This window comes from Silurus meridionalis, chromosome 27 (assembly GCF_014805685.1).
Source record: "Silurus meridionalis isolate SWU-2019-XX chromosome 27, ASM1480568v1, whole genome shotgun sequence".
In the NCBI taxonomy this organism is placed as follows: Eukaryota; Metazoa; Chordata; class Actinopteri; order Siluriformes; family Siluridae; genus Silurus; species Silurus meridionalis.
In genome coordinates this window covers 17,858,452-18,000,245 of record NC_060910.1, presented here as the reverse complement: position 1 = coordinate 18,000,245, position 141,794 = coordinate 17,858,452, and the positions used below count along the sequence as shown (strand labels likewise).

The window sequence follows — 141,794 nt, the reverse complement described above, 5'->3', positions numbered from 1 at the left end:
TTTTTTTTTTTTTTTTGGGTGGATCCAATTCAATGCGATTAAAGATATAGTGCAGGGGTTTTCAACCTGTGGTCCGCCTGGTGGTCCGTGGCGGTATTGCACGTGGTCCGTGACAGCCTACATAATTTCACTATTAAAATCAATTTTTTCCATAATTTATTTTTCCAAACATTTCCAGAATATTTGCACATTAGTGGGAAAACTGAATTTAATGAAAATATCTAAAATATTCAAACTGACACAGGATAGGCTAGCTTTGCACCTATCAGGCCTGCTCTTTGCTAACGTTGTGTTTTGGTCATATACGTACACATTCATGGGAGAGATTCAAACGTCCTGCAGCTCTACGAAAAACTAGAGGCATTTGTTAAAAAAATGTCAAGATGGATAGAACGAGTGGAGAGTGGTAACATGGCTATGTTCCCTTCAGTTGAGGTATTCTGACAGCACTGACATTAAAGACCTTGTGTGTGAGCATTTGAGGAAGCTTGTGGTTCAATTCCAAAAGTACTTCAATGATTCTGATGAGTGGCCCTGTGACAGCAAATGAATCCTGCTCCCATTCAGTGATGATACAGCAGCAGGGTCAAGCTTAACTACTGTAGAAGAGGATCAGCTCATAGAGATGTCCACAGACTCTGTCAGGAGGCATATGTATGATGCACAACCCCTTCTGAAGTTCTGGATAAGTTGCCAGACAGAATTTTCAGAGCTTACAGTAAAATCATTGCGGTGTTTTCCAACTACATACCTTTGTGAGAGCGTTTTTTCACACTGGCATATCTAAAGAACAAGTACAGGGCAGGGCTAGAACCAGAGAATGATATGAGGCTGTCACTATGTACCACTATATCACCATGAATAGACAGACTGTGTGGAAGTCACCACGCCCAGAAATCCCACTAAAGGTAAGGAGAATCCCCCACACACACAAATAAAGAGTTTATTTATTTATTTATTTATTATATCACCAAACATTTTATCACCACTCATAACTAATCATCAAAATTGATCATATGTCACATGTTTTAATAAAGCTGCTAACAGTTAGCCAACACACTTCATTTATAAAAAAAAAAAGTAAAAAAATGTAAAAAATTATCAGTGTGAGGTTTAAAATTACAGGTTTTTATGAAATTCTGATGTTTACTGACTGATTGAACTATTTTTAATTATTTAACTATTACATTATAAATGTTTTTTTTTTTTAATGCAAATTAAATCAAGAAACATGGAGCAAACAAACAACCAATACATAAAAAAGGCAAAAAAAAGCTTGTGTGTCTTCTGTAACTGTACAATATGATTCCTGTAACAGGGACGTGTGACACTGAGGTTCTACTGAGCGACAGAAGAAAATCCCACATATGAATAATGCAGTTCCTCCTGCATCCTTCTGGTTTTCTTCTTCCAGTTCTGTAAAGCAGAAGTCATTTTAATTGTGTTATACTGGTGGAAATATAACACAATGTTGTCAAATGGATATTGATACAGACGTCTTCAGTGTATTAGTTTGTTTGAGTCACTTAAGCAATTTAAATGTGTGTTAAAACTATTGGCACCCTGGAGAAATATTAGTAAAATAATTAAATAATTTCTCTGAAGAAAAAACAGTTTAAGAAATAAATATTAACCTCTGACTTTTGTCATTTTGTTCATTGGTTTTAAGTTTTTTAGTGTCAGATTTACCTCAGTGTCTTTTTCTTTAGCACCTGCAACAACAAAATGTTATTATTATTATTATTATTATTATTTATTTTTATTGTTGTTGTAGTTGTTGTTGGCACAATACTTTACCTGTGTGAATTTTTCTATGATTCTGAATAAAGAAGATCAGACCACAGAGCAGGAAAACAATCACAGACATCACAGACAGCATGAAGAACACACCATAGGAGCCTGAAATAAATAAATAAATAATTATTATTATTAGAGCCGCATCTTATTCTGATTATAAAATTAAGGTTTGTGTCTGTGGTGCGTCGTGTCTGAGAGAATAAAAACACAAACCTTTCTCTATGTGTGGGATCTTAGGAAATGTTTTATTTCCACCTGAAGAAATGTTACATTATTAATAACCTTAATGATCTCAATCTTCAACATTACTCACTTTATATAAGCGTACCTTCCACACGTAGAGAGGTCGAGTTCCCAAAGATGATTTGATCTAATCTAATAGAGCTGCAGTAATAAAGTCCTGTATCAGAGACGTTCACTGCAGTGATGGTGAGAGACGTGTTCTCGCCCTGAACAGACATCACCATGCGATTACTTTCAGTAAAAAAGTAACAGTTTTGTGAAGGAGCTGACGTTCTAATCTGTTTACACCCGAGGAGAAGTGGAACCGAATCATTTGTGTGTTTAAACCAGAATATTTGATCTGTATGTTTCAGCTCATGTTTGCACCAAATAGTGACATCATCTCCAACTTCTGCCTCTAAAATTGAAGAACACAGAGTCTCTGAGAGTAAACCTGCAACACACACACACACACACACACACACACACACACACACACACACACACACACACACATTTTTTGTCATAATCTGAAATGGATTTAGTTGCTGCTGCCTGCATTTGCATTTTATTACACATGCAATTAAAAAGAAAAAACTGAAAAAGAAACTAAGTTTTTAAATCCATTTCTCCATTTCTAAGTGAAGATCATTCTGTGTTTTATTTTTCCTACAAGGTCGTGTAATAAGAAATAACAGAAAGAATAACAGAAAAACATTTAAACAATTCTGAAGAATCATTACACATCAATCATATTTCATAATTACAAAAAAACATCTGTATGTGTTACGAAGGACAGAATTCTAAATTTTATAAGATATAAAATGTAGATATTAAATATAGAGTTTTTAAAAGAAATGAGATTATTAACACTTACTGATAACAGAGAGGAACACAAGCAGAGCACCACGTGGAACCATCGCGTTTAAGACAAGAGACAAAGAAAGTTGATATGTCACCACAAACACTGAGAGAGATAGAGTGTGTGTGTGTGTGGGGTGGGCCAGGGGGGCTGGGGGGGAATTTAACTACTTGTAACTTAGTTGTTCATTAATCCAACTAACTGTACTCTATACATTTATATGTGGGGTTCAGACCAAAACAAAGGATTTGATGAAGGCGTTTCCCAAATACCGAACACAACACAGTCATTTTTATTGCATTAAAACTATTAAACAAACCCAGTTCAGTGATTCAGGAGTCAAAAATATTCTTTATAATAATACATATATTATTTTCTTTAAAAAGTCTAGGGTTTTCATCTGTTTATATGCTTCTAAACAGACAGAATTACTTCATATATGATGCACTCTGATCAACGATTTTAGTTAAACTATGAGGACTGAAAGCATCCGGTGGTCAGAGCCCAGGGTGTGAGTTTCATACGTTTCTGCAGTTTTGCAGAGTAAAAGAGATTCAGAGAACTGTGTCAGTGCTGTGGTTGGAAAAATATTCAGACAATGAAATGCATGTATTTGACTTGCGGTTAGTGAAATAGCTGGTCTTCACACGACTCTACCTGTGACAAGGGTGAAAAAAGTGCAGCCTTGCAGGAGAGGAAGTAAAAATCACCTGCAGCATTTCATTTACTGGTTAAAGCACTTAATGTGATGAGACGTGATCCATCTGCTTTATCTTCGACTACACAGAGAATAAAACAGTGGATATTTCCTTTTCTTTTATATGCCATATTGGGACATAACAAAGGTTTGCCAAGATCTGCCAGTGGTCCCTGGTTTCCAGTGGAGGAATAGTGTTTAAGACATTGAATTTCTGATCAGAAGGTTTTGAGCTCAAATCCCAGCACAACTGCTCAGTTGTTATTGAAATGATTGTGAGAAGGTGCAGACACACGCTGTATTTTATGCGTTAGTATACCTGACACCTGACATGGACCAGGCAAGTGCAGACCTCTATCGGATTATTGATGGTGTTTTCTTGCATTTCTGTAGTCAACATTTAAGTACTTTGTGAAGATCAGCCACTTCAGAAACCACAGGATTCTGCACATGTAGCAGCTGTCCATGGTAAATGGTTTGTCTGTTTTCCAACCACAGAACCGACAAACGTCAAGCATCTAGTTTTAGCACTGAGCTGCAAACATATACGTACCCACAACCATGCTTCATCTGCTTCTGACCACCGGCCTCTTTAATGCTATTTTCACTTTTTTTTACTTTCTAACATATTGGGTTGGTTATTAAAACAACAAGAAAAAACTCCTACCTGTATTATTAAATATAAAACTTACATATGAAATGACAGCAGATATATAGTGTGTGTGGTACACAGTTTATTCTCTTAAAGGTTACTTCGAAATTATGAACGAATTATGAAGTACAATCAATGAACTTCATCATTATGAATGAAAAAACTGCATACTTAAAAAATATAGAAATTAAAGTATATTAAAATTAAATTATTTGAATAATATAAACAGGGAAATTCATTTTAAAAGCTTTGTAAATGTTGAATTCGAAGAAATTTGGTTTTCGATTTTTCAGGTTATAAAGTGCTGGTGAAACACACCTCCTCCACACAGACAATCCAGCAGGTCATTTCCTCGCAGTCTCTCATCTGATACACGATGGTTGGGTTTGTAGCTTTGCCTGTGTTTCTCTGTGTCATGGGTGAGTGTTAATAAGATCATTTATTACTTTATTAAACAGGTCTTTAAGTAAAAATGGAAAAAATCTAAAAAATACTTCTTGGGGTTTGAGATCTGAGATTGTGTCTGAGAATCCAACATTTATTTCTTTAAGTTATAAATGAGAGACACATTGATATTTAGGAACTTTAAAAAAGCTCATACATTATCTGTAATTATTGTAATGTGTGTGTGTGTGTGTGTGTGTGTGTGTGTGTGTGTGTGTGTGTGTGTGTGTGTGTGTGTGTGTGTGTGTTGCAGGTTTGTTCTCGGAGTCTCTGTGCTTTGTAACTTTGGAGGTAGAAGTTGGAGATAATGTCACTATTTGGTGTCGACATGAACTGATTCTTTCAGGTTACATACACTGGTTTAAACACACATGTGGTTCAGCTCCTCTTATTATTGGGTGTAAACAGTTTTTGGATCAGTTCCATCACAAAACTGTCACTTCTTTAATGAAAGTGAGCGCATGGTGGTATCTGTTCAGGGTGAGAACACGTCTCTCACCATCACTGCAGTGAACGTCTCTGATACAGGACTTTATTACTGCAGCTCCACTGATCTGATGCGAATTACATTTCATGAAACGAACTACTTGAGAGTGAAAGGTACATTTCTACAAAGTGTATATTTTAGTAGAAGCTGATAAATGTGACTGAGGATACAAATAAAAAAATAATGTTTTATTTCTCAGGGGGAAATGACAGAGAAACAGTAGCAGCAGGTTTGTTCTTTTTGTCTTCACTAAGTTTCTTTAAATGTTTGACGCAGCTATAAAATTGTGACATTGTATGAAATTGTAGATGATAGAAAATATGATGTGGTTTTTAAAGCTCAGATGTTTTCCTCCAGGTTCGGTCTCTTTGACTCTGATCTTTGTGCTGACCGCGGTGTTTGGCTCAGTGATTGTGATTCTTCTCTGTGTCCTGATCTTCATCTTACTGAAGCACAGAAACACACATGGAGGTCAAATATTACTCCTATAATAAAATTAATAATCATAATAATTATAATTATAATAATAATATTTCTGTTGTTTTGCTTCAGGTTATAAAGCAGAAGATACTGAGGTAAATATGAGCTAGCAAAGTACATACACTAGTCTTTATGCTGCTTAGCGGGGATAAAATTATTATATCCCCTGCTGAAATTTTTCTAGAATATTAAGCCAGGTTTATTTTAGCAGAGTTTACATAAAAAATAAATAAAGATTATAAATTAATTTGTATTTGATGGAGTGAAATACGTATTTAATCCTGTATCAAATTAGCATGAATTCTGACTCCCACAGACCCAAATTAGTTCTCAAGTCAAGTCAAGTCAAGAAGCTTTTATTGTCATTTCAACCATATACAGTATCTGACACAGTACACAGTGAAATAAAACAACGTTCCTCCTGAACCCTGGTGCTACACACAACAACAATCCTGTACCTTTTAGAAAGAACTCCTAATATCAACTATATCAAAACAATATTATTGACTTGAGATTTCCAAATTTGACATTCTTTAGATCACCATGTGAGCAGAGCATGTTTAACTCCAGCTTGAGAACATTAGTGATTTTTATCTCACTCCAGCTCAATAAAACCATCTTGGAGATTTCTGTTTTCAGGTTTTCCTGTTATTATAATCATCTGCAATGTTCTTTGTGCTCCTGCAGGATCCTGAGTCAGACTCAGTGAATTACGCTGCGTTAAACTTCTCAAAGATGAAAACCAAGAAGGCTGCAAGACTCAAAAGGCAAAATACAATGGAGGATCCACATGTTGTTTATACTTCAGCCAGACATAACACACAGTAACGTGTGTACATCATTTTACTGTTTACTACTGTTTTTGATGGTCCGCTTGATCATTATGACAGATGAAAGACGTTTCTGTGCCAAGATTGACTTGGGGCTGGTCATGATTCCCTCCACATTCACTAAAACCCCAGTTTTGTATCGCTTTATTGAGCAATACCTTCATACAATGAGATTCTGTTGATGCTCTTAAAGCTCATTAAAGAGAGAAAGCTTTAAAATTTCGACCACACTAAAGATCCTGAAAGGTTCTCTAAGGCTTTAAATGCAGGACCCTATACATGTGTGAACTTCAGAACATGGAGTCAAATATGGAACAAGAATGTCTCTGATGCCCTCTAGTGGCTGGTTGTTGTAACTCAATCCGTTCTCAGTCGACATTTGCAGTTTTTCTCAGTTGCTTTGGAGCATTTCTCAATTAATCTTAAATATTTGCAAAGCAGTAAGTGCATTTCTGAAAACAATGTGTACAAACAGCACAAACACATCAAAATACTTAAGTTCTCAAAATAATTTCATCTCTCAAAAGTAAGTATTTGTGTTAGTGAACATCTCATTTCCATCAGAATGAAAAGCTCCTTTGTCATTTTGTAATGTTGTCAGTATTTCTTGATATAAACTATGGTTTGGGTTACAGTGACTAAAAATGCACAAGTTGAATTTCCTCTCTACGGCATCGTGGAATTTCAGCAGCACAAATGTATTTATTTGAATGCATATTTGATTTATATCGATTGCAAGAGACCAGACAGAATTTACACTTTTACTGTACTGAACAAGTGTTTATTCTTTTATTGGTTGTTCATCTATTCATCCAGAAATTATAATCCTTACGTTTGGCAGCACTCTGTGGTGCAGTGGGCTAGGCCGTTCTTGCGCTCCTGCTTCTGTAGATCTGGTGTCGAGGCTGCTAAAGTCGTAGTTTTTGGTTTGCGTGTCACCAAACATGACCTCACTTATAAATAAGTGCCTGCCAAAATATGCTGCCTTTGGAAAGTACCTGTGGTGCATCGGGTTACAGCGTCCTTGAGCTCATATTGTTGTAGATCTGGTTATTAGAGGCGTGTTGTTTTTTGCCTTTTTGCCTCTTTTGTAAGGTTCCTGTGGCATGTTAGGGCGTTCCTGCGTTCCTGCATAAACAAAAAGACAGCTTTGAAAGGTTCCTGTGGCACAGTGGGTTACGGCGTACCTACGTTCATACTGCTGTGGGCCCGAGATCGAAGCAGGTTAAGTTGTGTTTTTTGTTTTGCACCTCGCCAAAAATTGTGCCTGATTTATAAATGATAAATGCCCCCCAAAAACTGCTGCAGTGAAAATGTTCCCATGGTGCAGTTGGTTGGGGCACGCCTCTTAGTACTGAGGTCCCGGGTTTGAGGCGCATCGCCAAACATTGTGCCTGATTCATAAATGTTAAATGTGCACTGAATTTATTTAATACACGGTTTCACAATGATGGAGATGAATATGTATATATACATATATACAGAGGAGGAAGTAACAGAGTACAAATATACTGCATTACTGTACTTAAGTAGATTTTTCTGGTATGGTTTCCTGTCATTGCGCATCTTTTTCAATCCGCTGGTGTATAAAGTCCTGACTCTCACTCACCACAGATGTAGACTAGTTTATGAATCAGCAGGCAGAAGGCAGTAAGAAGTTTGGGGTTAACGTGGATGAGACAGAGGGAGTCAGTGATGTAAACATGACTGAGAACAGACACATTCCTGATCATCATCATCTTTTCTCTGCTTGTGTTCTATATGTGGATCTTTCGGCGAAATTAAAACCTTCCTCAAAAAATACACTTATCCACGACGTCCTTTCTTTACTTAGATATAAAATAAATAAATTAACTCCAGATAAAAATATTTTTAATCAGTAAACTTTTGTTTTATTTCTGCGCCAAGTCTCAAAGTAAACACCAAAAGCCGCCATTTCACACAATTAACTCTCTAGGTGGCGTTTTGTGGGTTTTTCCCTCATAATGAAGACACAAACTTAAATTACTGTCTTTATTGATCGTACAGATAAAAACATTACATCATTCAAATCTGTAAAATGTCTATAATTTTCTATATATAAGCTTCCTGACTTGACTTGAAGAGGTGTAGTTTCCCCGGTATCACCTCATTAACTGTCCGTGTGGAAACATAGCAAAGGCTCTTAATGATGTCCACACGTCTCTGCACTGATATAGCCTTTATATTTAATCACTGTACATATGCTTACATACATATCACATGCTGTACATATGATACATGTTTAACACCTCCAAGCTGCCAGTTTTGGGCACCTGAGCAAGCTCTTAACTCACTACTGCTCATTTAGTAAATGAGATCATTAAGAGTCGCTTGGGAGAAACACTTCAACAGGAAGTGGCTATATCTCGCTATCTTTGTCTCTCTATTTTTTTCTATCTAATTGTCTCTGTGTCTCTTTTAGTAAATGTCTCTGTCTCACTGTATATGTCTCTCTCTTGCTGTCTCTCTATTTGTTTCTCACTCTTTCTAAAGCTGTGTCTCTTTGTCCTTGTCTCTGTCTTTCCTGCTAATTTACATGTCTAACAAAGTTTTGAGTTTTGAACTATAGAAAAACCAAGAGTCCAAAAGTTTTGCATCTCTAGGGAAAAATTTTGCCAAAAACCTGCCAAAAAAACAAAAGTTTAAGTGTTTCAGGAGGTAGGTCTACAACTGTCGCTTGAAGAAAGCCAAAGACTCTGCTGTTCATACATCTAGGGGACGTTCATTCCAGCACCCTGGTGCCAGAAGAGAGAAAAACCTTGAAGTATACTTACCTCTCATCCTGAGAGAAGGTGGTACCAGTCAAGCAGTGCTGGAGGATCTCCGACAGCGTGGTGCAGTGCGAGGTCCCTGAGGTAAAATGGTGCTGGAATGACCAGCAGATGTGGACCCCCTCAATGTTACCTGGTATGAGCGATCTTCCAGGTAGGAAGCAAACCATTTCCATGCTGCTCCACGGATACCAAGGCTCCTGAGCGTAGACAAGAGAGTCTTTGGTTGACCGTGTTTTATCATGGTACAAGAATTACCTCAGTGGTGCAGGTGTTGAACTTGTGGTTCTTGTACAGTTGAGTCATTTCTCATAGGGTGGTGGTAGTAGCTTGGTAGTTAAGGCTTTGGTCTCTGGGTCAAAAGGTCACAAGTTTCAATCCCAACAGTAGCAATCTGCCACTGTGCGCTCATGCCAGGCCCATAGACATCTAATTGCGGTCTAAATGCTACCGTCGTGAACAGAGAAAAAAGAAAAAGCACCACTCGTACCTTTTTTAGACTCTTGAAGACAAAAGTCCAATAAGCAAACCCATTGCACCCTGTCTGGTGGTGGTGTAGCGGTTAATGTCTTGGTCTCTGATGTAAGATTTTCCTGGTTCGATTCTTACCTGTAGTTTACTCCTAGCATTATAAGTAGTTTTTAAAAACAGAACAATGAAAGGTCATGGTTGCTGGTCAATCATATCATATCAGTGGTGCAGGTGTTGATGTGATTCTTGTACCTGAGTCACCTCTCATAGACTTCCGGTTACTGAGAGAATGTTCAGTAAGGAGAAGTTTTGACCCTCTACCATCATGATCTAAGAGAAAATAGTAGTTTCCAAACTATAGAAAAGCCAAAAGTCCAATAAGCAAAGGCTTGTTTGCCTCTCCTGTGTTGGTGTAATGGTCAGTGAAGTGGTCACTGCTGTCTGATTCACCCGGTTCGATTCCTACCCCTCAGCCTTGCTTTAAATTGTTTAAAAAGTTTTATAAAAGAACCAAAAAAGGTCCTAAAATTTAGACTTTTGCAGGAGATCCTGTGGCTCAATTGGAAGAGCTTTGCCTCTGGACTGAGAGGTTGCCGGTTCAAATCCCGGCCAGGGCTCAAAGTTAAGAGTGTGTAAGGTGACGGTTGTGCGGAAGGTGTCAAAAATGGCTCCGTGGATGGTTGGATGTTGATGGTATCGGAGGGCATATCCTGAAACGCGGGGGGGACAATATATGGGCATCTGCCCCCCCGGCATCTGAGAAGCTGAAAACAGGGGTTTATGAAGAAAAAACATCCAAAAAAGTTTTGACATAGGCTCCTGGAAAAAGAATATTTTGTGTGCCCCTTTTCTCCTCCCCAACAAAAAGATTCTCACTTTTTCAAGTCTTCACAGCCAACCACCCCATGGCTCACCACACACTAATTTTCACACAACTTACCCAGTGTGGGGACAAGCCAGATTTGAACCAGCAATCTCTGAGCTCAGTGGCAAGGCTTTTACCACAAAGCCATCAAGTCCCACAACTCACCTTCTTTTTTTTGGGGGTTTATCCTTCGTTTCATGCTTCAAAGCAAGAAATTCAGACAAGACAGAAAGCAGGATTCGAACCCTGAACCCCACCAACAGAAAGATACCAGTCTTAACCCACTGAACCATCAGGAAAGACAGGCTGCAATGATTGTTTAGTGCAGTTCCCAAGACAGACGTAGGAAGCAAACCCATATCAAGAATAGCAGGGACAAAGCAGGATTCAAACCCTGATTCACGCCATTAACAAGGCACCAGCATTAACCCACTGAACCATCATGAAGGACAAGCTGGGAGGCTTGTTTAGAGCAGGTCTATCTTTCTTTTTAACTCATCAAAACAAGAATATGAAGATGTAGAAACCAGGAATGTAACCTACCTCATGACTAGCAGACAGAAAGCCAGGTTTGAAGCCTGACCACCAACATTTGCAAAGTACCAGCCTTAACCCACTAAGCCATCAGAAAGAAACAGGATGGGAAGCTTGATTAGAGCAGGTCTATCTTTCTTTTCAAACCATCAACACAAGAATTTAACGCTAAAGAAGGTGAATACAGATGTAAGTAGCACAAGTTGAACCCACATTACAAATAACAGGAAGAAAGCAGGATTCAAACCTTGATCCCCACCACCATCGAGATACCAACGTTAACCCATTGAACCATTGGTGAGGATAGGCTAGGAAGCTTGTTTAGAGCAGGTCTATCTTTATTTTCAACCCATTAAAAACAAAAACATATTGCTAAAGAAAGATGTAGGAAGTGAATCCTGATCGTGACTTGCAGGATAAAAGCAGGATTCGAACCCTGAACCCCACCAAAAGCAAGACAACTGATTTAATCCACTGAACCATCAGGGAAGACAGGTGTGGAAGTTTGTTTAGAGCAGGTCTATCTATCTTTAAACCACCAACACAAGAATATAAAGCTAAAGAAAGATTTAGGAAGCAGGAACTACATTGCAACTAGCAGGATTCAAACCCTGATCCTCACCATCAGTGAGGCACCAACCTTAATCCACTGAACCATGAAAGAGATCAGACTGGGAAGCATGTTTAGATGAGGCACAAGCCTTAAACCACTGAGCGATTGTCTGTCTGTCTGTCTGTCTGTCTGTCTGTCTGTCTATCTATCTATCTATCTATCTATCTATCTATCTATCTATCTATCTATCTATCTATCTATCTATCTAACTATCTATCTATCTAACTAACTAACTATGAGGTGAGGTCCAGTTAACAGCTAAAACAGGTAGAAGTAATAACTACTTTTTACTTAAGTACATGTTGGAGCCAAAATTTCTTTACTTTCACTTGAGTAAAAAAGTATAATCAGTACTTCAACTTTTACCCGAGTATTTTAAACCATGAGGATCTGTACTTCTACTTAAGTAAAGGATGTGTGTACTTTTGCCACCTCTGCATATATATTGCAGCAAACAATTAAATTTTGCATATTTTTGGCTTTTTATTGTCTCACACACACACACATAAATTAAATAGAAATGTATAGTATAAAATTACAATATGTATTATGTACATTGTATTTACATTCACATTTACATTTGTGGCATTTAGCAGACGCCCTTATCCAGAGCGACGTATAAAAGTGCTGTATGTATGTACAACTTTACAGATGTTATATACAGTGTTTACACTACACCGTTAGATCACTGTATAAAGTTTAATAGGGTGATAGTGGATAGAAAAATGCTGTCCCGGAAACTTATGGTTCTGGTGCATATGTTCTTGTATCTCCTTCTTTAAGAAAGGGGGTTAAACAGTTGCTATGGTGAAGGTGCTCAATGGCAAGTAGTTCGGTGAGAGTGATGCGTTAGGGGATTTTTATTCACCCTTTGTGGGGCTTTACATTCACAACAGTAGAGCCTCCGTACTATACAGTGATTGAGTTGGTCAGACTGCTCAAGAAAGTACAGGTATTGCTGTGACTTCCTAACCAGAGCTAAAGTGTTCTGGTGCCAGGAGAGATCCTCAGAGATGTGAACTCCCAAGAACTTAAAGGTGGACACCCTCGCTACCCCAGTTCCATTTATGTAGACTGGGAAGTGTCTCCTGCTGTTAGATATCTGAAAGTCTACGATGAGCTCTTTAGTCTTCATGGCATTGAGGGTCAGGTTGTTGGTGGCACACCACACTGTCAGGCTTCGGATCTTTTCCCTGTCTGCCAATTCGTTGTTGTTGCTGGTCTGGCCAACCACGGTGGTGTCATCGACGTTGTTATGAAGAGGAGCACAGTTGTGGGTAATTGGGCTGAGAAATCCATCTGCAAGGTACCCTGAGCTTAGTGATCAGTACAGAGTGGGGAACTGTATTGAACAAAGAACTAAAGTCAATGTACAGCATTCTGATGTAGGTGTTGTTTTTATCCAGGTAGGTGAGGGCTGAAGAGCCGTGGAAACTGCATCTTCTGTCGACCTGTTCGGGTGATAGGCAGACTGGTGTGGGTCCAGTGAAGGTGGTCTCCCTGCAGTGAGGTGATTCAGATTCTCAAGCACTTCATAACAATATGGGTGCAACTGGGTGAAAATCATTGGTCTTCCACATGTGTTTGGGGTGAAAGATGTTCTCTTCTATATGGAGTTTGTATGTATACTCTCCTAATACCCCTTTTCAGGTTGGCCCTGGCTCTGTTCTAGTCCTCTGCATTATAATGCTTTCAACAGGAAATGGACTTCAGAGTTCATCCACGGCTTCTGATTAGGAAAGCATTTCACGTGTGAGCTCCTAAATCACAGGGTTTGGGTGAACAGGTTTAAATCCTGAAACACAGATGATGGACACAGAGTTATTATCAAATCTGTGCACCATGTTTAGTCAGAATAAGATTATTGCTGTGTTTAAAAATATGTAAAATATTACATAAATATTTAGTAATATTTATATAAAAATGTAACTATATAATTTAATAATTTAAATAAATGTTTAAATTATTAAAATATTTAAATAATATTTTATTTATAATCTGTTCTCTGAAAACTTCTTTCTTTCCTCCACTCACCAGAGTTCTTCTTCTTCCAGATCACAATTCCAGCAACAACAGCAACAAGAACAACGAGAGCCACGATGACACCAACAATGATCCCAATCAGTCCTCCACCTGATCCTCCATCTGATCCTCCATCTGTTAAATCATCACAGAGTGTTTATTATCTGCTGCATCAGTAAATCAGTGTTCACTCTGTAAATGTGTAGATTTATAGGAAAGTGTTTCTCCGACCTCTCAGGATTCGTCTCTCGCTCACAGGCAGCACTAAATCCTTCTCCAAGCTGCTGTGCTCAATCACACAGGTGTAGGTGTGTTTCTGCAGCTCCTCAGCTGAGACTTTCAGAATGCTCCTCTTCTGGAAGCTTCCATCCTGGTTGGGTAACGTCTCTCTGAGATCCACGTCCTTATGCACGTCCTCTCCGTCCTTCTGCCAGGAGATATTCAGTGCTTTGGGGAAGAAACCTGTAGCATGACACACCACCTCTGGAGAAGAAGCTTCTTCCTGGAACAGTGACGTTTCAGGAGGATCTGCAGAGACACAAAGACATAAATATTAAACTACACTGTAAGATTAAGTCATTTTTAAATAAGAAGGAAAACAGTTTTTTATTGATGCAAAAGATCTGGTGTTTTTTCAAAATAATTAAATAGAAATGTATTTGATCAACAAATAAAAGAAGATAAATGACAGTTTAACTTGCTAGAAATATGAATAAATGTGTGAAAGGTGTGTGTGATGTAGAAGGTTATAAAGATGGAGGTTTACACATTAAAGAGTGCAGCATTTATTGTGTAGAAATGATTTACACACTGGTTGTGATGAAAACTGTAGTTTATGATGAATATAATTAATATTTAATAAAGGATCAGGTTCACGTGTTAAACAGTTTCATGGTCAGTATCTGTGTGTGTAGTAAAAGTGTGTTATTAGTGTGTTACAGTATCAGAGCAGAACACACAGTTTACCTTTCTCTCCACCGTCTTTCTGCCATAATTCACAAATGTATTTAACAAAAAAATACAGTCATGCTCCAGGAAGCTCTTCCAGTATTTAGTGTAACCATTAGACTCCCAGTTGCGTTTGAGAATCATAGCTTGAGGTTTAACTGCAATCCAGGTTCCAGTTTCCAGATCCAGACTGATGAAATCTTCTCCATCAAAACCGTACTGATTGTATCCTCTAGTGATGCCGCCATTAATAATATCACAGCCGTACATCCTCTGTAGTGTGTCACCTTTTAAAGAGATAAACACAAAAAGACCCTCTAAATACTCTAAATCACATATTAGACTTTAGTCAGTGGTGGTGAAGAGGATGATTGTGCAACTACTGCAGAAGTAATAAGGGAGATAAGGTACTTGGTGTGACTTCTGGAAATAGAAAGGAACACAAAGAGACATTGTGGTGGAATGAGGAAGTATAAGGAGAAAGAGTTTGGGATCGACAGAGTGATGAGCAAAGTAAGCAGGAGTAGGAAGGTAGGAAAGAGATGCGGCAGCAGGTGAAGTGGAATTTGGCAAAAGCCAAGGAAAAGGCGTATGAGGATCTGTATGAGAGGTTGGACACTAAAGAAGGAGAAAAGGATTTGTAGCGATGGCAAGGCAGAGGCAAGGCAGAGGAACCGAGCTGGGAAGGATGTGCTGCAAGTTAGAGCAGTAAAGGATGGAGATGGAAATGTGTTGACTAGTGAGGAGAGTGTGTTGAGAAGGTGGAGGGAGTATTTTGAGCAGCTGATAAATGAGGAAAATGAGAGAGAGAAGGTTGGGTGGTATGGAGATGGTGAAGCAGGAAGTGGGTAGGATTAGTAAGGAGGAGGTAAGAGCAGCTATTAAGAGGATGAAGTGGAAAGTTGGTAGAACCAGAGGACAGATGTTTAGGAGAGATGCAGTGGAGTTTTTAACCAGATTGTTTAACAGGATTTTGGAAGGTGCCTGAGGAAAGGGGAAGAAGTGTGCTGGTACTGATCTTTGAGAATAAGGGAGATGTGCAGACCTGCAGTAACTACAGGGGAATAAAGTTAATCAGTCACACCATGAAGTTATGGGAAAGAGTAGTGGAAGCCAGGCTGAGAGCAGAGGTGACCATATGTGAGCAACAGCTTGTGATATCAGTTTGTGATAAAAGAGCATCTGTGAGAGTGAAAGTTTAGAGGACTGTGGTGAGACCTGAGATGTTGAATGGTTTGAAGACAGTGGCATTGAGTAAAAGACAGGAGGTGGAGCTGGAGGTAGCAGAGCTGAAGATGTTGAGCTTTTCGTTGGGAGTGACGACGATGAACAGGATAAACAATTTGTTTATTAGAGGACAGCGCCTGTAGGAGGTTATGAAGACAAGGTGAGGGAGTCGAGATTGAGATGGTTTGGACATGTGCAGAGGAGGGACATGGGGTATATCAGTAGGAGAATGCTGAGGATGGAGCCACCAAGAAAGAGGAAAAGAGGAAGATCAAGGAGGAGGTTTATGGATGTGGTGATGGAAGACATGTAGGTAGTTGGGTTGAAAGAGGCAGATGTAGAGGACAGGGGGGTATGGAGACGGATGATCCACTGTGGCGCCCCCTAATGGGAGAAGCCAAAGAAGAAGAAGAAGCATGACATGAAATCATATCATATTATACTAAAATTCTAAAAATAGAAATGTGTTTATTCTTACCTCTGCTGTGATTAAACTGCTCCCTTACTGTTTTGAATGTACTGTTAAATCTATACTGATTGCTCTGCATGTTCTGTGCCTCATCCTTCCAGTAATTTTCGCTCATAATATTTTTGATCCAGTTATCTGGGATCAGTCTCCTGTGACTGCTACTGTAGGACATGTACTGCTTCTCATCCAGCAGACCCACAGCAGTGAACTCTGAACCAGCATGTCTGGGCGTGAGCGCGGTGTAGTGGTACTGTAGAGAATGTGCCTCTGTAAATACAATAACCAACATTTAAATTCGTTTTGTTTAAATTACAAATCATAGCGCAAGACCCCAATAAAACACAACCCTAAGATTCGAATGTCACACTTTTTATTAAAGGCATGAGGTTTAGATTTTAGTAGTGCGGAGACATTACATGAACAAAAACAAATGTGGTACTAAAAACAAAGACATAAATGCAAACATCCATAGCATTGATGAAACTTGACATAGACTTAGATTCAATCAGTTCCATATTCACAACTCTGACAGATCGGCAGACAAAAAAATCGACTATCCACTTGACTTGGCGGCTTGTGGGCAATTTCTCCACTATTGAATTAACCCCACATGGAGTATCGAGATGAGTAAGACCTGGAAGGAACCCACCAGCCTTTGCACACTCGAATTCAAGAAGGATAGCTCCTTACTCTCTTAAATTCTAATTGTCCTTGCTTGACAAATTCGGAAACGTTCTCAATTTTCTTCAGAAGTGCATATATGATCACTTCTGGTGCTCCATAAGCGTTGCCAAAGCCATTCTGACTGCTGCTGCTGCTTTAAGAACATGCACAGATCTCATTCTTTTCACCTGTCCAGATGTTTTGATGTGACTTTGATGTGTTCCTGGTACATATTGTGAGGAATGACAAAATGGCGTTAATGTAATTCTTTACATTAACATTCTTTCTGTTTGTGAAACAGTGATTTTCTTCATCTACATTAGGTGGTGCCAGCAGGGTTTAATCAACTTTAGCTGTAACTGAAGGTAATGTTGGATTAACATTGTTATCCAATGGCTAATCAACTCTGCGAAAAATTCTCTTGAATGCTGTCACTCACAGACATCGATTGGTGACATGTCAGAAACTTCTTTAACCTGATGTTCTCCACCATCAAGCTCTTCATCCGCTTTCTCATACACTGCTGCTTCGGCTGAAGCAACTGCTGCCGCACTTTGTAATATGTGCAAACTAGCATCCAAATAAATTTTTTTTTGCATATCCAATTTGAGAGCGTGTGCTGCAACTGCTTTCGCTTTGGCTCGCACTGCTGCTGAGCTCCTGCTTGACCTTCTTGAAGATGATGACCTAGATGATCGAAATTGTCGATCTCTTCTGTTGGAGATGCTCTGTGGATCCTGTCATGTGCTCCCTTTCATCAGGTGGTTTTTGTGGAAAGTTTGCTTCATGTTGTTGCTCCATTGTAAGTTCTTCTGGAGGAACTCTAGTAGAAAACCACAGTATCATTGGCTGTTCATGCAGTGTCCATGTTAAGCCGATCCCACTGTGACGATGACTATTTACTACTCTGCCCTCAAAGAACATGACACTCAATTAGACACTCAAATAAAGTTCAGAGAGGTGCTTTTCTTGGCAATTGTTCTTTATTTTGTAATACCGAATATACAATATGTATACAAGATATAAATATGAAAACATATAAAAAAACAAAACACATTCAATCTTTAAATTCCTGATTAAGAAAACTGTAGGAGTCTTTAATGTTACAGTAACATGGTTGAAGTCTAATCATTAACAAGTACCATGAAAAAAATCAGACTGATGCATTTCAGCCACTTATGGATTTGATGCTTAGTACCAACAAAGTCAGTAAAAGAAATTGAGGGACATTATAAATAATTTGCATGTTGAGCAAAAAAATAAATAAAATTGTTAATGCCATTTAAATGTCATTTAATTGATAAATAACGTTGAAAATGATTCACTACGTTTAAAATGATTTGCCATTTAAATTGCATTTAATTTATTAATAATTGAATCATTTCCATTTTCGTTTCCACCCACCGACTCCGCTAATCCGATCTGTGTTTCTGGAGATCGGAGGCGACAGTTCCCTGCTAGATGCAGGTAGATGCATTACAATCCACATTACAGGCAGTGAATTCGTCCTCTAGGGTACTATCTGGTAGTTTTTATATTTCTGTAGGTAATGATTTTCTCTCGGTCTTCTAAAAGTGCGAACTACTTGTACAAAATATCCACGTTCTTAGAATTAGAATGTCTAATCAACTTATTGTACCCGATTAGATCTAACTGTTGATACAGTTTTAGACAAAAAATACAAAACAAGCAATACTTTCATATAATAGAAGGCAGACACACACACACACACACACACAGAATGAGAGAGAGAGAGAGAGAGAGAGAGAGAGAGAGAGAGAGAGAGAGAGAGAGAAAATGCTTCTAAACTCAGTTCAACATTGCAAACATGGATTTAAATCTCCAGCAAGCCAGCAGGTAAATCATCTTCTAGAATATATTATCAGTTTCTCTATCTTACTATAACAACTCATGTTTATATTATTTTATTATAAGCATATTAATAGTAGGCCTATAAATAGCTGAAAAGGTAATGTAAATGTTCTAACTGAGTGCTTTTTAAGAATATAATATACAGTACCACATAGAAAAAGATAAATATTACATATTAAATAAACATTAAATAAACATTCGTTTCAGCAATTTGTAATCAGCACTGCTGAATTAAACGATAAGCAGTGTGTTATTGTGATGTTCTATCTACAATAAAGTCTGAAATGTGTGTGTGTTTTCTCTTTTACTGTATATTTGTATCAAAAATCCCATCAAAATATCAATGCCCTGCAGAAACAACCTCGTCTACCTAGAAATCCTCAAGCTTACCTGCAAACACCACAAGATGACTCAATGTAAATAAAAGTAAGATCTCCATTATGTCTGTTTAGATCCTGCTGCAGAGGATGTCAGAAGGGAGGAACATGGAGATGCAGGTTTTCTCTACAACAGCTGCAGAGAAACAGGTATCTGGGAGAAGCGTTTGTTTATATATTTGTCCTGTGTCATGTGCTTTCTGATTCTTTAGGCACCGCCCACAGATGGCACACTGCAATGTGTTTGGTAAGCAGTGGACTGTGACAGTGCTGTTTATTGCTTATGTGTTGTCTGATAAACGAAACAGACATTCCTTTTTTTCTCATGAAACAAACGTTTGTTTCGTTTCTTGTTTGTAGCTTGATAAACAACACAGATTAGTATCGGACTTGTCCAGCTTGCTTGTAAAAACTCGATAAATCATGATCGGTGCATCACTAGTGATTGGGGTCCCCCATTTAAGTCAAAGGCCCGAGACAATTGCCACTCAACTGTTTGTTAGGATCGATATTTAATTAAAAATTGCTTAGGATCGAAGCTCACTTATCTATTGGAGACCAGAACTGTGTCATTTATGAATATAAAAAATATTATTTACACCTTGTATTTTATCTTTTTTTCTTTGTTTTTATTAATTCCTTTTATTTTTTTATTGTTATTTTATTTTTTACAGTAAACCACTAAAAGGTTTGTAGACACGATAGACCAAAAAACTTATAGGAAAATGTGAGTTTAATGTTGAAATAATGAAATTCTTCGAAGAAAAATATAATTGCTGTATTCTTGCAAATGTTTTCTGTGTGTTTACAGTGTGTGGGAGGATGATTTACCGCTTAAACCGTAACATTTTTTTTCAAGGCGGTGTCCGTTTATTGTGAAATTTTGTTTATCGCAGACAGTTTCTATATGTAAGCATTACAATAAAAAGGGGATTATTGTATTACTTTATGTTCCTGCCTGCATAATCACAGCTACTTGAATTGACTTGTTGGGATGATTATTAAAATGTTTTTCTTCATGTGGAATGTCGTTACGTGAGCCACACCTGAGCCTTATAACCTGCTTGTACATGCTCTGCTGCAGGTCTTAAGAGCAAACAGTGTTTACATTTTGCTCCTTTTTCTGATTAGTGATTTGTTGTTAAGATCATTTAAAGCCTGACAGTGGCAACTTGGTTTTGCTGGGATTTGAAATTTGACTTTGACAACAGGTTGCATTTGATCACCATTTGGTGGCACCCAGATAAGAATGGGTTCCCACTTAAGTCTGGTTCCTCTCAAGGGATTTTCCTGTTCACAGTCAACACTGACTTGCTCATTAGGGACAAACTCATGTCTCTCCCCAAGCATTTGTTGTAGTTACCGCTTATTGTCCATTGCTGTCCCCACACAATAGATAATCTGCAGTAATACCTTCATCAAAACTAGCATCAGAGCAACCATGGATCACACAAAACACCAACAAGCAACAACACATTGCATTGTACAGGGATTTAGAGATGTCCAAATATCTACGGTTCTGTATTGAAATAAGGGTCAGTACACACCATGGCAAATGGCCTGTCGGACAAACACGTGGAGTCTCACCATCACCAGGGACCATCCTTAAAATAACTACATAACATGTTCAAAAAGTGAAAATGTGCAATCAACTAACTAAATATGCTAAATAAATAAAAGCCTGTCGAAAAGGAAGTAACGACAGATATTTTTAACCTTCATCACTGTCACGAGAAAAACGAAAGTAATTAAACTGTTTAAATAGGTGTTACCGAAAATAAGGCAACTATTTGTCATTAAATACATAACAGCAATAAGGTCACATGCCACTGGAGTTAAAAGTGTTTCCAACATGTTTCATCAGAAATGAACTCGTCTACAGATACTGTACATCAAATAAATACACAATCCAGAGCAACTTACATTTATCTTATTCATACACTTGAGAAGTTTTAATGGGCTCAGGGGTAAACCACCACCTTCAGCTGCAAAGTCAAATGCCTTAACCATAAAGCTACCAACACCCATATATAGCAAAGGCACAGGACAGTAGATGTGTGTGTGTGTGTGTGTGTGTGTGTGTGTGTGTGTGTGTGTGTGTGTGTGTGTGTGTGTGTGTGTGTGTTTGTGTGTGGTGAAGAGAGCTCTGGGTAAAGATGTCCTGTGCAAGATTAAGAAGATGCTGGTATAAACATTATGGAGATCTACATTTATCTATTCATACGTTGATAGAATAGAAAATGTATTTTACACATGCAAAAAGATGACGTGCATTGGTGTGTTTGTGTGTGTGTGTGTGTGTGTGTGTGTGTGTGTGTGTGTGTGACTTCATTTGCCAGACATTTACATTTCATTTTCATTTCAAATCAATTCGCTTGGAGACATCTCAGTCCAGCACGATCTGAACTCATAACCTGATAAAAACCCACTGAGCTTTTGTATTTATATGCTGTTGAGGGTCTGTAAGTCAAGTGGCGTAATAGTTGCAGTGTTTCTGCTACAGATCTTAAATCACTGCAGTAAAACGATCAGTATGGTCTTTATTTGTGTATAATAAAGAGGAATGTTAGCAGTAGACCTTGTGGTGAAACTGGTAAAAAATGGAAATCTGGAGGGAAATTTTGACCTGCTGGGAATAGAACTTATATGAGGAACAAACAAAAAAAGGTCATTGTATAAGAGAGCGTGCAGAAGGAAATAGCCTACAGAATCTGTTTTGTAAATAGAGCAGGTTTTCCACTGTTTGGGTTTCGGATTCATTTACTGACAACCACCTTCTATTCTTGACAAATTCGTTTTAGGTTTCCATCTGATTGTATGCTAATGTTTTGACAAACACATACTGTAGAATACAAACGCCATAGAATGCAAGTTAATCATGTATAGTGACGGTAGTGTAAATGTAGGGGAATGACTTTTCACTTTAAATTCAATAAAAAAAATGTAATTGAACATTGAAATCTCCCTCTGCAAAAACAACGCCTCCTTGTTTATGGCATATTCAATCAAAATCTGACTTTACTTCCAATTTCTAATTTATCAGAATATTTGAAACACGCATGTGATTTCTCTGAAACTCCAGAACCTGTTTACAGGTAATCTGATGCTCATTATAGATTTAAATACAAATTCTTCAGACTGTTCGTTCCTCATTCTGTAGATGAATAATTCAGATCCAACCTGTTCTGTTATATTGTATTGTATGGTACATTATGTTTGTTGGTTTGTCTTTGCACGCTTGCCAGTCCAGATTCCAGCCTCCTGCATTACTGCATGATGATTTGTGTTGGGTGTGTAGGGTTTTTTCCATGTTTTTGGTCACTTAGATTTTGTATATAGGGTTTTTTTCTTGTTTGTTAATTGATCCTTTGTCCACGCTGAAGTTTTCCCCAGTGTTTAAATGTAGATTTTTCAATACATAACTCCTGTTTTACAATCTCTGTGTGTGAGCTCCTTTCTATATCTATCAAGACACCATATATACACACATCTTACATCTACCACCCTGTGCTTTTAATCCCTCTGTGATTTCAGAACATCATGGAGCCTCCTCCCTGTTTTACATCATCATCTTTTCTTATGAACAGACAGCTGATGTGCCATGGCAAAAAATATAGATCTATTTTTTGTCTCATCCTCGTAAAGGACATTCTTTCAAAAGCATTGCTTTATGTCAAAATAAATAAATAAATAAAACAATTCGTTTATACTATAATCCAATTAGTTATATTTCTGACTTGTTCTATTAGTTAGTTCGATTTTTTTATTTCGCATGTAGTTTTAAAGCGTTGTTTCTTTGAACTTGTACTCACTCTTCCTTCTTACTGCAGGTGCGCAGGTAGTTTTGCGCTCATGGCTTTTATTTTCGTGGTAGTTATTAGTTTGACTGGATACAAATCCTTTGAAACTGTTGCTGTGATGTGGATGGAATCAGGAACATGTGTGACTAATCAGTGCAAAGGTGATTATGGGAAGTGGCGTTTTAGTGGTAGAGTAGCGGTTAAGCCATTACACTTTAGATCAAAGGTCATGAGTTCAAAGCCGGCCAAACTAAGATGCCGCTCCTGGGCCCTTGAGCAAGGCCCTTAACTCCATAGTTGCTCAGGTGTAACCCTAGATTGAATATGTCGTTGTAGACCTAACAAAAGTATTAATACATAATTGAAGTAATATAAAATATTTGAAGGTCATACATATGGGCTACACACATTTTGTTTTTTAAGCTTATGCTGTCAGGGAACAAAAACATCCAATGATTGTATAATTTGCATAATTTAGTACATTTATGTCGTCAACTGGTTTCATTTTATTAACTATTAATCTGAGCAACTAAATCAACGACGGTATGGCAAGAATATATCGATTGATGGATGCAAGATGCCATAGAACTAGTCAACACGCTGTGTCTAATTCTCACCAATAGACTAGAAGGTTTCCCTCAAAATTCTGGTTATTACATAAATATATATAGATGCTAATATCTGGCTTTAGACAGCACTGGATCAGGCCTGTTACTGTGCTCCAAACTTTCCCCAGCTGATCACTGACATGTTGAACATTTGTTCATTTCCAAGTCTTTTTCATAAATAATATGTGAAAAATATAAAATCTGGTGCCTGCAGTGAGAAATAAAAGACTTGTAGGATTTAAATACAGTTCTTACTTAGTTAATAAAAAGCTAACGCTGATTTCAAGATATAACATTAGGACCGTAAACAAAGCAAAAATCTAATCTCAAAAACAGATTTGAATGTAAATCTGGTGAAAGTGAAGAATTCTGCTCACAGTCATGTTACATGAACCTCTGTAGACGCTTGTGTTTTTGCTTTTCTGTTGATATTTCACCAAGGTGTGGTTGTGGAGGTGTGGCTGGTTTGCAGGTTCCTCTCAGCAGCTCGACAGGAACTTAAAAAGTCTCAGAGCGCCCCCTGCCGTACAGACTGCATGTGTGTATAAAATTAGTCAGAAACCAGTTTTCATTAATTTGATGTTATTTGTATATTAAAAGCAGCTCTAATAATGAATATGTGCATCTAAAATACACCACAAATAACATCAAATCAATGAAAACTGGAGCTTCTAATTTAAATCCACGATATAAATATATACATATATTTATCTTGTAATTGTAAATCTAATAATGAATACATTCATATGTGCATACAAAATACAATTTGTTCTCTAAAGGACTGAAAACTGAATACTTTTTGGGTGAATTTATTTGTATGTGTACATAAAGACAGCAGGCTCAGTTGTTCATTCTTTTTTATTCTCCATATTTTGATATTTGATACTTTAAAACACTTGAATGTTCCTGCAGTAAGTCCATGCAGTATGCAAAGTAAATACAAAGTCTTTAAAATATATATAAAAATTGTATTTCTGTTAAAAACATTTTTTAATTTAAATTGTAAAAATATGAATATATTGAATATGAAATATGAAATTCCATGTTTCAATAAACATAAAACATTTCTGTGCACGTAAACGTCAGCATTAATAAATCAAATCCCTCACATTTTTACAAAATACAGTCAAGGGTTGATTCCTTAAGTAACCCGAATATAAAAAGTTCACACGGTCGGCACTGCGTTTCCCCACGGACCATTATTACTCACGCACCACCCGTTAAACACTGTAGAGTTCTGGACAGGTAACACAGAATAAAAACATGGACGAATGGGGAGAAAAGAAACAGCAAGAAGATTTATATGGAAGCCCGTTTTCTCTAAATAAAAAGTTGACCTAATTCAGATTTTTATTGTCAGAATTCCAACTGTATTTCTCCCGATTTCAGGCAACGCCACCCCGTCTGTAGTGCCAGAAACTTTACACATTGAAAATGAAATCGGCTACAATTAATAGTATCACCTGATATCAAATCACCTCTGGAGGAGAACAAAACAGATGAAACACAAGAGGCAATGGATAAAGTAATACACACTCTCATTTTGAAGGCACCAGTAACATAGAACATGAAGGACTTCAATTTATATTCACATTGGAATCACAGTAAACAACATCAGTTGAGACGTCTTCAGCAGTTTATACTGTTTCCTCTGCAGGAATGTAAACAAAGTCTTGAAGTAAATATATATTAAGGTCTCACATTATTGATGCCACTCAAATAATGGAGAGATATGATTGTCTCTCTGGAAGATCATTCCAGTCATGTTCCCTTTAGTCAGGAATGATGACTGATGTTTCATTGCTGCTTCAATGCCATAGTAGATTTTATGGCACTTCAGGTGGTAATAATCCACTTAATGTGAGCCCAGAAACAACTGTACCTGAGATGATGAGCTTATTCAAGTACATATACTGATTAAATACACTCTATAAAATGTTCTATAATCAGTAAAAGTGCTTATAGTGCAGTTTAGCTCAGTATTTCTACTGCAATTTTTAAAAATCTAAATTGTCTTAACAACTTAACAAACAAATATAGCACAAAACAAATTGAAATGTATAAATTAGTGCCTACAAATGTATCCCAAATGAACAATTCAGGCAAAACTCTCTGAGATGTTATAAGGAGAAAACCTTGAGAAGAACCAGCCTCAAAAAGGAACCTCGTCCTTAACACTGAATGTCCATTCATTACAGTTCCATCACTCTGAGGTCATTAACTGGCATTTGGTAGATGCCCTCATACAGAGTAAACAAAACAACAATAATCTCATTTATTCACGGAGCAGCTGAAGGTCATGTTCATGAGGTCTTGTTCAAGTACCCAAAACTGGCAGCTTGGAGTGGCAGCAATTTTATTCTTCGGATTAAAGGTCGACCAGGTTCACTCCAGGCCCAGCGGATGGGTTTCAGAGTGTGTAGAAGATCAATGCAGCTCAGCTCTTCAGATCCCCATCTTTTGTTTGGTCCAAGAGAACTTTTCTGCAGTCTGGTGCAGTTTGTTCTGATGTGTTGATGTTGTTCTAGTTGCTATGCCCATTTACCATATTTTTCATCTCCATCTTCTCTCCCCTACAAAAACAGACAGACAGAAAGAGGATGAGCTCTGAGATTTGATGTAAGCACAGACTCTTTTGCTAGATTTTCATTCCAGACACAGATTTTTTTCCAGATTACACTATAAACATCATGTCTTACACTCTCCCACTGCATCATGATCACTTTCTTCTGGTCTACCAGAGGAAGTATCTCCTTCAGGGGCTGTAAAACATTCAAATCATCACAAAGTAAAATCAAAACACTGCAGCACATAAACACTGTAGTGGATTTAAACATCGTTTATGGATCATAAAGTTTCACTTACAGTCACTGGATGGAACAGGAACATGATTATGTCCTGAAACACAGATGATGAACACACAGTTATTATTAAATCTGTAGACTGTGTTTAGTGAGAATCAGATTATTGTTGTGTTTAAAAATATGTAAAATATGCATTAAATGCTTTGTTAGAAATTAAAGTATATATCTGTTCACATCTGTCTCCTTCCTCCACTCACCAGAGTTCTTCTTCTTCCAGATCACAATTCCAGCAACAACAGCAACAAGAACAACGAGAGCCACGACTACACCAATGATGATCCCAATCAGTCCTCCATCTGATCCTCCATCTGATCCTCCATCTGTTAAATGATCACAGAGTGTTTATTATCTGCTGCATCAGTAAATCAGTGTTCACTCTGTAAATGTGTAGATTTATAGGAAAGTGTTTCTCCGACCTCTCAGGATTCGTCTCTCGCTCACAGGCAGCACTAAATCCTTCTCCAAGCTGCTGTGCTCAATCACACAGGTGTAGGTGTGTTTCTGCAGCTCCTCAGCTGAGACATTTAGAATGCATCTCTTCTGGAAGCTTCCATCCTGGTTGGGTAACGTCTCTCTGAGCTCCACGTTCACATGCACGTCCTCTCCGTCCTTCTGCCAGGAGATATTCAGTGCTTTGGGGCAGAAACCTGTAGCATCACACACCACCTCTGGAGAAGCTTCTTTCTGGAACAATGACGTTTCAGGACGAACTGCAGAGACACAAATTTTAAACCACACCATAAGATTTATATATCATTTATAAATAGAAAGGAAAACTTTTTTTATTGCTGGAGGTGATCTGGTCTTTCCTCTAAACCATTGGTCCCCAACCATTTTTGCACCACCGTGTAACGTCGGACAATTTTTAGGTTTGGTGGATAAATACAACAAAATAAAATGATATGACAATAAAAACTGATATTCTTAAAATATAATAATAATAAAAGTGAATCCTCTGTGTTGGTTTTTGTTCATTTTGCTCACTTGTGGGTTTGAATTTATGTATTACGTGTTAGCGGCAGGAGCCCCTTTAAGAAGGTAGCGGATGGAGATAAGACATGTGACCAAGGCATCATGACATACATCAAGAGTGAGTTATAAACAGATGTGGAGGAGAGAATCTGGTAATTTTTCAAAGTTAAACATTGTTCAGAATCAGATAATAAATAAAACGGAAATAATATGTTATGTATTCTTTCTGTGCGGCCCGGTAGCAATTGACCCACGGACCGGTGCCGGTCCGTGGCCCGGGGGGTTGGGGACCACTGGTATAAACAATTAAATAGAAACGTATGTGTTCTGTATATCTTTTACATTAAATGACATTTTACCCTTAATAAAAATATGAATAAATATGTGAAATATTTCAGTGGGGGCAAAATCTCAAACTATGATTGCAGATAAAATGTGTATGATGGAGGTTTACACATTAAAGAATAGAAATATGAATAAATGTGTGAAAGGTGTGTGTGATGTAGAAGGTTATAAAGATGGAGGTTTACACATTAAAGACTGCAGCATTTATTGTGTAGAAATGATTTACACACTGGTTGTGATGAAAACTGTAGTTTATGATGAACATAATTATTATGAAATAAAGGATCAGGTTCACGTGTTAAACAGTTTCATGGTCAGTATCTGTGTGTGTGTGTGTGTGTGTGTGTGTGTGTGTGTGTGTGTGTGTGTGTACTTTGTTTAAAAAAATCTAAATCTACAGTATCAGAGCAGAACACACACTTTACCTTTTCTCTTCAGAGTCTCTCTGCCATAATTCACAAATGTATTTAACAAATCAATACAGTCATGCTCCAGGAAGTTCTTCCAGTATGTAGTGTAACCATTAGAATCCCAGTCGTGTTTGAGGATCTCATCTTGAGGTTTAACTGCAATCCAGGTTCCATTTTCCAGATCCAGACTGATGAAATCTTCTCCATCAAAACCGTACTGATCATATCGTCTAGTGATGCCGCCATTATTAATATCACAGCCGTACATCCTCTGTAGTGTGTGACCTTTTAAAGAGACACACACACACACACACACACACACACACACACACACACACACACACACAATACATAAATATTACTTATTCTAATTTGACATTCTACACTGATAATCTGATCTCCACAATTATTTTCCACTAATGCTCGATCTGATTTGTTTTTTTGTACAAGAAGTAAATGTTGTACATAGACTTTAATTCAGAATTTAATTTAGAATTTAGTCATTTCTCAACCCCTGATTGAAAAGCTGATGGTCCTGGAGGAATGTTGTGTTGTTTCATTATGTTCTGTATAAATCACAATAAAGTCCCCTGACTGCATAAACATTCTACTGTAGATAAACACTAAACGGGTATTTTAATTCTTTGAATCTCTGTAATAAATAACCCAAAAGACCAACAGTGTGTGTGTGTGTGTGTGTGTGTGTGTGTGTGTGTGTGTGTGTGTGTGTTTATAAGAGTCTGTCACTGTAAGTTCACTTATAATAGTCTTCTAGTAACAGGCATGATATCATTAATACCAATAGCAATACTATTAAATATAGAAATGTTTATTCTCACCTCTACTGTCATTAAACTGATTGTTTATTTTTGTGAAGATGTTGTTAAAGTTATCATGATGTCCCTCCATGTTCTGTGATTCACTCTTCCAGTAATCTTCACTCTTACTGTTCTTTATCCAGTTCTCTGGGATCAGCGTCATGTTACTGCTACTGTAGGACATAAACTGCTTTCCATCCAGCAGACCCACAGCAGTGAACTCTGGGAAACCAGTATATTGGGGCGTGAGCGTGGTGTAGTGGTACTCCAGAGAATGTGCATCTGTAAATACAATAAACACAGTTTTAATTAGTTTTGTTAAATTATTAATCATAGAGCAAAACTTCAGAAAAACACAATCCTGAGATTCGAATCTCACACTTTCATTAAAGACTTCAAGATTGTAACATGAAGAAATGTAACATGAAGATTATTTTAGACCAGTGAACATGCCATTTAAGGTGATCAGATATAGAGATAGTACATGTATTGTAAATTTTGTATATGTTAATATTAACATGGCCTTTTTTATTTTAACACTAACACACATTCCTATGAAAACACTAACTCTCCCTCTGCCCACAGAGAAGCCAACAAACCCTTTAGTGTCTAATCTACAGGTCCTGACATGAAGCCTGAAGCCTACCAAGGTCGGGGAGCTGAAGTATCTGTGTCCAGCGACTGTTCTGGTGATGACTAGTGATCAGTCACAGTGGATTCACGCAAACAGAATCAAACCAGTGGCTTCTTAGACTGGGCACTAAATGGTCTGATTGTTTACAATTGCACTATTATAACTTTTGCATATACTGTATATAATTCTTTTTTTTGCAACCACCATATTATTTGGCACATATGTATATAAAAAAAATTATAGAACATAGATGTCCTGTATTGCACTATTAATGATACATTGTACTCATTGTATATAAACTGCTTTCCATGTATCCATGTATATATCATAGCCTTGTAATCTGTACATATAGAACAATTAAATGAAATCAAGTTTTTCCTCGCCACTAGTTCACTCATCACAAATTACACCTTTAAAGAACATCTTATTCATTCTTTATCACGACATTATTGGTGTAAAGCTGACTGATGTTAATGGTCTTTCACACCATCCTCACTTTGTACACAGGAACACTGCTATAATAAAAACAGGGTTTGGACCCACATACAGGTGTGATGGTCAGGTGTCCACAAACTTTTGGCAGTACAGTGTATGTAACTCTATACAGATCCTGCTCTTATTGAAACGGTGTTTACACGCAACCAGAAACCATTCATTTACAATGAGGGTCGACTTCTTCAGGGTGTAGTTCACCGTGGCTTTACAAATGGCAGCCATGATGCCTTCCGACTGCTGGCTGCCACTTGATGGCAGTTCATTATCAGCGCACCCTAATCATAACCCACACATCATAACCCACACTCACACACACACACAAACACACACACACACACCAGAACACACACATCATGAACCATCCAACCAACCACTGAAACAAACAAACAAACAACCGATCTTACCTACAAATACTTGAAGACAACCAAATGTAAGAAAGAATAATAAGAAGTTCTTCAGGTCGGTCAGGTTCATACTGTAGTGTAGAGATTTCCAGGAACCTGATGGAGAACTTGTGATGTAGGAAAAGTTTTTTTCGAATGCAAAACAGTTCCTTCAGCTGAACCTCCCGCAGGATTTAGTGTTTTCAGGGCCGCAGTTCATCAAGAGAGAGAGAGAGAGAGTGTGTGTGTGTGTGTGTGTGTGTGTGTAGCACCCGTCAAAAGCAAATAAAATAATAAATAATGTAATTAATAATAAAATTAATGCTCCTGAACCCCGAACCCTGTCAGATCCATATTTTTTCCTTCACCCCGAGGAGAGATCAGATCCATGTCCCCGCTTCCGGGATTTAAAATCGAAAGTAAAAAAGAATCTGGAATTTTCCATCTGCGTCACTGGTTTCTATGCAGAATGAATGAATTCAGGTTTACAGACCGGATGGAGGCGTTACAAAGTAATAATCCATAAAAACACAGTTTTCCTCAGGAGAGGATTCAGTATTGTTGCACTTTTCCTCTTTTTCCTTTTTTATCAGCAGAATTATTGTTCACACTAAAATGTAATGAGATATAAAGTAATAACTTCATCACACACCCTGAACATTTTTAACTTTTTATCCAATACAACAATAATTCTTTATATTTATATTTACACACACACACACACACACACACACACACACACACACACACACACTTGAGGCTTGACCCATCTTAACATTGTGACCAATGAAAAACCACTGAAAAAAACAATGAAACCAATGAAAAAAAAACCACAAAAGCCGATGTGTTTTATAGACTTGGCTAAAAAAAGTTATCCCTAATCCTGGTTTTTATTTTTTATAATTTTTTTATTGCGAACTTCTGTGTTCTTGCATCATTATTGTCATTTCAACTATTTAATTGGGTCACATGTATAACATTTTACTTCACACAGAAATTTTCCAGAATAACTCTAGTATAAGTGAAAGTCAAACGGTATAAAAAGAGATGTTTTTGTTCATGATTTTGTAAATCCAGATTGAAAATGATGGTAATTTAGTAACTCTAAGTAAGAAATTCTATGTTTGTAAGTAATTCTCCTGTGATAGGGGGCTTCTGCCAAATCCTGGCTATATTCAACACAGTTATTGGAAATAATGTACAAGACTTAACTCAAACTATAAGCGTGTTGTTTATTACATCATAGAAAACGCAGTTGGAGCTCACATGGAATGATGCACCATGCACGAGATCATGACAAAATTCATCTTCTCAAACTTCATCGTGTAAAGAAACCATCTTTATGAATCCATTATAATAAGTGGATGTGGCGTGAAGTTCCAAAGTCTTGTTCTTAATGGTTTTAATGGTTTTCGTCATGGTGTTGCCGTGTCCAGTGTAGACATTGTGTTAGTTCACCAAAAATTCAATTTCTGTCATTAATAATTTACCCTCATTTAGTCCTAAACCTGTAAGACTTTTGTTTGGCCTCAGAACACAAATTAAGATTTTGTTTAATGAAATCTGAGGGTATCTGATCCACACATAAGCAGCAAAGACTCTGCATCTTTTGAGGTCCAGAATGGTATTAAAAGATAGTGATAAAATGGTCAGCGTGACTACAGTGGTTCAACATTAATATTAGAAAATAATGAATACTTTTTGTGCAAAAACTACACAACAATTTATTCAACAATATCTAGTGATGGGTGATTTCAGGAATAACTGATTTATGAAACTTCGATGCTTTTTGAATCTTTTGTTTTCAAATTAGCGGCCTTCTCGAGATATTGTTGGACATGACTTAGTTTAGTGGGAAAGGGCAGTAAATCTTTGCATTGTGAGCAAATAGATTTTGATTTGATTTTTGATTTCAGGATCATTGACTGTAGCATTAATCAGTATAATTCAATACACAGTTCTTTATGATTATTATGATTAATGACCGCCTTACTGACAGTCATCATTCACTTGCATTCTGTAAATGATAAATTATGCAAATGAAATGTAAATTATTGAATTAATTAATCATTAATGAAAGAATATGCAAACTTTTATTGTGTGTATATATATATATCTGATTGTTGAACTGTGAATTGTCAGACTATGTTTGAAGTTGTTTGATGTCATTATTTTAGTTTTTTGGTGTTTTGCAAATGGACAATTTTTTTTTTTGCTCTGCGAGGGTACTATTGCTGAGAATGTTGACATTTTGTCGTGAGCATCTTCTGAATTAAACAAATATTAACATCCTAATGTTAAAATGTTAATGAATCAAACTGATTGTTAAAGTTGTTAAAATGCGCTTATTTTCCATTGTTTCAGGTTATTTATTGTCATTTTATTTGTATTTTATTTAAATTTAATTTGTATTTGTACTTTTTTCAAGTGTATTGTTTGTTTGAAAAAATGTAATGCTGATTACAATATTTTTTGATTTAAGGAATATGTTGACATTGTTGACATTTTTACATTGTTGAAAGGTGGGCGGTCCATCCAGTGTTTCCACTTACGTGTTTAATGGTGTTTTAATGTTTTAATCATTCTAAAGAACAGAATCAAACCCTTTACATGTTAAAAGGTTAAAAGTGATACATCTTTAGTTTTTATTATTTATTATTATTGATTTTGACATTTTTCCAGGATTTCCTTATTTTTATTATATTGACTGTCATTTATATTCATTTTATTTATTATTTTTTTCCTGTATGACTATTTTTTGACCTTGTATGTATTTCTTTGAACATTCAGTAAAATAAACAAAACTTGAAGCCTGCATTTAGTTCACATAACATAATTTATTGTGACACCTCAAAAAGTCTTTTTAACTAAAAAACTGTGTTAACTGAACAACAAAAAGACCTGTGACTTTACTCAGTGATTTTGGTAGAGTGAATATATATATATATATATATATATATATGTGACACAGTACACAGTGAAATGAAACAACGTTCCTCCAGAACCCTGGTGCTCCATACTACTACAACAATCACAGAAACAGAAAACACAGGGCTAAGGACTAGTAAGTGTCCTCGCCACATAAAGTGCATGTGTGCAACCTGGTGCAAACAGTGCAAAGACAACACAAGACCGTGCAAGTCATATACACAAAACACAAAATAAAAAAAAAACTCTGCCAGTAAACCTGTTGTAAAGAGATGTAAAGAAAACAGTAACAAAATGTAAACAAAAAGCTGTGCAAAAGAGCAAATAGCAGCAATCCAGAAAAGATGTGCAAAAACGGCATGTAAACAGTTTATGGTAATGAAGTGATATAATATGAGGAGGTGCTGAAGACACGGTTGTGTGAAGTGAGTATGTGTGTGTTGAGTCCGGGTTGTACAGATCAGTCACACAGGTGTGTGTGTGTCAGTTCAGTTCAGTTCTGTATTGAGGAGCCTGATGGCTTGAGGACAGAAACTGTTACACTATTTGGATGTGAGGCCGAATGCATCAGAACTGCTTCCTGATGGCATGAGGGTGAAGAGTATGTGTGAGGGGTGTGTGTGAGGGATGTGTGGGGTCATCCACAATGCTGTTGGCTTTGTAGATGCAGAGTGTGGTGTAAATCTCCATGATAGAGGGGAGAGAGACTCAGATGATCTTGTGATCAGAGACGGTGCAGTTCCCAAACCAGGCAGTGATGCAGCTGCTCAGGATGCTCTCAATGGTCCCTCTGTAGAATGTGGTAATGATGGGGGGAGGGAGATGGGCTTTCCTCAGCCTTCTGAGGAAATAGAGATGCTGCTGGACTTTCTTGGAGATGGAGCTGGTGTTGAGTGACCAGGTGATTGAGTGACTCCACTAATGTGGTGATTAAAAGTAAATAATGTTCTTTATAAGTAAGTTTGTCCCTGAAGAGCAAGCCGGTGGCGACTGTGGCAAGGAAAAACTCCCCGAGATGGCATAAGGAAGAAACCTTGAGAGGAACCAGACTCAAGAGGGAACCCATCCTCATCTGGGTTGCACCGAGTGTCTATTTATAGCAGATATACGATGGTGCGGGGTGCAGTAATGGAGATCAGAAGCAAACTGTAGTCCTGAGTCAATGTAGCAGACTGTTGACATTAACTACAGTCCAATCCATCCTAAGAGATCTCGATCTTACTCCGGAATTTCATGGAACCAACCAAGGCATTGATGAGAAACCGTCCCAAGCTGCACAGAGTGGCCTCCAGTCAAAGAGAACACTATCCAGAGGCAGGCCTGGACGAAGTGGGAGGATCCACGGAGGGGAGAGGGGCAGGAACAGTGGTCACTGGAACCTCAGGAGCATGTTCAACTCGACCAAGAGAGAGAGAGGGAGAGAAGAGGGTGACAGGAAGAGAAGGATATAGATTATTATGTGTCTTTACTGTGGTATGAAAGTTAATGTCAATGTGCAGTTTGGACTCCGGCAAAACTCGCTATGGCAGCATAAATTAAAGGGAGAAGCAGAAGGTAACACAGACATGAGGATCTCTGGGATAGGAGACGACCCACCACACCACCGTCAACAAACCTGAGTGAACGTGTGAGTGTGAGGAGACGACAGCATACAATTATCCCAGTTCACCAAACACTCTATATCAGGGGTCAAACTCAATTGCACATCGGGCCAAAACTCAAAGCACACTTTAGGTCACGGGCCAAACAGGAAAAACATTTATGAACACACTAAAACAATGTTTTTTTAACATAAATATAAATAAAATAGACAGCAATATTATTCCAGAATAAATAAACTTAATATTTGCTTCAAAAAAACCCTGAACAAATCAATCCAAATTGTGCTTTTAAGTAAACGTTAAAATAACAACAAATCAAAACAATCAGATTTCTTTGCTTTTATGCCATTTGTAAAAAATAATAAACTTTAAATAACTTAAAATATTCTACTCTCCATAAAAATATCTCCTGTCAAACACCAGACGTCTCACAGCTTCATCATGCAGCTCTTCAGAAACTCTCCCTCAGTAAATAACCGGCTGATATGACTCTGATTTCTCCTCTGTTTTCACACCAGCTTCACTTTGTGATTTTGTTCTGGTGAAAAACATCTGCTGAAATGTCAGATTCTTCTTTAACTCTTCTACTTCCTGTATCTTCTGCTCTGCATTCAAGTTTTTCAGCTTCTCCTGATGTTTTGTCTCATAGTTTAGTCTTAGATTCAATTCCTTAATTACAGCCACATTCGCTCCACTAATAAGACAGATCTGCTCCTTTACCTCACAAACACCTACTGACTAAAGACTCCACTAAATAAATACGTTTTCAACCTCGACTTGAACACTGAGACCCAAACACTGATTGGAAGGTTGTTCCATAACTGTTGGATTTATAAGAGAAACATCTGCCCCCTACTGTAGTTTTCAAGGTAGGTTTTGTTTGATCTAAGTAGGCATGGAGGATTATATTGGTACAAAAGTTCACTCAAATACTGCAGTGCAAGACCGTCAAGTGCTTTATAGTGCGTCCGGAACTCTGTCGCTCAGCCACGTCTCAGTGAACACAAAGACGCAGCAGTGCCTGTACTCACGCCGAATAGCTTGTTCGAGTTTTTTGGATTTATAATAGGTAATAACAGCACTACATTATAAACATTTGAAATACAGTTATATTGTCATGCAGCGATGAACGGAGGCAGAAACCGGAGTAGAGATATGTATGTTTAATGAAGAAGAGAGAATTACACAAACACACACACACAGAGACCGAGAGAGAGATATTCGTGGTACGCCCTGGACGTCCTTGGTCCTTGGTCACTGACTGAACTCCACCGAGGCGACGCCGGAAGACGTCCTTGGTGGAGTCCAGAGACCGAGCGACGCCCTCATAGGCGTGATATGATCTTCCTAGGAGCTCAAGGGCGAGACATCGCCTTCTGGGGAACCTGAAAGCAAGACGTCGCCTTGGGTGGAGCTCGGTTGCGTGACGTTGTCTTGCGAGGGACTCGGAGGCGATACATTGCCGTCAGAGGAGCTCAGGAGCGAGATATCGCCCTTGGAGGAGCTCGGTAGCGTGACGTTGCCTTGAGAGGGACTCAGAGGCGATACGTTGCCGTCAGAGGAGCTCGGTACTGTCATGCCCAGTGGTGGTACGACCGCCTTCTCACAGTCTGGCTGCGGTACGACGTCCCTTTCGCGGCTAGACGGCGGTACAAAGTCCTCTTTGCAGTCAAGCGGTAATGTCCTGGAAACTCTATAGCGGAGCGCTTGAGTGAGAGTGAGTCCCCAGACAGTAGAGAGATGTGTAGTGCAATCTTGGCTCTTTCAGTGAGGTAAGAGAATGAATACAGATCCAGATATAAGCCGCTTCTCCCCTTGCATCAGCCGGTCTTGCCATTATAGACCCGATCACGTAGTACCCATGGTGGTGATCCGATCATGTTCTTTCTTTGGTCTGTTATTCTGTCATGCAGCTATGATCGGAGGCAAGTCCATAGAAACCCAGACCAAGAGAGAGATATCAGTGGTATGCCCTGGAGAGGAGAGGTCCACACAATCCAGGAACGAATGCACGGGAGGAAAAGGGGTAATCCGGGGTGCGCTTTGGGAGAAAGCGCGACCGCAGAGAGAATGTAGAGTCCGGAACAGAAGGAACGCATAGATCCCTATGCGTTCCTTCCAACGCATAGACCAACACGTACACATACAAACAATAACGGACCAGGAGTGAGTGTGAGTGAGGGGTTTATGTAGGAGCCGGGGATGAGTGATAAATGAGCCCCAGGTGTGTACAATTGAAGCCGGGAGCTTCAGAGGAACGGAGGCATGACAGTCGCCAAAGGGGGCGTGGCAGGTGGATTCCTGACATATATTATCTATACTCTCATGTAATCTTATACTCTTTTATTTGCTGTAAACTTTACCATTATATAGTAAATATAGTTAGTTTTAAATTTGTGTATTAAACCCCAAGTAGGAAAGAGCAACATTTTCCCAGATGCACATTTTTTTTCACTCTGATTTATATATTATATATTTTTGCAGCATTGCATAGTGTTATCGCTTAATAAAACTTTCTTTCTGCTTCTCCTATTAGGGGAGGGGTCGCCACAGTGGATCTTCCGCACTTTTGATTTGGTACATGTTCTTCGCTGGATGCCCTTCCTAACGCAACCCTCCCCAATTTATCCAGGCTTGGGACCGGCACTGAGAGTGGCTGAGGATGGTTCCTTGACCGGGGACCGAACCCGGGTCGCAGCGGTGAGAGCGCTGCATCTTAACCACTAGACCACCAGGGTACCTAAGTGTTATTGCTTAATACAATATGTAAAATCATGGAAAGCTGAGCCAGGAACCTGAGCACACTGAGTGCGAGCAAAGCCGAGTCGGGAACCGGAACGCGTTGACGCGAGCAAACCTGAGCCAGGAACCGGAGCAAGAGCAGAGCATAAATCCGTAATGCTGAGGGAAGAATCGGGAAAAAGGCAGTCTATAACAGAAAGGGGAACAGGGAAAAAAGCTTTTGTTAGGGAACAAAAACTTTCATTAATTGTACAAATTACATAATTTAGTACATTCAGGTGATCAACTGCCTTTATTTTATTAACTATGTAATACCGTGAGCAACTAAAGCAGCTACCGCTAACACTGCTTTTCGGTGGCTGGTCTCATAGTCACAATACATGGAACATTGACACACCCAGAGGGTCAAAGTAACATTTTGGTACAAGTGCCAGCATCAATACAGTTGCACAGGTAGAAATACTACCTGTCAGAAGATAGCTATTTAAAAAAAGACATAATAAATAAAAGAATAATACTTAACACAGGGGATGTTCTTCAATTAATCACATTATTGGCCTTTTCAGTTCAGCTACTGCGTGTTTGGCTCAAACTGGTCTGAATTTAAAAAATGCTAATACTGTCTCCTTTTAGGAACTCGAGCTGCGTTCATCAACTCTTTGGGAACACTTCCGCCTTGTCCAAGCTCCGAATCATGTGTGCAAGGCTTCCAATGCAAAGCGCAGTGTCACTGGCCGGTTGATGTCATGACCAGGAAGCTATAAAAGCACATGGAGTGAAGCCAGCTTCTGTTTCATCAAAAAGTGCTCTAGGTCTGTTTGTTTGAATGATAAGTGGTACCCACAGCCTATGTGTAGCTTGCCTGGGAGCGGAGCATGCTACGTCGTTTCTCCAGGGGGTTGACTGCGCAGATTGCTCTTGCATATCTATATGGACGATCCGCTTCCGGTGGGCACTCTTCAAGGAGGGCGCCCCCGCTCCTCGCAGTTCTGGCCCCGCTCTCACTGAGGCGGAGTGGCGCACTAATTCCTAGGTTCGGATTCCAGATGGACTTGGCAGAGGGATTCAAGACGGGCTTGTCCCTTTTCCATCCTCACCTGCCTTGTCCAGCAATCGCTTGCAGGTTTTGGAAGCATGCCTTTCAGCAGTTTCTTCCCCTTGCGACAAGAGCATTCAGCTCCGCCTCTGCTAGGCTTCAAGGAGCTATTGGAGGTTGTGACCCATGCCATAGCCAAACTTGATATAGATTGGCCAGCCAATGAGCAGAAATTTCGCCTGTCCAGCAAGCTCGACGAGGCAGGGACTCTCATTCCCAAAGTGTAGATCAAGTTCCTAAAAGGGAACTTCTCCAGGTTACATATGTAACCATAGTTCACTAAGATGCTGCGTCTCCAGGCCTCACGGCCGGCATCCCTGCACTGCTTCCTCCTCCTTTCAGAAGCTGGCGCCGGCTTCACTCCATGTGCTTTTACCTGCCAGTGACGCCGCGCTTTACATTGGATGGATTACACAGGTGATTCAGAGCATGGACAACACGGACGCATTCATAAAAAAGCGTTGTTGACGCTTTCAGAAACTTGAGCTGCATCAACAACTTAATGATCCTTCACCAGCACTGAGAATTATGAAATCCTGGTAGATCCTTGTAAGAAAAAAAATCCTTTATCAAAACACTGGAAAAAATAAAACAAAAAAATTACACACCAACATTGGAATAATGTGTGTGCGCTCATTAGGTCCGCTCCCTTGGCATCTGTGGTACTAGAAATACACACACAGAGAAGCATGATCAGTTCTGAGTTAAGTTTTGATGGTTGCACAAGCTTTTCTTGCATAACATAACACTAGGTGTTTTGTGGAACTGGTCTTAAAAATACTACATTGAATTTGACACACTCACTGTTCATACTGGTATCTATTCAGCTAATCATGTGGGAGTAGCAAAGTGCATAAAATGACACAGATACAGGCCAAGACTTTCAGATAATGTTCTTATTAAACATAAGTGTGATCTCTAACTTAAAGCATGGTTTCTGGTGTTAGAGACCATGCTTCAGATCATCATCTGAAGATGAAGATCTGAAGCATGGTCTCTGGCACCAGAAAGCAGATTCTCACATAGACACACACACACACACACACACACACACACACACACACACACACACACACACACACACACACACATCCCACCCTTTTCTGCTGGATTAAACTCTAACAGAATTACTGACTTTCATTTTAATATTTTTTGTCCATGAATAAATTATTCCCAACAATGTATTCTCTTAAGTTCATAGCATTTTGTGAGTGTAAATTTTGATTTACTGTTGATTTAACCTTGTTGTTTTAACCAATCCTACTGCGACTTGCTCACTTTAAAGCTTGCTAGCATGCGTCCAAACATGTTAAAAATTTCCCGCCTTTTGATTGGACGGTCAGAGAGCGCACTTGTCAGGGCTCACAAACTGCATCTGCTGCAAACTGCACAATCTTAAAAATATATTCATGTGGATTGAATAGCTATTTGTTTCGTTCCACAATGACTGATAGGAGAAGAAATTGATCTGGTCACAGATGCATTTTCTAAAGGCATTTACAAGTAAAGCTGGACTTTTTGAGGAAAAATCAACCAAAACACTAGTTCAAAACAGTTAAACTTTTTAGTGAACAATTTACACTTTTGCGTTTCTGTAGCATTTGCCATAATTACACAATTACAGTTACATTACACACAGCATCATGCACTATAGCATTTGCACTAACCGATCACATCATCCAACATCTGTATTTTCTGATATTTTGTTAATAACAGACATCAATAATTCATTCACTGGAATATCACTACCTCATTCTCACATGATTTACATGCTTGTATTCATCTTTTAATTACACAATATGAACAAAAGTATGTGGACACCTGACATTCACACCAATATTGTGCTTGTTGAACATTCCATTCCGGAGGTATTCTCCGTATGCTGTTATAATAACCTCAGCTCTTCTGTGAAGTATTTTGGACAGATTTTTGAGGCATGGATGTAGGGGCTGTAGACCATTCATTTACAAGAGCATTAGTGAGAGCAGGTACTAAAGGCAAACATATGACTGGTATGGCCAGGTGTCCACATACTTTTGGCATACAAAGTTGTATTAATTTGCTTTATGTGCAGTATCATATATATATATATTTATGTTGCCTGCATTTTGGCCTAGTATCTAAATATGCAAATCTGTTTTCTGAAAAAACACAACTGCCTCTTTTTATTTCTCACCTGAGTTCCTTTTCTTCCAGATAGCAGCAAATCCAACAAGACTGGACAAATGATACCAATTCGTCCTGCACCTGTTAATCATAACAGGGTCCTCATTATTGGAGGAAGAATCTCCTTCAGAGGCTGTAAAACACAAATCATCACAAAGTGAAATCAAAACACTGCAGCAGATAAACACTGTAGTGGATTTAAACATCATTTATGGATCATAAAGTTTCACTTACAGGCTCTGGATGGAACAGATTTAAATCCTGAAACACAGATGATGAACACACAGTTATTATTAAATCTGTAGACTGTGTTTAATGAGAATCAGATTATTGTTGTGTTTAAAAATATGTAAAATATGCATTAAATCCTCTCTCAGAAAAAGTATAAATCTGTTTTGAGATCTATTAAGCTATAAATCTTTGAAAATTTCACATCTGTCTCCTTCCTCCACTCACCAGAGTTCTTCTTCTTCCAGACCACAATTCCAGCAACAACAGCAACGAGAACAACGAGAGCCACGACTACACCAACGATGATCCCCATCAGTCCTCCACCTGATCCTCCATCTGTTAAATGATCACAGAGTGTTTATTATCTGCTGCATCAGTAAATCAGTGTTCACTCTGTAAATGTGTAGATTTATAGGAAAGTGTTTCTCCGACCTCTCAGGATTCGTCTCTCGCTCACAGGCAGCACTAAATCCTTCTCCAAGCTGCTGTGCTCAATCACACAGGTGTAGTTGTGTTTCTGCAGATCCTCAGCTGGGACTTTCAGAATGCTCCTCTTCTGGAAGCTTCCATCCTGGTTGGGTAACGTCTCTCTGAGCTCCACGCCCTCAAGTACGTCCTCATGCACGTCCTCTCCGTCTTTCTTCCAGGAGATCAGCAGTGCTTTGGGGAAGAAACCTGTAGCATGACACACCACCTCTGGAGAAGAAGCTTCTTTTTGGAACAGAAACGTCTCAGGAGGATCTGCAGAGACAAAAAAATTAAACCACACTGTAAAATGTATGAAAAGTGTGTTATCGAGTTTGTTATTAAATCAGAGCAGAACACACAGTTTACCTTTTCTCTCCACAGTCTCTCTGCTATAATTCACAAATCTATTTAACAAATCAATACACTCATTCTCCAGGAAGTTCTTCCAGTATTTTGTGTAAACATTAGACTTATAGTCGTGTTCGAGCATCAGAGCTTGAGGTTTATCTGCAATCCAGGTTCCAGTGTTCAGATCCAGACTGATGAATTCTCCATCATAACCGTACTGATCGGATCCTTTAGTGGTGCCGTTATCATCACTTTCACAGCCGTACATCCTCTGTAGTGTGTGACCTTCTAAAGACACACAATTATTTTCCATTAATGATAGATCTTAATTTTCAATGCTGTATATAGACTTTAATTCAACATTCAAGACAGTCATTTCTCAACACCTGGTAAGAAAACTGATCCTGGAGAGATGTTGTATAAGAATTTAAAGACTGAACAAATGTTTACAAAAATTTACAGACTTGAAAATGTAGTTGTGGTTTGTTTAGAAATTGAGGTGAATTAACTTAAATCAATCTTAACATCAGGGATCATCTCTGAATAAGTGTATACATGGTCATGCTTACTGCTTAAACAATACTCTCTCCTCTTCCAATACAATTTACAAGCTACAAATCTGAGCATTTCTGGCAGATTTATTTTTATTTAAACTCAGGCTATCAGTCATGTTTAATTAATACCGATGGCAATATCGTTCAATAACAATGTATTAAAGACCTTTAAAGAAAATAAATGTGTTTATTCTCACCTCTACTGTGATTAAACTGATTCTTTATATTTGTGAAGATGTTGTTAAAGTCATCATGATGTCCCTGCATGGTCTGTTCTTCATTCTTCCAGTAGTTTTCACTCTTACTATTCTTTATCCAGTTCTCTGGGATCAGCATCATGTTACTGCTACTGTAGAACATAAACTGCTTTCCATCCAGCAGACCCACAGCAGTGAACTCTGGGAAACCAGTATATTGGGGAGTAAGTGCGGTGTACTGGTACTCCAGAGAATGTGCATCTGTAAATACAATAAACACCATTTTAATTAGTTTTGTTGAAATACTAATAAAAAAAAAAACAACAACCCTGAGATTCATTAAAAACATGAGGGTAAGGTTTTATTTTATTAGTTAATAAATACTCAACACAAAGATTTTTTGAGACCAGTGGATACGCCATTTTGATTGGATATCAGCAAATTACACATATTTTATGTATGCTGAACAAAATTATTACTCAACACTTGTTTTTGTCCCCATTTTTCATGAGCTGAACTCAAAGATCTAAGACTTTTTCTATGCACACAAAAGACCTATTTCTCTCAAATATTGTTCTTAAATCTGTAAATCTGTGTTATTGAGCTCTTCTCCTTTACCCAGAGAATCCTCCTCCTCACAGGTGTGGCAGATCAGGATGCTGATTAGGCAGCATGGTTACTGCACAGGTGTGCTTTAGGCTGCACAATACAAGGCCACATTTTACACAATTTGCATGATGGCACAGGTTTCAACAGAGGGCGCTGTGTGTACATTTGTAAAATGCCGCGAACAAAATACATCATTCCTTTTTTTCAAATAAAAAGTACTAATCCCCTGCTTAATTAACGACTTCATCTAAAATAAAACTTCTCCTGTTACATTTCTAAACTAAAGAACTAAAACTTTATGTAATTTAACCCATTCTGCATTTCTGGTATAACAATAGAAAACTTTAGCAGGCTGTTGTTATTACTGTACGCTCCTGCAGTGGCTGGAAAATCATTACTGAGCTGGAAACAAGTATATTACTGTCAAAACTAATTAATTATACAGACCGTCATAAATGGGAGGATAGACAGTAATGGATACAATTGCTGGATGAATTTATATTAAATGATCAGACCAACAATACAAATCTGCAGGTGGAATCAAACATAGACCAGGCAAAAGTCATTATAAATATTTTACAATTTCAGCAAAAAAAGAGAAAAAAATGTCATTTCATTTATTATTCATTTGAATGTATTGTAATCTTTTTTTTAATCAAAGCCAAATTAACGCAAAAACAACCTCAACCACGTAGGAACCCTCAGACTTACCTGCAAACACCACAAGACCACACGTTACAAGCAAAAAGAAGATCTTCATTAAGTCTGTTTAGCTGTGCAGTGAAGTGAGAATTGAGGAACGTCACAGCAGAAAGTTCTATTTGAAGAGCTTCAGTAGAAGAACCTCCCACTGTCAGTCCTGGGGGGAGGGACAAATGTGTTGTTTAACCAATAAGGTGGTTTCTCACTGACCTCAGAAGGGCAAGGAAGAAGTAAAAGAGCGGGAGAAAAGGACGACACGAGGAGTCCGGGAAAAGGACAAATGTGTGTGAATCGCACAGTGAAGGTGTAAAAACCTGATTACTGAGATTGTGGACTGCATACAGGGAGACTTAACAGATACGAGACTGCAGTCAAATAATGCTGAATAAACTCTATGTAGAGACTGTAAGTGTGAGAGAAGTTCACATGAAGGACCAAAGCTGACTCAGTTCTTTTAATCCCAATACCACGTGAGCTTTATGTGATTTATACAGTTTGTAAAGTTACAGAAGATGAACTATTATAAAGTGTATTGAGTGTACAAATGTTATGGACCTGGTTTACACTGCGAATAATCATCTACAGTGAGTGAGAAACGGAGAAAGTGAAGGCTGCTTGATTCTTCAGGAGAAACAGAGGACACGTGATGCACCGCTCCCTTGTTTGCATTGTCAGGTGCACCATTCACACAGTGGTGTTCCTGGATGAACAAGTTTGATCAAGTTTTTCACAGCCAGACCTTTTAAAACTTTCTTTCCCCATTTTCAACTCTCAATAAAATACTCAAAACTGGTGAGACATGAGAGGAAAAACCTAAGAACCAGTCTGGATAATAACGTTGGTGTGCAAGCAGTACATAAGACTGTGTGGGATGGGCAGTGGCGTGTTCAATCTAATGCAAAAACAGGTTTTACATCTGAAATTCCTCTGGCACTGAACATTTTATTTTCTTTCTGACTGCATGATGTGTTCTGACAAAAACATAACTGTTGGAAGCCCATGCTGTTAAAGACACTGTGAAATCACTGAAGTTATTCTTCAGTGAATGAAGAAAAGGCTACAGAGAAAAAAAACTGATGGGACCCTCTCACTGAGACTCCTGCACATGTCCACAGGTAATCTGACACTCTTCATGCTCCAGCTGTAAGAATGACTTCCCCAGAACGCATGTTTCAACTCATTCCAAAGATGTTGGATGGGATTCAGATCAGCGCTCTTTCAGAAGACTACTTTAAAATAAATATTGTATTATATGGTATGCCTTGTGTTTGTATGTCTCGTCTGTGCAGGTTTGTCACTCCAGCTTAATGACTTGTGTTGAGTGTGGACTTCTTCCCTATTTTAGATGAGGAGTTCAGCGAAGTTGTTTGACTTGCATTTTGTGTTTTTTTTATTTTTTATGGTAATTTAGATTTTGTATACTGGGTGTGAATTGTGTTTGAATGTACATTTTTTAATACATAACTCCTATTTTAAAATATCTCAGGGTGTGAGCTCTATTCTATATCTGTCAGGACATCTACACACACAGCCAACTTACAGGACCTATGGACCTTTTACACCTGCACCATTGAGAGCGTTCTGAAGGGTAGCATCACTTCCTGGTTCGGGAACAGCACCATGCAGATCTCTGACCTGCAAGACATCTACAGCTCGTGGTGCTGGACCAGGGCCAGCAAGATTGTGAAGGACCTCAGCCATTTCAACAATGGACTCTTTTTTTTATTTTATTTTTTTCCTGTTATGTTCAGGGAAGCGCTTCCACTCCTTAAAAGCAAACATCAAGAGAATGATGAGGAGCTTCTTCCCGCAGGCCATTCCGAGTTTAACCAAGGAAACACCCAGCAACCAGCCAGTGGTCCAAGTGGTTCCAACAATCCAGTTCTTCTTCTCTTTAGCCCAGGAAAGACCCCTCTGACATTGTCTGTGGTTCAGGAATGGCTTAAGAAGAGGAATGTGAGAACTGTACCCAAATTCCTCGACACGTCTGTGTGTGGTGGCTCTTGATACCTTGACGAAGCACAGAACAAAATCAAGATCACGTTACAGTGAAACCAGTAATTTCCATATAAACACCATGAACTGTGGAGACGCTTGTGTTATTTCTTTTGTGTTTTTTTTTTATATTTCACCAAGGTGTGGTTGTGGAGGTGTTGGTTTGGTTTGTTCCTCTCAGCAGCTCGACAGGAACTCAGAGGGTGATTTATAAAGTTTTGGAGCGCCCCCTGCCGTACAGACTGCAGTGATGCCGTTTGGGAAAAGAAACATGAGTGCATGTTACCCAAATATCTGTGTCTTTGTGTATACAATTAGTCAGAAACCAGTTTTCATTTTTTTATTTATTTATATATTATAAGCAAATGTAATAATTAATACATTCGTATGTGCATCTAAAATACACCACAAATAACATCAAATGAATGAAAACTGGAGCTTCTATTTTAAATCCATGATATAAATATATACATATACTTATCTTGTAATTGTAAATCTAATAACGAATACATTCATACGTGCATCCAAAATACAACACAAATGAAAAACATCACACGAACCTGCTGAGGACTGAGAACAAATAATCAGCAGCAGGACGTTGATGATTTTTTGTTCTCTAAAAGATTGAAAACTTTTTTTTTAATTTATTTGTTTGTGTACATAAAGACAGCAGGCTCAGTTGTTCATTCTTTTTATTTTTCTTATCTTTGGTATTTGCTTTAAAACACTTGAATGTTTCCTGCAGTAAGTGCATGCAGTATGCAAAGTAAATACAAAGTAAAAAAATATAAAAAAAAACAGTATTTCTATTAAAAAATTGTTTAATTTAAATTGTAAAAAACATGAAAATGTTTTATTTTAACAATGTGTTGTAATAGAGAGATATAATCACAGTTAAATTCCATGTTTCAATAAACATAATAACATTTAATTGCACTTAAACATCAGCATTAATAAATAAAATCCATTACATTTTTAAAAGTTCACACAGTCGGCACTGCGTTTCCCCACGGACCATTATTACTCACGCACCACCCGTTAAACACTGTAGCGTCCTGTACAGGTAACGCAGAATTTAAAAAATGGACGAATGGGGAGAAAAGAAACAGCGAGAACATCCATATGGAAGCCCGTTTTCTCTACATAAAAAAAATGGACCTAATTCCGATTTTCTTTTTCTTTTGAAAATGAAATCGGTAACAATCAATAGTATCGCATGATATCAAATCAGCTCTGGAGGAAAACCAAACAGATGAAGCACAAGAGGCCTCGTTCGTACACCAACAGCTTCAAACTTCTGATATTCACACATGTTCTTATATACAATTTCACCAATGAATTATACATTTTCCCACAAAGGAAACAAACGGCTTTTTCATTTCAAGAGAGCTTAGAATTGCTCTTTATTGCAGATAAACTACTTCCGATTACTCAATAACTCGATGGAATAATCGGTAGAATAGTCAGTTACTTCAATAATCGATAGCTTATTTAAGTAACTAAGGATGAGAGTGTCTATTACTTTGTCCAAACTAATAGAAACTCTCATTTTGAAGGCACCAGTAACATAGAACATGCAGGAGTTATGAATTCAGATTCACATTGGAATCACAGTAAACAACATCAGTTGAGACGTCTTCAGCAGTTTATACTGTTTCCTCTGCAGGAATGTAAACAAAGTCTTGGAGTAAATATATATTAAGGTCTCACATTATTGATGCCACTCAAATAATGGAGAGATATGATTGTCTCTCTGGAAGATCATTCCAGTCATGTTCCCTTTAGTCAGGAATGATGACTGATGTCTCATTGCTGCTTCCATGCCATAGTAGATTTTATGGCACTTCAGGTGGTAATAATCCACTTAATGCTCCGCCCAGAGACAACTGTACCTGAGATGCACCTCGTCCTTAACACTGAATGTCCACTCATTACAGTTCCATCACTCTGAGGTCATTAACTAACATTTGGTAGATGCCCTCATACAGAGTGAACAAAACGACAATAATCTTATTTATTCACAGAGCAGCTGAGGGTCATGTTCACGGGGTCATGTTCAAGGACCAAAAACTGGCAGCTTGGAGTGGCAGCAATTTTATTCTTTGGATTAAAGGTCGACCAGGTTCACTCCAGGTCCAGCGGATGGGTTTCAGAGAGTGTAGAAGAGAGATCAATGCAGCTCAGCTCTTCAGATCCCCATCTTTTGTTTGATGCAAGAGAACTTTTCTGCAGTCGAGTGCAGTTTGTTCTGATGTGTTGATGTTGTTCTGGTTGCTTGGCACATTTAACAACTCTATCTCCTCTCCCCTACAAAAACAGACAGAGAGAAAGAGGATGAGCTCCGAGATTTGATGTAAGCACAGACTCTTTTGCTAGATTTTCATTCCAGACACAGATTTTTTTCCAGATTACACTATAAACATCATGTCTTACTCTCTCGCTGCAGCAGGATCACTTTCTACTGATATACCAGAGCAAGAATCTCCATCAGAGGCTGTAAAACATTCAAACCATCACAAAGTGAAATCAAAACACTGCACATAAACACTGTAGTGGATTTAAACATCATTTATGGATCATAAAGTTTCACTTACAGGCACTGGCTGGAACACGTCTGAATCCTGAAACACAAATCAAATCTGTGTTTATTCAGAATCGGATTATTGTTGTGTTTAAAAATATGTAAAATAATAATTATTTTATTATTAATCCTCTTTCAGGAATTAAAGTATAAATCTGTTTTGAGATCTATTAAGGTATAAATCTCTAAAATATTTTACATCTGTCTTCTTCCTCCACTCACCAGAGTTCTTCTTCTTCCAGACCACAATTCCAGCAACAACAGCAACGAGGACAACGAGAGCCACAATGATACCAACGATGATCCCAATCAGTCCTCCACCTGATCCTCCACCTGATCCTCCATCTGTTAAATGTTCACAGAGTGTTTATTATCTGCTGCATCAGTAAATCAGTGTTCACTCTGTAAATGTGTAGATTTATAGGAAAGTGTTTCTCCGACCTCTCAGGATTCGTCTCTCGCTCACAGGCAGCACTAAATCCTTCTCCAAGCTGCTGTGCTCAATCACACAGGTGTAGGTGTGTTTCTGCAGCTCCTCAGCTGAGACTTTCAGAATGCTCCTCTTCTGGAAGCTTCCATCCTGGTTGGGTAACGTCTCTCTGAGATCCACGTCCACATGCACGTCCTGTCCGTCCTTCTTCCAGGAGATATTCAGTGCTTTGGGGAAGAAACCTGTAGCATCACACACCACCTCTGGAGGAGATTCTTTCTGGAACAAAAATGTCTCAGGACGAACTGCAGAGACACAAATGTTTTTCAAAATGTATTCATTTATAAATAAAAAGGAAACTTTTTTCATTGCTGGAGGAGATCCTGGTCTTTCCTCTAAACAATTAAATAGAAATGTATGTGTTCTGTAGATCTTTTACATAAATGACTGTTTAACATTGATAGAAATATTAATAAATACATTATAGGTTTGTGTGATGTAGAGTTTTATTCTGAGCACTGAGCTGGTTGGGTCTAAGAATTAAAATAAATAAGTCATGTTAAGTAAAATATGTTTTTTTACTTAGTTAAAAAAATATATATAAAAATATGATTGCAGATAAAATGTGTATGATGGAGGTTTACACATTAAAGAATAGAAATAAGAATAAATGTGTGAAAGGTGTGTGTGATGTAGAAGGTTATAAAGATGGAGGTTTACACATTAAAGACTGCAGCATTTATTGTGTAGAAATGATTTACACTCTGGTTGTGATGAAAACTGTAGTTTATGATGAATATAATTAATATTTAATAAAGGATCAGGTTCACGTGTTAAACAGTTCCATGGTCAGTGTTTACAGTATCTGTGTGTGTGTGTGTGTGTGTGTAGTAAAAGTGTGTTATTAGTGTGTTACAGTATCAGAGCAGAACACACAGTTTACCTTTTCTCTTCAGAGTCTCTCTGCCATAATTCACAAATGTTTTTAACAGATCAATACAGTCATGCTCCAGGAAGTTCTTCCAGAATTTAGTATATTTATTAGACTCCCAGTCGTGTTTGAGGATCAGAGCTTGAGGTTTAACTGCAATCCAGGTTCCATTTTCCAGATCCAGACTGATGAAATCTTCTCCATCAAAACAGTACTGATCGTATCGTCTAGTGATGCCGCCATCATCACTTTCACAGCCGTACATCCTTTGTAGTGTGTGTCCTTTTAAAGAGACACACATAAACACACACACACACACACACACACACACACACACACACACACACACAATACGTACAAAATATTACTTATTCTACTTTGACATTCTATACTGATAATCTGATCTTCACAATAATTTCCCACTAATGTTCGATCTGATTTGTTTTTTTAGTGCAAGAAGTAAATGTTGAATTTAATTTAGGTCCCCTGACTGCATAAACATTCTACTGTAGATAAACACTAACAGGTCTTTTAATAATTTGAATCTCTGTAATAAATAACCCAAAAGACCAACCAGGTGAGTGTGTTTATAAGAGTCTATTACTGTAAATTCACTTATAATAGTCTTCTAGTAACAGGCATGATATCATTAATACCAATTGTTAAGAAGTTTTCCTGTCTAGCTCGAAGGACCAATGTTAGAGGGGTTTTCTTATCTTACTCGAAGGACCATATAAGGATTCTCACTAACTGGTATGCGCTGATCAGTGGATTGTACTCACCCCAGCGCGTCAGTAACAACACGATACAGGATTCAGAACTCTTTACTTTACTTGAGAGCGGTTGACAGGTATGCAGTCCTTTGTATAGGTGACCGGAAGATCGACCTGAACTGCAGAACTATATCCTCTAACACGAAGCCCAGAGACACCTTCGCTTGTGATCACCGTATCCCTGCCGCTTATAGTCGTCAACTTCAGTTTCACTGGATACTTGTCAGCATTAAGACCATCACTCACTTCTTGGTCAGTGAACGTAGTATTACTTTGAGTGTCGAGCAGTGCATAGACGAGTTTCTCAGTGGTTGGATCATTTTTAGATGAAACCCAGACTGGTATCACCATAGATGTGTTTGATGAGCTTTCACCTGCTACACTGAGTGACGTTGCAGCAGCACTTTGGTTTGTTTTTGGTTCTGATGTAGTCCTTTCTCTTTTATAGTTGTCATCATGCAGGGCTGTAGGATGCTTTCCTTTACAGTGGTTACAGAAAAGACGATGACGGCAGTCTCTCACGCTGTGGCCGGGTTTCAGGCATCCATAACAGAGTTTCTTCTCCTTTATATATTTGCGTCGCTCAACTAATACCATCTCAGTGAACTTGTAGCATGCGTGTAGTTGATGTCTATTATCTTGACAAAGGATACATGAAACCTTAACTTTCCCCTGTTCTGACTTGTGTTTTTCATTTTTAGTGACTATTTGAGTGGTAAACACACTAGCTTTGGTTTTCTTCACATCTCTGAGGTTTCTCTTCTCAGTGATAGAATCTGACAAATGAAGGGCATGAAAGGACGTAATGGGATTGCAAGCAATCTCGGCTTCATCTGACGTGAATCTAGCAAACTCTTTGAAACTTGGGAATTCTTGATTTTCATTTAGGCTTTGCGTGACTTGTCGGTTCCAGCGTAAAGCTGCCCAGTCTGGTAGTTTGTGAACGAGCTTCCGATTTTCTTCCCAGTCGTTTAATATGTCGAGACCCTTGACATGAGGCATGGCATCTTGACAAGCATTCAGAAAATCTGAGAAGCGTCTCAGTCCTTCAGCATCCTTCGATGGAATTCTAGGCCAGTTGGTGAGCTTCTCTCTAAACGCTCTCTGAATGGCGAATGGCTGGCCAAAGCGACGATTTAGTTTGTCACACGCGTCTTGGTATGCTTCATTGTCATTTCGGTAAAAGTTGCCATCTAAAGCCTTCCGTGCTGGGCCACCAACGTACTTTTTTAGGTAGTACCAATAGCAATACTATTAAAAATAGAAATGTTTGTTCTCACCTCTACTGTCATTAAACAGACTCTTTATTTTTGTGAAGATGTTGTTAAAGTCATCATGATGTCCCTCCATGTCCTGTTTTTCACTCTTCCAGTAATTTTCACTCGTACTCTTCTTTATCCAGTTCTCTGGGATCAGCATCTTGTTACTGCTACTGTAGAACATAAACTGCTTTTCATCCAGCAGACCCACAGCAGTGAACTCTGGGAAACCAGTATATTGGGGAGTGAGTGCGGTGTAGTGGTACTCCAGAGAGTGAGCATCTGTAAATACAATAAACACCATTTTATCCAGTCATAGGGCAAAACTTCAGAAAAACACAATCCTGAGATTCGAATGTCACACTTTCATTAAAGTCTTGAGAATTGTAACATGAAGAAATGTAACATGAAGAAGATTATTTTAGACTAGTAAACATGCCATTTTTAAAGGTGATCAGATATAGAGATAGTACATGTATTTTATATTTTGTATATGTTAGTATTAACATGGCCTCCTTATTAATCTTAACACTAATAAAACACTAGTGATACATGTTATGAAAACACTAACTCTCCCTCTGCCCACAGAGAAGCCAACAAACCCTTTAGTGTCTAATCTACAGGTCCTGATACGAAGCCTGAAGCCTACCAAGGTTGGTGAGCTGAAGTATCTGTGTCCAGCGACTGTTCTGGTGATGACTAGTGATCAGTCACAGTGGATTCACGCAAACAGAATCAAACCAGTGGCTTCTTAGACTGGGCACTAAATGTTCCTTTTTTTGCAATCGCCATATTATTTGGCACATATGTATATAACCCTTTTCATCAAAAAATTTATAGAATATACATCTCCTGTATTGCACTATTAATGATCATTGTACTCATTGTATATAAACTGCATTCCATGTACTGTTTATTTATATTCATATTATTCATATCATATTATTCATTCATTTTTTATTATTTATTCATTTCACATATCATTATAGTCTAGGGTTGAGGTTAAAGCCCTTGATAAGTTCAAGTTCTCTTTCACACCATCCTCACTTTGTACACAGGAACACTGCTATAATAAAAACAGGGTTTGGACCCACATACGGGTGTGATGGTCAGGTGTCCACAAACTTTTGGCAGTACAGTGTATGTAACTCTATACAGATCATGCTCTTATTGAAACGGTGTTTACACGTCAAACGCAACCAGAAACCATTCATTTACAATGAGGGTCGACTTCTTCAGGGTGTAGTTCACCGTGGCTTTACAAATGGCAGCCATGATGCCTTCCGACTGCTGGCTGCCACTTGATGGCAGTTCATTATCAGCGCACCCTAATCATAACCCACACATCATAACCCACACTCACACACACACACACACCAGAACCCACACATCATAACCCACACATCATAACCCATCCAACCAACCACTGAAACAAACAAACAAACAAACAAACAACCGATCTTACCTACAGATTCTTGAAGACAACCAAATGTAAGAAATAATAATAAGAAGTTCTTCAGGTCGGTCAGGTTCATACTGCAGTGTAGAGATTTCCAGGAACCTGATGGAGAACTTGTGATGTAGGAAAAGTTTTCTCCGAAGGCAAAACAGTTTTTTTGTTTTCGATGGTCGTAGTTCCTCAAGTGTGTGTGTGTGTGTGTGTGTGTGTGTGTGTGTGTAGCACCCGTCAAAAGCAAATAAAATAATAAATAATGTAATTAATAATAAGAATTAATGCTCCTGAACCCCGAACCCTGTCAGATCCATATTTTTTCCTTCACCCCCGAGGAGAGATCAGATCCATGTCCCCGCTTCCGGGTTTAAAAATCGAAAGTAAAAAAAGAATCTGGAAATTTTCCATCTGCGTCACTGAAGAATGAATGAATTCAGGTTTACAGACCCGGATGATTTACAAAGTAATAATTCATAAAAACACAGTTTTCCTGAAGGATCAAATATCAGGAGAGGATTCAGTATTGTTGCACTTTTCCTCCTTTTCCTTTTTTATCAGCAGAATTATTGTTCACACTGAAAATGTAATAAGATATAAAGTAATAACTTCATCACACACCCTGAACATTTCCCCAAGATCAGATTTATACATACAGTAGTCTTTAATAATTACTACATATTTCTAATAGACACTGACTTTATTCTTATTCTATTTTATTGTAGACATTTATAAAGGATGTGGCGCCCCCTACTGGGAAAAGCCGAAAGAAGAAGAAGAAGCAGAAGCAAAAGAAGAGAAAGAAACATATATAAAGGCTCATTGAAAACAGAGATATTAAGAGTATAACATTTTAAAAGCAGAACCTTTTATCCAATACAGTAAGAATTATTTATATTTTATATTTACACACACACTTCTGGGTGTTTGAGGCTTGTCCTATCTCATAGGGATCTTCTGCCAAAAGTCTTGAATGTAAATGCTGAGAAGAGGCAGGATTTCCACGACCTCCTGCTGGATGCCTTCAGTTCGACATAAAGCTCTGATAAAGATTATCCATTTATTTATAATATGTAGTAACAACTGCACTACAATAAAAACATTTTTAATACAGATATATTAACTTTACTCTTATGTAATCTGATGATACTCTTTTATCTGCTGTAAACTTTATATAGTGAATAATCCACTACTGTATATTAGATTTAAATTTGTGAATTAAACCCCAAATATGCAAATATTTTCACTCTGATTTATATATTATATCCTTTAACAGCATTCCATAGTGTTATCGCTTAATACAATGTGTAAAATCAGGAAAATCCTGATGTTGTATTCTGTTTTATTTTTAGACAAATCATCAATAGAGCAAATACGAACCCTTTCAAACATATGAGACCTAATAATTTCTCATATTAACCCTTTAAATGCTTTCTTTAGTATAGGTTCTCTTTGATTTGCATGTGTTTTGGATTTTGTTTTGAATCCACTGATTGCCCTTTTGTGCACCAAACATTTAGCCTGTTGCTACAATGCTGTCTCTTGGATTTGTGTGTTTCTCAGACTTCCATTACACCTCAATAATACTTCATTGACTCACTGGATGGTGATCCCAGTTCCAGTTGCTAAACTGTTATTAAAAAAACAGTTATAACAAATACAAATGCTGGCTTTAAACCTTCCAACCAACATAACAGGTCATATTTTGAAGGCTGAAGTTTGGCTACATGCATATAATATTCAGCTTTACTTAGTTTTTGCTGTCAGAGAACAAAAACTTTCATTAATTGTACAAACTGCATCATTTAGTACATCCAGGTGATCAACTGGCTTCGTTTTATTAACTATGTAATACTGTGAGTAATTAAAGCAGCTACAGATAAAAACGCTGCTTTTCAGTGGCTGGTCTCATAGTCACAATACATGGAACATCGACACACCCAGAGGGTCAAAGCAACATTTACAGTTACACAGGTAGAAATACTACCAGTCAGACGAGAGCTATTTAAAAAAGAAATAATTAATGAAAGAATAATCCACAACACAGAGCATGTTGTTCAGTTCATCACATTATTGCTCTTTTCAGTTCAGCTACTGCATGTTCTGGCTCAAACTTTCAGCAGTTTCTTCCCCTTGTGACGAGAGCATTCAGCTCCACCTCTGCTAGGCTTTGAGGAGCTATTGAAGGTTGGACTGGACCTCTCTCTCCATCTCACAACTTTTTTACACTATTATATGACACCTTAGCTCACTGTCATTTCTGTCACCGTCACTGCCAATTCAACTCTGAGCTGCACAGCACAGTGTCACTTTATTCCACACCACACTGCACTGCACTGCACTGCACTGCACAGGGACTCTTTAAGGACAAATCACACTAAAGTACTTTAATCTGTACTCAATATCTGCTTTACGCATCCACCCCTTTCTAGAATTCATGTATATACATTTATTTTTCTATACTTTTTTATTTATTTATTTTTCATGTTTAAATGCTGGACTATCGTAAAAAGCATTTCACCGCATGCCGTACACATGTATGTGTGTGTGTGTGTGTGTGACAAATAAAATTAGTACTTGAACTTAAACTACATCTCATTGACTACATGTCATTTACAGATATAGGCAAATTACACAGATTTTATATTTTGTATATCATGATACAATTTACAGGTAATGATACAGTGGTTTCAGCAGAAGGTCTGGTAGAGGACAGAGCTACAAAGGATATAGAGTAACCTGTTAAAAGTTTCCTAGAACTTAAAAAACAAAACAAAACTGGGTGCAGTTTTTTCTTTTTTTATTAAATAATAAAAGTTTTATATACATATAATATACAATTTCATTGTGATGAATCAAATATTTCCATAAAAAACATTCAAATTCCCAGTCCAGTTTATAGAAATCTCTTTCTTTACAGGCAGCACAAATTCTTTGTCGAAGCTGCTGTGCTGAACCACGTAATCCTGCAATAAACGTGTTTCTGCTGCTCCTCGTCTGGAGCTTTCAGAATGTTTCTTCTCTAAAAGCTTCCAGGGTTCAGATGAGATGAGGATATCATCTCCTTGTCCTCATGTACTATAAAGAGAAGCGATACAACAAAAAACAAAGTCCTTATTAGCAGTAAGAATCAGGTGACCAGATGGAAAATGACAAAGAATTTTCTTTTTTTTTAACCAGCAACAGATTATTAGACAAATATTAATAATGATTTATTTAATTCCAGTCTGTTTCAACACATTTGCACACACAAACATTGGGTGGTCTGTGTGTTTATAGCCAATAACTCTGGACTGGGGCAGTATGTCTGATTTTGTGTAAATGAAAATCTTTTACCAGGAATGTCTCATATGTGTCTCAGATGTGTCTCAGATGTGTGAACAATGGTCTTTAAAATAATGCTAATATAATTTCTAGCGTTGCCGTACATTAGAGTTAGCGATCAGTCAGAATCTAGACAAGCCTGAATATATCATTCAAAACCATAACAATTCCTGACTATCATAATACTGCTCAGCTTCCTTCTCCAACATCTTAAATCTAGAGATATGTCCGAAAATGTGCAGATAAATAAAGCAGAAGAGCCTCGATATAAACTTTAATGAAGTTTAGCTGAGACTGTTTCAAAGAGTGAATCATAACAGCTCATATAAACACATAGATAAAGTATCATACAATGAACATAGAGACAGAAGAAAGTGAAAGAGCTCTGGGCTGAGATTTAATGTTAACTCTTCTGATTTTTCCTCATATTTCTATTTCATATTTTACTGTGATCATTGTCATGTCTTACTTTCTCACAGCAGCAGAATAACAGTTGTCTGAAATATGTATCCTGAAAAACATTAAAATACAGAGTTAAACTTCTGATGAAATATTACTAAATAGATTGTGGTTTAAAATCTTCAGATTGGAGTTTCACTTACATCTGATTCATCTCTGGAATCTGAAACAGATGATGATACTGTTATTATTGTAAAACTTGTGTACTGTATTTAAACTCCATAGGCTTCTGTGTCCATATTAGATTAGTGTTTATACTGAAATCCAAATATTTCTATATCTGTTCTATGAAAATATTCATCTGCCTCCTTCCTCCACTTACCAGGGTTTCCCTGCTTCCTGACAATTTCAGCAACAATGAGAGCTACAACAGCTATGAAAACTACAATAACCGCGACTACACCAGCAATTTGTCTTCTACCTGATCCTCTATCTGATCCTCCATCTGATCCTCCACCTGTTAAATCATCACAGAGTGTTTATTATCTGCTGCATCAGTAAATCAGTGTTCACTCTGTAAATGTGTAGATTTATAGGAAAGTGTTTCTCCGACCTCTCAGGATTCGTCTCTCGCTCACAGGCAGCACTAAATCCTTCTCCAAGCTGCTGTGCTCAATCACACAGGTGTAGGTGTGTTTCTGCAGCTCCTCAGCTGAGACTTTCAGAATGCTCCTCTTCTGGAAGCTTCCATCCTGGTTGGGTAACGTCTCTCTGAGATCCACCTCTTCTAGTACGTCCTCTCCGTCCTTCTGCCAAGTAATATTCAGTACTTTGGGGAAGAAACCTGTAGCATGACACACCACCTCTGGAGATGATGAGTGTTTCTGAAACACAGACACTGTAGGAGGAACTACAGACACACAGAAACATACATTTTATTCAAGATTTATTCATTTATAAATGAGAAGGAAAACCTTGTATTCATTGCTGGAGGTGATCTGGTCTTTCCTCAACACAAGTATGAGAAATGTAGGAGATCAGCATGTGTTTCCATAAAAGAGTAAAATATGAATAAATGTGTGAAAGGTGTGTGTGATGTAGAAGGTTATAAAGATGGAGGTTTACACATTAAAGACTGCAGCATTTATTGTGTAGAAATGATTTACACTCTGGTTGTGATGAAAACTGTAGTTTATGATGAATATAATTAATATTTAATAAAGGATCAGGTTCACGTGTTAAACAGTTTCATGGTCAGTGTTTACAGTATCTGTGTGTGTGTGTGTGTGTGTGTGTGTGTGTGTGTGTGTGTGTGTGTGTGTGTAGTGAAAGTGTGTTATTAGTGTGTTACAGTATCAGAGCAGAACACACAGTTTACCTTTTCTCTCCACAGTCACAAATGTTTTTATCCAATCAATACAGTCATGCTCCAGGAAGTTCTTCCAGTATGTAGCATAGTCATTAGACTCCCAGTTGTGTTTAAGGATCTCAGCTTGAGGATTAACTGCAATCCAGGTTCCAGTGTTCAGATCCAAAATAATAAAGTCTTCTCCAATATAACCATACTGATTGTATCCACTTGTGGTGCCATCATCATCAATCTTACAGCCGTAAATCCTCTGTAGTATGTGAGCTGCATCATTAAAAAAAAAAACTACAGTTAGTCCAGAATGCAGCAGCCAGATTTCTCACAGGGTGAAAAAAAAAAAATCACCATATAACCCCAATCTTCTCATCCCTACACTGGCTACCTGTTAGATTTCAAATCGACTACAAACTACTGTTACTTACCTACAAACCATGCTACAATCCGTCATGTTCCTTGAGGTCTAAAAACTCCTAAACTCTGGAATAGTCTTCCTGACAGTGTTCGTGGCTCAGGCACACGCTCCCAGTTTAAGTGCAGATTAAAGACGTATCTACACATAACACACGCTAACAACACATAAAACACACATTACCACAAACACAACTTGTAAATGAACCGCAGCAAGGCTAAATCCTCTCCACTGATTCTATCTCTCTACCAATCCTTAGGTTGCGCCAGCTCCAGTCACGTCCCACCTCATGAAGATAATGGACCTTTAAAGAAGTAGATGTCCAGTTCATGTAGAGCTTGGACATTGGACCTTTTTATAAACTATATTTAACATATATAAACTTATACTTAAAGTCAGGTGGTGACAGACACGTATCATTAATACCAATATCATTCAAAACACAGAAAGGTGTTTATTCTTACCTCTAGTGTGATTAGACAGATCCATTATTGTTTTGAATGTAATGCTAAAGCTATACTGATATTCCTTCATGTTCTGTGCTTCATTCTTCCAGTAGATTTCACTCTTACTGTTCTTTATCCAGTTCTCTGGGATCAGCATCTTGTTACTGCTACTGTAGAACATAAACTGCTTTTCATCCAGCAGACCCACAGCAGTGAACTCTGAACCAGCATGTCTGGGCGTGAGGGCGATGTAGTGATACTCCAGACAGTGTGTATCTGTAAATACAATAACCAACATCTTAATTAGTTTTGTTCAAATAATAAAGGAGCAAAACTCCTGAAAAACACAATCCTGAAATGAGCAAATTTCACGTAAACATTTTGTATATTTTTTGACACACTTTAGAGATTCCAACAATCTCCTGGCTCTTGGAAAAGACTAAAGAATTCAGGATCCTATTTTAAAGATGTTAAAGCACACAAGGCATGCAAACATTAATACTTAAATGGAGACTGTCAGAAGAGACACTTTAACCTATATTGGGCATTTCTCAATGTTTTTTGTGTAGCATGGGGTGGAGATTTGGTTTCTGTTAGACTATGATACTAGATACTCAAAAAAGTACACACACACACACACACACACACACACACACACACACACACACACACTTGAATATAAGAATATAATGCAAAGTAGGACTGTACAATGAATCAAAACATAGTAAATATACACATCATAGACGTGGTAAATTGAATATTTAAATACTTTGTCAAAGTTTTAAACTGCATAAAGTTGTCAAAGACAATTATTTCCATTACAGTGTTTTTTTTTTTATGTTTCACATAAATATGCATTAATGTGTGTTTTCCTTCACCCGGCTGTTATTGGTTTATTTAGTTTCTATGCAATAATGCACTAAAACTTCGCTATTCACTTTGTACCGATTCCTTCTTTTTCCTCAATATAACACGAAACGTGGAAAACTCACCTGCAGATGTGCGAAGAAAAGAAAATGTAAAGAAAATTAAAATCTTCATCACGCAAATCCAGCAGTCATATTTTAATATGATGTAATTAAAAAGCTATTTATGTACAAACAAACACTTTCGTTTCGACAAGTTTTCCTGAATTCTTAGCGCCCCCTATCTGTAGTCGCTTCAAGATTTGGGGAAAAATCCCCCCAGACCAATGGGAGTTCCCCACGTCACCTGGTGATAAGCAGAATGGATCTCAGAAGGTTTAAAAATGTTCTGCTCCAGAATCCAGAGGTGGAGACGCACTAAACAGATCCACCATAAAGGTTTTCTTTGGGCTGGAATGACTTCTGTATTGAGGAACATAAAAGTATTTAAGGGAAAGGAGTAGGATGGAGACACCAGGTAGAAGGAAAAGAGGAAGATCAAGGAGGAGGTTTATGGATGTGGTGAGGGAAGACATGCAGGTAGTTGGGGTGAAAGAGGCAGATGTAGAGGACAGGGGGTATGGAGACGGATGATCCGCTGTGGCGACCCCTAATGGGAGCAGCCGAAAGAAGTAGTTTAATCTGACCAATGATTTGCTCTTATAAACATTAAAAGCTGAACATTTGGCCATTCAGTGTGTATTAAAGCACAAATAAACGATGAATTAATGGATAAATAATTTTTTTTTTAATATAAATAATATTTTGATAAATTACTCTTTCCTACTGTCTACTGTGGCCACGGGACTGGATATCAGAATGTCTTTTATAGAAAGTCTCAGAGCGCCCCCTAGTGTATAGACTTCAGGGCTCTTTCTAATACTGAGTAATTAACAGAAAAAATTAGTATAAACAAATAAAAAAAAAAGCTTTTAGAGGACAGAACTGAAGGAAAAAAAAACCTCGTGTAGTTTTTTCTTATTTTTATTAAAGTATAAACATTTTATATACATATAATACAGCAGCAATTCATTTTTTTTGTCTTTCTTTCAGACAACTCTTTCTTTCTTAAGAATGTTTCTCCTTTGAAAGCTTCCCAGGGTTCATAGGTCACCATGTCCTCACGCACTATGAAGAGAAGCCAAACAACATGAAACCTCATTAGTAGTAAGAGTCAGGTGACCAGATGGAAAATGACAAAAAAAAAAACACTGGTGGACCACAAAGTTCTAGAACAGAGATTAAACATGTTGCCATCTTAATGTAGATTTTTTTTACCAGCAACAGATTATTAGACAGATATTAATAATGATTTATTTAATTCCAGTCTGTTTCAATACATTTGCACACCTAAACATTGGGTGGTCTGTGTGTTTATAGCCAATAACAATGGTATTTAAAATAATGCTAATATAAATTCTAGCGTCGCCGTACATTAGAGTTAGCGATCAGTCAGAATCTAGACAAGACTGAATATATCATTCAAAACCATAACAATTACTGACTATCATAATACTGCTCAGCTTTCTTCTCCAACATCTTAAATCAAGAGATATGTCCGAAAATGTGCAGATAAATAAAGCAGAATTAAAAAACTTCATTAACACACTGTTAAATTAATGTTAACTCTTTGGATTTTTCCTCCACACATTCGTATTATGTCTTCCTCTCTCACAGCAGTAGGATTAGAGTTGTCTGAAAAACTTTCAAATACTGAGTTTAACTTGAAATATTAATAAATAGATTGTGGTTTAAATTCTTCAGATTGAGTTTCACTTACATCTGGTTCATCTCTGAAATCTGAAACAGATGATGATAGTGTTATTATTGTAAAACCTGTGTACTGTGTCCATATTAGAAGAATTAGAGTGTAAATATCATTTCTCTGAAGACCGTCTCCTTCCTCCACTCACCAGAGTTCCTTTTCTTTCCCGACCACAAGAGCAGCAACGAGAACAACGAAAGCCACGATCACACCGACGAAGATCCCAACTCGTTCTCTACCTGATCCTCCATCTGTTAAATCATCACAGACTCTTTATTATCTGCTGCATCAGTAAATCAGTGTTCACTCTGTAATTCTGTAGTGGATCAGGACCTTTTGGTACTTCGAGCACCATCTCCTTCTCCAAGCTGCTGTGCTCAATCACACAGGTGTAGGTGTGTTCCTGCAGCTCCTCAGCTGAGACTTTCAGAATGCTCCTCTTTTGGAAGCTTCCATCTTCGTTGGGTAACGTCTCACTGAGCTCCACATTTTCGTGTACGTCCTCGCCGTCCTTCTGCCAGGTGATATTCATTGTTTTGGGGAAGAAACCTGTAGCATGACACACCACCTCTGGAGAAGGCGAGTGTTTCTGGAACAGTGATGCCTTGGGACCAACTGCAGACACACACAGACATTTATAATATAGTTATTTATATACTTTTTAAAAAACAGGAAAAACTTCACTGATATGAAACTAAAAGCTAAGTGTGTTATTAGTGTGTACACTATCAGTAAGTGTGTGTGTGGTGAAGGACACTCTCAGAGCTGTCCCTGTGTAAATGATGATGGCCGTCCTCTATATTTGAGTGTTTGTGTGTAGCAGATGCAGCTGATGATTCACTTTACATTTCCTCTGTTTGCTGTAGAATTTCCCAAACCAGTCTGTACACACAGTCTCCAACTGGCTCATCCAGAATTGAGCTTCTTTAGTCTTCCAAATTCCTTTAATGGTCTTAGATCCATTAGCTGCAGACCAGCTTTTGCTGTCCAGGTTTAGACTGACGATATCTTGTCCATCATAACCGTACTCATCGTATCTTCTAACAATGCCGTTGTTCTCATCCTCACAGCCGTATATCCTCTGTAGAGTATGAACTCCTGCAAACACACACACACACACACACACAGTAAAGGAAATTAAATCCCATCATTGAGTGCTGCTGTTTGCATACAAGCCAATGTGCTAGAGTTCGTACCTGTATGGATATGAAACAGTTTCAAAACCATATGGAATTTCTTGGTAAATTCATCATGATAGCCCTGCATTTCCTGTGTCTCGCTACTCCAGAAATCTTCAGTCTCCGTCTCCTTTATCCAGGCTTTAGGGATTAGTATCCGCTCACTGCTGTTGTAGGACATAACCTGCTCTCCATCCAGCAGAACAGCAGCACTGAACACAGTTTGGGAGATGTTTGGGGAATTGTTTCCTTTTTGGACTGCGATGTAGAGGTACTGCAGTGAGTGTTTTTCTGCAAAGAGAAGAAGTGACATTTAATATATCAATTACAATGTCACACTGTTTCCCTTCACAAGTCAGATGAACGCCATGACTGTACAAGTCAACTGTTTTAATACACTTATTTTTTTAGATAAAACAGTGGACTGATAACTGTAAATTATTATAAAGACAGAAATACAATTCCATTTTAAATCTTCCACTTGAAAGCACAAACACCATTTAGCCTAGCTTAGCTAAATCCCTTAACATTCCCTCTTCACTCCTAGTGGAATCGGGTCACGTGATCTTTACTCTCCGCACTCATAGTGGAATCGGGTCACGTGATCTTTACTCTGTACATTCCTCTTGGAAGTTTGGTCACGTGATCTTTACTCTCTTCACTCCTATTGGAAGTCGGATTACGTGATCTTCACTCCTATTGGATGTCGGGTCACGTGATCGTTGCTGTCGCTTCCCGTATAAAGCCGGTGGTTGTTTTCGGTAAATAAAAATGTAAAGCTCATTAAATCACCTGAACTCGACAGAAGTAGAATAAAATCTAAAAATAGTCGCATATCGAGTAAAATCGGTGTATTTGTCTAAAGGGGCTCCTGATGCAGAGGTAAATCCGATCAGAGCTCTGAGTTTAACAGCGTCGCCATGTTGTTTTGACGATAATAAAGTCACATTACTGCAATTTTAAGCGTCTATTTATAGAATAAATACTGTTTTAATATATAACATCAGACTGTCGGGTATGATTTAAGACCAGGATTTGTACAATTAAACTGAGTCGTGTTTAACAAGTTTTCTGCTCAGTGTACATTTGTAAATAAAACAGACAGACAGACTTACCGGCAAATCCATAAGTAAAAAAGACTGTACAGAGGAATAAGACCCGCATTTCCACTAAACTGGAGAATTAGTGGGGTTCATTTAAATGTTCCTTCTTCCAGGAAAACACTCTGGTTAGCTGAATATCTTCACCCCAGTGCGGATGTTCGGATTGTTCGGAAAAACGCATCTAAGAGAGAATGTGAGGAAAATGAAAGTCTGTATAAAACCCTCATAGTGCGGAATGAGACACATTTAGACTCCAAATTCTCTAAAACCCCTAAAATCTGATTTCTTCAAAGAGAGATCGGATTCCGACCTGTTGCTCCTGTGAATGAATCAGAAATCAGACAGGACCAATCAAATCCCCGAAATCTGTTGCCTTCAGCGTCACTGGTTTCTGGGCAGAACAGTGACGTACAAAAGTTACACAACCATTAAACCATCATTTCCTCAAAGTCACAAATACCTGAAAGATTTGGGTTGGTGCACCTTTCCCCCTTTTCCTTTCCTTTTTATCTGTAGAGTTATTGTCCACATTGAAAAGGGGACACACACACACACACACACACACACACACACACACACACACACACACAGTTGTGTGTATGAGACTTTTCCCATCTTAAGATATTGACCAGACATTATCTCATTGTCTTTGTCCCACACTCACTACAAACTGGTGCAAACTCACATGGAAATACAACCCAAAAAAGTTCATCATTCCTGATCTTTTATTCCCAATATTGCTTTTTTTTTTTAACAGTTTTTTGTATTATTATACATTTCGAGTTCTATCAAGTTCTATAAAGTTTTGCCATTTCAGCTGGTAGATTGTGTCTGAGTGAGAATAATACTCCTTTCCTAACTCATGAGGATGTTGTCAGAGTGTAAATGTGGTGGCTTCAGGATTTCATGCATTCATTTGAAACACATTTTGTTGTGAAGGGGAAGTGGTCACTCAGTGGTTAAGATGTTTGCTCCAAAGGTCATGAGTTCAAATCCCAGCGCCACTAACCTTCCACTACCGGGCCTTTGTGAAAATCCCAACACAGATCTTTAATAAAGATTCGCAATTTATTTATAATATATAGTTACAAACACATCACAATGTAAACATTCGAAATACAGTTATAGTAACGATAATCTTTTACACATCGACTGTAAACATGATCATAATTTGGTAAATAGTTTAGATACTGCACCCCAGGTCTCTTAACCTACATCAGTACCTGCTTTTCATAACACCCTTGTGGCTGATGAACAGAAATATCCATAAGCACACTCCAAAAATCTAGTGGAACATCTTCACAGAAGAGTGGAGGGAATTAGAAGAGCAAATTTGGACTAAATGTGGATTTGATGCTCAAAAAACACATACCGTACTTACGACCAGGTGACCCAATACCCAAAAAACAATCACAGCACCTGTTGATACCCGAGTCATCAGGACCTTTTTAGTTGGTTTCTGTTACAATGGAAAAACCTGATAAACCTGAGCACTGCTGCAAAATGTATCTGTGCATGTATGTGCATGAAGGAAACAAGTCATCGAGCTCCATTGTTTTGGTATCTGCTTAAAAACACCCTAAAGCAATTTACAAACTGGTGGTGTTGCTACTGTATTTACATGTGCAGAATATATCTGTAATGATGTGTTAATATACAACACAGTCATCGCTTTAGACTTTTACTCCATTTTAATAATATGTACAAAACATGTTTTTCCAGTGCACCATCAATAATGCCATTAATACACAATATAAATCACATTTCACCTTAGAAACATTTCTACAAAAATACTCTCAGTTGTAAGAAAAAGTTTCACATGACCACTGAAATAGTGGAGGGAAATGATTTTCTAGATCAGATGCCCAAACGCGGACCATGTCCCAGTCGATAGACTGAAAACTATGTTGCGTTATAAATGGGATTGTTTCTATGTTTAAAATCACAGTGAAATGACATTTATTTTACAGAGGAATACATTCTATTCTTTTATTTGTAAATATTACATAATCAATCGATTGTTTCAGGCCCTTCATAGCAGAAAATGTGTGAACCTTTGGTCTAGAGTGATGTTTTTCTGGATGATAATTCCAGTTCCCATTGGATCAATAAAAATACTGGTGTCAGAAAGCATGAAAGCTATAAATTGGCACTTCAGGTGGATATAATTCACTTAATTCTCAACACAGAACTTTAGCTTGGATGAGAATGAATCATTTAAGGTGAAGGAGCTTTTTCTAACACATACCTCAAAGCCTCAGAGGTAGTTTTAATACAAAAAAAACAAAAACGCTAATCCACAGAGTGTGTTAAAGGGTTTGTACTTGTCTGTAGCTCTAAATGCAAAAGTGTGTCCTTGCTTTTCTTTATCATCTTGCAGAGGTCTGACCATCCAATATATTTATGTTTGTGAAACAGGGGAGTGTCCTGGAACACAGATGATGGAGAGACAGTTATTATAAAGTCTGTGTGCTGTGTTTCATTCGCAGCATAAAACTAATCTCGAATTCACACTTAATTTTACTTCATCAATTAAACTTACAAAAACAAACAACAAGAATGAAAACAGTTCCTTCACTCACCAGTGTTCGTCCAACTAGGACATTTGGAACCTAAGATTGAAATGAAAAAAAATGTGATCATAAATAATACTGATAATTTGAGTTCATTTGAATATGACACAAACATTTACTTCAGGTATGAGTTTCTAGAATTAATTTAATTATTCGTTCATTTTAATATTAAAAAAAACATATGAATATTTAATAACCTCGAGAGTCTTTCACTTACAGAATTTGATCTTCTTCCTCTTCCAGACCAAAATTCCAACAATAACAATAAAAATGATAATGTGATTCCCGACAAGGAAACCAATCACTCCTTCTTGTGATCCTCCACCTGTTAAATCATCACAGAGTTTATTATCTGCTGATTCAGTAAATCAGTGTTCACTCTGGAAATGTGTAGATTTATAGGAAAGTGTTTCTCCGACCTTTTAGGGTTCGGCACTCGCTCACAGGAACAAGCACCAAATCCTTCTCCAAGCTGCTGTGCTCAATCACACAGGTGTAGTTGTGTTTCTGAAGCTCCTCAGTAGAGACTTCCAGGATGCTCCTCTTCTGGAAGCTTCCATCCAGATTGGGTAATGTCTTTCCTAAATCCTTATAAACATTCTGTCCATCTTTCAGCCAGGAGATATTCAGTGCTCTGGGGAAGAATCCTGTAGCATGACACACCACCTCTGAAGAAGACGAGGGTGTCTTGAACATGGACATTGTAGGAGGAACTGCAGAGACACACGGACACATTCATTCATTTATAAATGAGAAAAAGCGTTCAACGCAACTTTATTTTTAATAATAAGGTCACATGATACCTTTCCTCTCCACAGACTCTTTGCCATAAGACATGTATCGCTTTAACTGCTCACTACAATCATTCTCCAGGAAGGTCTTCCAGCCTTTAGCTTGACTCCCATCAGGATCCCACATCTTTCTGACGAGCTCGGCTTTATCATTCGCTGCAATCCAGGTTGCAGTTTTCAGCTCCAGACTCATCAAATCTTCTCCATTATAACCATAGCGATCGTATCCACTAGTGTTGCCGTCATCAACCTCACAGCCGTACATCCTCTGTAGAGTATGAACATCTACAGACGCACACACACATTACAGGATATAAAAATGTCATTATATAGTACTAAACAGAACGCGATCATTTTCCACGATCATGAAATAATGGAACCAAACCAAAAATATATACATTTTAAATGATTGAGAGAAATTCTGGGTTGAGGGCATCTACCAAATTCAACAGCTGTACAAAAAATGCGTATTTGTTCCTCCACACCTGTAATGTTAACAAACACTTTCAACAGTGTTTTGATGATTTTATTAAGTCCATCCTGGTGACCCTGAATATCCTGCTTCAAGCTCTTCCATAACTCTTCACGCTCAATCTTCTTTATCCAGTCCTCTGCTATCAGCATCCTGGTAGTGCTATTGTAGGACATGAACTGCTCTCCATCCAGTAGACCCACGGCATTGAACTCTGAGAAAGTGAGTTGTGGCTTTAACATGGTGTAGAGGTACTGCACCGAGTGTGTGACTGCAAAAGACAAGGATCAGCATCTAATCAGATTAAATACAGTAATAATTACAGTCACAGTGTTTCTGTTTCCTCTGTATAAATGACACGGTATGACCTGAGACGTTTAGATGAACATCTGTAATTTATATTGTGTTAATGTCCACTGTGTTGGCAAAAGTACATGGACACCTCATGCGCATTAACACCAAGTCAAGAGGCTTTTATTGTGATTTCTACTATACACAGTGGTACACAGTATAAACGAGACAACGTTCCTCCAGAACCCTGGTCTTCCTCGCCTTCACGTTGTTCTATACCTCGAACCAGGCGTCAAAGTCGTTCAGCGCATCTGGGTGGGAGGCGTCACGGTCACAAGCAGGTGATGTCGTCTTGTAGTTCGTGATCGCCTGGATGCCCTGCCACATGCGCCGGGGGTCTCCACTGTCCTGGAAGTGGACCTTGCTGTTTTTAAGTCCCCTGATCTGAACACACACACATTTGCAGTCATCCACGGCTTCTGGTTGGAGCGTGTAGTGATGGTCTTGGAGATGGTCACGTCGTCAACGCACTTGTTGATGTAGCTGGTCACTGTTGATGTGTAATTCTCCCTAAACATGTTCCAGAACCGGTCTGTATGCTGGAAGTAGCATAACAGAACTGTGGTCTGAGTAACCGAGGTGGGGGCGGGGCTTCGCACGATAGTGGGCGGGGCTGTTTGTGTAAACAAGATCCAGCGTGTTCGCTAGTCTCGTAGCAAAGTCCACATGCTGATGGAGTTTAGGAAGCACAGTCCTGAGATTTACATGGTTAAAATCTCGGGCGATAATAAACATGAACATCCTGCAGGTGCGCCGTAGAGTTCACACAGTGCCTCATTAGCATTAGCGCTGGAGGAATGTTCACTCCGACAATGTAAACAGTGGTAAATTCCTGTAGTAAATAAAATGGTCTGCATATAACAGTCACAACTCCACTAGTGTGAGACACACACAGAGTTCTTGCACCTTTCCGTGTTGATAGAAACACGCCACCACCGCGAGTCTCACCGCATAGAGCTGCGTTTCTGTCGGCCAGCTGGATGGCGGTGTGTCGCTGAGCCACATCTTCGTGAAAACACGGGAATAAAAACTCCGCGTGGGCCGCTGGAGTCAGATGTAATCCAGTTTATTGTCCAGTGAGCAGGCGTTAGAAAGGAGAGCCGGCCGGCTAGGGTTAGCATTTAGCCTAGCACAGACACCCGGCCGCTCGCCCCGCTTCCGACGTCCCCTCTCCCGGCCACTGACATCAGGTGACACCGAGGGCTGGGGGCCTGGTTATTATTACTTCATCATGCAGATTAGTGGTTACATAATTCCTGTACCGTAACATCGTCTGGTGGTCGTACACATGAACACAGCTGACTCTGGTTCCTATGTTGTAAAAAGTCGGGTTAAATATGGTGAAAGCACCATGTTTGGATCCGCTACTGCGCGCCGCCATCTTGGATACGAAGCTGCTCTTCTCTGCTCTTTAAATCTATTCTGGAAAAAACTTGTGCAAACTGGTGTTGGGACTCAGCAACATGATGGTCACTGAGGCTCATCCTAATGAGATAATTCATCCTTAAAATGTTCATTAGAGCTGAAGTTAAAGTCTGGGTCAGTCCTAATTCTTCCACACAATCATTGATTTGTACACAAGGACAAATAAAAACAAGGTCTGATGATCAGGTGTCCACAAACTTTTGGCATGACAGTCTATGTAACCGTTTAAAAATCATGCTCTTAGTAAAGGTGTGTTTACACATACAAAACATCTTCTGAATGCCACTTGATGGTGCATGTTTATTCTACATTTCCAGCACAAATCGATTCATTTAACCATTTTAAAATGTACCGTTTTGCACTAAAAGGTCGTGTTTCCAACCAGAAAATGAACTTCAACAGTTTGGATATTTCACTTCACTTTAAAACATGACCATAACCCTGCAGAACAGTTATAATCCATTCAACCAACCCAATATACAAACTACGGAGCTCACCTGCAGATCCCTGAAGACCACACAATGTAAATAATAGGAATAAGATGTTCATCAGGCTGGTCAGGTTCATACTGCAGTGTAGAGCTTCTATTTTCAGGAACCAGATGGATAACTTTTATTGAAGGCAAAATCTTATCTTCAAACTTCCTTTATCTGATCATCTCCAGCAAGCTTCAGTGTTTCCAGGCTCATTGTGTAGCACCCGTCCAAATGAAGAAAATAATAATTAGAAGAATAATTCGAGTAATTAATGATGACAATTAATATATCTCAACCCTGAACCCTGTCAGATCCATGTTTGCTTTCTCCGAGGAGATCATTCTGTCCCACTCCCCGTACGAGTGAGTGAAAATAGAAAGTAAAAAAAAAAAAGTATCTGGAAATTTCCATCAGCATCATTTGTTTCTAGGCAGAATTATTGAGAGCAGAAGTGGATGGAGGCGTGACAAAGCATTGAGTCATAAAAGCACAATTTCCCTGAAATCACAGATTACTGACAAACTGTATATATCAGTTTTAGCTTTTATTTTCCTTTTTTTCAGCAGAATTATTGTACAATTATTGTAAAATTGGATATAATAACCTCATCACCTGCAATGAGAAACAGTAGGATATAAAGGATATTTAGAGACACACACATATCCATATATTTGTGTGTATGACCATTTTTCTTCGAGATATAAATAAATAAACATAAAAGAGACGAGTTTAAAAGTTTCAATGCAATGCATGTTTAATCTCGAACATAAAATAAAAAATTGAAAAATATTTTTAATTAAAGCACCACACATGACAAACACCTTCGGGTTTTTATGATTTTTTTTTATTAGCCTAAATTGTAACAATTAATAATCTGCGGGAGGGCGGGACTTGCGCTATTTTTGCATCACAGTGAAGCCCCCTACTACTAATCACAACCGAGAAAAATTCTAGATTTACACAAGCATGTTATTATATAAAATTTGCACGTCAGTAGCTTTTGGACATCAACAGCTTCGTACTGGTGCCAGATACAGTATCAGAAAAGGAGTTTATGTGAGTCTGACAGACATATGAGCCGCAGATGCTACCACCACATTGCTAAGCTAATTTCTGATATACAACATGCGTATAAACATATTGAAGATCCTTAATTTGTCCACGTCCCTTGGTTTTTCTAGAGAGCTGCTTTACAGGTCCGTAATTCACAGAGTCATGGTCCTGTAATGACACAGATATTGATTGGCTGTTTGTGGTTAATGGTACAATATAAATATGTTGAACTGGAGAAGAAAATGTTCAACTGAGAAATATAACATAAAATTGCACCAGGAATGAACCAAAACAGTTTTATAATAATAGATTTTTTGCACAACACCCCATAAAACATACCCCATACATTATACACTATACCCCAAACTTGATAAACAATACATTATACCTCAGACCCCATACCCCAGATCCCATACACTATACCCCAGACCCCATACACCATACACTAAACCCCATACCATACACCATACACTATACCCCATACATTATACACTATACCCCAAACTTGATAAACAATACATTATACCTCAGACCCCATACCCCAGATCCCATACACTATACCCCATACCCATACACCATACACTAAACCCCAGACCCCAGACACCATACACTATACCTCATACCCCATACACATACACCATACACTATACCCCAGACCCCGTACACCATACACTATACCCCATACCCATACACATACACCATACACTATACCCCAGACCCCATACACTATACACTATACCCCAGACCCCATACACATACACCATACAATATACCCCAGACCCCGTACACCATACACTATACCCCATACACATACACCATACACTATACCCCAGACCCCATACACATACACTATACCCCAGACCCCATACACATACACCATACACTATACCCCATACCCCATACACTATACACTATACACTATACACTATACACTATACCCCATACACATACACTATACACTATACCCCATACACCATACACTATACCCCATACCCCATACACTATACACTATACCCCATACCCCATACACCATACACTATACCCCAGACCCCGTACACCATACACTATACCCCAGACCCCAGACACCATACACTATACCCCATACACCATACAATAAACCCCAGACCCCGTACACCATACACTATACCCCATACCCATACACATACACCATACACTATACCCCAGACCCCATACACTATACACTATACCCCAGACCCCATACACATACACCATACAATATACCCCAGACCCCGTACACCATACACTATACCCCATACACATACACCATACACTATACCCCAGACCCCATACACATACACTATACCCCAGACCCCATACACATACACCATACACTATACACTATACCCCATACCCATACACATACACTATACCTATACACTATACCCCATACACATACACTATACACTATACCCCATACACCATACACTATACCCCATACCCATACACTATACACTATACCCCATACCCATACACCATACACTATACCCCAGACCCCGTACACCATACACTATACCCCAGACCCCAGACACCATACACTATACCCCATACACCATACAATAAACCCCAGACCCCGTACACCATACACTATACCCCATACCCATACACATACACCATACACTATACCCCAGACCCCGTACACCATACACTATACTCCATACCCCATACACTATACACTATACCCCATACACTATACACCATACACTATACTATACACTATACCCCATACACTATACCCCATACACTATACCCCATACACTATACCCCATACCCATACACAATAACTCATACACCATACCCCATACACCATACACTATACACCATACACTATACCCCATACACTATACACTATACCATACACTATACCCTATACACTATACACTATACCCCATACACTAGAAACCATACACTATACCCCATACACTATACCCCATACACTATACCCCATACCCATACACTATAACTCATACACCATACCCCATACACCATACACTATAAACCATACACTATACCCCATACACTATACCCCATACACTATACCCCATACACTATACACCATACCCCATACACTATACCCCATACCCATACACTATAACTCATACACCATACCCCATACACCATACACTATACACCATACACTATACCCCATACACTATACCCCATACACTATACACCATACCCCATACACTATACCCCATACCCATACACTATAACTCATACACCATACCCTATACACCATACACTATACACCATACACTATACCCCAGACCCCATACATCATATCCTCTGTCACATATATATACACAATACAACATACAAAATTACACCACACACCATACAACATACACAAAACACCAGACCCCTATTCACTACACACCATTAAACAATCAAAATAACAAAAACTTCCCACCCAACCACGACCATCCACCCACCCACACACACGCACGCACACGCACACACACACACACACACACAAAACTACATGTCTTCGGCATCTACATAATTCTACATTACATTCAAGTAAAAGTAACAAAGCAGAGCTAAACTGTGTACATTCAAAACTTTCTTATACAGCAATATGCAAAATTATTGGCACCTATATTAAATATGAACAAATAAGGCTATAGATTTAATGAAGGAAAGAAACACAAGAAAAGAAAAGTATACAAGAAAAGTATAAATACAAATACTCTAAACAAACTCTCTGTCATATATATATATATATGACAGAGAGTTTGTTTATAGAATTTGTATTGATACTTTTCTTGTATACTTTTCTTGTGTTTTTATTTTATATATATATATATATATATATATATATATATATATATATATATATATATATATATATATATAATTTATTATTATTATTATTATTATTATTATTATATTATATATTAACAAAGGGGGCCAATAATTCTGCAAATCACTGTGTCTACTTACTTGGACACATTTGTTGATTTACCTGATCTGTGTCAGCATTATCAACTAAAACAGAAAATAAAACAAAAAACCCCAGAAAAGTTTTAGATTAGCTTTTGTGTTTATATTTATAGTATTTACATGTATATAATATTTAAATGAATTGTTATTAATATAAGTATCAAATAAATATATATTATTATACAACAAATAAATAAAGAACTACAATTATTATTATTATTATTATTATTATTATAAAATTATTTATTAAACATTTTTTTAAATTTATTTGTTTGTTTGTTTGTTTGTTTATAATTTAGAGTGATGTTTTAGCTACCTGTGTTTTTATGCTTCACTGCGATGATGATCAGGACAATGAGAAGAATCACAACCACTGCACCGAACACCACGTTCAGTATGAAGAACACAGCAGAAGAAACTGAATCTCGGGCAGCAGAAGGTAAAATGTCTACAGCTGAAAACACAGAATTATGGCTGAATATTAGAGCTACATGTGGTGATTCAGCTGCACTAAAGAACGGATGAATAACGAACCTTGCGCTTGGTCTCCTGAGACGTTGTGAAGCGTTTCATTTCCCTCTGAAACATGTAAAGTTTTTTACACGCTTTCACATAAACTGTTGATAAAAAGGTATTTGCATGGAGCACCCTTACCTTTCACCCTCAGGTAACTCGAATGGCCGAAGGAAATGTGGTTCAGTTGCATGTAGCTGCAGTAATACAGTCCGGTATCAGACTCGTTCACTGCAGCGATGGTCAGAGACGTGTTCTTGCCATCAACAGAAATCTTTAAGCGCTCATTTTCAGTAATGAAGTAACAGTTGTTTGGTGGTCCCGAGGTCTTAAAATGTTTGCACCCGATGAGACGTGGTGCCGAAGTGGCGCTTAATGAAGAAGCAGTGAGGTTCTGGTAGAACCAGAAGATGTATCCTGCATGATCCAGCTCATGGTGGCACCAAACCGTGACACTATCTCCAGGTTCTGCTTCGAAAGTTGAAGAGCACAGAGTCTCTGAGAGCAAACCTGCGACCCATAAAGCAACAATCTGCTCATTTCCATCATATACTCTCCATTTTAATGTAATTATTACTATAATGTGAAGGTTACCTGTGGCCTCAGCCATGTTACATGTATTGCCAAAAAACAAAACAAAAATCTATTCAATCTATTCTATAACTGTTGAGTAAAAAAGTCCATTGGTGTCGTTCACACTTACCCGTCACAAAGATAAACAACAGCATGATCTCGAACCGTGCAGTACGCCTGGTGCTCGGGTGAGAATCAGAGAGGAAATGGCCATCTGGAGAGCTGAATGATGATGTTTTTCTGTGTGCAGGGTGTGAGGGTGAGAAGAACAGGTTGTTACTGAACTGCACACCTTCCTGATGATGTTTTATTATCGCCAGCATCAGGATTTAATGTTTATTTTACAAACAGACAATTAATTTACCTCAGAATATAATGAAAACTGAACTCACCTGCTATGATTTTTCAATTCCACACTGAACATTTCTGATTTACAGAAGAACTCAGGTCATTGTTCCGGAATGATAGTTTGTCAGGACATAAGTATCCTGCTGTCTTCACAAAAAATAAATAAAAAAATGAAAACACCACTATGTAATGCTAAAACAAATAAAAAAACGCACGATCTGTTCAACAGTTCAATACATTGAGTTAACATCAATTTCATCACCGTGATCATTCAGGACTCAACGATGTCCTGTTTATGCAGATTTAAAGACTTTATAGCTTTAATAATGATGACTGTCATGTAGAGTTTTATACAAACTGACCTGCAAATGCAAAAAGGATTCTCAGATTCAGTTCTTTTGATTTGTTTGCATGTTTTTGGGCAATAAAAAAAAACTCTTTGTGTTATTTTGCAGCAGGGAAAAAAAAAAAGCGAGGTGAACATTTTTTTTTGTGGTTTGAAAACGAGCCGTGCAGTTTCGCAGAAATGGAAATGTACAAATGCCATATGTGAGTTAGATGCGACTGATTGTGGTTTGAGCCCTAGCTGACTTTTAAAAGGCTGAGAAGCTCCAAAGCTGACCAGCAAAAAAAAAAGTACAAAACCAAATTACTAAAGCCCTCGCACAATTTTATGTCATTTTGTTTTTGGATCCTATGTTTTATTTTTAAACATATCTTTCAAAATATCAGTGATTTAAGATCAGTTGATGAAAAAAAGGGGCCTAAGATATGTATCTGATCCTCATCATAGGATTGTTTTCGGGTCATTGGGTGGGATTTGAAATAATCAATTGTTTTCATTGCATAAAAGCATCAAACCTGATTTCCGCCGGAAATGATGAAATTTTGGTCCAGAATATAAAAGGACTTATTGAAGTGTATCACTCTGGCGTGCAGTTGTTGGAGATGTATGGATTATCTGAACACGACTGGAACTTTTATTTTTGAACATAATTTGTGGTGTGAGATGCTGCTAAAGGAGAAACAAAGTAAAAAAATGAAGTAAGAGGAAAAGAACTTGTGTGCTTTGGGGCTCCATAGAATAAATGTCATGTTTAGACCACAGCTTTCACACCATCAGCATGTTTATACAGTAGCTGAGGAAATACATTCTCTGCAAACCCTCATCTAAGATTTGTAATGTACTTTGGTTGTGTTTCTGGACTTACAATAATTATAGCATTTCAAACACATCAAGCAACACAAAGATATACAGAGTACCGCAATGTGAACATATAATTAAATAAATAAATACAGATAGTTTTGACCAGCGCTTGATATCGAAGCCACTGAAGGCCCAGCAGGTGCACAAAATGCAACTCGCCCACACATTCAGATGAAGTTATCAACAGGAAACAACTTTCAGGCTAACTATCAGGCCCTGAATGAACAATAGCGCTGCAGGGACATCTCACTCTCTCACTATTAATCTGAATATCAGACAGGAAACCTCTTCATAAGACCGAGTAAATGATTAGACTGAACTGATAAACTCAGATAAAAACGAATAAAGCATTTCCACAAAAGCAAACCAACCTTCATGTGTGCCATAGGGGAAAAAAATAAGTGTACATTATACTTGTAGGACCAAGAAAACAACCACTTAAAAGCGCTGCTGTAGACGTTGTAGATAAGAATTCAAAATATTAAAAAAATGGCCTTATAACCCCTCCCAGATTCAAGAGTGCACTTCTGACATGATGCAACTGATCTAGACATGTTTTTGGGGACAAAGATAAATGTTCCAGACAATATTACAAAGAGCAATTTATTATTTATACAAAGAGACTTTCACATTATTACTCTGAATGACAAACGTTTATAGTATATAATATATATATAGTGATACAGAGATTTTATAGTAAAAAAGTAAATAAAAAGGAGGAAGAAATGTGCCGAATCCAGGAAGTGATTATAGGGTAATGTTATATACTATACGTGACCCTGTTACTGCTGCGTTATTGACTGACAGAAGAAGATATGTAGGAAAACTCCATTTCATCATCCATCCTCCTGAGGATCTTTTCAGAAACCTGTAGAGCAGAAAAGAACACTGTTCAGTTAAACTGCATATATTTATATATTCGATTATGTTAACTCTGATGAACTACAGTCAGGAAGATCAGATTTAAATAATCTTATAATAATAATAATAATAATAATAATAATAATAATAATAATAATAATAATAATATTTCTGATTTCTGATATTTATCTATAATATGATAACTAGAACAACAAAATAATAATAATCTGCACACCAGTGGATCCTTTTCGTCCATTTGATCCTCCATCTGATCCTCCATCTGATCCTCCATCTGATAAATCAATACTTTATTATCTGCTGCATCAGTAAATCAGTGTTCACTCTGTAAATGTGTAGATTTATAGGAAAGTGTTTCTCCGACCTCTCAGGATTCGTCTCTCGCTCACAGGCAGCACTAAATCCTTCTCCAAGCTGCTGTGCTCAATCACACAGGTGTAGGTGTGTTTCTGCAGCTCCTCAGCTGAGACTTTCAGAATGCATCTCTTCTGGAAGCTTCCATCCTGGTTGGGTAACGTCTCTCTGAGCTCCACGTCTTCATACACATCCTGTCCGTCCTTCTGCCAGGAGATCAGCAGTGCTTTGGGGAAGAAACCTGTAGCATGACACACCACCTCTGGAGAGGATGAGTGTTGCTGGAACACAGACCCTTTAGGAGGAACTACAGACATACAAACACAAATATATATGTTTTAATGTCTCAGATATTAAAGGAACCTGTGTTTTTTTTTTGCCAAGAAACACAAGGAATGGTCATTAGACCAGTGGAAAATTGTCCTTTGGTCTAAAGAGTCTAAATTTTGGATTTGATGGTGTGTGTGTGTGTGTGTGTGTGTGTGTGTGTGTGTGTGTGTGTGTAGATACAGTTAGAGTAAAAAACCCATCACACACATTACCTTTCCTCTTTAGAATTTCCCGGCCGTAAGACACAAACTTCTTTAACCAGTTGATACACTCCACTTCCAAGTATTTCTTCCTGTTTTTAGCCTCATCTCCTGTAGCATCCCACTGATGTTTGGAGATCACAGCCGGAGGTGAAACTGCAATCCAGGTTAGCGTTTTCAAATCCAAAGCAAGGAGATCTTCATTATCATAACCGTAATGATCATATCCTCTAATGGTGTTATCATCACCGAGCTCACAGCCGTACATCCACTGCAGTGTATGAACTCCTGCCGTGACACACACACACACACACACACACACACACACACACACACACACACACACACACACACACAACACGAAATATCACAACCTCACACTCACTCAACCTTAACCATTGAACCTTTTCTGACATTGATCAGTAAAAGCTTGGAAGGTGTTTATCTTTACCATCACTGTGATTAAAGCGGTTCATGAATGTAAACAAGAACATTTTCAGCTCCTCCTGATGATACATCATCTTCTGTGTCTCTCTGCTCCAGTAATCTGGATCATCATCTTTGACCTTCTGGATCCACTCTGTCTTTGGGATCATCTTCCTGATGTTGCTGTCAAAGTACACTATCTTCTCTCCATCCACCAGACCCACAGCGGAGATCTCTGGGAAGTTTATTCCTGGTGTGACTGCAGTATAGAAATACTGCAGAGTGTGTGTTCCTGTAATGGAAAGAGCAGCTTTGTAATAGATCCCACAGCATTTTAGCTTCAAATCCTAATCAATGCAGTACAAATGGAAAAACTATGACTTTTTAAGTATCTTCAACAATGACCAAACCATTGTTCAGAAAAATCCTATGTGGTTCTTCCCCAAATTGTTGGAGGCACACAATTGTACAGGACATCTCTGGAGGTGGAGCATGAAATTCTCCCTTCAACTAAAGTAGGAGGCTCAAACTTGTTCCAGCACAACCCTCTGGAATCCCATAGCAACCACCCAGCAATACCATAGCAACCACCTAGAAAACCATAATGACCACACAGTAATCCCATAGCCACCACCTGGAATCCCATAGCAACCACCCGGCAGCTCCCTAACAACCACATGGAACAGATATGATCAGTCATTACAACCTTGTGACAACCAAATAGCAACATCTTGGAAAAAACACTTGGAATAATATATTCTCATAATGAATATATCAAAATGTAACTTTTAGCAAATTTTAACCTTAAATTCATTCAGCATTTAAAAAATAAAAATAAAATCTGTAACTATAGAACATTAAAATCTCCCTCTTTATCTCTGATGCACTACAGTCAGGAAGATCAGATTTGATGGTTTATAATATTTCTGATTTATTCTCTATAATAAGATAACTAGAACAACAAAATAATAGTAATCTGCACACCAGTGGATCCTTTTCCTCCATCTGATCCTCCATCTGATCCTCCATCTGATCCTCCACCTGATCCTCCATCTGTTAAATCATCACAGAGTGTTTATTATCTGCTGCATCAGTAAATCAGTGTTCACTCTGTAAATGTGTAGATTTATAGGAAAGTGTTTCTCCGACCTCTCAGGATTCGTCTCTCGCTCACAGACAGCACTAAATCCTTCTCCAAGCTGCTGTGCTCAATCACACAGGTGTAGGTGTGTTTCTGCAGCTCCTCAGCTGAGACTTTCAGAATGCATCTCTTCTGGAAGCTTCCATCCTGGTTGGGTAACGTCTCTCTGAGATCCACGTCTTCATACATGTCCTTTCCGTCCTTCTGCCAGGAGATCAGCAGTGCTTTGGGGAAGAAACCTGTAGCATGACACACCACCTCTGGAGAGGATGAGTGTTGCTGGAACACAGACACTGTAGGAGGAACTACAGACACACAGAAACATACATTTTATTCAAGATTTATTTATTTATAAATGAGAAAATAAACTTTGTATTCATTGCTGGAGGTGATCTGGTCTTTCCTCAAAACAATTATGAGAAATGTAGGAGATCAGCATGTCTTTCCATAAAAGAGTAAAAATATGAATAAATGTGTGAAAGGTCTGTGTGATGTAGAAGGTTATAAAGATGGAGGTTTACACATTAAAGACTGCAGCAGACACACAGACTACAGAAGAAGACTACAGACACACAGACACACACAAACACAAATATATATGTTTAAATGTCTCAGATATTAAAGGAACCTGTGCCTCAGTTGGTCTCACTCCAGAAGAACAACATGCAGAAAAAATTTAGTTTTTTCCAAGAAACACAAGGAATGGTCATTAGACCAGTGGGAAACTGTCCTTTGGTCTAAAGAGTCTACATTTGAGATTCGATGGTGTGTGTGTGTGTGTGTGTGTGTGTGTGTGTGTGTGTGGCAGATACAGTTAGAGTAAAAAAACTCATCACACACTTTACCTTTCCTCTTCAGAGTCTCCCGGCCATAAGACACAAACTTCTTTAACCAGTTGATACACTCCACTTCCAAGTATCTCTTCCTGTTTTTAGCCTCATCTCCTGTAGCCTCCCACTGATGTTTGGAGATCACAGCCGGAGGTGAAACTGCAATCCAGGTTAGCGTTTTCAAATCCAAAGCAAGGAGATCTTCATTATCATAACCGTAATGATCATATCCTCTAATGGTGTTATCATCACCGAGCTCACAGCCGTACATCCACTGCAGTGTATGAACTCCTGCCGTGACACACACACACAAACACACACACACACACACACACACACACACACACACACACACACACACACACACAACACCAAATATCACAACCTCACAGTCACTCAACCTTAACCATTGAACCTTTTCTGACATTTACAGTGAGGAAAATAAGTATTTGAACACCCTGCTATTTTGCAAGTTCTCCCACTTAGAAATCATGGAGGGTCTGAAATTGTCATCGTAGGTGCATGTCCACTGTGAGAGACATAATCTAAAATACAAAAAATCCAGAAATCACAATATATGATTTTTAAACTATTTATTTGTATGATACAGCTGCAAATAAGTATTTTAAACTAAACACCTGTCTATCAGCTAGAATTCTGACCCTCAAAGACCTGTTAGTCTGCCTTTAAAATGTCCTCCACTACATTTATTATCCTAAATTAGATGCACCTGTTTGAGGTCGTTAGCTGCATAAAGACACCTGTCCACCCCATACAATCAGTAAGAATCCAACTACTAACATGGCCAAGACCAAAGAGCTGTCCAAAGACACTAGAGACAAAATTGTACACCTCCACAAGGCTGGAAAGGGCTACGGGGAAATTGCCAAGCAGCTTGGTGAAAAAAGGTCCACTGTTGGAGCAATCATTAGAAAATGGAAGATGCTAAACATGACTGTCAATCTCCATCGGACTGGGGCTCCATGCAAGATCTCACCTCGTGGGGTCTCAATGATCCTAAGGATGGTGAGAAATCAGCCCAGAACTACACCGGAGGAGCTGGTCAATGACCTGAAAAGAGCTGGGACCACCGTTTCCAAGGTTACTGTTGGTAATACACTAAGACGTCATGATTTGAAATCGTGCATGGCACGGAAGGTTCCCCTGCTTAAACCAGCACATGTCCAGGCACGTCTTAAGTTTGCCAATGACCGTTTCGATGATCCAGAGGAGTCATAGAAGAAAGTCATGTGGTCAGATGAGACCAAAATAGAACTTTTGGGTCATAATTCCACTAAACGTGTTTGGATGAAGAAGAATGATGATTTCCATCCCAAGAACACCATCCCTACTGTGAAACATGGGGGCGGTAGCATCATGCTTTGGGGGTGTTTTTCTGCACATGGGACAGGGCGACTGCACTGTATTAAGGAGAGGATGACCGGGGCCATGTATTGCGAGATTTTAGGGAACAACCTCCTTCCCTCAGTTAGAGCATTGAAGATGGGTCGAGGCTGGGTCTTCCAACATGACAATGACCCGAAGCACACAGCCAGGATAACCAAGGAGTGGCTCTGTAAGAAGCATATCAAGGTTCTGGCGTGGCCTAACCAGTCTCCAGACCTAAACCCAATAGAGAATCTTTGGAGGGAGCTCAAACTCCGTGTTTCTCAGCAACAGGCCAGAAACCTGACTGATCTAGAGAAGATCTGTTTGGAGGAGTGGGCCAAAATCCCTCTTGCAGTGTGTGCAAACCTGGTGAAAAACTACAGGAAACGTTTGACCTCTGTAATTGCAAACAAAGGCTCCTGTACCAAATATTAACATTGACTTTCTCAGTTGTTCAAATACTTATTTGCAGCTGTATCATACAAATAAAGAGTTACAAAATCATACATTGTGATTTCTGGATTTTTTTTTAGATTATGTCTCTCACAGTGGACATGCACCTACGATGACAATTTCAGACCCCTCCATGATTTCTAAGTGGGAGAACTTGCAAAATAGCAGGGTGTTTAAATACTTATTTTCCTCACTGTATCAGTAAAAGCTTGGAAGGTGTTTATCTTTACCATCACTGTGATTAAAGCGGTTCATGAATGTAAACAAGAAGATTTTCAGCTCCTCCTGATGATACATCATCTTCTGTGTCTCTCTGCTCCAGTAATCTGGATCATCATCTTGGACCTTCTGGATCCACTCTGTCTTTGGGATCATCTTCCTGATGTTGCTGTCAAAGTACACTATCTTCTCTCCATCCACCTGACCCACAACGGAGATCTCTGGGAAGTTTATTCCTGGTGTGACTGCAGTATAGAAATACTGCAGAGTGTGTGTTCCTGTAATGGAAAAAGCAGCTTTTTAATAGATCACACAGCATTTTAGCTTCAAATCCTAATCAATGCAGTACAAATGGACAAACTATGACTTTTTAAAGATCTTCAACAATGACCAAACCATTGTTCGGAAAAGTCCTATGTGGTTCTTCCCCAAATTGTTGGAGGCACACAATTGTACAGGACATCTCTGGAGGTGGAGCACGATATTCTCTCTTCAACTAATGTAGGAGGCTCAGACTTGTTCAAGCATGACAATGCCCATGTTACACAAATCCAGCTCCATGAAGATCTGCTGTACATGGGGTTGAAGTGGGAGATCTTCTGCTATATAGCACTAATTACTAAATCCCTTGTATGAACACAAATCTCCACAAAATATAATGGAACACCTTCCCAGAAGAAGTGGCTCTTATTTTTACCAGGACATCGAGACTAAATGTGGAATGAGATGTTGGAGAAGCACGTATCAATCTAATGCTCAATGCTCCACAAAGTTCTGTCAGTGTAGTGTAAATGATGGAAATACACAAAGCAAAGTAGTTTATTGTGTTGGAGAATAATCCTACCTGCAGATGCCTGGAAGAAAGGACAGGTGAGAAAGAACAGGACTTCGAAGAGGAAAGATTTGGACTCCATTTCTGCAGAAATTGTAACTTCTCTGTCTTGTTTAATAAGTGCAGAGGAAACGTGGGCGTGATGATTTAGACATTTAGGATTTTAAAGAAAAGAGGAACTAAAACTGTCGCCCCAATGGAAAGTGCACCAGGAGAGACAGATAGCTACAGTGGTCTGATTGGTGGAAGGAAACAAGCATTAACCAATGAAAAACCATTCATGAAGAGAGCATGCCATGCCTGCATGAACTAGACTAAATATAAAAGTAGAAATAATGTTCAGAACTCACTATTACCAGTCTATCTGATGGTTTTGCTCATTTTTTCTCTGCATAATAAAAATTTCTACAGAACAGTTTTGCAGCTTTTATCCCCCACAGATCTTCTTTCTGCTACTGTTTTAACAATGTCTGGGCTTCGGAAATCTTTGCAAAAACGGCAATTGTGATTGTTATTTCAGATCCAGGATCATTAATAGGCACAAGACAGGAACAGAAACCATTTTAATCTACAAACACAAGAGACATACAGTAACATTGCTGTTTACAGCAACTTCTCTTTAGGGTTCAACGAGAAACATCTCACAGTTTCGATTATCGATGTTTGCTCACAAACTTTTCGCCTTCTATGTTTTATTTTTCTATACATGGCTGGGAACTGATTTTACAGTTCCCACGTTTTTAATGGAGATGCAAAAAAAAATATATATCAGCAGAGATATCGATCCTATTTAGCAATTAGCTGCTTGAGCTTTTGGGCACCATTTGGATTAAGATCTGGATTTTTTCTATAGGACTGCACTCACTGGTCCATCCTTAATGGTTAATGCAGACAATGAGGTCCAACTACTAAAACTCTTGCAGCCTAATCACCATTTGTGTTTACATATGTAAACACTCTTGCATCGACCTGGAATATCATAGCAACCATGTAGCAACACCTCAGCAATTATTTGGGTTAGCATAGCAGCCACCTGAATACTATAGCAACCACCTATAAACCTCCTGGAATAGCATAGCAGCCACCTAGCAACCCCCTGGAATACCATAGCAACCACCCAGCAATCCCATAATCACCAACTGGAATGGATGGAACAGATATGATCAGTCATTACAACCTCGTGACAACCAACTAGCAACATCTTAGAGAAAACACTTGGAATAATATATTTTCATAATTAATATATCAAAATGTAACTTTTAATAAACTTTAACCTTAAATTTATTCAGCATTTTATATATATATATATATAAAAAAAAGAAAAAGCAAACAGGAAGCTTCAGGCGTTTCATTTCCAATTCCTCAAAAACACCAGAGTGAAACCTTGAGGTTAAAATAACATCTCCTTTCCAGATATTGTCTCCATTCTCAGATACACTATATTTCCAAGAGTATTGGGTCACCTGCTCTTTCCTGCTGTGGTTCTTTTCCAAACTGTTACCACAAATCTGGAGGCACTCAATCATACAGGATGTCTTTAGATGCAACTAAATAAAATGTAACCCTTTACTTGAACTTGGAAACTCAAACCTGTTCCAGCATGGCAATATATATATATATATATATATATATATATATATATATATATATATATATATATATATATATATATATATATAAATCCTTCTCTGCTGTCCTAAACACTATCACAAGCACTGACCTACATTTACAACCTCAATTCTAATATTTGCTATGAAATGAAGAGAATAAACAGTTGGGAATAAATTAATAAAATTTTATTAAACAAATATTAGAATTTAGGTTGTAAATGTAGGTCAGTGCTTCTGTGTGTTTAGGCAGCAGAGACGGCTTTGCTGGTCCTGACCACCCACCACTGATATATATAGTATATATAGGTGTGTGAGTAAGTGTGTGTGTGTGTGTGTGTGTGTGTGTGTGTGTGTGTGTGTGTGTGTGTTGTCAGTCAATTAGATATAAAATTGAAGTGATGTGCAAAGAAAATAGAAGATTTGACATAAAAACTGATCTACTTCAGATCTAAATTGTGATCAAGAAGCCCAAGCCAGTTTTGATCCCCTGGAAGATAATACACTTCAACCTTCATCATTCCACCGTAAACATTCCATATTTATTTCTTAGAATTGACTGGTTTGGGTTGTGTTCCTCAACACTTTAATTATTAAATCACATCAAACATCATATACCACAAGCAGACTAAAGGAATATTCTGGATGCTTCTCTCAGCTCCAGCCTGAGTGAACTATCATGAGGAGGTGTTTGTGATAGAACCACAGAAGAAGAGTAAAATCTAACACTAAGAGATGTTGCTCAACGCCTCAGAGGATTTAACACTAAAAAAGGACACTGTTGCTAATCTGGAATCTGTTTAATGGGGATTATGACTGAATAATTGAAATAAATCAGTCGCCTTGATTACGTCATTGCGGTGTTTCACAGCAGTTGCGGAGCTGAAGATTTCCTTTGGCGCGCGCTGCCCGATATCACTCGCTGATTGGTGGAATTTTCTGTACAGAATCATGGGTAATGTAGTTTTTCCACATTTTGTGTTTTAAGTTGAATTAAAGTGAACAAATGGGTTAAACAAAAGTATATACAAGTAACTCAACCTCTGGGCTCACAACAGGCCTGTCTTCAGTACAGTTATTGTTAAAAATATTTTTTACTCAGAAGAAAATGAGTAAAAAACAGAAAACGTAGCAACTGTGTTTGAGGCTCGTTGTCAGGACAACCAGCGCGTCGCCGCGAAGACAAGGACAGGTCGCGCGCGCTCGGGCTACTTTCATTAAATGCATCAAATGTCCAAAAACATGTGAAAAACACAAATTATTATTATTATTATTATTATTATTATTAATGATATTATTATTATTGCTATTATTATTATTATTGTTTTTGTTATTATTGCTATTATTATTATTATTATTATTATTACTATTGTTGTTGTTTTTATTATTATATATATTATATATATATTATTATTATTATATTATTATTATTATTATTATTATTATTATTGCTATTATTATTATTATTATTATTATTACTATTGTTGTTGTTTTTATTATTATATATATTATATATATATTATTATATTATTATATTGCCCTCTTGTGGTGTGGCAGGAAATGTTCATGATAGATGAGAAAGTGTGAGACATGGTGGGACAGCAGGATATAAAGAGCAGGGGATTGGTCTCCTCATGCTGGAGATATCTGGGAAAATATAAATGTTAAGAGAAAGCATGAACATGGTAAATAACTTTAATACTTGTATCATGTGTATTTTCTTTTCATCAGTGTTTCATCTGAAACTATATAGATTATGTGTAATGGTTCTGAGAAAAGATGAAGCTGTCAATAATAGTGATCTTGAAGAAAGATGATAAATCTGTTATATAAAAATGTAAGTTAACTGACACCACGTGGGTCCTCGCTCCACTCTGACATCACGCAGCAAAAAAAAAAAAAAATCCTTCTCGGTGTGACGTCATAGGGCTTCTGTATTGTCATAAAAGTAGCTGCTGTAGGAGTTTGTGTTCAGTTGCTCCTCTCGCGCGCTGGAAGTAACCTGCTCATTCGATCCTCTAATCCTCTAAGCGATTTATAAGTCTGATGTAAGTTTTGTAACTGAATGAAAGCAAAGTGAAATCATATTTAAAGCAGTAGGTTGTTGTTACACACAGTTTCCGCTGGGTGTCAGTGTGGAAGGTGATTTTACAGCTTATAGAGCAGATCATTCACTCGCGGCTCTCGTTTCCGTTTCAACCGGAAACGGGGAAAAGTTAGCATTGGACATAAGAGTAAAAAAGTAGAATCAATATACAGGAAAAAGTCGTACAGACATGTTTAATGTAGAACTGTAATTCCCCGATACAATAATTTCAATAATTTATAACATAAAAAAAACAAAACAATTATGTAACATAAAAACATGGATGATTAGCGCCATTTTCACCTCTAGTGGTGAGAGCTGGTATGACTTTATCTCTTGTGCATAAATATATATAATAAATAAAACCAAATGTATTGTTTTGTTCCAGAGAAAGAGACTGAAAATGGAAACCTTTAAAGCTGATGTCGTTCCTTGTTTTCTGTGGAAAGCTTGGATTCCAGGTGCCCCTCTCCCTCTCACATACAAACACAAACATTATAGAATAAATAGAATGTATAAGATATAGAATTGTATGGAATTATAGCTCTAACTGATGTTTTGATTCTAGATGTGAACGTCGTGGCTCAACCTCAAATACCGCAATATACATTGCTGTTTCCTGGTCCTCTTATGAGGTGAGACCCTCATTCCCTTCTCCTAGAGCACACGCTCATAATAATCAGCAGTGTTTTAAACTTTATTACACATGTGCATGGAAATCGACATCAAGCAGCTGTTCTAACATCTGTTGCAGGGATACATTGGAGAAGAATAACCTGATCGAGTACATCCTAGAAGCACAAAAGTTGTGTCTTCAACACATTTATGATCCTCATCAAGTGGAGAACTATTTCTTTTGGCAGATCATGGAACTGTCCTGCAATGAGAATGGAGTATGTACAGAGCTGAGCTTCTTCTTAATCATAATCTGTATATACAGGGAGTGCAGAATTATTAGGCAAATGAGTATTTTGACCACATCATCCTCGTTATGCATGTTGTCTTACTCCAAGCTGTATAGGCTGGAAAGCCTACTACCAATTAAGCATATTAGGTGATGTGCATCTCTGTAATGAGAAGGGGTGTGGTCTAATGACATCAACACCCTATATCAGGTGTGCATAATTATTAGGCAACTTCCTTTCCTTTGGCAAAATGGGTCAAAAGAAGGACTTGACAGGCTCAGAAAAGTCAAAAATAGTGAGATATATTGCAGAGGGATGCAGCAGTCTTAAAATAGCCAAGCTTCTGAGCGTGATCATCGAACAATCAAGCGTTTCATTCAAAATAGTCGACAGGGTCGCAAGAAGCGTGTGGAAAACCAAGGCGCAAAATAACTGCCCGTGAACTGAGAAAAGTCAAGCGTGCAGCTGCCAAGATGCCACTTGCCACCAGTTTGGCCATATTTCAGAGCTGCAACATCACTGAGTGCCCAAAAGCACAAGGTGTGCAATACTCAGAGACATGGCCAAGGTAAGAAAGGCAGAAAGTCGACCACCACTGAACAAGACACACAAGCTGAAACGTCAAGACTGGGCCAAGAAATATCTCAAGACTGATTTTTCTAAGGTTTTATGGACTGATGAAATGAGAGTGAGTCTTGATGGGCCAGATGGATGGGCCCGTGGCTGGATTGGTAAAGGGCAGAGAGCTCCAGTCCGACTCAGGCGCCAGCAAGGTGGAGGTGGAGTACTGGTTTGGGCTGGTATCATCAAAGATGAGCTTGTGGGGCCTTTTCGGGTTGAGGATGGAGTCAAGCTGAACTCCCAGTCCTACTGCCAGTTTCTGGAAGACACCTTCTTCAAGCAGTGGTACAGGAAGAAGTCTGCATCCTTCAAGAAAACATGATTTTCATGCAGGACAATGCTCCATCACACACGTCCAAGTACTCCACAGCGTGGCTGGCAAGAAAGGGTATAAAAGAAGAAAATCTAATGATATGGCCTCCTTGTTCACCTGATCTGAACCCCATTGAGAACCTGTGGTCCATCATCAAATGTGCGATTTACAAGGAGGAAAACAGTACACCTCTCTGAACAGTGTCTGGGAGGCTGTGGTTGCTGCTGCACGCAATGTTGATGGTGAACAGATCAAAACACTGACAGAATCCATGGATGGCAGGCTTTTGAGTGTCCTTGCAAAGAAAGGTGGCTATATTGGTCACTGATTTGTTTTTGTTTGGTTTTGAATGTCAGACATGTATATTTGTGAATGTTGAGATGTTATATTGGTTTCACTGGTAAAAATAAATAATTGAAATGGGTATGAATTTGTTTTTTGTTAAGTTGCCTAATAATTATGCACAGTAATAGTCACCTGCACACACAGATATCCCCCTAAAATAGCTAAAACTAAAAACTACTTCCAAAAATATTCAGCTTTGATATTAATGAGTTTTTTGTGTTCATTGAGAACATGGTTGTTGTTCAAATTAAATCCTCAAATAAAATTAATCCTCAAAAATACAACTTGCCTAATAATTCTGCACTCCCTGTAAATGAATGTAGTACAGTTGTAATATAACGCTATTGACATTGAAGAGATACAAATTGACTTGTAATTTTACTGATGTTTCTCTCCGACAGAAAGTGAATATGTGTAAAATCGCTCCTCTCCTCTTCAATGGTTACAGCATGCTGAAAAAGAAGGCACCAGAGGTCTGTATATCACTCCTCAGTATCAGCATCTGTCTGATTGTGTCACTGTGCAATGCTTTGTATCAGTATTATGTGGACTTACGTGACAGTTTCTTCTACAGCTCAACATGAACCTCAAGACCTGGTGCATTCCTCTGGTGCAGCTTTTGTACTCCTCAGGGTTGGATGATGAGCGCAGAGAAGCTGTGATTATGATGGGAGATGATTTAGGTATGAATATCAATCACTTCACAATAACAGCGTTTTGTTTCTGGAATTTACGTGTACATTAACAGTGTCATGGATCCCTGATCTTCTCGTGCATGGTCACTCTTTTATCTGCAGCCTCCAGAGGTCTGATCTACGCAGCGCACATCTGCTACGTGCTGGCAAAAGTGGAGCTGGGGTCACGCAGCCAGTTTCAGCTGATCGGATGTGACAGGTATTGTGCGTGTGTGTGTGTGTGTGTGTTTGTGTGTGTGTTTGTGTGTTTGTGTGTATGTGGATTTTGCTCCTAACAATTATTATTCTTGACACCAGAATACCATTTGGCCTCATGGTCCAGGAACAAGCCTTCATAAGAACCGAGATGTACGAATACATTCTGTCGCTCTCCTCAGGACTCGCACAGCCGAGCTTCCAGGTTGGAATTGACCTTCATTTGGTTTTTCATGGCCATTGATCTGTCAGATTCAACCAGTTCACTGAGAATGATTGCTTCTGTCTCTTTTAGATCTTCAAGTTATGCCATGCCAGCAGGTTGGCTATGTATGGTCAGTTGGATTTGGCCCGTGAATACTGCAAGACCATCGCTATGGCAGCCCTCTCTTTCCCCGACAGCTTCAAAAGGACCTTTTACAATCGCCTTCTTTCGGTAAACAAGACAACTAATAATTGAGATTATGGTTGCCAGGTGTTCAATTAAAAGTTCAATCTTTCACCACAAAAATATTTTCCTTTTCTCTCTTGTAGATGTCTTTAAAACTGTTTGAAGGGAAGAGAACAAAATCTGACTGGCTGATGGACATCTGGCAGCTGCGAGACATTAAATTAGCGGATACCAAATTAAATATTCATATATACGAATGCTGCCGGAATATTGGCAAGAACCTCACTTTGAAGCCTCCTAACCCAGGTATGTTAGCATCACGTACAATAGCATGTAACTCCGAACTCAAAGCATACACACGGAGACACGTGCACAGAAATAGCACTGGAAAGGAAGAACTTTTGAGTTTATCAGAAACTTCAGAAAAAACTCTCTCAGTACAGGTGATTTAATCATTTTAAATGCTAAATCTGTTTTGCAGGTGTGTTTCATTTGTTGTACACCGTCGGAGAGGCGCTGGGGAAGGGACACTTTGGCTACGTCAATGCAGGCGTTCAGAAGAAAGACGGTAAAAAGGTAAATGTTCGCTTTTATAATCTTTTCACTGTGTAAACATTATAGCTTCTTTCTCTTGGGGTCCCACCAGGGCAGGTCCTGCTTGTGTAGGGGGATTTATTATCCCCATGCAGTGTTGGCTTGAAGAACCTAATGTTGATGTTTTTTGTGTGTGAACAGGTCGCCATTAAATACATCGACAAGAAGAGCAACATCAGACTCACGAGCGTTGTAAGTAAACATACACGGCACTTTAAAGAGGCTTTAAGATATGGACAGGAGTTTGTTTCAATCCAGTACAGTCTAAGAACTTGTTTGCATCACACATAATGACGATCTACTCTGTGTGTTGTCATTTCAGCCCAGTAGGATGTACGAGGTTCCTTTGGAGGTGGCGCTGATGAAGGCTGTGTCGGCTCAACCTCGCTGTAACAACGTGATAGCTCTGTTGGACTGGTTTGACCTGCCCAATCACATCATCATGGTCCTGCAGCATCCCAGTCCCTGTCTGAACCTCAGCGACTATCTTCAGCTTCAAAAGAATCCTCTGTCTGAAGCACAGGCTCGTAAAATCATGCGGCAGGTGGTTTGGGCGACTCGTCACTGCACCGCTCGCGGGGTGATACACCGTGACATCAAGACAGACAACCTCCTCATAAACACTGAGACGCTGGTGGTCAAACTAATCGATTTCGGCTGTGGTGATTGGCTGTTGGACACGCCCTACACAGATTATGCAGGTAACATCGTAACGGATATCCGAGAGAATCAAATGGAACGTAGTGGTGAAGAGTGATTGTGATCATTTTTGTGACATTTGCTGATGGTCTTTGCCTCTTTTACTTTCAGGTGCTAATTTTTTGATGCCACCCGAGTTTCTATTACACGGAAAGTATATGGGCATTCCTGCTACCATCTGGAATCTGGGCATCATCCTGTACAACTTGTTGACCGGAGACTTCCCTATAAAAATAGACAATGATTTGTACTTTGGGCTCCTAAATCTTCAGCCTGACGTGTCTCCAGGTGAGTCCACGAAGAGAAATCTTTTAGCAGAACAAGTGGAATTGTATCAGTTTGTGTTTGTATCTCACCCTCTGTCTCATCGCTGCTCACACAGAGTGTTTCGAGCTGATAATGTGGTGCCTGGAATTGAACCCAGAATTGCGTCCCAGTTTCGAGGACATCCTTGGCCACGAGTGGTTTGAATGTGGAGTTCAGGACAATGTCCAGGTAAGACAGTTAGGAGACGTGTAGATCTCATTCCTATGAGCTTCTGTAACAGAGACTGAGGTGATTTATGTCACAATATGGAGAACATGTCAGAAACCAAAAAGTGAAAATAAAGTAAAAATGTGTTTAATTTTTTATTTTGCAGATCCCTCAAGGAACCAACAATGTTAATCGCACACAAGCGCCCAAAAACAGGAAAATCAAGAAATGCTAAAAGAAATGAAAGAAGATAATATTACACTTATTTAAAAAAAATAAGGAAATAATCAACACAAATAAATATCACATGTTCCTTTCACACCACTGTTCCTTTGGAAAAAAAAGCTACTGGAACGCCTCGATTCACTCCGGGGAAAGATCAACACCAGCTCCAAAGAAGTCACCATTACAGTCTTCTTTCTTTCTTTCTTTTTCTTTCTTTTTTTCTTCCTTTCTTTCTTTCGTTCTTTCTTTCTTAATTTATTTATTTCAACAATAATAAAAGGTGTAAATGTCTAAAAGAAATGCGAGTGCATTCTGGAATTCATTATAATGGAAAAACAACCGAAATAGCACAAAAATTAAATCTGCGGAATATTAAAAAGGTCGTCCTATAATAACAATTCAACATCGAATTAAAAAAAAAAGAAAGAGTTAAAGCTTATGAATAATATTTGTATATTTTCAGGCATATTGTGAATGTAAATGTGTGGTGAAAAGGATTACAATGTAAATATGTATATAAAATACCAGTAAAATCTATTTAATAATAATGATAATTATAAAAAAATTCATTTTCTCTGAACAGAAAATACAAATTAAAAAAATGGATATGAAAGAGCCGTGTGTGTGTGAATGTGTGTGTGTGTGTGTGTGTGTGTGTGTGAGATCTTTCTTCTCGCATCGTATCGTCATCTGCCACTGCACAAGATCCATATTTTCGCTTTCCACTTTGTCCTAAAAAGAAAAACGTGTTATTATGAGGATCTTAGTAGATTCGCTTTACATTCATTTCCAGCTGTTTGGAACATTTCTGCAGTCTGAAAGAAATCAAACTTAATATTCATTCTTTCTTTCATTCATTCATTAACAATCATTTCTCCTTTTCAGCTACATTTGAAATGTTTTCATGTTTGTTAGATGGCGCAATAACCATATTTGATTGAAAATTGGTTTTAGGAAACTAATTAAGAACATAAGTCCAGATTTCTCTACCACAATAAATGTTTCAAGCTGTGATCTCCAGATGTTCCTGGTACGTTTCACACGTCTGCTAAGAATAATGAACTTACATGCCTGGCCCATTGACCAAACCCTCACCTGAATCTCTAATTGGTCTAAATCATTAACACATTTTGGATTTGCTGTGCTGTACAAATCCTTACCAGTCTTCTTTTTCCATCAAATGACGAATCCAGCGAAAGAGCAAACGAAGGCAACCAGAACCGAAATGGCTACAGGAGCGATCGGCGCTACACATGAATATTTGCTTGGACCTTCATCTGTTAAAGCAGCACAGAGTCTTAATTATCAGTCGGATCGATAGATCAGCATTCACTCTGTAAATCTGTTGTTTTATAGGAAAGTGTTTTTTTTCCCTTACAAAATGCGGCGTTCCAGAAATCTTCCACAGGCAGCACAATGTCCTTCTCCAAGCTACTGTGCTGAATCACGCAGCTGTAGTTGTGATTCAGCAGCTCCTCCACTGGGACTTTCAGAATGCTCCTCTTCTGAAAAGTTCCATCCTGGTTTGGTAACGTCTTTCTTAACTCCACATTCTTATCCATGTCCTTCCCATTCTTCCACCAGGAGATCCTAACTGCTTTGGGGAAGAAACCTGTAGCGTGACACACCACCGCTGGATAAAGCGAGAGTGACGCCTTGGGACGAACTGCAGAGACATAAATATGAAATCACTCTAAGATGTATTTGTGTGTATGTTAATGTTAGAGAGCAGATCACACACTTTACCATTCTTGTCCGGAGTCTCTCTGCTGTAAGACACAAACAACTTTAACCACTTGATACACTCATTCTCCAGATAGTTTTTCCTGTATTTAGCCTCAGCTTCTGCAGACTCCACAGGTCTTTGATGATCTCAGCATCATTATTAGCTGCAGTCCAGGTTCCACTTCTCACATCCAAACTGATAAAATCTTCTCCATTATAACTGCATTCATCATATCTAGTAACTATATTAGTATAGAGCTCACAAGTGTATATTCTCTGTAGTGTATGAAGACCTACACACACACACACACACACACACACACACACACACACACACACACACAGAACTTTAGCCACTTTACCGTCACCGACACGTTTAAAAGCTCTGAGTTTGTGTATCCGTACCTTCTGTGTGTTTGAAGTATTTCATACTCGTATCTAAAAGCAGTTTGAGGTTCTCCTGATCACGCCACATCGCTTGCGTTTGTTTTTCCCAGTAATATGGAATAATCCCTTCGATCCTCTTCATCCACTCTGTCTTTGGAATCATCTTCCTGATGTTGCTGTCGTAGTACACAAACTGCTCTCCGTCCACCAGACCCACAACAGTGAACTCTGGGAATTGGGTTCCTGGTGTGAGTGTAGTGTAGCGGTACTGCAGAGAGTGTATATCTGTAACATAGACAAGCATTTAAATAGTTCCTAGATGTTAATAGACTAAATACACTACACAGCCAACAGATTGTGAACACCATCCCATAGTGGGAGATCTTCCACTCCATCCCATGTAAAGCAGATGTTCACAGAGCTGTATTTCAGGAGCATTGTCATGCTGGAACAAGTTTGGGTGAAGGGAAAATGTCATGCCGCTCTGACTCAGAGATCCAGAGATGTGCTCTACGATTTCGTGCCTCCAACCTTCTGGTAAAAGTTTGGGGAAGGACCAAATATGGCTGCTTCTTCCGTTTTTTTCAGTTGCTGCAAAATGAACAGTTTCTTGCATTAACCGCATTTATGTAATTGCCTCAGGGACGTGTCCTCACACCAGTGATCAGATTTTTATCTTATTTTACAGTCAGTGTTCACATGACTCTCTTTTTAAAGCCTGTTACATGACCACCATCAGCAGCATCGCAGTGAACAGTGCCAAGCAGAACGTACGTGTTCAACAATAATCCGATAGTTTTTGCATTTTTCACGACTAAGCATTTTACAGTCAAACATAAATCCTCCAGTGTTGCTTTAGAATATCGATGCAGTGTTTATGGCTTAAAAATATGAAAGAAATCAAACACCCAGATGTGGTTCTTCTAGCTGACTTTACTAACACCCTTGTGGCTGAAGGAATCTCCACAAATCTCCACAGCCACCTTCCAGAATCTAGTGGAACATCGTCCCAGAAGAGGGGAGGTTACTAGAACAGCAAATGGCGACTAAATGTGGAACGGGGTGATCAAAAATTACATACTTGTGCTCGGTATCCAAAAACCGTTTGGTCTATTTAGTGTATTTATGGATATTATATATATATAAATCAACAAATACGTACTCACCCATTATCCAATGTTTATTCCATTGATCCTGCTTGTGTAGATCTTTGTATCTGGTCTGTAACTCGTCTCTCTCCTCAACCACAGTGTGGTATTTGGTCAGGAGCTGCTCTATAGCCTGCTTGTAGCGATCGAGGTTTGACCAATGAGACTCAAACTGATCTGAAAATACAATTGTTACATTTCATTCAAAACAAAAAGTCAATCGTTTGTAATCAGCTGAATGAAATGTAACCTACAGTGTCTCAGGACGATGTTCAGTGTCGCCTGGAGAATACACATCAGGCCAAAACACAGTGCGGTCAGCCAGAAGCATCCTAACATTTCAGCACATACAAAAAAATACTAAATCAAACTATAAAACATTACAGTCTGATACACTAAATAATCATTCTGTATTTCATTGCTTTGGGTGCTGTATCTATTTATACCTCTGTATTGCGCACGTCTCAGGCAGGTTCTCTTCGCTCTCTTGATGGTCTGATAGACGTTGGGTTCCGCTTGAACGTCCATGTCCAGATTTTATGAATTAATGTACTCTTATTATGAGATCTGGTGGAGTTTCGAGGCTCTCGGACTCTGCACACTGAACGTGTGTGTGATCCTGCTAGTGCTGATAGATAGTAGATATATTGCTGTGACAGGAAACAGGAAATGTGGATAGACAGTGTGGGGGGGGGGAATAAGTATTCAGAACGTCAACGTTTTTTTTTTTACATTTAGCAGCATTTTGCATCACAGTTTGACCAGACACTGCTATTAAATCACATAGTCTACACAGATAAAGTAATCCATGCATGCTAACAGAAGACTCCTGAAGAATTTTAAATGTCGTGTAGGAGATTTCAAACAAGCTTCAAAATGCTTTAGAATACATGGGGCCTTCCAGTGTGTCAGGCCTTGTGGTGGAGAGCATTGCATATTACTCCTGAGAGGCTCTTTTTCTACTCATCTGACAAACCTTCAGACTCCCTGATTAGAAATCTTGAGTGGAGCTCCTGTGTGTGGCCGATTGATGGTAGAGTGATGTTCCCTCCACTAGTGGGTAATGGCCCCAATGGTGCTTGCAGGATAAGTTCGGAGTTGTGAAAAGCTGTTGAGAAGGCCTTTGGAGACCTGTTTGTGAGCTTCCATTCAGAGCTTCCATTCATGAGACTTTTAACCTATTGACCTGCACTAATCCAGCTAGTCTAGTGTGCACGGGTCAAAGGTTAATGCTAATATCTATATTATTATTAAAATCGTATGTGACTTGAAGCATTAAACTTGTTTAATAAAAAGTGTTGACTGGTTGAATTCGTATTTCCCCTCACTATATTTGTAAGTCAAGATATACATCTGTGTGCTCTAGAGTTGTGAGATAAGATCATCTCTCCCTTTCTCTCTCTCTCTTTCTCTCTATCTTCTTCTATCTTCCTTTGGAACCCACAACCCATCATCCACAACCCATAGTGTTGTCAAAACATATGTTATTCATATTATGATTGTTGTGTATGCTGACAGATGAATGATAACACACACAATAGTCTGCTGTGTAACTCACATTATGTTATTTATTGAACTATTAACTTCGCTTGACTTCAGTACATGACTATATGAGTAACCTCTAGGTGGCAGGCTTATCATTATACCCAATAGTACGTACATTACAATTATTGTAACTGTATATTTTTTTGTATAGTTTTTCCTTTTTTCCTTTTTTAATGCTTTCTGTTGCTGCAGTTGTACATCTGCCATTCAAAATTTCACCTTCTAAGCAAATGATTATGTTTAAAATCTCTATTTTGCTCAAAATGTGTGGGACTGAAATAACTGATCCACCATCAGCACATAATCCTTCACTGGCTTCATCGAACATTCAGGCTTCACTCCGAGAAGTTCCTATGGATCACTACATTCTTTTCAAAGAAGGTTCTAGTAAAGGAGGAGGACATGTCCACAGATTAAATCAGACTGTGCTGCTGGTAGAACATTTGTGAATGGTTTTGAAGAGAATTTTGAAGAAAATAGAGGTTAGACTGGGAATATAGTGCACATTTCGATCAGATTATATATTGGAAGATTTTGATGTCTACACTTTGTGTGAGTAAATTAATGAAGAAAACTCAAATGAATCATTTCCTCTTAATGTGTGCTCAGGAAAAATAGGGGACAAATCAATGAGAAACAGATGTGTGTGATTAGAGACATGTGACATGTTAAGCTAACCCTAACCCTTAGCTTAACATCCACCATAGTGCAGACATCAAATTAAGGGTTTTAACAGTCAGATAGTGTGAATGATGTGAATATTACACCACATTATACACTTATCTGTTGAACTATGTTTTATATTTAAGGGACCAAGTCCATGTCCAAGTGTGTGTTATTTCATTATATGTGCATATAAGTTACAGGCCATGGCTAATTTCAGGTCTTTCTCCAGTTCTCTACAAGTGGTCCTTGGCTATTTTATAAGTTTTCTGATATTCTTTTTTTACACTGTCAGTAATCTTGTGAGAAGCAAATAGTCATGAAGAGTTTATGGTGAAATGATCTTTCTACTTTTGGATTATAGCTCTGAAAGTGCTCACCGGAACATTCAGAAGTTTAGAAATCCTTCTGGAACCAATGCCATCAGTATGTTGAAAAACATTTATTTCATTAAACAGGTAGAAAGCTGTGAATTTATACTAAATCTAAAACTTCTGATTTATAAACACTTCACTCTGATATGTTCAGTTTTCAGTAACACACACAGGCGGATTATGAAACAATGAGCCCCTGAACACAGACACACAAAACCTCATCAAAACCTCATCCACTGGTACACAATTCTATAATAAACAGTAAATTGTCTTATATTACAGACACAAACCTGATACCACTGAAATACCATAACAATAATCATAAATAAATAATTAAGCAGTATTTACATGTTATCAGGACAGTGGTGTTGTTGATTTCCTCTATATCCAGAATCAGTAAATTCAGATAAACAATTTCAGGTCGCATCCTGAACACACACTGTCAAGTCAAGTCAAGTCAAGTCAAGTCAAGTCAAGTCAAGTCAAGTCAAATCAAATCAAATCAAATCAAATCAAATTTTATTTGTCACATACACATACATACAGGGTACGACATGCTGTGAAATACTTATTACGACTGGCATGAGGGAATAGAATGGGGGTGAAAAATTAAAACAAAGAAAAAGAAGGCAGATAAATAAAGAGTATAAACTATGTAAAATATAAAATATATAAATATATATATATGAGGAAAAAAAGTGTATATACAAGGTATGCTTATGACAGTAAATAGTAACCACATAAGGTGGTTGATGTGCAAGTGCAATAGTTTCAGTGAAAAAGGACATGTGCAGGAATTCCATCCCATTAATTCATCAATAATATTAATAACTGTGTGACTGGAGTGGGTTTAAGTAGTTATGAACTAATATACAAAATATTCACATATTCTATTCTTTATTAAGGTTGTCATAATTCTAGATATACCTGTAATAGAATGAATTGGTAAGATTTTGTTACAATTGATCTTCAAAGTACAACAGTGAATAAATAAAAACAAAATAAATACTGAAAAATGAAAGCAATTTAAAAATAATGCTATTAATCTGTCAGACAGAGTAACGAAAATAGTTTCAATCAGATAGTTACAGTGACAGAGCAGATGCATTATGGGAGATTTGAGTTGTACAGATGTGAGAAATGTGTTGAATGGATTGTAATAAATTTGGTTGAGTAATAAATAATGTAAAGAATGTAATCAGTGGCGTGTGGTTTCGTATCTTTATGTTTTGCGCTTGTGGAGTAAAGAAACGTTTGGAGTTGTGATCATTCAGCATGAACTCCTGCTTCTGCTGTGTTCACTCCTGTTCTTTTACTCTTTACTCAAATCTCTTCCACATCCCTCACATCTGAACAACATTCACACTAATCAGCTGCTGAGGAAAATCCCACTGCATTCAGAGCTTCAATCCAGAAATCACACCATCAGGTACTGATTTTATGATCTGATCTGATCTTCATCCTACATTTAATCATTTATATACATTTACACTGGAAAGAAGCTCATACACTCCTGATATACAGATACAGAATTAATCACTATAAAGATATAATAACAATAAAGAAAATCAGAATCATGAATGTTTCTGCTGGAATCATGAATGTTTCTGCCCCCACACACACACACACACAGATTAATATTCCAGATTACAGTGTAAACATCATCATGTCTTACTCTCTCACTGCAGCAGGATCACACACTCTCACACTTTAGGAGTTATTGGAGGAAGAATCTCCTTCAGAGGCTGTAAAACATTCAAATCATCACAAAGTGAAATCAAAACACTGCAGCACATAAACACTGTAGTGGATTTAAACATCATTTATGGATCATAAAGTTTCACTTACAGGCTCTGGCTGGAACAGATTTAAATCCTGAAACACAGATGATGAACACACAGTTATTATTAAATCTGTAGACTGAGTTTAGTCAGAATCAGATTATTGCTGTGTCTAATTTATCAATTAAACTTAAAAAAAATGTACATGTATAAAAAAAAAATTTTTTATAAATACTATCAGTCTTCTTCCCCTTACCAGATTGTTTCTTCTTCCAGATGAAAATTCCAGCAACAACAAGAACAGCGAGAGCCACGACTACACAAATGATGATGATACCAATCTGTCCCCCACCTGATCCTCCATCTAATCCTCCATCTGATCCTCCACCTGTTAAATGATCACAGAGTGTTTATTATCTGCTGCATCAGTAAATCAGTGTTCACTCTGTAAATGTGTAGATTTATAGGAAAGTGTTTCTCCGACCTCTCAGGATTCGTCTCTCGCTCACAGGCAGCACTAAATCCTTCTCCAAGCTGCTGTGCTCAATCACACAGGTGTAGGTGTGTTTCTGCAGCTCCTCAGCTGAGACTTTCAGAATGCTCCTCTTCTGGAAGCTTCCATCCTGGTTGGGTAACGTCTCTCTGAGCTCCACGTCTTCATACACGTCCTCTCCGTCCTTCTGCCAGGAGATCAGCAGTGCTTTGGGGAAGAAACCTGTAGCATCACACACCACCTCTGGAGGAGACGAGTGTTTCCAGAACAGTGACGTTTCAGGATGAACTGCAGAGACACACAGAGCCATTTATAAAATATAAAACCAAACTGTCAAAAATATTATTTTATAAATAGAAGGAAAAGATTCTTTTATTTTTTGCTTATAAATAATATGAAAAGTTTTTGTGATGTGCAGGTCTGTTTGCTAAATGTGTTTTCTTTTCTAATAAATAAGGAAATTATTGTATTTGTGTATATGTGTGTGAATGTGTGCGCATATCAGTGTTAGTATAGTTTTCGTTTTTTAAAAGCACTTTTATTTTATGCTTTGATTTTTCATTTCAGTTTGATTCTCTTTAGTTTTATATGTTGAAACATTATTTTTGGTTTGAAAATCAATCAAGTACTTTTAGTTTCTAATATCTAATATATTGTAAAAGCCTTCACACAAGAGTTAAGTAATATGTAATTAAATAAACAAATATGGCTTTATTTCTCAACTATTAACATTTAATGTATCTAATATGGTTATTGGTTCACTTCATTTAACCTCTGTTCTCAATTCAGTCACCCAAAATTTAAATATGAAAACAGAGGTGTCATTCTCTGTTGAAAGATAATCTGCATGTGTTTTTGGAGCAGATGCAGTTGCAGAGCAGCTTTACTTGTTTTTTACCTTTCCTCTCCAGAATCTCTCTGGAATGAGAGAGGAAATTCCTCAGTGTTTCAACACACTCATGCTGTAGATAATTTTTACAGTATTTAGCCCCGTGTCCTGTAGCCTCCCACTTGTTCTTAATGATCTCAGCTTGAGGTTTGGTTGTGATCCAGTTTTCAGAGTTCAAATCCAAACTGATTAAATCTTCTCCATTATAAGCATCCTGGTAATATGCTCGAGTGGTGCCATCATCATCAAGCTCACATCCATGCATGTACTGGACTGTATAAAGACCTCCTGCAGAAAGAGACAAGTGTCAATTCAAGCCCAATTTCTTTCAATACTGTCTAATTAAACATGATTAAACTACATTTTCTTTCTTTCTTTTGTCCTCTGTCACTTAGAAATTTTGTAAGACTTTCTGAGACTTTCAACTCACATGCCCTTTTTTCCTGCCCCTATTTAGAGTTTAGGTTGGATTATTTTAGATATATTAGATTTATTCTTAGATAAATTAGATACTTTCTCCCTGAGATACCTCTCTATTCCATGACCATGTTTTTAAATTTGGTGTTTGCCAGATTGTGTCTTCCTGAGAATCTTGGTTGCATCAGAGTGGATTTGTCCAGTGATGTTGTTTTAGAGGGCTTTTCATTGGTATACCCTGAGTGTCCCCCTGCACACAATGAGGGTGTGCTGTAGGTGGTCCTTGTGTTCAATGTATTTTTTTCCCTCTTGTTCACTGGTCATGATCAAACTGCAGGACCAGAAGCAGTTTAGAGTAGAATTCTAAATGACCATAAGGAGGGGAGGGGGAGCAGGAGCATTTATACGTTTCTAACCGACAGAGGGTCTGACTGATCTGGTGTGAGAGATGATTTGCTGAAGTCACATAACAGTTTTTTCTTTTATAATGATCAGTTAAATCTTTTTGTTCATTATGAAACTGGCTGGATAAAAATGAGACTGTAGCAACTGAAAAAACGTCTAATTAATTAATGGACATTAATTGTGCTTGTGTTTTACCTTTAGTGTGGTTAAAACTCTTCATTGCTTCAGCCCCTTTGTGTTGGAACCATGCCTGATTGTCCTGATTGAATTTCCTGATCCAGTTTTTATGAACATTAGCATCAAACTTCTTTATCCACTCTGTCTTTAGGATCGCTTTCCTGATGTTGCTGTCATAGTACACATACTGCTCTCCATCCACCAGACCCACAGCAATAAAATCTGGAAGCTTTATTTCTTTGACTACAGTGAAGAGGAACTGCAGAGAGTGTGTGTCTGTAAAAGTGTACATTTTTAGAAACACTCATCACAAATAAAGTAAAACAAAGTGCAAAAGTAAAATGCATTCAGCAAAGTTAGAATTATGACACATTATGCTATACAAACATGCATGACAAATAAATCATCAATACCAAGTACATCCTTTAAAACATGCTTAAAACCTCAGGAAGAGCTTGAAGAGCTCAAAATCGGAATAGATTGTTGGGTTGCTAAATTACTCTGCACCAGTAAAACACATACACAGATCTTCTGGCTCTTGAAAGAGTAAACAATTATCTTATTAAATATATTTGAAATTATTTAAAAATATAGATACATAAAACAAAATATGTTTTCAAAAGACCCTGTGCCTGACTCATGGATGCTTTGCTTTAATGCCTTGCAAATAGAATCAGAATCAGAAATTGCTTTATTACCAAGTATGCTTGCACACAAGGAAAAAGAAAAAAAAAGCCATAACACTGAGAGGCAGCCATAACTCCTGCCACAATTTTGATGACATGCGAGAGACAAGTATTGATGATTCTCCCAATTCTTCTACTAGCAGTTAGCACTAACAAAATTTCACAGTCGGTGGAAAGTAAACAGCCTAAAAAGATATTTGCACTGTAGTTGCAATTCCTATTTTTACAACAAAGTAAAAGATGTTTGCCTTTGTTCAGAAGAATATATGTTTTTTATTTATAAATAAAGGAAAGACTATGCAATACATATTTTCATATATGTTGAATGAGTGACTATTTCAATTGTATTGGCAACAAAAGTCGTTAAAAAATTTAACAGATTCTTTCTTGGTTCATCCCACACATATGCACTAAGTGACAATGAAAATTGGTCTTAGAGTCTATTTACAGACCACACAGACCAAAACCAAGACCAAAAATAAAATACATTATAAAACGTGACTTAAATAGGCTTTGTATTCCAGTTTTTCTCAGATGCTTTGAAGCATTTCTTGTGTTTTCAGTATGATGCACAGTTTCAGGATTTTCTTGATATAAACTATGGTTTGGATCAGAGTGATTGAAAATGCACAAAGTTTGACTTCCTTCTGTTTGGTGGATTGTAAGAGACCAGACAGGATTCACACTTTTTCTGTACTGTACTATTGAATGTTTGTTTGTTTCTTAGTTGTTCATCCGTTTACAGAATGTATAATTCTGTGTTCTGCTCCGTCTGTAGTCACCTTCTAACTGAAGCTTCACCAGATTCACCTTTGACCTGTTTTAGACACCTGGTTGATAATTGGTTGATCTGATGCCGTAAACTCGCCTTCATTAGTGACGTTTAAGACTCATCTGCACAATTCATCACATTTACTAATAAAAGTTTGATAGAAATGTTAGATGACAGATTCTGACAACTGGTTTAATCATTTTGCATTCAATGACGTACACAATGAACTGACGCTGAGATGTTTTTGGTGGTTAAAACTCTTCAGGTGAAACCAGTAGAATATATTGTGATCAACATGAACATGAACAACTGATACTGTAGGAAACAGCAGACACTCGAACACAATACATTAAATTAATGTACAAAAGTGTTCACAATTTGATCAAAACAACAAGAAATGTTCTTATGATGAGCACAAGTGACTAAATTATGTTGAGGAACAAGCAGTTTTGAGAATTTCATTTCTGATCTGAGAAAAAGCTCCAAAGCATCTGAGAAGAACTGTAAATAGGAAAAAAAAATGTTGTCGCATATTGGGAAAATATCTCTAACATACAAACCAGAAAATCTACAATATTACTAAGTGCGTTGCTGAAGCAAATCCTTTATAATACAGGTTTCTGTTTCATTGATAGTTTTAATTTCTAAACTCACCTGCTGATGCAGAATGAATAACCAGTGAGAGAAATAGCAAAGCTTTCACTGCATCACTGTAGACCTTCATTTTATGGTCCAAATCTTGAGCCAAAGACAGTAAGAAAAAATAAGTGTGTTAATCCAGTAACTGTCTTGCGAGCAAAAAACGTCTGAAATCGATGAAAACCAGGTGAGGGTTGTTTTTAAAGCTATGGGTGGTTCTTCAATCGGACCAATAAGAATTCAGGATTTAAGATATGTCATCAGTTACAGAAAAGAATTAAAGGATGCAGGTTTTAAGTTGTCAAGTTTATTTCTATAGCGCTTTTCACGACAGACATTGTCTTTACAGAAATCAACAGTGAAGGTGAATGGTGTGTGTTTATCGCTGATGAGCACCATGGAGACTGTGGCAATAAAAAACTCCCTTAGATGTTATGAGGAAGAAACCTTGAGAGGAACCAGACTCAAAGGGGAACCTCATCCTCATTTGGGTGACATCAAGAGTTTGATCATAAATCTTTCAACACTACAGAACACTGGAGAGAGAGAACTAACATGATTACTGGAGTATAAGATTATAAGTATATAAGTTTATAAGTTCTACAGTCTTCTACAGTCTATATGGTTATAAAACTAGGAGCTACTGAGCAACTCATAAAATAACAACATTTGTGATCATCACAGGTCCAACATCAGCTTCTCCATGCCAGAGCCTTTAAACACTCAAAGAGGTCCAATGTCAAAACTCCACATGAAGTGGGATCCAAATGGCACTGGTACGTCTCTAGATGGTTCAGGATGTTTGCGAGTTTGGCATCTACTTCTTTAAAGTCCATAATCTTCATGAGGTGGGACGTGACTGGAGCTGAAGCAACCTCATGAAGCCTCGGGATGGGGAGAGAAAGAGAAGCAGTGGAGAGGAATTAGCGTAGCTGCTGTTCATGATATTAACAGCACAAGTTGATAATGTGCATGTGATCAGATGTTCTGGAGCACAAGGTTATGATGTGATGTGTGTTATGTGTAGACTTTGCTAAAAATATATGTTTTTAAACTGGAGAGTGTGTCTGAGCCCCGAACACTGTCAGGAAGACTATTCCAGAGTTTAGGAGCTAAATGTGAAAATGCTCTACTACCTTTAGTGGACTTTGCTATACTAGGAACTACTAGAAGCCCAGAGTTTTGAGATCTCAGGGAGCGTGGCGGATTGTAGCGTGTTAAAAGACTGGATAGATACATGGGAGCCAAACCATTTAGTGCTTTATAAAGTAAGAAGTAATAGTTTGTAGTCTATTCGAAACTTAACAGGAAGCCAATGTAGGGACGATAGGATTGGGGTTATGTGATCATATTTTCTTGACCTTGTAAGAACTCTGGCTGCTGCATTCTGGACTAACTGAAGCTTGTTTATTAATGATGCAGGACATCCACCTAGTAATGCATTACAGTAGTCTATTCTGGAGGTCATGAACGCATGGACGAGCTTCTCTGCATCAGATATAGACAACATGTTTCTTAACTTAGAAATATTTCTAAGGTGAAAGAAGCTGTTTTTGTAACTTGGTTGATATGATTTTTAAAAGATAAGTTGCTCTAAAATAACTCCCAGGTCTTTTACCGTTGAACTAGTGGTTACAGAACATCCGTCTAAATGCAGGTTGAGATGCTGGAGCTAAAATGCTGGAGGTTTTACATAACACTGCAGTGGAGCTTATTCTAACAGGCACTGAATTCGAAATGGGACGTTCAAAAAGCAGTCAGGTGATCAGGTGTCCACAATCTTTTGCCTATTTTGTCGTTTTACTTTGGCTACTACCTTCAATGGAAAAAATAAATAACAACCCCAACTCTCCCTTTCCCTAATGAACAAATATTTGCCTTCAGCACCAGATAATAATTATTTTAAAGTATAATATTTTAATATCTCACATAAATGTTTAAAAAAATATCACCAGTAATGAATCATTGCTTGGTGAATAAGTAAATAATTGTAACATCCCATCCGTTCCTGTCAGAATTCTTAATCTAAAACTATACTATAATATACATAAAGTTCATCTAGAATAAGCAATATAAAATAAACTAGGATCAAATAAACTATGAATTTACAATTATAAATTGGAATAATTAGACATTGATTATACAGAACATGAGTGCAGAAGAACATTAAGATGATTACAGGCAGTGACATCAGTCAAGCGTTAATGAGACTTCAGGGTCCTAATGGTTCAGTGTAGGGTTCAGTAGGATGATGGCTGGTGACAAAAATGCAGATGCGTCTTTTTTCTGCAACTCTGCAATTTTGCAGTTGGACTCACTGACATCCCACGTGACCCAGCTGCACTGTGGACCAGGCCATCTTACTGTGAAATCAATACATCTCACCTCAGACATGTGGGAATTAGATGTGCTTTCAAGTGTTTCTCACATATGCATACTTCTGGTACTGAACTTTAGTCTATTGTTCTTTGGCCTGAAAAGTCTCCCACAGTGCTCTTCTATAAAATCCAATGGGAACTGAATGTGGAATAGGATGTTTAAAAAACACATACCAAAGTTATGGTTATGTATCCACAAACTTCTGGCCATATAACGCATGCAATGTAGAAAGACAGTACTGTTAGAGATGCTGTTATTCAAAATCATGCTCACAGCAGCATTTTTTTTTATAGTGATTCGATAACTGTAGAGTAAAAAATGCACTAGTGTAACACATGATATTATTGGTAAATAAAATGCATTCAAAAAAATTCATATTTTAAAATAGATTTTATTGCATTCTTTTATATACAAAATGTATGTACCGTATAAATATAGAAACATTCATTATTACATTAGGAATAACTGTCAGAAACACAGTGTATCATGTATAATGGTACATTAGGCATTTATCAAATGCATTTCAAGTCGCAGGACAAAACAATGAGCTTAATTCAACTTTAATAACAATTTCGAGATTATAAACTAATGTAGAATTTGCCTTAACTAACGCTACAGTTATACTGCTACATGGTACTAATTCTACATTATTACTTGTTAAATCAAGAAAAAGTATTATTTAAGATCAAAGATCAATACGTTGGCGACAAATAAAGATCATTTGATATCAGTCTTCTTTCTTGAACGTAAGGATGAACAAATCTCTTGACCTTAAAACATCAAATAAACATATGTTGGCAGTTTGATCCGTTTTTTTTTACAATTACAGTATCTGGTATTGTACACAATCAGTTATCGTAATCAACCCTTACAAATGACGTCGCTGTAATTAATCCGTAACAATCAGGAATTAAAAATGAATCCCATAATAGCATTTATATTACAATTAATACTGTATGATATACTGTAGTATTCGACTGGCCATATTACACTGTACAGAATAGCCAAAACAGAAGCACCTGCTTGTGTGTGTGTGTGTGTGTGTGTGTGTGTGTGTGTGTGTGTGTGTGTGTGTGAACAATATTTAATCCTTAATGTCCTCCTCATCATCTCATTCATCACCTCTTAGAAGATCACATGGAAAGAAAGAGGATGAGCTCTGAGGTGAGATTGGATGTTAGCACAGGTTCTTCTTCTTGTTTTTTCTCTTCACACACAGATTGTTATTCCAGATGTTAACATCATGTCTTACTCTGTCAGAAAGAAAGAGAATCACAGTTAGACATGCGAGAGGGCGAGGAAGCTCCTCGAGAATCTCCGAAACATTCAAACGATTCAGATATAATAAAATCTGTGCACTGTGTTTGACCTACAGTGGAACTGAACTTTACAAAGCACAAAGGTGACATCAGATTATCCTCAAATCCACATTTCTCTCAATCTGTTCTTCACAACCTCCTCCTTGCTCCACTCCACTCACCGGAATTCTACTTCCTCCAGACCATAATTCCGGCAACAACAGCAGCAATAACGACGAGAGCCACGCCCACACCAGCGATGATCCAAAACGCTCCTCCATCTGTAAAATCAACACCGAGTCTTTATTACCTGCTGCATCAATAACTTTCACTCTGTAATTCTGTAGTGTATCAGGACCTTTTGGTACTTCGAGCACAATCTCCTTCTCCAAGCTGCTGTGCTCAATCACACAGGTGTAGGTGTGTTCCTGCAGCTCCTCAGCTGAGACTTTCAGAATGCTCCTCTTCTGGAAGCTTCCATCCTGGTTGGGTAACGTCTCACTGAGCTCCACGTCTTCATACACGTCCTCTCCGTTCTTCAGCCAGGAGATATTCAGTGCTTTGGGGAAGAAACCTGTAGCATGACACACCACCCCTGGAGACGGCGAGCTTTTGTGGAACAGTGAAGCCGTGGGAGAAACTACAGAGACACACAGAGACATAAATATTACAAGACTGAGGATTATTTTAGAAATAACATGAGAAGGTTTCACAAGCATGTAAATTGTGTGTGTGTGTTCTTAGTGTGTTATAGTAACAGAGCAGATCACACACACTTCACCTTTCCTCTCCAGAGTGTCTCTGCACTGAGACGTGAACTTCTTCAACAGATCTACACACTCGTTCTTGAGGTAGCTTTCGCGGAACAAAGTGCAGCGGTGTGAATCCCACTTCTTTTTCAGGATCTCAGCCTGAGGTTTCGCCGTGGTCCAGGATTTAGCGCTCAGATCCAGACTGATGAAATCTTCTCCGTCAAAACCGAACCGATCGTATCCTCTAGAGACGCCGCCATCGTGGAGCTCACAGCCGTAGAATTTCTGGAGAGTGTGAACGTCTACACACACACACACACACACACACACACACACACACACACAGAGGTAACATGAGTGCAATGACGTTACTGAGCTGTAGCTTATTGACCCTTTTATTACACATTTGCCTGAACAGAACAACAAACAGAATGTGAATTATTATTATTATTATTATTATTATATCATTTTCTTATTATTAATTATTAGACTAGAAAAGTATCGTTTTGACGCTCGACTTCTTGAAATCGGTTTCCCTCGGGGAATTTCTCTTTCCATGAACTTACAAACCTGAGCCATCTGACCACCAATGAATCTCACTTCCTCTCATACATGGAACTGTCGATAAACTGAACTGTTCAGGATTCCAAAAAAAAAATCAGGGAAGTCCATTTTTTTACTGCTTACTGTAACACGTACTGCTGCGATTTCCGGCTGATGACATTGAAACTACAAATGATTCATCATTTACTATAAAACTTTAAAAATGGCTTTTGGTTATGAAAATCATTTTCCAAGAGGTCTACATCTCAAAGTTTGTGGACTTCGGACCATCAACAGCTATGGAGTTAAGGGCCTTGCTCAGGGGCCCAAAAGTGGCAGTTTGATGTGGCTGGGATTTGACCATCAGATCTAAAGTCCAATGCCTTAACCACTACGCTCCACCCAAACCCCCAAAAGGTGGTCACATTAAAGTGCCAACTGGAAACCAGATGGACATTATTGTTCTTTAATGGATAGTTTGTTCTCAATTATGTAACAGAAAATTACCTGTAATAATACTGGGATGAATACTGGGATCACTGGGAGGTGGAAGCTCAGCATTTAAGATCCAGTCAGAAAGTCATTGTATGGTGTGTATTTTTACCTTCATTATGATTAAAGCTGGTCATCACTGTGCTCATTATGCTGTTGAAGTTGTCCTGATTGCTTTGCATGTCCTGTGCCTCACTCCTCCAGTACGTTTCTGCCTCAGTCTTCTTCATCCAGTCCTTCACACTGAGCTTCACGCTGCTGCTGCTGTAGGACAGAAACTGCTCTCCGTCCAGCAGACCGACGGCAGTGAACTGGGTTTTGGAGCTGATGGAGGAATTGAGTTGTGCTGTGACGACAGTGTAGAAGTAGTGTAGAGTGTGTGTGTCTGCAAACACGAGAAACAGCAATGAGTGAAATTATAATACAGGAATCACAAAGATGATTTCACGGTACCACGTTTCCATTCCAATCCGATACCAAGTTCTGCTGATACTGATATTCACAGTGTTTTTGAAAGCCATCATTATTAATATTACATAGACTACAATGGATGGATCACAAGATCTGCAGCAATGCAAAGATATATGACCACGTGACAGAATGCATGTGGAGAATGAAATTGTTTGTGTTTTGTATTAAAGCATGTAGTTGGATAGGGGTGACATTTGATTGAAGAATTGATTGTTTCTATACAACATCTGTATGGAAGGTGTTACCATTTCAGGATCATATCCACAAAGTTCTACCCTCAACCCATAAACTATAGAATAAAGAATAAACACTTCTTACCTGCTAAAGTGGAAAGTAGGAAACACGTCAATATTAAAAGTGTCTTCATCATGCTGGACTCATTAATGCACAACACCATAGAACTCCTTTCTAACAGTGGAGAGGCTTTAAAGTGTCATTGGTAAATAGAAACTTTTCTTGCATCACCCTTCAGTCTACCGGCAGTCACGCTTTTCCACGTAATAAAAAAAACAAAACAAAAAACCAATGAGGATTTAACAAGAGTGACGTCATCTGTTCATAAGTGGAATTGCTCGATGCACGTTATGAACTCAGAGCATTCATTTTTATATTCAACCACTTGGGGGCAGACTTTCACCCCAGAAACCTGTTTTACCCGAATGATGTATAAACATCCAGCACAATACATTACAATCCCAATAACCTACAGTGTCTGTGAAAAAAAGGGTGGAAAAACCATTGTTTAACACATCAGCCAAAGAAAAATTCATTCATAAATTAAGTTTACTTAAGATGGAGGACCGAGGCACTTTATTGGCGTGTCTCATCAGCAGGTGAGTTTTAAAACATAAATAAAATCCAGTTTGAAGTTTGTATTAACGATGTTTTTCAGTATTTCAGCAGATTCAGAATAAATCATTATTTATCTCAAAATCATTATTATTTATCCCAAGCAGATATCTTACTATCATGTGTATGGTAAAGTACTGAACTTATTTCTATATTATGTGTCACTGCGACTCTTTAACACAAATAATTCATTTAACCCACACGTATTCATGTATTGTGTATTTTAATTAAACTATAAGAGTGTAAAACAAAAATATTATAACAGATCATGAGCACGTTCAATTTAGTTTAGGCAGTTGCAACATTTGGCCAGTAGATGGCGCTCCCGGTTTTAGAGCCTGAAACACCAAGGAAAACTACACCGTTTCTGTTTCTTGTACTGTACCTAGTATACATTGGGATTTTTTATAATGCAGCGCATGTAGGACGTTTTGGAGACAAGGTGAGGGAGGTGAGATTTAGATGGTTTGGACTTGTGCAGAGGAGGGACATGGGGTATATCAGTAGGTGTTGCGGATTGCCCACTGTTACTGGTGATTGTGGTATTGACCGCTGCAGAACTCTGGTCAGGGAGTTTGAGTCATCAGATAGAGTTTAGCCATTTATTGCACAAGAATAACATTACACACAGGGTCATGTGTGCGGGGTAGTTTTTAAGGAATGAAATAAGAAACAGATGCTTAATACAATCAGTAATAAACCATCACAGTAGTTACTGAACCATTGTACAAGTGTTACCGATGGAAAAAACTAGTAGCATGCTTAGCCCGAGCAGCCATACTAATGAGCAGCTATGCTAGCGGCTAACCCGGCAATATAACAGGTGCCTCAACACACTTAAAATACAGATTATATATATTTAACATCCTTTAATAATCTCTACGATTATAGATTAACAGTGGAGCACCCTTACAGCTTCACAAACTTTATCCTGCGCTCTAACACATCACCTCGAGAGTGCCACTGCGCCTCGACTGCGCAATTCGTGCGCCGCTGCTGATACTCAGTGCGCCCGTGTCTGAGAAGCCGTGCTCGAGATGCTGCGCATGCTGCGAATTCACAACAGTAGAAGAATGCTGAGGATGGAGACACCAGGAAGGAGGAAAAGAGGAAGATCAAGGAGGAGGTTTATGGATGTGGTGAGGGAAAACATGTAGGTAGTTGGTGTGATAGAGGCAGATGTAGAGGACAGGGGGCGCCCTCTAACGGGAGAAGCCGAAAGAAGAAGAAGAGGAAGAGGGAGGGCTTACATAACCCTGATTTCAAAACAACAACAACAGAGTAACACTTGACATTGTTTTAACACAAAACAATATTATTTAAATAATAATATGGAGGACGGAAATGCTTTCCTGGATCTTCTGCTTCTTTCAGTATTTTCTCTTCGTGTCTCCTCACCAGGTGAGTTTTAATAAATAAATATAATCCAGTTTGTACAGATGTAGATGTTTGTCAGCATTTCAGCAGATTCAGAACAAGTCATTATTTATCCCGCAGTGCGCGCGCTGCTGAAGTACTAAACTTATCAATATATAATATCTGTCACTGCGAATATTAACGCAAATAATTCACTTAACCCACATTTATTTATGTATCATGTATTTTAGATGGTTGTTATAAGATCTGGATAGAAATAATGTGTATTTCTGACAGTATAACTTAAACTATAAAACCGGAAAATAAAGGAAGTCTAAGTGTAAACAAGCAGAAGGGAAGTTTCATTTCTTCTATTTTTTTTTCTCACGGTGCAGTTGCTCACTTTGGCCAGTAGAGGGTTTAGAATGTTTAGAGATCTTGTGAATGTACAGAGCAACACTGTAAAAGGCGCTGAATCTTTGTGTTTTCAGCTTTAATTGTAATTGTTAAACCATTCATTATTGTGTACAGATCCACACTCTCTGCAGTACCTCCACACTGGACTCCCACCAGGAACACATTTCCCAGAGTTCACTGCTCTCGGTCTGTTTGATGGACAGCAGTTTGTGTACTATGACAGCAACATCAGGAAGATGATCCCAAAGACAGAGTGGATCCAGAACATCAGTGCAGATGATGCAGATTACTGGGACAGAGAGACTCAGAAGCAGCATGCTAATCAGGAAATCTTCATATTTTACCTGGATGTAATAAAGCAGGAGTTTAATCAGACTGAAGGTATACACACACACACACACACACACACACACACACACACACACACAAAATTTAAAACTCACTTCCACCAACCACAAGTTTTATACATTAAAGTATTTGATGTCATTATTAGATGTTGCAAAGCAATAATATAAAAGAAAATTCACCAGGAACAAGATCACTTTCACCTCCACCACACGAGATCTTCATTGTTCCTGAATTATTCTTCAGGATTCTACACACATGAAGTACTAACTGGAGTGTGTCTAGACACTGAGCTGCAGTTTAGCAATGTGCTTGTGTGTGTGTGTGTGTGTGTGTGTGTGTGTGTGTAGGAGTTCATACTCTACAGAGGATGTACGGCTGTGAGATTGATGGTAACAGCACCACTAGAGGATACGATCAGTACAGTTATGATGGAGAAGATTTCTTCAGTCTGGATCTGAACACTGGAAGCTGGACTGCGGTTAATGATGAAGTTGAGATCTTTATAAAGAGATGGGATCCTGGAAGATCTGAGGCTGAATACTGGAGGAACTTCCTGGAGACTGAGTGTATCGACTGGATAAAGAAGTTTGTGTCTTACAGCAGAGAAACTCTGGAGAGAAAAAGTGTGTGATAACAAACTCCCTCACTACAACACACACACTGATAGTGTACACACTAATAACACTCCCTCACTACAACACACACACTGATAGTGTACACACTAATAACACTCTCCTCACTACAACACACACACTGATAGTGTACACACTAATAACACACTCCTCACTACAACACACACTGATAGTGTACACACTAATAACACTCTCCTCACTACAACACACACACTGATAGTGTACACACTAATAACACTCTCCTCACTACAACACACACACTGATAGTGTACACACTATTAACACTCTCCTCACTACAACACACACACTGATGGTGTACACACTAATAACACACTCCTCACTACAACACACACTGATAGTGTACACTAATAACACACTCCTCACTACAACACACACACTGATAGTGTACACACTAATAACACTCCCTCACTACAACACACACACTGATAGTGTACACACTAACACACTCCTCACTACAACACACACACTGATAGTGTACACACTAATAACATTCTCCTCACTACAACACACACACTGATAGTGTACACACTAATAACACACTCCTCACTACAACACACACACTGATAGTGTACACACTAATAACACACTCACTCACTACAACACACACACTGATAGTGTACACACTAATAACACACTCCCTCACTACAACACACACACACTGATGGTGTACACACTAATAACACACTCCTTACTACAACACACACACTGATAGTGTACACACTATTAACACACTCCTCACTACAACACACACACTGATAGTGTACACACTAATAACACACTCCTCACTACAACACACACTGATAGTGTACACACTAATAACACTCCTCACTACAACACACACACTGATAGTGTACACACTATTAACACACTCCTCACTACAACACACACACTGATAGTGTACACACTAATAACACACCTCACTACAACACACACACTGATAGTGTACACACTATTAACACACTCCCTCACTACAACACACACACTGATAGTGTACACACTAATAACACACTCCTCACTACAACACACACACTGATAGTGTACACACTAATAACACACTCCCTCACTACAACACACACACTGATAGTGTACACACTAATAACACTCTCCTCACTACAACACACACACTGATAGTGTACACACTAATAACACTCCCTCACTACAACACACACTGATAGTGTACACACTAATAACACTCTCCTCACTACAACACACACACTGATAGTGTACACACTAATAACACACTCCTCACTACAACACACACACTGATAGTGTACACACTAATAACACACTCCTCACTACAACACACACACTGATAGTGTACACACTAATAACACACTTCCTCACTACAACACACACTGATAGTGTACACACTAATAACACACTCCTCACTACAACACACACACTGATAGTGTACACACTAATAACACACTCCTCACTACAACACACACTGATAGTGTACACACTAATAACACACTCCTCATTACAACACACACACTGATAGTGTACACATTAATAACACACTCCCTCATTACAACACACACACTGATAGTGTACACACTAATAACACACTCCTCATTACAACACACACACTTATAGTGTACACACTAATAACACACTCCTCACTACAACGCACACACTGATAGTGTACACACTAATAACACACTCCCTCACTACAACACACACACTGATAGTGTACACACTAATAACACTCCCTCACTACAACACACACACTGATAGTGTACACACTAATAACACTCCTCACTACAACACACACACACTGATAGTGTACACACTAATAACACACTCCCTCACTACAACACACACACTGATAGTGTACACACTAATAACACACTCACTACAACACACACACTGATAGTGTACACACTAATAACACACTCCTCACTACAACACACACTGATAGTGTACACACTAATAACACACTCCTTACTACAACACACACACTGATAGTGTACACACTAATAACACACTCCCTCACTACAACACACACACACACTGATAGTGTACACACTAATAACACACTCCCTCACTACACACACACACTGATAGTGTACACACTAATAACACTCCTCACTACACACACACTGATAGTGTACACACTATTAACACACTCCTCACTACAACACACACACTGATAGTGTACACACTATTAACACACTCCTCACTACAACACACACACTGATAGTGTACACACTATTAACACACTCCTCACTACAACACACACACTGATAGTGTACACACTATTAACACACTCCCTCACTACACACACACACTGATAGTGTACACACTAATAACACACTCCTCACTACAACACACACACTGATAGTGTACACACTAATAACACACCTCACTACAACACACACACTGATAGTGTACACACTAATAACACACTCCCTCACTACAACACACACACTGATAGTGTACACACTATTAACACACTCCCTCACTACAACACACACTGATAGTGTACACACTAATAACACTCTCCTCACTACAACACACACACTGATAGTGTACACACTAATAACACACTCCCTCACTACAACACACACACTGATAGTGTACACACTAATAACACACTCCCTCACTACAACACACACACTGATAGTGTACACACTAATAACACACTTCCTCACTACAACACACACTGATAGTGTACACACTAATAACACACTCCCTCACTACAACACACACACTGATAGTGTACACACTAATAACACACTCCTCACTACAACACACACTGATAGTGTACACACTAATAACACACTCCTCATTACAACACACACACTGATAGTGTACACATTAATAACACACTCCTCATTACAACACACACACTGATAGTGTACACACTAATAACACACTCCCTCATTACAACACACACACTTATAGTGTACACACTAATAACACACTCCTCACTACAACACACACACTGATAGTGTACACTAATAACACACTCCTCACTACAACACACACACTGATAGTGTACACACTAACACATTCCTTACTACAACACACACACTGATAGTGTACACTAATAACACACTCCTCACTACAACACACACACTGATAGTGTACACACTAATAACACACTTCCTCACTACAACACACACTGATAGTGTACACACTAATAACACACTCCTCACTACAACACACACTGATAGTGTACACACTAATAACACACTCCTCACTACAACACACACTGATAGTGTACACACTAATAACACACTCCTCATTACAACACACACACTGATAGTGTACACACTAATAACACACTCCTCATTACAACACACACTGATAGTGTACACACTAATAACACACTCCTCATTACAACACACACACTTATAGTGTACACACTAATAACACACTCCTCACTACAACACACACACTGATAGTGTACACACTAATAACACACTCCTCACTACAACACACACACTGATAGTGTACACACTAATAACACACTCCTCACTACAACACACACACTGATAGTGTACACACTAATAACACACTCCTCACTACAACACTCACTGATAGTGTACACTAATAACACACTCCTCACTACAACACACACACTGATAGTGTACACACTAATAACACACTCCTCACTACAACACACACACTGATAGTGTACACACTAATAAGACACTCCTCACTACAACACACTGATAGTGTACACACTAATAACACACTCTCACTACAACACACACACACTGATAGTGTACACACTAATAACACACTCCTCACTACAACACACACACTGATAGTGTACACACTAATAACACACTCACTACAACACACACACTGATAGTGTACACACTAATAACACACTCCTCACTACAACACTCACTGATAGTGTACACACTAATAACACACTCCTCACTACAACACACACACTGATAGTGTACACACTAATAACACACTCCTCACTACAACACACACACTGATAGTGTACACACTAATAACACACTCCTCACTACAACACACACACTGATAGTGTACACACTAATAACACACTCCTCACTACAACACACACACTGATAGTGTACACACTAATAACCCACTCCTCACTACAACACACACACTGATAGTGTACACACTAATAACACACTCCTCACTACAACACACACACTGATAGTGTACACACTAATAACACACTCCTCACTACAACACACACACTGATAGTGTACACACTAATAACACACTCCTCACTACAACACACACACACTGATAGTGTACACACTAATAACACACTCCTCACTACAACACACACACTGATAGTGTACACACTAATAACACACTCCCTCACTACAACACACACACTGATAGTGTACACACTAATAACACACCTCACTACAACACACACACTGATAGTGTACACACTAATAACACACTCCTCACTACAACACACACACTGATAGTGTACACACTAATAACACACTCTTTTAACTATTAAGTTCAAATACATTTGTTTCTCTCTCTCTCTCTCTCTCTCTCTCTCTCTCTCTCTCTCTCTCTCTCTCTCTCACACACACACACACACACACACACACACACACACACACTCTCTCTCGCATACATAGATAGTCTAATGTAGGTCCTGTAGCTTCCTTTAAACATTTTCTTTAAAGTCATTTATAAATAAATAAATCTCACAGGGTTTATTATATTTATGTCTCTGTGTTTCTGCAGTTCCTCCTGCAGCATCTGTGTTCAGAAAAACTCGTCGTCTCCAGAGGTGGTGTGTCATGCTACAGGTTTCTTCCCCAAAGCACTGATTATTAAATGGCAGAAGGACGGAGAGGACGTGTATGAAGGCGTGGAGCTCAGAGAGCGTTACCAACGAGGATGGAAGCTTCCAGAAGAGGAGCATTCTGAAAGTCTCAGCTGAGGAGCTGCAGAAACACACCTACACCTGTGTGATTGAGCACAGCAGCTTGGAGAAGGAGATGGTGCTCAAAGTACTAAAAGGTCCCTTAATAGATACACTACAGATTTACAAAGTAAAAGCTGATTTACTGATGCAGCAGATAATAAACACTCTGTGCTGATTTAACAGATTCAGGATCAGATGGAGGACTGATTGGAATCATCGTTGGTGTGGTCATGGCTCTCGTTGTTCTTGTTATTGGAATTGTGTTCTGGAAAAATAAAAACTTTGGTAAAAAGGAGAAAAAAACAGGTATGAAGTTCACAGAGACCAGATTCAAACTTTGTAATTTTTGAAACAGAATTTAATGGATATTTCACATATTTTAACTTTAATTGTTAAATAAAACACAACAATAATCTGATTCTTAATTAAACACAGAGCACAGATTTGATAATAACTGTGTGATCATCATCTGTGTTTCAGGATTTAAACGTGTTTCATCCAGATCCCGTAAGTGAAACTTTATGATCCATAAATGATGATTAAATTAGATTAGAGTCAACTTTGTTATTGTGCAAGGTACATGTACAGAGCCAATAAAATGCAGTTTGCATCTAACCAGAAGTGCATAGATAGCTTATTTACAAGTGGCAGTGTAATAAATAGGGTATGAGGTTATACAGAAGGTGTAATATGTACATATAACTGAATAAGAAGTGGTATGACTGATATAGCTGTACAAAAGGAATGTCATTATGAATATATACTGTTGTACAAAATATAATATGAATATATATAACTGTACGAAAGGATGAAGGATGAATGTCATTATGAATATATACATATATACATATACAGGGAGTGCAGAATTATTAGGCAAATGAGTATTTTGACCACATCATCCTCGTTATGCATGTTGTCTTACTCCAAGCTGTATAGGCTGGAAAGCCTACTACCAATTAAGCATATTAGGTGATGTGCATCTCTGTAATGAGAAGGGGTGTGGTCTAATGACATCAACACCCTATATCAGGTGTGCATAATTATTAGGCAACTTCCTTTCCTTTGGCAAAATGGGTCAAAAGAAGGACTTGACAGGCTCAGAAAAGTCAAAAATAGTGAGATATATTGCAGAGGGATGCAGCAGTCTTAAAATAGCCAAGCTTCTGAAGCGTGATCATCGAACAATCAAGCGTTTCATTCAAAATAGTCGACAGGGTCGCAAGAAGCGTGTGGAAAAACCAAGGCGCAAAATAACTGCCCGTGAACTGAGAAAAGTCAAGCGTGCAGCTGCCAAGATGCCACTTGCCACCAGTTTGGCCATATTTCAGAGCTGCAACATCACTGAGTGCCCAAAAGCACAAGGTGTGCAATACTCAGAGACATGGCCAAGGTAAGAAAGGCAGAAAGTCGACCACCACTGAACAAGACACACAAGCTGAAACGTCAAGACTGGGCCAAGAAATATCTCAAGACTGATTTTCTAAGGTTTTATGGACTGATGAAATGAGAGTGAGTCTTGATGGGCCAGATGGATGGGCCCGTGGCTGGATTGGTAAAGGGCAGAGAGCTCCAGTCCGACTCAGGCGCCAGCAAGGTGGAGGTGGAGTACTGGTTTGGGCTGGTATCATCAAAGATGAGCTTGTGGGGCCTTTTCGGGTTGAGGATGGAGTCAAGCTGAACTCCCAGTCCTACTGCCAGTTTCTGGAAGACACCTTCTTCAAGCAGTGGTACAGGAAGAAGTCTGCATCCTTCAAGAAAAACATGATTTTCATGCAGGACAATGCTCCATCACACACGTCCAAGTACTCCACAGCGTGGCTGGCAAGAAAGGGTATAAAAGAAGAAAATCAAATGATATGGCCTCCTTGTTCACCTGATCTGAACCCCATTGAGAACCTGTGGTCCATCATCAAATGTGCGATTTACAAGGAGGAAAACAGTACACCTCTCTGAACAGTGTCTGGGAGGCTGTGGTTGCTGCTGCACGCAATGTTGATGGTGAACAGATCAAAACACTGACAGAATCCATGGATGGCAGGCTTTTGAGTGTCCTTGCAAAGAAAGGTGGCTATATTGGTCACTGATTTGTTTTTGTTTGGTTTTTGAATGTCAGAAATGTATATTTGTGAATGTTGAGATGTTATATTGGTTTCACTGGTAAAAATAAATAATTGAAATGGGTATGAATTTGTTTTTTGTTAAGTTGCCTAATAATTATGCACAGTAATAGTCACCTGCACACACAGATATCCCCCTAAAATAGCTAAAACTAAAAACTACTTCCAAAAATATTCAGCTTTGATATTAATGAGTTTTTTGTGTTCATTGAGAACATGGTTGTTGTTCAAATTAAATCCTCAAATAAAATTAATCCTCAAAAATACAACTTGCCTAATAATTCTGCACTCCCTGTATATATATACTAACCCTGTTCAGACGAACAGACTGTGATCTGTTCGTAAGGAAGTCCAGAGTGCAATTACAGAGTTGTGTGCTGATGCCAAGTTGTTCCAGCTTCAGTGTTAGCTTGGAAGGGCTAACTGTATTAAAAGCTGAGCTGAAATCAACAAACAGCATCCTGGCATAGGTGTCAGGGTTATCCAAGTGAGTCAGTGCAGAATAAAGTACAGTGGAAATGGCGTCCTCAGTTGATCTATTTGGGCGATAGGCAAATTGGTACGAGTCCAGGCTGGGAGGCAGACAGGCCTTAAGGTGGGTGAGGACCAGTCTTTCGAAGCACTTAGCGATGAAATCCACTACAGTGTTTATGTGCAGTGTTTTGATTTCACTTTGTGATGATTTGAATGTTTTACAGCCTCTGAAGGAGATTCTTCCTCCAACAAGTGTGAGTGTGTGTTCCTGCTGCAGTGAGAGAGTAAGAAATTATGATGTTTACACTGTAATCTGGAATATTAATGTTCTTCATCTGTGGTCTCCTGCTGTTGTACCAAATCTACCTCAGGGTTTGTGTTGTGCGTTCTGATATGTTGTTTCACCTCCATTCATTTTCCTCCACAGAAACTTGACCTGCAGTCAGAAGTTAGTCCATAATACAGCAGTGGAAGTGAGGAGATTTGAATAGCAGGATATGGAGCAGATGGGTGATGATGTCACTGCACGCGGCCTGAGATCATCAACATCCTCATAATTGAATCTAATGCAGCATTCTGACACAAAACATCAGACTTCATCATCAGTAAAAGCTGGTGTTCGCTTTTCAGTTTGGAAGAAAGAAACTGCTCTGATTTCCTGTAAAGTTTTAGAGACCTTCTGAAATCTGGTATTTTTTATTAAGCGCTTCAGCACTTTTATTCTTTGTAAAATAATATTTATGTATCTATTGTCATGTAGCACCTTCATCTTTTCACTGTTTACTGTATAAGGCTGAAATAATTATAGTTTATTTGCCTCAAATATTTTCATGAACAAAACCAAAGTGTTTTGGGTCTCTGATGCACCTTAAGTCAAAAATGTTGGTTTTTAAATGTTGTTCTGTGTGTGTATATATAATACATATAGTTTTGTATATATAAAGTTTTAACCTCATATATTTACACCTCATATAATTATTATATACGTGGGTAAAAACAGTGTTTTGTCCTTACATTAATTGGCCACTAGATGGCACTGAAGTGTTCTGATTTAGTTCTATGTTGTCATTATATTAATTGGCCAATAAACGTCGCTGTAGATTTTCATGTTTCTACACAAAGACAGAAGAGTTTATTTATTTCTGATAAATGCCCCCCTAGATTTATCCTTATAAATTTTATCTGTCAAATTGCAATAAATCTAATTTTTGTAAATCACAATCAGTGAAAGCTTCCTTTTTCTTTCAATATAAACTAAAAAAACTTTAATAATGAATTTTTCTTTAATTTTTTGTTACTGCCCTTTTCCTTCAATGATAAATGGCATTCTAATATTAAACTTCAATTATTTCCAATACTTTCCATATGCTTTTTCTAAATCTGCAGTTCTCCTATATTTTTTTAATAATAATACATTTTATATTTTCCCTTAAACCTTCATTTTCGAATAAACTATAATTTCCAATAACAGCTATGTTTTTTGACTGATTTATCTTGTATTGATCTATCAATACAGAGGTTACATTATTAGTTAAATCATTAGACACTAACCAATAGTCAATACGAGAATGAAGAGATGAGTCCTTATTACTCCATCTATATTCTTCCCTGTCTGGATACTTAAAACGCCAAACAACAGTAAGGCCCAGACTTAAACATACACCAACCAACTCACTATAAGGGCCCGATCTAGGTTTATGAGGCCATCCATCAATAGTTTCATTAAACACAGTATTGCTATTGCACTTGTTAGACCTAAACTGCATTTCGTTGCCTTGTGAACAGAAACTTACAGATCATTGGACGAGACACCTGTCACTTACCTGTATATCTTGACAGACAGGTGTCTTGTACAATGATCTGTAAGTTTCGTTCACAAACTATACCTAGTTTTCGGATTTGTTCATTTGATTTTGAATTTGTTAATTTGTTTTCAGATTTATTAATGATTTTTGCGCTTTGGGACCACCCTCTTGGTTTCTGTCAACTGTGAGCGACGTCACGTGCATCACTTCCTCATCCGGAAGCTACAAATCAATGAACAGTAAGAAGCACTGTTGCACGTGCGTTGTGCATTCAGGACGGTGACGTCTCTGTAAATGAATTCTAAGTTTATTTGTAGAAATACATTTTTTCTGCACAAAATAATGTCATAATGAAGATTCTGAAAGATGGAGAATGGATTTGCTTTATTGAAGCTTCTGCTTATTTCAGTATTTTCTCTTCGTGTCTCCTCAGCAGGTGAGTTTTAATAAATAAATATAATCCAGTTTGTACAGATGTAGATGTTTGTCAGCATTTCAGCAGATTCAGAACAAGTCATTATTTATCCGCAGTGCGCGCTGCTGAAGTACTAAACTTATCAATATATAATATCTGTCACTGCGAATATTAACGCAAATAATTCACTTAACCCACATTTATTTATGTATCATGTATTTTAGATGGTTGTTATAAGATCTGGATAGAAATAATGTGTATTTCTGACAGTATAACTTAAACTATAAAACCGGAAAATAAAGGAAGTCTAAGTGTAAACAAGCAGAAGGGAAGTTTCATTTCTTCTATTTTTTTTCTCACGGTGCAGTTGCTCACTTTGGCCAGTAGAGGGTTTAGAATGTTTAGAGATCTTGTGAATGTACAGAGCAACACTGTAAAAGGCGCTGAATCTTTGTGTTTTCAGCTTTAATTGTAATTGTTAAACCATTCATTATTGTGTACAGATCCACACTCTCTGCAGTACCTCCACACTGGACTCCCACCAGGAACACATTTCCCAGAGTTCACTGCTGTTGGTCTGTTTGATGGACAGCAGTTTGTGTACTATGACAGCAACATCAGGAAGATGATCCCAAAGACAGAGTGGATCCAGAACATCAGTGCAGATGATGCAGATTACTGGGACAGAGAGACTCAGAAGCAGCATGCTAATCAGGAAATCTTCATATTTTACCTGGATGTAATAAAGCAGGAGTTTAATCAGACTGAAGGTATACACACACACACACACACACACACACACACACACACACACACAAAATTTAAAACTCACTTCCACCAACCACAAGTTTTATACATTAAAGTATTTGATGTCATTATTAGATGTTGCAAAGCAATAATATAAAAGAAAATTCACCAGGAACAAGATCACTTTCACCTCCACCACACGAGATCTTCATTGTTCCTGAATTATTCTTCAGGATTCTACACATGAAGTACTAACTGGAGTGTGTCTAGACACTGAGCTGCAGTTTAGCAATGTGCTTGTGTGTGTGTGTGTGTGTGTGTGTGTGTAGGAGTTCATACTCTACAGAGGATGTACGGCTGTGAGATTGATGGTAACAGCACCACTAGAGGATACGATCAGTACAGTTATGATGGAGAAGATTTCTTCAGTCTGGATCTGAACACTGGAAGCTGGACTGCGGTTAATGATGAAGTTGAGATCTTTATAAAGAGATGGGATCCTGGAAGATCTGAGGCTGAATACTGGAGGAACTTCCTGGAGACTGAGTGTATCGACTGGATAAAGAAGTTTGTGTCTTACAGCAGAGAAACTCTGGAGAGAAAAAGTGTGTGATAACAAACTCCCTCACTACAACACACACACTGATAGTGTACACACTAATAACACACTCCCTCACTACAACACACACACTGATAGTGTACACACTAATAACATTCTCCCTCACTACAACACACACACTGATAGTGTACACACTAATAACACACTCCCTCACTACAACACACACACTGATAGTGTACACACTAATAACACTCTCCCTCACTACAACACACACACTGATAGTGTACACACTAATAACACTCTCCTCACTACAACACACACACTGATAGTGTACACACTAATAACACTCCTCACTACAACACACACACTGATAGTGTACACACTAATAACACACTCCTCACTACAACACACACACTGATAGTGTACACACTAATAACACTCTCCCTCACTACAACACACACACTGATAGTGTACACACTATTAACACACTCCCTCACTACAACACACACACTGATAGTGTACACACTAATAACATTCTCCTCACTACAACACACACACTGATAGTGTACACACTAATAACACACTCCTCACTACAACACACACACTGATAGTGTACACACTAATAACACACTCCTCACTACAACACACACACTGATAGTGTACACACTAATAACACACTCCTCACTACAACACACACACTTTGATAGTGTACACACTAATAACACTCCCTCACTACAACACACACACTGATAGTGTACACACTAATAACACACCTCACTACAACACACACACTGATAGTGTACACACTAATAACACACTCCTCACTACAACACACACACTGATAGTGTACACACTATTAACACACTCCTCACTACAACACACACACTGATAGTGTACACACTATTAACACACTCCCTCACTACAACACACACACTGATAGTGTACACACTATTAACACACTCCTCACTACAACACACACACTGATAGTGTACACACTATTAACACACTCCTCACTACAACACACACACTGATAGTGTACACACTAATAACACACTCCCTCACTACAACACACACACTGATAGTGTACACACTATTAACACACTCCCTCACTACAACACACACACTGATAGTGTACACTAATAACACTCCCTCACTACACACACACACTGATAGTGTACACACTAATAACACACTCCTCACTACAACACACACTGATAGTGTACACACTAATAACACTCTCCTCACTACAACACACACACTGATAGTGTACACACTAATAACACACTCCCTCACTACAACACACACTGATAGTGTACACACTAATAACACACTCCCTCACTACAACACACACACTGATAGTGTACACTAATAACACACTTCCTCACTACAACACACACACTGATAGTGTACACACTAATAACACACCTCACTACAACACACACACTGATAGTGTACACACTAATAACACACTCCTCACTACAACACACACTGATAGTGTACACACTAATAACACACTCCTCATTACAACACACACACTGATAGTGTACACATTAATAACACACTCCTCATTACAACACACACTGATAGTGTACACACTAATAACACACTCCTCATTACAACACACACACTTATAGTGTACACACTAATAACACACTCCTTACTACAGCACACACACTGATAATGTACACACTAATAACACACTCCTCACTACAACACACACACTGATAGTGTACACACTAATAACACACTCCTTACTACAACACACACACTGATAGTGTACACACTAATAACACACTCCTCACTACAACACACACACTGATAGTGTACACACTAATAACACACTTCCTCACTACAACACACACTGATAGTGTACACACTAATAACACACTCCTCACTACAACACACACACTGATAGTGTACACTAATAACACACTCCTCACTACACACACACTGATAGTGTACACACTAATAACACACTCCTCACTACAACACACACACTGATAGTGTACACACTAATAACACACTCCTCATTACAACACACACACTGATAGTGTACACACTAATAACACACTCCTCATTACAACACACACACTGATAGTGTACACACTAATAACACACTCCTCACTACAACACACACACTGATAGTGTACACACTAATAACACACTCCTCACTACAACACACACTGATAGTGTACACACTAATAACACACTCCTCACTACAACACACACACTGATAGTGTACACACTAATAACACACTCCTCACTACAACACACACACTGATAGTGTACACACTAATAACACTCCCTCACTACAACACACACACTGATAGTGTACACACTAATAACACACTCCTCACTACAACACACACACTGATAGTGTACACACTAATAAGACACTCCCTCACTACAACACACACACTGATAGTGTACACACTAATAACACTCCTCACTACAACACACACACACTGATAGTGTACACACTAATAACACACTCCTCACTACAACACACACACTGATAGTGTACACACTAATAACACTCCTCACTACAACACACACACTGATAGTGTACACACTAATAACACACTCCTCACTACAACACTCACTGATAGTGTACACACTAATAACACACTCCTCACTACAACACACACACTGATAGTGTACACACTAATAACACACTCCTCACTACAACACACACACTGATAGTGTACACACTAATAACACACCCTCACTACAACACACACACACTGATAGTGTACACACTAATAACACACTCCTCACTACAACACACACACTGATAGTGTACACACTAATAACACACCCTCACTACAACACACACACTGATAGTGTACACACTAATAACACACTCCTCACTACAACACACACACTGATAGTGTACACACTAATAACACACTCCTCACTACAACACACACACTGATAGTGTACACACTAATAACACACTCCTCACTACAACACACACACTGATAGTGTACACACTAATAACACACTCCTCACTACAACACACACACTGATAGTGTACACACTAATAACACACTCCTCACTACAACACACACACTGATAGTGTACACACTAATAACACACCCCTCACTACAACACACACTCTGATAGTGTACACACTAATAACACACCCCTCACTACAACACACACACTGATAGTGTACACACTAATAACACACTCTTTTAACTATTAAGTTCAAATACATTTGTTTCTCTCTCTCTCTCTCTCTCTCTCTCTCTCTCTCTCTCTCTCTCTCTCACACACACACACACACACACACACACACACACACTCTCTCTCTCTCGCATACATAGATAGTCTAATGTAGGTCCTGTAGCTTCCTTTAAACATTTTCTTTAAAGTCATTTATAAATAAATAAATCTCACAGGGTTTATTATATTTATGTCTCTGTGTTTCTGCAGTTCCTCCTGCAGCATCTGTGTTCCAGAAAAACTCGTCGTCTCCAGAGGTGGTGTGTCATGCTACAGGTTTCTTCCCCAAAGCACTGATTATTAAATGGCAGAAGGACGGAGAGGACGTGTATGAAGACGTGGAGCTCAGAGAGACGTTACCCAACGAGGATGGAAGCTTCCAGAAGAGGAGCATTCTGAAAGTCTCAGCTGAGGAGCTGCAGAAACACACCTACACCTGTGTGATTGAGCACAGCAGCTTGGAGAAGGAGATGGTGCTCAAAGTACTAAAAGGTCCCTTAATAGATACACTACAGATTTACAAAGTAAAAGCTGATTTACTGATGCAGCAGATAATAAACACTCTGTGCTGATTTAACAGATTCAGGATCAGATGGAGGACTGATTGGAATCATCGTTGGTGTGGTCATGGCTCTCGTTGTTCTTGTTATTGGAATTGTGTTCTGGAAAAATAAAAACTTTGGTAAAAAGGAGAAAAAAACAGGTATGAAGTTCACAGAGACCAGATTCAAACTTTGTAATTTTTGAAACAGAATTTAATGGATATTTCACATATTTTAACTTTAATTGTTAAATAAAACACAACAATAATCTGATTCTTAATTAAACACAGAGCACAGATTTGATAATAACTGTGTGATCATCATCTGTGTTTCAGGATTTAAACGTGTTTCATCCAGATCCCGTAAGTGAAACTTTATGATCCATAAATGATGATTAAATTAGATTAGAGTCAACTTTGTTATTGTGCAAGGTACATGTACAGAGCCAATAAAATGCAGTTTGCATCTAACCAGAAGTGCATAGATAGCTTATTTACAAGTGGCAGTGTAATAAATAGGGGTATGAGGTTATACAGAAGGTGTAATATGTACATATAACTGAATAAGAAGTGGTATGACTGATATAGCTGTACAAAAGGAATGTCATTATGAATATATACTGTTGTACAAAATATAATATGAATATATATAACTGTACGAAAGGATGAAGGATGAATGTCATTATGAATATATACATATATACATATACAGGGAGTGCAGAATTATTAGGCAAATGAGTATTTTGACCACATCATCCTCGTTATGCATGTTGTCTTACTCCAAGCTGTATAGGCTGGAAAGCCTACTACCAATTAAGCATATTAGGTGATGTGCATCTCTGTAATGAGAAGGGGTGTGGTCTAATGACATCAACACCCTATATCAGGTGTGCATAATTATTAGGCAACTTCCTTTCCTTTGGCAAAATGGGTCAAAAGAAGGACTTGACAGGCTCAGAAAAGTCAAAAATAGTGAGATATATTGCAGAGGGATGCAGCAGTCTTAAAATAGCCAAGCTTCTGAAGCGTGATCATCGAACAATCAAGCGTTTCATTCAAAATAGTCGACAGGGTCGCAAGAAGCGTGTGGAAAAACCAAGGCGCAAAATAACTGCCCGTGAACTGAGAAAAGTCAAGCGTGCAGCTGCCAAGATGCCACTTGCCACCAGTTTGGCCATATTTCAGAGCTGCAACATCACTGAGTGCCCAAAAGCACAAGGTGTGCAATACTCAGAGACATGGCCAAGGTAAGAAAGGCAGAAAGTCGACCACCACTGAACAAGACACACAAGCTGAAACGTCAAGACTGGGCCAAGAAATATCTCAAGACTGATTTTCTAAGGTTTTATGGACTGATGAAATGAGAGTGAGTCTTGATGGGCCAGATGGATGGGCCCGTGGCTGGATTGGTAAAGGGCAGAGAGCTCCAGTCCGACTCAGACGCCAGCAAGGTGGAGGTGGAGTACTGGTTTGGGCTGGTATCATCAAAGATGAGCTTGTGGGGCCTTTTCGGGTTGAGGATGGAGTCAAGCTGAACTCCCAGTCCTACTGCCAGTTTCTGGAAGACACCTTCTTCAAGCAGTGGTACAGGAAGAAGTCTGCATCCTTCAAGAAAAACATGATTTTCATGCAGGACAATGCTCCATCACACACGTCCAAGTACTCCACAGCGTGGCTGGCAAGAAAGGGTATAAAAGAAGAAAATCAAATGATATGGCCTCCTTGTTCACCTGATCTGAACCCCATTGAGAACCTGTGGTCCATCATCAAATGTGCGATTTACAAGGAGGAAAACAGTACACCTCTCTGAACAGTGTCTGGGAGGCTGTGGTTGCTGCTGCACGCAATGTTGATGGTGAACAGATCAAAACACTGACAGAATCCATGGATGGCAGGCTTTTGAGTGTCCTTGCAAAGAAAGGTGGCTATATTGGTCACTGATTTGTTTTTGTTTGGTTTTTGAATGTCAGAAATGTATATTTGTGAATGTTGAGATGTTATATTGGTTTCACTGGTAAAAATAAATAATTGAAATGGGTATGAATTTGTTTTTTGTTAAGTTGCCTAATAATTATGCACAGTAATAGTCACCTGCACACACAGATATCCCCCTAAAATAGCTAAAACTAAAAACTACTTCCAAAAATATTCAGCTTTGATATTAATGAGTTTTTTGTGTTCATTGAGAACATGGTTGTTGTTCAAATTAAATCCTCAAATAAAATTAATCCTCAAAAATACAACTTGCCTAATAATTCTGCACTCCCTGTATATATATACTAACCCTGTTCAGACGAACAGACTGTGATCTGTTCGTAAGGAAGTCCAGAGTGCAATTACAGAGTTGTGTGCTGATGCCAAGTTGTTCCAGCTTCAGTGTTAGCTTGGAAGGGCTAACTGTATTAAAAGCTGAGCTGAAATCAACAAACAGCATCCTGGCATAGGTGTCAGGGTTATCCAAGTGAGTCAGTGCAGAATAAAGTACAGTGGAAATGGCGTCCTCAGTTGATCTATTTGGGCGATAGGCAAATTGGTACGAGTCCAGGCTGGGAGGCAGACAGGCCTTAAGGTGGGTGAGGACCAGTCTTTCGAAGCACTTAGCGATGAAATCCACTACAGTGTTTATGTGCAGTGTTTTGATTTCACTTTGTGATGATTTGAATGTTTTACAGCCTCTGAAGGAGATTCTTCCTCCAACAAGTGTGAGAGTGTGTGTTCCTGCTGCAGTGAGAGAGTAAGAAATTATGATGTTTACACTGTAATCTGGAATATTAATGTTCTTCATCTGTGGTCTCCTGCTGTTGTACCAAATCTACCTCAGGGTTTGTGTTGTGCGTTCTGATATGTTGTTTCACCTCCATTCATTTTCCTCCACAGAAACTTCGACCTGCAGTCAGAAGTTAGTCCATAATACAGCAGTGGAAGTGAGGAGATTTGAATAGCAGGATATGGAGCAGATGGGTGATGATGTCACTGCACGCGGCCTGAGATCATCAACATCCTCATAATTGAATCTAATGCAGCATTCTGACACAAAACATCAGACTTCATCATCAGTAAAAGCTGGTGTTCGCTTTTCAGTTTGGAAGAAAGAAACTGCTCTGATTTCCTGTAAAGTTTTAGAGACCTTCTGAAATCTGGTATTTTTTATTAAGCGCTTCAGCACTTTTATTCTTTGTAAAATAATATTTATGTATCTATTGTCATGTAGCACCTTCATCTTTTCACTGTTTACTGTATAAGGCTGAAATAATTATAGTTTATTTGCCTCAAATATTTTCATGAACAAAACCAAAGTGTTTTGGGTCTCTGATGCACCTTAAGTCAAAAATGTTGGTTTTTAAATGTTGTTCTGTGTGTGTATATATAATACATATAGTTTTGTATATATAAAGTTTTAACCTCATATATTTACACCTCATATAATTATTATATACGTGGGTAAAAACAGTGTTTTGTCCTTACATTAATTGGCCACTAGATGGCACTGAAGTGTTCTGATTTAGTTCTATGTTGTCATTATATTAATTGGCCAATAAACGTCGCTGTAGATTTTCATGTTTCTACACAAAGACAGAAGAGTTTATTTATTTCTGATAAATGCCCCCCTAGATTTATCCTTATAAATTTTATCTGTCAAATTGCAATAAATCTAATTTTTGTAAATCACAATCAGTGAAAGCTTCCTTTTTCTTTCAATATAAACTAAAAAAACTTTAATAATGAATTTTTCTTTAATTTTTTGTTACTGCCCTTTTCCTTCAATGATAAATGGCATTCTAATATTAAACTTCAATTATTTCCAATACTTTCCATATGCTTTTTCTAAATCTGCAGTTCTCCTATATTTTTTTAATAATAATACATTTTATATTTTCCCTTAAACCTTCATTTTCGAATAAACTATAATTTCCAATAACAGCTATGTTTTTTGACTGATTTATCTTGTATTGATCTATCAATACAGAGGTTACATTATTAGTTAAATCATTAGACACTAACCAATAGTCAATACGAGAATGAAGAGATGAGTCCTTATTACTCCATCTATATTCTTCCCTGTCTGGATACTTAAAACGCCAAACAACAGTAAGGCCCAGACTTAAACATACACCAACCAACTCACTATAAGGGCCCGATCTAGGTTTATGAGGCCATCCATCAATAGTTTCATTAAACACAGTATTGCTATTGCACTTGTTAGACCTAAACTGCATTTCGTTGCCTTGTGAACAGAAACTTACAGATCATTGGACGAGACACCTGTCACTTACCTGTATATCTTGACAGACAGGTGTCTTGTACAATGATCTGTAAGTTTCTGTTCACAAACTATACCTAGTTTTCGGATTTGTTCATTTGATTTTGAATTTGTTAATTTGTTTTCAGATTTATTAATGATTTTTGCGCTTTGGGACCACCCTCTTGGTTTCTGTCAACTGTGAGCGACGTCACGTGCATCACTTCCTCATCCGGAAGCTACAAATCAATGAACAGTAAGAAGCACTGTTGCACGTGCGTTGTGCATTCAGGACGGTGACGTCTCTGTAAATGAATTCTAAGTTTATTTGTAGAAATACATTTTTTCTGCACAAAATAATGTCATAATGAAGATTCTGAAAGATGGAGAATGGATTTGCTTTATTGAAGCTTCTGCTTATTTCAGTATTTTCTCTTCGTGTCTCCTCAGCAGGTGAGTTTTAATAAATAAATATAATCCAGTTTGTACAGATGTAGATGTTTGTCAGCATTTCAGCAGATTCAGAACAAGTCATTATTTATCCCGCAGTGCGCGCGCTGCTGAAGTACTAAACTTATCACTATATAATATCTGTCACTGCGAATATTAATGCAAATAATTCACTTAACCCACATTTATTTATGTATCATGTATTTTAGATGGTTGTTATAAGATCTGGATAGAAATAATGTGTATTTCTGACAGTATAACTTAAACTATAAAACCGGAAAATAAAGGAAGTCTAAGTGTAAACAAGCAGAGAGGAAGTTTCATTTCTTCTATTTTTTTTCTCACGGTGCAGTTGCTCACTTTGGCCAGTAGAGGCGCTGTTGGGTTTAGAATGTTTAGAGATCTTGTGAATGTACAGAGCAACACTGTAAAAGGCGCTGAATGTTTGTGTTTTCAGCTTTAATTGTAATTGTTGAACCATTCATTATTGTGTACAGATCCACACTCTCTGCAGTACCTCCACACTGGACTCCCACCAGGAACACATTTCCCAGAGTTCACTGCTGTTGGTCTGTTTGATGGAGAGCAGTTTGTGTACTATGACAGCAACATCAGCAGGATGATCCCAAAGACAGAGTGGATCCAGAACATCAGTGCAGATTACTGGGACAGAGAGACTCAGAAGCAGTATGCTAATCAGGAAATCTTCAAAATTTACCTGGATGTAATAAAGAAGGAGTTTAATCATACTGAAGGTATACAAACACACACACACACACACACACACACACCCCGCTTTAATAATTAACACACACATTTACTGCATTATGGTGCAACTGCAGGTGTGAATTTACAACTCACTTCCACCAACCACATTAATGTATAAATATATAAAAATGTTGCTGTTGCAAAGCAAAATCACATCTGATTGCCCAGGAGAAAGATCACATTCACTTCTACCACACAAGAGTTTGATCTTTCCTGAATTGTTCTTCAGATTTCTACAGACATGAAGTTCTAACAGGAGTGTGTCCACTTAGCAGCAGTTTAGCAGTTTGCTTGTGTGTGTGTGTGTGTGTGTGTGTGTGTATGTATGTGTGTGTGTGTGTGTGTATGTGCAGGAATTCATACACTACAGAGGATGTACGGCTGTGAGATTGATGTTAACGGCACCACTAGAGGATACGATCAGTACGGTTATGATGGAGAAGATTTCTTCAGTCTGGATCTGAACACTGGAAGCTGGACTGCAGTTGATGATGAAGTTGAGATCTTTATAAACAGATGGGATCCGAGAAGATCTGAGGCTAAATACTGGAAGAACTTCATGGAGACTGAGTGTATCGACTGGATAAAGAAGTTCGTGTCTATGGAGAGGAAAGGTGTGTGATCTGCTGTGTTACTGTAACACACTTCAATCATTCTACACACACACTGATAGTGTACACACTAATAACACACTCCCTCACTACAACACACACACTGATAGTGTACACATTAATAACACACTCCCTCACTACAACACACACTCTGATAGTGTACACACTAATAACGCACTCCCTCACTACAACACACACTCTGATGGTGTACACACTAATAACACACTCCTCACTACAACACACACCTGATGGTGTACACACTAATAACGCACTCCCTCACTACAACACACACACTGATAGTGTACACATTAATAACACACTCCCTCACTACAACACTCACACTGATGGTGTACACACTAATAACGCACTCCCTCACTACAACACACACACTGATAGTGTACACATTAATAACACACTCCCTCACTACAACACTCACACTGATGGTGTACACACTAATAACGCACTCCCTCACTACAACACACACTCTGATAGTGTACACACTAATAACACACTCCCTCACTACAACACACTCTGATAGTGTACACACTAATAACACACCCTCACTACAACACACACTGATAGTGTACACATTAATAACACACTCCTCACTACAACACTCACACTGATGGTGTACACACTAATAACACACTCACTACAACACACACTCTGATGGTGTACACACTAATAACACACTCCTCACTACAACACACACCTGATAGTGTACACACTAATAACACACTCCTCACTACAACACACACACTGATAGTGTACACACTAATAACACTCCCTCACTACAACACACACACTGATAGTGTACACACTAATAACACACTCCTCACTACAACACACACTTATAGTGTACACACTAATAACACACTCCTCACTACAACACACACACTGATAGTGTACACTAATAACACACTCCCTCACTACAACACACACACTGATAGTGTACACACTAATAACACACTTCCTCACTACAACACACTCTGATAGTGTACACTAATAACACACTCCCTCACTACAACACACACACTGATAGTGTACACACTAATAACACACTCCCTCACTACAACACACACTCTGATAGTGTACACACTAATAACACTCCTCACTACAACACACACTCTGATAGTGTACACTAATAACACACTCCCTCACTACAACACACACTCTGATAGTGTACACTAATAACACACTCCCTCACTACAACACACACTCTGATAGTGTACACACTAATAACACACCTCACTACAACACACTCTGATAGTGTACACTAATAACACTCTCCTCACTACAACACACACTGATAGTGTACACTAATAACACACTCCCTCACTACAACACACACTGATAGTGTACACTAATAACACACTCCTCACTACAACACACACTCTGATAGTGTACACACTAATAACACACTCCCTCATTACAACACACACTCTGATAGTGTACACACTAATAACACACTCCCTCATTACAACACACACTCTGATAGTGTACACTAATAACACACTCCCTCACTACAACACACACACTGATAGTGTACACACTAATAACACACTCCCTCACTACAACACACACACTGATAGTGTACACACTAATAACACACTCCCTCACTACAACACACACACTGATAGTGTACACACTAATAACACACCTCACTACAACACACACACTGATAGTGTACACACTAATAACACACTCCCTCACTACAACACACACACACTTATAGTGTACACACTAATAACACACTCCCTCACTACAACACACACACTTATAGTGTACACACTAATAACATTTTTTTCAACACACACACACACACACACACACACACACACACTCTTACATACATAGATAGCCTAATGTATGTCCTGTAGCTTCCTTCAAACTTTTTTTAAAAATATTAATAAATAAATCTCACAGGGTTTATTATATTTATGTCTCTGTGTTTCTGCAGTTCCTCCTGCAGCATCTGTGTTCCAGAAACACTCGTCTTCTCCAGAGGTGGTGTGTCATGCTACAGGTTTCTTCCCCAAAGCACTGAATATCTGCTGGCAGAAGGACGGAGTGGACGTGTATAAGGGCGTGGATCTCAGAAAGACTTTACCCAACCAGGATGGAAGCTTCCAGAAGAGGAGCATTCTGAAAGTCTCAGCTGAGGAGCTGCAGAAACACACCTACACCTGTGTGATTGAGCACAGCAGCTTGGAGAAGGAGATGGTGCTCAAAGTACCAAAAGGTCCTGATCCACTACACATTTACAGAGTGAACACTGATTGATTTACTGATGCAGCAGATAATAAAGACTCTGTTCTGATTTAACAGGTGGAGGATCAGATGGAGGACTGATTGTGATTGGGATCGTCGTTGGTGTGGTCGTGTCTCTCCTTTTTCTTGTTGCTGTTGTTGCTGGAATTGTGGTCTGGAAAAAGAAAAACTTTGGTAAAAAGAGGAAAAAACAGGTATGAAGTTCACAGAGACCAGATTCAAACTTTGTAATTTTTGCAACAGGATTTATTGGATGTTTCACATATTTTAACTTTAATTGTTAAATAAAACACACCAATAATCTGATTCTTAATTAAACACAGAGCACAGATTTGATAATAACTGTGTGTTCATCATCGGTGTTTCAGGATTTAAACCTGTTCCATCCAGTGCCTGTAAGTGAAACTTTATGATTCATAAATGATGTTTAAATCCACTACAGTGTTTATGTGCTGCAGTGTTTTGATTTCACTTTGTGATGATTTGAATGTTTTACAGCCTCTGAAGGAGATTCTTCCTCCATTAACTTCTAAAGTGTGAGAGTGTGTGATCCTGCTGCAGTGAGTGAGTAAGACATGATGATGTTTACACTGTAATCTGGAATATTAATGTTCTTCATCTGTGGTCTCCTGCTGTTGTACCAAATCTTCCTCAGGGTTTGTGTTGTGTTTCACCTCCATTCACTTCCTCCACAGAAACTTCAACCTGCAGTCAGATGATCATCCATAATACAGCAGTGGAACTGAGGAGATATGAATAGCAGGATATGGATCAGATGGGTGATGATGTCACTGCACACAGCCTGAGATTATCAACATCTTCACAATTGAATCTAATCCAGCATTCTGACACAAAACATCAGACTTCATCATCAGTAAAAGCTGGTGTTCGCTTTTTAGTTTGGATGCTCTGATTTCCTGTAACGTTTTAAACACCTTCTGAAATCTGGTATTTTTTATAAAGCGCTTCAGCACTTTTATTCTTTTTAAAATAAGTGATTATTTATCTATTGTCATGTAGCATCTTCATCTTTTCACTGTTTACTGTATAATGCGGAAATAATCATAACAGTTCACTTGCCTCCAATATTTGCATTAACAAAACCAGTATTTGCACATTAAGTCAAAAATGTTGTTTTTTAAAATGTTGTCCTGTGTGTGTGTGTGTGTGTGTGTGTGTGTGTGTATATATATATATATATATTGTATATATCAAGTTTTAATAAAAGTATTTATTTTTAATAATTTTTTTAATGTGATTTTTGTTAAGAACCAAACCTGATTTTTTGATGCACTGGCTACTAAAGAAAAATTGATGTAGGCCAATTTAGCTGTGTGTGTGTGCGTGTGTGTGTGTGTGTGTGTGTGTAAGAATGCAGATTTTATGATGTGCACATGAATTTGAATGAAAACACAAAACAAAGAAGCGAAGGACAGAAGCTGAACTATAGACCAATAATGGCATCTCTATGGGACTAAGTGAGAGAATGAGTGTTGTGAAGAGTGACACACACACACACACACACACACACACACACACACATCCCTGATTCCATATATACAGGTGCATCTTAATAAATTTGAATATCAATAAAAAGTTGATTTATTGCAGTAATTCAATACAAAAAATTAGACTGGTATATTATTATAGATATCACACAACTTACAGATAATGAAAACCCAAAATTCAGTATCTCAGAAAATGATATTATGAAAATAGTTGAATATTGGAGACTGGTGGTGTCTCACTCTATTCAGATCATTAACTCCAAACACCTGCAAATGTTCCTGAGACTTTAAATGTTCTCTCAGTCTGGTTCAGTCTCCACAATCATGGGGGAAAACTGCTGACATGACAGTTATCCAGCAGCAAGACACAGAAGGTCTTTGGTAAAGAAGCTACTTTTCACAGAGTGCAGTATCCAATCACATTAATAATTACTGATATTTATTTATGTCAGGGTCAAACTCAATTGCACAGGGGGCAAAACTCAAAGCCCACTTTAGGTCACGAGCCGAACAGGATAACCAGTTATTAAACAAACTACACAATGTTTTTTTAAACATAAATATGAATAAAAACAGACATGAATATTATTCCAGAATAAATAAACTTAAACTTTAAAATTAACTTTCCATAATCTCTCCTGTCAAAATTATACAAGTTAGAAATATGAACATGCTGCAAAAAAAACTGAACAAATCAATAAAAATGGTGCTTTTAAGTAAACGTTAAAATAACAACACATCTAAACAATCAGATTTCTTTGCTCTTATGCCATTTTATAAAAAATAATCTTAAACTTTAAATAACAATATATTTTGCTTTCCATAAAAATATCTCCAGTCAAACACCAGACGTCTCACAGCTTCATCATGCAGCTCTTCAGAAACTCTCCCTCAGTAAATAACCTGCTGATGTGACTCTGGTTTCTCATCTGTTTTCACACCAGCTTCACTTTGTGATTGTTCTCTGGTGAAACACGTCTACTGAAATGTCAGATTCTTCTTTAACTCTTCTACTTTCTGTATCTTCTGCTCTGCATTCAGGTTTTTCAGCTTCTCCTGATGTTTTGTCTCGTAGTTCCGTCTCAGATTCAGTTCCTTAATTACAGCCACATTCACTCCATAAATAACACACACGTGTTTACCGCCAGTGTCAGTAAACATCTACTCAGAGTCAACTTCACTCTTCACCACTGTGAGGCGCTGTTTCACAATAACTGTACAATAGAGTTAAATACATCAACAGAAGCTCCACTTGATTGACGCTGGAATGTTCCCAGGTAGTCTAGTGTCCGGTGAGGCAGCTGAAGCGCTGCATTATGGGATCTGTAGTTTGTGTTATCAGCGCTTCATATCGCCGGGACATTAATAACTATAACAATAATAGATCTTTATTAAATCATCTCACGGGCCGGATTTGACACTGAGTTTGACATCCCTGATCTATGTGAAGACGACACTGATCATGTTAATGATTTCTCACAATAATTATTAACAATCATTTAACAAGGTAGGAAACAGCTATTATTTGAAAAGGCTCACGGGCGACTCATGTGGTCCTTGCGGGCACCACGTTGGTGACCCCTGATGTAGATAATTAACTTTATATTATTCTGATATATATATATATATATATATATATATATATATATATATATATATATATATATATGAGAGTATATAAATAACTTTATATACGTTTTATACACCTCATATCATTATATACATGGGTGAAAACATTGTTTTGTCCTTACATTAATTGGCCACTAGATGGCACTAAAGTTTTCTGATTTAGTTCTAAGTTGTCATTATATTAATTGGCCAATAAACGGTGCTGTAGAGTTTCATGTGTCATTAAAACTGCATTAAAATTATCCACCTGTAGTTTAGTGTCAGTATACAGTGCTGTGTTTGGTGTAGTTTAGTGTCTCTGTAAATCCCATATCGCAGTGTCCGTG

General features: G+C 38.3%; 14 protein-coding genes, 1 long non-coding RNA gene and 2 pseudogenes across 35 annotated transcripts; 4 read left to right on the top strand and 13 right to left on the bottom strand.

Moving 5' to 3' along the window:
- Positions 1-974: 974 nt before the first annotated feature.
- Positions 975-2,963, bottom strand: LOC124380978. The gene is made up of 6 exons (XM_046842350.1): positions 2,897-2,963; positions 2,126-2,473; positions 2,011-2,052; positions 1,798-1,899; positions 1,690-1,712; positions 975-1,416 (listed from the first exon to the last, which is right to left on the bottom strand). Exons 1-6 carry the CDS (start codon positions 2,937-2,939, stop codon positions 1,339-1,341), a joined length of 636 nt encoding a protein of 211 aa, XP_046698306.1. The 5' UTR covers positions 2,940-2,963; the 3' UTR covers positions 975-1,338.
- Positions 2,964-12,267: 9,304 nt separating this feature from the next.
- On the bottom strand, positions 12,268-19,468 carry LOC124381010 (BOLA class I histocompatibility antigen, alpha chain BL3-7-like). The gene is made up of 6 exons (XM_046842372.1): positions 19,338-19,468; positions 16,422-16,679; positions 14,699-15,003; positions 14,000-14,321; positions 13,781-13,903; positions 12,268-13,541 (listed from the first exon to the last, which is right to left on the bottom strand). Exons 1-6 carry the CDS (start codon positions 19,384-19,386, stop codon positions 13,507-13,509), a joined length of 1,092 nt encoding a protein of 363 aa, XP_046698328.1. The 5' UTR covers positions 19,387-19,468; the 3' UTR covers positions 12,268-13,506.
- A 5,617-nt stretch (positions 19,469-25,085) lies between these two features.
- On the bottom strand, positions 25,086-31,028 carry LOC124380992 (BOLA class I histocompatibility antigen, alpha chain BL3-6-like). Its single transcript, XM_046842362.1, has 8 exons — positions 30,675-31,028; positions 29,163-29,423; positions 28,339-28,608; positions 27,013-27,306; positions 26,794-26,904; positions 26,598-26,630; positions 26,434-26,494; positions 25,086-26,305 (listed from the first exon to the last, which is right to left on the bottom strand). The coding sequence occupies exons 1-8, from the start codon at positions 30,742-30,744 to the stop codon at positions 26,257-26,259; spliced, it is 1,149 nt and encodes a 382-aa protein (XP_046698318.1). The 5' UTR covers positions 30,745-31,028; the 3' UTR covers positions 25,086-26,256.
- Positions 31,029-35,910: 4,882 nt separating this feature from the next.
- LOC124380948 (BOLA class I histocompatibility antigen, alpha chain BL3-6-like) lies at positions 35,911-65,053 on the bottom strand. Of its 5 annotated transcripts, XM_046842289.1 has the most exons (10): positions 64,923-65,053; positions 64,625-64,793; positions 63,528-63,800; positions 63,178-63,429; positions 62,665-62,946; positions 41,643-41,741; positions 41,421-41,447; positions 41,197-41,319; positions 39,629-39,685; positions 35,911-38,111 (listed from the first exon to the last, which is right to left on the bottom strand). In XM_046842289.1, the coding sequence occupies exons 2-9, from the start codon at positions 64,671-64,673 to the stop codon at positions 39,657-39,659; spliced, it is 1,134 nt and encodes a 377-aa protein (XP_046698245.1). In that variant the 5' UTR covers positions 64,674-64,793; positions 64,923-65,053; the 3' UTR covers positions 35,911-38,111; positions 39,629-39,656. The 5 variants fall into 5 exon arrangements, with proteins under 5 accessions (XP_046698245.1, XP_046698243.1, XP_046698244.1 ...); XM_046842287.1 differs by lacking the exons at positions 62,665-62,946; positions 63,178-63,429; positions 63,528-63,800; positions 64,625-64,793; positions 64,923-65,053 and adding exons at positions 41,850-42,158; positions 42,252-42,521; positions 42,985-43,245; positions 44,305-44,437 and having other exon boundaries at positions 41,643-41,753; XM_046842288.1 differs by lacking the exons at positions 62,665-62,946; positions 63,178-63,429; positions 63,528-63,800; positions 64,625-64,793; positions 64,923-65,053 and adding exons at positions 41,850-42,158; positions 42,252-42,518; positions 42,985-43,245; positions 44,305-44,437 and having other exon boundaries at positions 41,643-41,753.
- On the bottom strand, positions 46,966-54,100 carry LOC124380945 (patr class I histocompatibility antigen, A-5 alpha chain-like). Of its 3 annotated transcripts, none has more exons than XM_046842281.1 (8): positions 53,730-54,100; positions 52,286-52,546; positions 50,245-50,514; positions 49,313-49,606; positions 49,094-49,216; positions 48,885-48,911; positions 48,724-48,784; positions 46,966-48,597 (listed from the first exon to the last, which is right to left on the bottom strand). In XM_046842281.1, exons 1-8 carry the CDS (start codon positions 53,797-53,799, stop codon positions 48,471-48,473), a joined length of 1,233 nt encoding a protein of 410 aa, XP_046698237.1. In that variant the 5' UTR covers positions 53,800-54,100; the 3' UTR covers positions 46,966-48,470. The 3 variants fall into 3 exon arrangements, with proteins under 3 accessions (XP_046698237.1, XP_046698238.1, XP_046698239.1); XM_046842282.1 differs by having other exon boundaries at positions 49,094-49,204; XM_046842283.1 differs by having other exon boundaries at positions 49,094-49,192.
- On the bottom strand, positions 56,498-60,789 carry LOC124380960 (major histocompatibility complex class I-related gene protein-like). 3 transcript variants are annotated; one of them, XM_046842313.1, is made up of 8 exons: positions 60,654-60,789; positions 59,680-59,937; positions 58,816-59,070; positions 58,051-58,347; positions 57,820-57,954; positions 57,641-57,660; positions 57,508-57,549; positions 56,498-56,792 (listed from the first exon to the last, which is right to left on the bottom strand). In XM_046842313.1, the coding sequence occupies exons 1-8, from the start codon at positions 60,700-60,702 to the stop codon at positions 56,772-56,774; spliced, it is 1,077 nt and encodes a 358-aa protein (XP_046698269.1). In that variant the 5' UTR covers positions 60,703-60,789; the 3' UTR covers positions 56,498-56,771. The 3 variants fall into 3 exon arrangements, with proteins under 3 accessions (XP_046698269.1, XP_046698271.1, XP_046698270.1); XM_046842315.1 differs by having other exon boundaries at positions 57,919-57,954; XM_046842314.1 differs by having other exon boundaries at positions 57,820-57,942.
- LOC124380937 lies at positions 57,923-84,560 on the bottom strand. 4 transcript variants are annotated; one of them, XM_046842264.1, is made up of 10 exons: positions 84,421-84,560; positions 83,588-83,854; positions 81,531-81,806; positions 80,694-80,990; positions 80,529-80,597; positions 79,570-79,836; positions 79,131-79,406; positions 78,599-78,895; positions 78,452-78,508; positions 77,945-78,223 (listed from the first exon to the last, which is right to left on the bottom strand). In XM_046842264.1, exons 1-10 carry the CDS (start codon positions 84,488-84,490, stop codon positions 78,216-78,218), a joined length of 1,884 nt encoding a protein of 627 aa, XP_046698220.1. In that variant the 5' UTR covers positions 84,491-84,560; the 3' UTR covers positions 77,945-78,215. The 4 variants fall into 4 exon arrangements, with proteins under 4 accessions (XP_046698223.1, XP_046698220.1, XP_046698221.1 ...); XM_046842265.1 differs by having other exon boundaries at positions 80,529-80,585; XM_046842266.1 differs by having other exon boundaries at positions 80,529-80,573.
- On the bottom strand, positions 66,285-71,080 carry LOC124380964 (major histocompatibility complex class I-related gene protein-like). The gene is made up of 7 exons (XM_046842322.1): positions 70,722-71,080; positions 68,462-68,719; positions 67,989-68,261; positions 67,605-67,898; positions 67,403-67,510; positions 67,195-67,224; positions 66,285-67,039 (listed from the first exon to the last, which is right to left on the bottom strand). The coding sequence occupies exons 1-7, from the start codon at positions 70,789-70,791 to the stop codon at positions 67,014-67,016; spliced, it is 1,059 nt and encodes a 352-aa protein (XP_046698278.1). The 5' UTR covers positions 70,792-71,080; the 3' UTR covers positions 66,285-67,013.
- On the bottom strand, positions 71,228-76,508 carry LOC124380969. Of its 3 annotated transcripts, none has more exons than XM_046842333.1 (7): positions 76,193-76,502; positions 75,931-76,040; positions 75,369-75,737; positions 75,249-75,293; positions 75,031-75,168; positions 74,737-74,759; positions 71,228-71,921 (listed from the first exon to the last, which is right to left on the bottom strand). In XM_046842333.1, exons 1-7 carry the CDS (start codon positions 76,222-76,224, stop codon positions 71,802-71,804), a joined length of 837 nt encoding a protein of 278 aa, XP_046698289.1. In that variant the 5' UTR covers positions 76,225-76,502; the 3' UTR covers positions 71,228-71,801. The 3 variants fall into 3 exon arrangements, with proteins under 3 accessions (XP_046698289.1, XP_046698290.1, XP_046698291.1); XM_046842335.1 differs by having other exon boundaries at positions 71,788-71,921; positions 74,715-74,759; positions 76,193-76,508; XM_046842334.1 differs by lacking the exon at positions 75,249-75,293 and having other exon boundaries at positions 76,193-76,505.
- Positions 84,561-87,604: 3,044 nt separating the features above from the next.
- Positions 87,605-94,069, top strand: LOC124380938 (shaggy-related protein kinase gamma-like). 5 transcript variants are annotated; one of them, XM_046842268.1, is made up of 16 exons: positions 87,605-87,700; positions 88,490-88,562; positions 88,670-88,736; positions 88,856-88,994; positions 90,687-90,758; positions 90,860-90,968; positions 91,083-91,179; positions 91,278-91,380; positions 91,471-91,611; positions 91,710-91,872; positions 92,048-92,142; positions 92,302-92,352; positions 92,483-92,861; positions 92,971-93,147; positions 93,242-93,354; positions 93,500-94,069. In XM_046842268.1, exons 1-16 carry the CDS (start codon positions 87,677-87,679, stop codon positions 93,566-93,568), a joined length of 1,872 nt encoding a protein of 623 aa, XP_046698224.1. In that variant the 5' UTR covers positions 87,605-87,676; the 3' UTR covers positions 93,569-94,069. The 5 variants fall into 5 exon arrangements, with proteins under 5 accessions (XP_046698224.1, XP_046698228.1, XP_046698229.1 ...); XM_046842272.1 differs by lacking the exon at positions 87,605-87,700 and adding an exon at positions 87,756-88,063; XM_046842273.1 differs by lacking the exon at positions 87,605-87,700 and adding an exon at positions 88,231-88,249.
- On the bottom strand, positions 90,662-93,303 carry LOC124381001. The gene is made up of 3 exons (XR_006924763.1): positions 93,216-93,303; positions 90,841-90,941; positions 90,662-90,737 (listed from the first exon to the last, which is right to left on the bottom strand). It is a non-coding gene; the product is annotated as an uncharacterized LOC124381001 (long non-coding RNA).
- A 56-nt stretch (positions 94,070-94,125) lies between the features above and the next one.
- Positions 94,126-98,129, bottom strand: LOC124380944 (annotated as a pseudogene).
- Positions 98,130-101,021: 2,892 nt separating this feature from the next.
- On the bottom strand, positions 101,022-105,812 carry LOC124380955 (BOLA class I histocompatibility antigen, alpha chain BL3-7-like). 3 transcript variants are annotated; one of them, XM_046842300.1, is made up of 7 exons: positions 105,675-105,812; positions 103,581-103,838; positions 102,573-102,851; positions 101,666-101,962; positions 101,438-101,569; positions 101,249-101,275; positions 101,022-101,145 (listed from the first exon to the last, which is right to left on the bottom strand). In XM_046842300.1, exons 1-7 carry the CDS (start codon positions 105,742-105,744, stop codon positions 101,111-101,113), a joined length of 1,098 nt encoding a protein of 365 aa, XP_046698256.1. In that variant the 5' UTR covers positions 105,745-105,812; the 3' UTR covers positions 101,022-101,110. The 3 variants fall into 3 exon arrangements, with proteins under 3 accessions (XP_046698256.1, XP_046698257.1, XP_046698258.1); XM_046842301.1 differs by having other exon boundaries at positions 101,438-101,557; XM_046842302.1 differs by having other exon boundaries at positions 101,438-101,545.
- A 2,633-nt stretch (positions 105,813-108,445) lies between these two features.
- LOC124380956 (BOLA class I histocompatibility antigen, alpha chain BL3-7-like) lies at positions 108,446-112,424 on the bottom strand. Of its 2 annotated transcripts, XM_046842305.1 has the most exons (6): positions 111,913-112,424; positions 111,236-111,508; positions 110,118-110,390; positions 109,695-109,976; positions 109,519-109,617; positions 108,447-109,291 (listed from the first exon to the last, which is right to left on the bottom strand). In XM_046842305.1, the coding sequence occupies exons 1-5, from the start codon at positions 111,989-111,991 to the stop codon at positions 109,526-109,528; spliced, it is 999 nt and encodes a 332-aa protein (XP_046698261.1). In that variant the 5' UTR covers positions 111,992-112,424; the 3' UTR covers positions 108,447-109,291; positions 109,519-109,525. The 2 variants fall into 2 exon arrangements, with proteins under 2 accessions (XP_046698260.1, XP_046698261.1); XM_046842304.1 differs by having other exon boundaries at positions 108,446-109,291; positions 109,519-109,976; positions 111,913-112,049.
- Positions 112,425-112,804: 380 nt separating this feature from the next.
- Positions 112,805-122,976, top strand: LOC124381009 (annotated as a pseudogene).
- A 1,757-nt stretch (positions 122,977-124,733) lies between these two features.
- LOC124380951 (BOLA class I histocompatibility antigen, alpha chain BL3-7-like) lies at positions 124,734-133,663 on the top strand. Its single transcript, XM_046842296.1, has 8 exons — positions 124,734-124,937; positions 125,420-125,686; positions 125,993-126,268; positions 129,661-129,942; positions 130,031-130,153; positions 130,328-130,354; positions 132,664-132,725; positions 132,869-133,663. Exons 1-8 carry the CDS (start codon positions 124,868-124,870, stop codon positions 132,893-132,895), a joined length of 1,134 nt encoding a protein of 377 aa, XP_046698252.1. The 5' UTR covers positions 124,734-124,867; the 3' UTR covers positions 132,896-133,663.
- Positions 133,664-134,466: 803 nt separating this feature from the next.
- Positions 134,467-139,528, top strand: LOC124380961 (BOLA class I histocompatibility antigen, alpha chain BL3-7-like). Its single transcript, XM_046842316.1, has 8 exons — positions 134,467-134,684; positions 135,179-135,436; positions 135,803-136,063; positions 138,021-138,302; positions 138,389-138,525; positions 138,700-138,726; positions 138,830-138,895; positions 139,027-139,528. The coding sequence occupies exons 1-7, from the start codon at positions 134,615-134,617 to the stop codon at positions 138,869-138,871; spliced, it is 1,077 nt and encodes a 358-aa protein (XP_046698272.1). The 5' UTR covers positions 134,467-134,614; the 3' UTR covers positions 138,872-138,895; positions 139,027-139,528.
- Positions 139,529-141,794: the final 2,266 nt, after the last annotated feature.

Excerpts from the sequence above, each read along its gene's own strand:
- LOC124380955 (XM_046842300.1), bottom strand. The coding sequence starts at position 105,744 with ATGAAGGTCTACAGTGATGCAGTGAAAGCTTTGCTATTTCTCTCACTG. Across the intron at positions 101,570-101,665 it reads CGAGAGACGAATCCTGAGAG|GTGGAGGATCAGATGGAGGA; the intron begins GTCGGAGAAACA and ends ATCATTTAACAG. Across the intron at positions 101,146-101,248 it reads ATCTGTTCCAGCCAGAGCCT|CCTCTGAAGGAGATTCTTCC; the intron begins GTAAGTGAAACT and ends AATGTTTTACAG.
- LOC124380937 (XM_046842264.1), bottom strand. The coding sequence starts at position 84,490 with ATGGAGTCCAAATCTTTCCTCTTCGAAGTCCTGTTCTTTCTCACCTGT. Across the intron at positions 79,837-80,528 it reads TGGAGGAAAAGGATCCACTG|GAACACACACTCTGCAGTAT; the intron begins GTGTGCAGATTA and ends TTTCCATTACAG. Across the intron at positions 79,407-79,569 it reads CCGCTTTAATCACAGTGATG|GAGTTCATACACTGCAGTGG; the intron begins GTAAAGATAAAC and ends GTGTCACGGCAG.
- LOC124380992 (XM_046842362.1), bottom strand. The coding sequence starts at position 30,744 with ATGAACCTGACCGACCTGAAGAACTTCTTATTATTCTTTCTTACATTT. Across the intron at positions 28,609-29,162 it reads TCAGTTTAATGACAGTAGAG|GTCACACACTACAGAGGATG; the intron begins GTGAGAATAAAC and ends TCTCTTTAAAAG. Across the intron at positions 26,905-27,012 it reads CGAGAGACGAATCCTGAGAG|ATGGAGGATCAGATGGAGGA; the intron begins GTCGGAGAAACA and ends ATGGAGGATCAG.
- LOC124380961 (XM_046842316.1), top strand. The coding sequence starts at position 134,615 with ATGGAGAATGGATTTGCTTTATTGAAGCTTCTGCTTATTTCAGTATTT. Across the intron at positions 134,685-135,178 it reads TCTTCGTGTCTCCTCAGCAG|ATCCACACTCTCTGCAGTAC; the intron begins GTGAGTTTTAAT and ends TATTGTGTACAG. Across the intron at positions 136,064-138,020 it reads CGTGTCTATGGAGAGGAAAG|TTCCTCCTGCAGCATCTGTG; the intron begins GTGTGTGATCTG and ends GTGTTTCTGCAG.
- LOC124380956 (XM_046842304.1), bottom strand. The coding sequence starts at position 111,991 with ATGGTGTTGTGCATTAATGAGTCCAGCATGATGAAGACACTTTTAATA. Across the intron at positions 110,391-111,235 it reads CAGCTTTAATCATAATGAAG|ACGTTCACACTCTCCAGAAA; the intron begins GTAAAAATACAC and ends GTGTGTGTGTAG. Across the intron at positions 109,977-110,117 it reads AGACACTCTGGAGAGGAAAG|TTTCTCCCACGGCTTCACTG; the intron begins GTGAAGTGTGTG and ends GTGTCTCTGTAG.
- LOC124380964 (XM_046842322.1), bottom strand. The coding sequence starts at position 70,791 with ATGAACCTGACCAGCCTGATGAACATCTTATTCCTATTATTTACATTG. Across the intron at positions 67,511-67,604 it reads CGAGTGCCGAACCCTAAAAG|GTGGAGGATCACAAGAAGGA; the intron begins GTCGGAGAAACA and ends ATGATTTAACAG. Across the intron at positions 67,225-67,402 it reads GAGGAAGAAGATCAAATTCT|GTTCCAAATGTCCTAGTTGG; the intron begins GTAAGTGAAAGA and ends TTTCAATCTTAG.
- LOC124380948 (XM_046842287.1), bottom strand. The coding sequence starts at position 44,353 with ATGAAGATCTTCTTTTTGCTTGTAACGTGTGGTCTTGTGGTGTTTGCA. Across the intron at positions 41,754-41,849 it reads CGAGAGACGAATCCTGAGAG|ATGGAGGATCAGGTGGAGGA; the intron begins GTCGGAGAAACA and ends ATCATTTAACAG. Across the intron at positions 41,448-41,642 it reads CTGGAAGAAGAAGAACTCTG|GATTTAAATCTGTTCCATCC; the intron begins GTGAGTGGAGGA and ends TCTGTGTTTCAG.
- LOC124380945 (XM_046842281.1), bottom strand. The coding sequence starts at position 53,799 with ATGAACCTGACCGACCTGAAGAACTTCTTATTATTATTTCTTACATTT. Across the intron at positions 48,785-48,884 it reads ACGTGTTCCAGCCAGTGCCT|CCTCTGATGGAGATTCTTGC; the intron begins GTAAGTGAAACT and ends AATGTTTTACAG. Across the intron at positions 48,598-48,723 it reads GATCCTGCTGCAGCGAGAGA|GGGAGAGGAGATAGAGTTGT; the intron begins GTAAGACATGAT and ends CTGTTTTTGTAG.
- LOC124380951 (XM_046842296.1), top strand. The coding sequence starts at position 124,868 with ATGGAGAATGGATTTGCTTTATTGAAGCTTCTGCTTATTTCAGTATTT. Across the intron at positions 126,269-129,660 it reads AGAAACTCTGGAGAGAAAAA|TTCCTCCTGCAGCATCTGTG; the intron begins GTGTGTGATAAC and ends GTGTTTCTGCAG. Across the intron at positions 129,943-130,030 it reads GGTGCTCAAAGTACTAAAAG|ATTCAGGATCAGATGGAGGA; the intron begins GTCCCTTAATAG and ends CTGATTTAACAG.
- LOC124380938 (XM_046842268.1), top strand. The coding sequence starts at position 87,677 with ATGTTAAGAGAAAGCATGAACATG. Across the intron at positions 88,737-88,855 it reads TTTCCTGGTCCTCTTATGAG|GGATACATTGGAGAAGAATA; the intron begins GTGAGACCCTCA and ends CATCTGTTGCAG. Across the intron at positions 92,353-92,482 it reads ACATCAGACTCACGAGCGTT|CCCAGTAGGATGTACGAGGT; the intron begins GTAAGTAAACAT and ends TTGTCATTTCAG.
- LOC124380969 (XM_046842333.1), bottom strand. The coding sequence starts at position 76,224 with ATGTTCAGTGTGGAATTGAAAAATCATAGCAG. Across the intron at positions 75,169-75,248 it reads CTCAGGAGACCAAGCGCAAG|CTGTAGACATTTTACCTTCT; the intron begins GTTCGTTATTCA and ends CTGTGTTTTCAG. Across the intron at positions 71,922-74,736 it reads ATAATGCTGACACAGATCAG|GACCATGACTCTGTGAATTA; the intron begins GTAAATCAACAA and ends GTGTCATTACAG.
- LOC124380960 (XM_046842313.1), bottom strand. The coding sequence starts at position 60,702 with ATGAAGATTTTAATTTTCTTTACATTTTCTTTTCTTCGCACATCTGCA. Across the intron at positions 59,938-60,653 it reads TTTTCTTCGCACATCTGCAG|ATACACACTGTCTGGAGTAT; the intron begins GTGAGTTTTCCA and ends TTGTATTTACAG. Across the intron at positions 57,550-57,640 it reads ATTCCAGAGATGAATCAGAT|GATACATATTTCAGACAACT; the intron begins GTAAGTGAAACT and ends AATGTTTTTCAG.
- LOC124381010 (XM_046842372.1), bottom strand. The coding sequence starts at position 19,386 with ATGGAGATCTTACTTTTATTTACATTGAGTCATCTTGTGGTGTTTGCA. Across the intron at positions 15,004-16,421 it reads GCAGTTTAATCACAGCAGAG|GTGACACACTACAGAGGATG; the intron begins GTAAGAATAAAC and ends TCTCTTTAAAAG. Across the intron at positions 13,904-13,999 it reads CGAGAGACGAATCCTGAGAG|ATGGAGGATCAGATGGAGGA; the intron begins GTCGGAGAAACA and ends ATGATTTAACAG.
- LOC124380978 (XM_046842350.1), bottom strand. The coding sequence starts at position 2,939 with ATGGTTCCACGTGGTGCTCTGCTTGTGTTCCTCTCTGTTATCA. Across the intron at positions 1,900-2,010 it reads GATCCCACACATAGAGAAAG|GCTCCTATGGTGTGTTCTTC; the intron begins GTTTGTGTTTTT and ends TATTTATTTCAG. Across the intron at positions 1,713-1,797 it reads TCATAGAAAAATTCACACAG|GTGCTAAAGAAAAAGACACT; the intron begins GTAAAGTATTGT and ends TTGTTGTTGCAG.